The sequence below is a fragment of the Stenella coeruleoalba genome (genome assembly GCF_951394435.1).
Source record: "Stenella coeruleoalba genome assembly, chromosome: 17".
Classification (NCBI taxonomy): domain Eukaryota; kingdom Metazoa; phylum Chordata; class Mammalia; order Artiodactyla; family Delphinidae; genus Stenella; species Stenella coeruleoalba.
In genome coordinates this window covers 62951301-63095479 of record NC_137163.1, presented here as the reverse complement: position 1 = coordinate 63095479, position 144179 = coordinate 62951301, and the positions used below count along the sequence as shown (strand labels likewise).

The window sequence follows — 144179 nt, the reverse complement described above, 5'->3', positions numbered from 1 at the left end:
TAGTTTATTTAGCAGACCACTTTCTTCCAGCCTTTTCCAGTGCCCTAGAAAAGGACTCTTTTTTTAACACACTGATACAACCACTTCGCAAGATGTGTCACTAGAAATGCTTTCAGTCTGCAGAACTGCCACCTACTGAAGCTAGATCACAACTGTAAGCATTCTGAACACATCAACAAGTCCTGGAGATGTGACATCAAAAAGAACAGAAAAACCTTCTGCTCTGCACACTTAAAACTTAACTTTCAGGACTATCGCTATAATCCTTACACAACCTGCCCTGCAGTCTTCCTATGATGAATATATAGCATGTAACTGCTCTATAAAGCAGTGGGCAGGTTATGGTTATAGAAAAGCTGAGTTAAAATGCTCCACGATTTATGGCCCAAGCACCATATAAGTGTGACATGCCTTAACACAAACTCACCTGATTTATTTGAAGCATGTTAAAACAATATTGACCAAACTGCTGTATCCCTCACGGCTCCAAAAACTAGAAAATGAAAATGAAGAAATAAGTTCAACTTAGTTGGTAATCGCAATGATTAGCACTTTAAACACATGCCCGTGACCAAAATCAAATACAAAAAATAGAGTAGATCTAAATCAGCGTAGAACTTTCTATGATGATAAACATGTTCTATATCTTTGCTGTCCAAACCGGTAGCCACTAGACACATGTGGCTGCTGAGCACGTGAAATGTGGCTAGAACAACTGAGAAAGTAAATTTTAAATTTTCTTTAATGTTATTTAAAGTTAAATAGCCACCCTGTGGCTAGTGACCACCATACTGGACAGTGCAGATCTAGGCTGCACAAAGTCCCTTCTGGCTCTAGAGTTCTACGACAATTTCAGGAAAAGTGAAGCTGTTAAAACAATGTAAAAGTTTCAGATTAATATTTAATATATACTTCCCTTGCTCCAGTAACGTTTTAAACAGCTTTCTTCCCCTCCTCTATAAGATAAATTAAGCCTAAAGAAGATGTAACACACACATATTCTCTTAGGTAGTATGGAAAAGAGCACATAGTAAGATTACCTAGTTGCATTTTTTTTCCTCTTTCTGATTTTATTATCATCATTATAAAAATAGCATGCATATCAAAATTTTACATAAAATTTTCGAAAAGAAAACTACCATCCTGACACATCCCATTGTTACATTTGGATTTGTTTCCTTATGGGTCTAACCTCCTCGCCATGGTTGTATTTCTTTTCATATAGCAAATGTCTTCTACACTTAATTTAAAAATAGATATCAAAGAAGGGCAGGGGCCTTCCCTGGTGGCGCACTGGTTGAGAGTCCGCCTGCCGATGCAGGGGACGTGGGTTCATGCCCTGGTCCATCTGGAGCCTGTGCTCCACAATGGGAGAGGCCACAACAGTGAGAGGCCCACGTACCGCAAAAAAAAAAAAAAAAAAAAAAAACACAAAGGGCAGGAAAACCCAAATAAATCAATAAATAATGGGATTTTGTAATGGGAAAAGTTACATTAAAAATTATGTACAGTCCCCCCAAAAAAATTATCTAAAAAGCAACAACACAATTTTGACATATACCAAAAGAGCTAAATCCAATCACTTGTGTAGAAATTTTTATGCTATAAAATTTTTAATACTGAACTTTCCCTCAGAAGCAAAGGTTCTGGAAATACATATATACACACAGATACCATATGAATATACATATGTGTGTGTGTGTGTGTATATATATATATATATATATAGATTTGGCTACAATTTTTTCAAAATGACAAACTAGAGTCAATTCAAAATGACTTTCAAAATTTTCAATTATTTCTTTGTTTTAAAAAAATTTTATTTATTTATTTTTGGCTGCATTGGGTCTTCGTTGCTGCACATGGGCTTTCTCTAGTTGCGGCGAGCGGGGGCTACTCTTCGTTGTGGCATGTGGGCTTCTCATTGCAGTGGCTTCTCTTGTTGCGGAACATGGGCTCTAGGAGCACAGTCTTCAGTAGTTTGGCACGCGGACTCAGTAGTTTGGCTCGTGGGCTGTAGAGAGCGCAGGCTCAGTAGTTGCCGCACATGGGCTTAGTTGCTCCACAGCATGTGGGATCTTCCTGGACAAGGGCTCAAACCCGTGTCTCCTGAATTGGGAGGAGGATTCTTAACCACCGTGCCATCAGGGAAGCTCCTCAATTATTTCTTACAATAGTGACCTCACCATCTGTACCAGTTTTTGTATTTTCCAAGAGAATTGCATTTGTAGAAATAGCACAAGACCTGAGCACCAGTGAATTTAAGTTTTAGTCCAAGCTCTTCAGATTACCTTTTTATATATAAATTTATTCATTTATTTAATTTTTGGCTGCATTGGGTCCTTGCTACTGCACACGGGCTCTCTCTAGTTGCTGAGAGTGGGGGCTGCTCTTTGTTATGGTGCGCGGGCCTCTCACTGCGGTGCCTTCTCTTGTTGTGGAGCACGGGCTCTAGGTGCGCAGGCTTCAGAAGTTGTGGCACACGGGCTTCAGTAGTTGTGGCTCGTGGGCTCTAGAGTGCAGGCTCAGTAGTTGTGACGTGCATGGGCTTCAGAAGTTGTGGCACATGGGCTTCAGCAGTTGTGGCGCGCAGGCTCAGTAGTTGTGACGTGCACGGGCTTAAGTTGCTCCATGGCAGGTGGGATCTTCCCAGACCAGGACTCGAACCTGTGTCCCCTGCATTAGCAGGCAGATTCTTAACCACTGCGCCACCAGGGAAACCCCTTCAGGAGATTACCTTTTGAGCTTTGGTAAATTGCTTTATGTATCTTTGAGTTCTTTCTCTTGCTTCTATTTTCTTCCCTATTTTTTTTTTTTTAATCTTTAAAAAGTAAATGTAAGTCCTTTGGTAGGTAAACAACAAATAGAATACAGCAGAAATAATGAGCTACCACTTCCAAGACTGGGTTATAAAAAGACCATCATTTCCCTCCTGGGTGTCACCTGCTTTCGTTCTCTCACCTGTTTGGTCTGCAGGAAGCTGGCTGTCATATTGTGAGCTGCCCTGTGGTCAGACCTACATGACAAAGAACTGAGGGACACCTTGGACCAACAGCCCAACAGAAACTGGGGCTTTCTGTCCAGTACCCCCCAAGGAACTGAATCCTGCCAAGAGTCACATGAATGACTCAGAAGCAGATCTTCCCCCAGTCAAGCTTTCAGATGAGACTACAGCCCCAAAGACAGCTTACCTGCAACCTCCTAAGAGACCCTGAACCACAGGCACCAGATAAGCTGCACCCAGATTTCTAACCCACAGAAACTGAGATAATAAATATTTGTTTTAAGTTCTTAATTTCTGGGGTAATTTGTAACAATAAATAAGATACTTCCGTTCAACTCAAATTCTATAATTCTATGGTATTAATTAATATATTTAGGTAGACCAAAAAAAGTCAATTCCCTGTTCAACATGAGCAAATGAATAACAGAATTTGAAAGGAGTAAATTATGAAACTTAAACATTTACACTCTATTCAAAAGATGACATCATTAAAAAGTGTAGCATTAATCAAATGGTATTAAAATACACTATCTACAACTAAAACTACAAACCTAACCAGTTTTCTTTTTTTTAATTGAAAACAATTCATTTGGACATCAGAACATGAACAAACAACTAAAAGCATCTCAGTGATCTAATGTCCCTTATTTTCCAGAATTTAACATTATTTAGTAAGAATTTACCAAATTTGAGAAATCTCATTTTGTTTTTATTTTATGTAAGCCTCTAAAAATTACAAATCCTTGTCTATAGACCTGTACGTGTTTCTTCAGTATTAGATTTTGGTAATACTAGTGGCTGATCCTGAGAAGTAGGCACAATAAGATACAGGGGTACATTTTTTAAAGTTCTGATCTTCTGGTATACATAAAGCAGTTTTATGAAATAGCACAAATGAAAGCACGTATTCACTCAAAACTGACCATACAATTTAAAATATTCCGTAAGCCTTTCCTTCACAGTTATAAAAATCTGTATACGTTAAAACATGAAACTAATATGTCTGTAACAGTACTCTGTAAGGTAACTGGATAAAAATTCTGAACACATTGTTGTCCACAAACAAGTTGTATTAGATCTATATCAATATAAAGATTATAACTATACCGTAGGCAATTTGAAATGCCCACAGTGGCACATCTCTTCAACATTTCATGTCTTATTTAAAGACATGCCAGGTCTACTGTCCTATATTTAAAAGAATTTGATAAAATATCAAGTCATATCAATAAAATGCAGAGCATTTTATACTACCCACGGTTTCATAAAATCCACCTCTTCCTCTTCTGTCAAAAGTTTCCAGCTACCATTCATTCCAATTACAACTGTGTACTTTTAGAAAAACCTATTCACATGTCCCCAAAATGCCCTACAGTGATATCCAGTCAGGCACATTAGAACAAGCAGTTCCAGGTTCCAAGCTACTAAATGAAAACAGGCAGAGCAGTTTATGGAGAGAAGGCACTACTCACTGGAGAAGACTTGCCACTCATGAAGAATTAAAGGTCCAACAGGTATCTGAAATGTACTGCTGATATCACTCACTGCTTTTATTATGAATTACAATTTGCTCATCTGATTAACTGAAAGCTGTGCAAAATTAAATCTATAAAATCCTCAACAATTAAATCCTGCTTTATAAAATGGCATTATTAAATTAACATATCTATAAATTTTATATTGGCACCCATCCCACGACTGACAGGCAATCCTCTCTTAAATGTCTTACCTGACAATATGAAAAGCAAAAACATTTACTATCCCCATTCTTACACTCCAAACTACTACAAAACTAAATACCAACTCAAAGCTTCTTACTCTAAAAAATTCATGGGCTTCTTAAAAAGTGTTTTAAAAAAAGCTTTTCATTTTAATTTTTTTTTAAAAGTAGGTACCCCCCAAAATTATTTTTATGTAAGAAAATCAAAACTATTTAGTATAAATTTTACTATCTCCTAAGAGCCTATGAAATATTCTAAGTATATAGAAGTCTCACTCCATGAACCATTCCAGTGAAAAACCCCACATAATACCAGCTAAGAAAAAAAGGAAACTAACATTTACCAGACACCAATTTTATATATACCAGGTGCCATATTTTGCCATTTTTATATTAGCTCATTTAATCCTCATCACCTTGGGATGCAGGTGTTATCCCCATTTTTCTACAAGTTGGGTTACTTCCCCAGTCACACTGCTAGGATTAAAACTCAGTTTTGTCTGGTTCAAAGTCCCCTTCTTTCCATTATATGTTAAACTATAAATAAAAGCTCGACTCCTTAAAAATGTTCCTTAACAAAGGGCTTGACCTCTAAAACAACATAATGGCAAGGATTCTATATAGAACTTCAGGGATTTCTTCAAAATCAATCATACACAAATATAAATTATAATTACTATGGATTCTAGACACTCATCTAATATTTTCTTGAGTATCTAGAAGAAGCACAAGTATATCTATACATGATTTGATTATACTAAGCCTGTCTCCCACTATTCAGTCTAATATTAACAAAACCCAATTTTGCAATATCTAGACTTTTCCTCTTTCTTTATTATGATCTGCATACATAAATGATCAGATATCCAGTGCTCAAAGTATACAAAAGAAAAGAAAACAGAGTAATAGAAGTAAAGAGGAGGTTAACTACAAGGAAAAAACCCCAACACACCGGCCAATTGTATCTTCCAGAACCTGATCCTAACACAGGAAAACCACTCAGCTTCAATTCCTATATTATTTATATACTAATAATGGTGATGAACACCTTTGATATTTTTGATATTCTTATTCTTTGTTGAAAATCAGACCAAGCCACTCCTTCCTAGAATTTCATTCCAGGCAAGTCAAGTAAGCTAAAATGTGAAATTTATATGGTTTTCCATGCTTAAGTAAGTAGGAGTAGAGACCATGATGTATATAACTGACCCTCAAATGATCTAGGAAAAAAATATTATGTGTGTGACAGAGAGAAAGCAAATGATAAATTGGTGACTCTGAGTTAAGGTTACATGAGTATTCTTTGTATTATTCTTATTCTTGGTACTCTACTGTAAACTTGAAGTTACTTCCAAATAAAAAACTGAAACTTAAAAATTACATGGCAGGGACTTCCCTGGTGGCGCAGTGGATAAGAATCTGCCTGACAATCCAGGGGACATGGGTTCCATCCCTAGTCTGGGAAGATCTCACATGCCGCGGAGCAACTAAGCCCGTGTGCCACAACTACTGAGCCTGCACTCTAGAGCCCGCGAGCCACAACTGTTGAGCCCGCGTGTCACAACTACTGAAGCCCGTGTGCCTAGAGCCCGTGCTCCGCAATGAGAAGCCACCGCAATGAGAAGCCCACGCACCCCAACGAAGAGTAGCCCACGCTCGCCGCAACTACAGAAAGCAAACACGCAGCAACAAAGACCCAACGCAGCCAAAAAATAAATAAAATCTTTAAAAAAAAAAAATTACGTGGCAGTATATCTGAAGTTAACAGTACATACTTGGATTATACAGCAACATTTTTACAAATACAAAACACAGGTTTTTAAGGAAAAATTTAGTGATGTGTGAGGAAATCTGCACTATATCCTACCAACTCATGATCACTTAGGAATAAATTTCAACTACACTGCCATGCAATGGAACGTGGCAATGGTGCCTTGAGCTCAAAATATAGCAGGACAAAAAAAAAAAAAGACATCACATAGTTTGGCGTTTAAGTGTTTCACAAATCTAATACAGGCCTGCTGCAAACGGCAGCAAATCTACAATTCAAGTGGTATGTGTTATCTCTGTTTTGCAGTAAAACATAGGCAAACTGAAAAATGAAAAACTTGCCATTTTACAAAACAATCGAGATGCAGAATGTCTGGGTTTTGATGGCTTTATTAAAAAAGATTTTTTTTTTCCTACTACAGCTCAATTCACAACAGTATGTGTGAATCATGTTAAGAAAGCAAGGACGAGGGCTTCCCTGGTGGCACAGTGGTTGAGAGTCCGCCTGCCGATGCAGGGGACGCGGGTTCGTGCCCCGGTCCGGGAAGATCCCAAAAAAAAAAAAAAAAAAAAAAAAAAAAAAAAAAAAAAAAGAAAGCAAGGACGGAGAAGAAATAGCCACCAGGAACAATGCTGCAATCTTTTCTCCTACAAGGTTACTATTAACCCGCCTGCCCATCACAATTTTGATTTCAAATGTTCATCATGCTCCCTTAAATCACAAGGATGCATCAGAAGAGAAGTAATGCTCAGAAGAAGTTCAAATTTCAAAATTGTGAAATCAAACATTAAAAATAAAGGTTTTCGGCTAACAGTGAAACACCTTTAAAAGATCGTCTCTATCCTTTCTGGAGGAACCACCCAATTTAAAATCCTTCAGTACATTTCCCTAAGTGAACGGTCCTTCTCTACCCAAGTAGTTCTAAACCTTCTGGGGAAGGGGCGGCGGGACGTCACGCCAAGGAAAGACCCTTTCCGAAGAAAATTCTCCGCAAGTGCAAAATTCTGCACATATTTCCAGGGACTTCCAGAACCCAAGGCCATTATCCCTGCCCGCCCCCCCCCGAAGAATCCCAGCTCAGCGTCTCCTCAGTTGCCTCCGCGGAACACCCGCCTCGACACAATCCCCACAGTCCCCGGCCCGCCCCGCGAGGGGCTGGAGGCTCTGCCCTCGCACAGCGGATTCTGTAACTGATCTTTGTTTCTTCGCCCAACTGCCTTCACCTCGGCAAGGTCATTAACTGCCAACCACCCCTTTAAGCCGAGCCCTCACCGTGGTAGTTCGTAAGAGCCACGGCCGAACTTGCCTGTCATAGGATATATTTTGCCCCCTCTGCCCCACCTACCTTCCCCATTTCGGCGCGTTACGTATTTATCACTTGCCCATTATACAGAAATAGCCACCACCACCAGCCCCCGGCGCGCCCCTGCTCCGCCGTTCCCCCTGCGCCCCCAGGCCCATGGCCCGCAGACCCTCCAGGGATGGGCCTCCCGCCATCTCCCCTCCTCTGACCCCTCCCCTCCCCCGTCCTGCCCTCCCCCACACAGGGACCCTCCCCCTCCCTCTCCGGCACCGTCGCTCCACCCGCGGTCCCCTCTTCCGGCCGTTCCCACCGCGGCCCCAACGACCCCACCTCCCGGGTCCCTGCCGCCCCCCCCCCCAGCCCTCCACCCCTCCACCCTCCGTCTGCGCCGGCATCCTCGCCTTCCTCCCGGCTCCTCCCCTCTGGACACCTGTGTCGTCCCACCCCCTCCACACACGCCCCCCCCCCCAATTCATTCGTCTCCTCCCCGGCTCCCCAGCCCCCGCCATCCTCCTCCCCTCCCCCTCCCGCCCGGAGAGAGCCCGAGGAGGGAGGGAAGGCGCGGGGGAGGGGAGGCCGCGAAGGGGCCGCTCTTCTCCGGGTTCGCCGCGCGCCGCGGACCCGCAGGGCTCCCCAGCGCCCTCTGTCTCCCCCACCAGCGGGGCGGAAGTCGGGGCCTTCCGGACGCCCCCCACAAGGGTATTTACCTTCTCGCCGGGGATACTTTGCAGACGACTCCAACATTGGCAAACACTACAGAGAACTGACCCCGCTCGGCCGCCGCCGCCGCCGCTGCCGGCTTCCACCCCTCGGGCTCCCCGCCCCCCGCCTCCTCCCCCCGCCTCCGCCCGCCTCCCCTGCGCTCCCGCCGCGCCCTCCCGGGCCCGCGCCGCGCGCCCCCGCCGACGCAGCCGCTCTCGCTCCCCAGCCTGCCCGGCGCGCGCGCCCCCGGCCCCCGCAGACCCGCGCCGCCTGCCGGCGCCGGCCCTCCCTCCCTTCTTCCTTTCGCAGGTCCGCGGCCGAGCGCGGCCATTGTTCGCGGCGCCGCTCCCGCCCCCTGGCGGCCGGCCGGCCGCCGCAGCGGCGGCCGCTACAGGCGCTGCGGTGCTGGCGCCGGCAGGCCGGGCCGCGGGGCGAGGGGCCATCCCCCGGGGCCTTGGGAAGGAGGACGAGGGAACGCCCAAAGACTGCGCCCCGTCCGCAGTCTCCGGGTCTCCGGCCCGGCTCCCCGCCCCCTCGGCTGCAAAGGGTGGGCCTGGGGCAGCCTCTTCCACACCTGCACTCGGCAAATGCCTCCCCCGCCCAATTGAACCTCAGCTCTTTCCAGGTGGTGTCCGCACCCCGATTCCCCGCCCGTACCTTCCCCAGGCTCTCTCGCTGCCCCCCTTTGCTCTGCTGGGGGCGCGCGACCATCCCGCGTCTGCTCCGGCCGCCACTGTGCAAAGCACGGTTTAGCGGATCCTGCACCTTTCCAGCCTGGGAGGAGGAGGGGGAAGGGGGGGAAAGGGGAGGGGGTTAGCGCCACTGTCTCGCCCGGAAAACACTAGTGATCAGTAATCACCTGCACTCCAAGATCCGCAGCGTGGCCAGACAGCCTCCTCAGCCAAAAAAATCATAAAAAAGAAACCTTTCGAACCAAAAAGGAGGATCATCTTAGAACAGTGCCCTAGATTCTAGATTGTTGAGGCAGGAGTGCCAGAAAACTCGAATTACTTCTTGAGTCGTCCTGGTTTTGATGTGGGTTACTGATGTCTGGATAACTTTAACCCAGTTAAGCCCAGTGAAATTCAACACTCCATTTAGTAAATGGCATCATAAATAATGTGGCAATAAAGTAAGTGTAGAAATAGAATTATTACTGTGTTTTCACAAATTTATCCATTTGCATTATTATTCCCAGGGTTGCTTCCCAGTATCGATTCTCCGCCTGAGAAATGTCTACCAGGCCTGTGATTTCAGTCATCACGTAAAACCGATAGTTCTCCTGAACAGCTGGGAAGACAGTATAGCACAGTGGTTAAAAGCAAGGGCGTTCGAATTAGATAACCAGGCCAGGTTATCCACTTACTAAGTAGGAGACCATGGACATGTTACTTACCCAATGAGTCAGTTTATTCTTTTGTTCAACAGGAGATAACATGTGATAACATGTATTTAAATGTGATAGTATGTATAAAGCCCTTTAAGTAGGACCTGGCATGCGCTAAATCTCCCATGGAAAGAGATCAGCTACCTGCTACATTTTCCTCCTGGAACTCTTTCCTATGCTCCTTCCCTCTTTTCACATCTGCCAATTCCCTCAAACTTAACGTGGTGCATCCTCCCTAAATCTGCATCAGTCCTTGATTAATGACTTCTAGCTCAAGCCTAGCATTCAAATACTTGTTGAATGAAAGAGTACATGCCCTTCACACCAGCGGTATCAAAGGACAAGCCTCCCACATCTGTGCCTTTCCTGGGCTACTCGCTCTCCCTGCATTCCATCCTCCTTTCACCCAATGAGCAAGTCGTCCTTCAGATCATTCCGAAATCACCTCCTTGAAAGCATTCTCTACCTCCTCTGAGCAGGTCAGTGCTGTTGTTCTCTCTCTTCTGACATAGTAGGTACATTAGAGTGTTTTTGAGCCTGATTCCACATGCCAAACAGTACATTCTTTAAGGCCAGGCTCTGTAGCTCATTCATCTTTGTAGTCCCAGCATCCAAGAGCTAGGGGGTGGAAGTAAATGCTTTTGGAATAAATAGATGAGTTTATGCTTTTAGAAATGACTCTGAAGTGTTCAGAAATGTCATTCCCTCTTATTCAGGTCATTAAAGTTAATTGAAAACTTTATCTCCACTGTAACTTTTCTTATAACGGATTTTAAGTCTCTGGTTATCCACTTGCTAACTAGGAGACCATGGGCGTGTTACATTTAAACCCCAAATAGAATGAATTTTTATTTTTTGTTATTTTTTTTCCAGCTGACTTGCCTGGGCACCCCCAGCCCTGGAGCCACAGAGGCCCGGCCCACCCACCAACCCTTAGAATGAATTTTTATTTTTTTAATTTTTGAATTTTATTTATTTATTTTGGCTGCATTGGGTCTTCATTGCTGCATGCGGGCTTTTCTCTAGTTGTGGCGAGCAGGGGCTACTCTTCGTTGCGGTGCGCGGGCATGGGCTTCAGTAGTTGCAGCACATGGGCCCTAGAGTGCTCGGGCCTCAGTAGTTGTGGCTCTCGGGCTCTAGAGAGCAGGCTCAGTAGTTGTGGCGCACGGGATTAGTTGCTCCGCGGCATGTAGGGTCTTCCTGGACCAGGGATCGAACCCGTGTCCCCTGCATTGGCAGGTGGATTCTTAACCACCGCGCCACCAGGGAAGTCCCTAGGATGAATTTTTAGAAGCCATAATTATCAGAGAGAAAATTGTTTTGGAGCTTGAATCAGCACTTTCAATTGCTCAAGGTGTGTAGATAGCATCAGGACATGAAATCACCTGAGTGGCATGGAAATCCACATGTCAATCTATGATCTTGGGATTTAACTTTAAAATGAGATGTTTGTGTAGGAGTTGAAAAAAATAGATATTTAAAGAGGTGTGGTCCTATTAGAAGCTGATTAAAACAAAGCAACAGATTTATCCATGTGTCTTTACCAGGAACCATTGAAGTCAAATATTCAACCATCAGAAAAGGATAATGCTTTCAAATTCATCAGGGTCAGGTTTGAGCAATTTGAATAGGACAGATTCTAGAACCACAAAACATGATTTCTCTTCCAGCTATGTCCTCTCTTTTCTTATAACAACCCCTTCCTGACATCTATTTTCCTGTAAAATTCATCTCGTCCCCCAGCACCCACTGTATGTTATTCTCTTTTACATATATCTAAACATTTTTATCACTACACATTATTTGTTTCTTCCAGTATACCTCAGCTCCTTGAAGACAAGAACAAAGATTTCCCCCATCTTTTCCTCTCCAGCATCTAGCACAGTGCCTGTGGTGATCAACAAATGCTGGCTGAATGAATGGATTAGTGAATTTGACAAACATTTACTGAGTACCTACTATATACCAAGTACTAGTCACAGCCCAGGGATATATAGCAATGAAAATAATCGGCAAAGTCTTCGTCCCCATGAAACTTACAGAGAAATGAGTGAATAGACAAATGTGTGATAAAAAACACTTCCCAGTCCTTTACCTATATTAGAATACCATTCTGGAAATTTCCAGTGTATCTGCCTGCTCACTAATAAATCAGTTGCTTGGGACTCAATTTTTTTTTCATAATAATGAGGTCAAAATAGTTACTAGAGTATCAGCTACCTAAACACTGTACTAAAAAGCAGTAGAGGTAAATTACATTGCAAATATAATCATTAAGAGTAAGGAAACAAAATTTTATTTAATAAAGTGTACAGAGGTTCTTTTAAGTCTTATCAAACATATTGCTCAATAAATATTTTGAATAATCCATTAAGTATTGATTTTTTAACCAATTTAGATACAACAGCTGGTTCTCTAATGCCATCTTTACCAAATTTATCATTGCAATGTTAGAAGTTGGAGGCAAAAGAGGAATCAACTCCTCCTATCCCCCAAAAAAGAAACGGTTATGCAATTCCTGATGAGTATAAGTTTCTTGAAAATGGTGAACATTTTTTGCTATGTAATAGAGGATAAGATGATGTGGGCAAAATTTTGATATGTGGCACAGAATCTGGGTTAGATGATTTGGTGAAATATAAGGACTGGGCATGTGATGGAACATTTAAATATAGTGCAGATATGTGCTATCAGTTATATACCTTACATGTATTAATAACAAATGGCAGCGTCCCTCATCTGTTCGTTTTACTTCCAGGGAAAGCTGAAGAGACTTACAGCAGATTTTAATGAATCTATGTCCCACATTAGATCCTGAATCCTCAATGACCGAATTTGAGAAAGCAAGTATCATCGCTTTCTCTACCATATACCTGAATACAACTATAACTGGCCGTTCATTTCGTATGGCAAAAAACATTTACCACAAAATCATTGATATTGGAGAAAAGTTGCACTATGAAACAGGTGCCGAATTTAACACAAAAATTAAATGCACTAAGTGTTCGCATTTCTTCCAGTCAGTGATGTTATCGATGGCTTTATTGAGCTGACAGGGGACAATGATTTGCCCCAAGAGTTGACTTTTTATTTTGAAACACACTACATTGGAGAAGAAAGAGGCCGAGGGCCCCAAAGGTGCAGAGTTGAACCCACATTTCTCTCAGAACTTTGGAACATCTGTCAACGGACATGTGACAACACACCAAGAACACACAACAGTGTAGAAGACTTTCACAACACAAATATGCACTGACAAACATGCATCCTATGACTTCCCTGGTGGCGCAGTGGTTAAGAATCCGCTTGTCAGAGCAGGGGACACGGGTTCAAGCCCTGGTCTGGGAAGATCCCACATGCCGCAGAGCAACTAAGCCCACACGTGCTGCAAACACTGAAGTCCGTGCGCCTAGAGCCCGTGCTCTGCAGCAAGAGAAGCCACCACAGATGAGAAGCCCGCACGCAGCAATGAAGACCCAACGCAGCCTAAATAAATAAATATTAAAAGAAATCTAATGTAATCTTGGCATGCATTAATAAAAGTTGATTTAAAAAAAAAACAAATATGCATCCTAGTATTTGGAAACTGATACCTCTCAATAAAGGAAGAAATATTAGCAAAAAGGAAGATGCAATGCTGAACAAGGAGACAAATCAAGAAGAAAAAAATAGTATAAGATACTCTGAACAAAACACTTGGAAGGCAAGTGCTTAGGTACAACCTAGAAAATAAAATCAGTTATTTGTGAAGTATTGCCATGCATCTACACACGTTTTAAATACAACTATTTTGTATTTTGCAATAAAGTCTTTTTAATTTTGTTATTCATTTCTCATGTTTTATGTTTATGTCCTCTTTGATGTCCCATTTTATTTTTCATGATTTTATGTTTTATGGCAAATTTGCCTTATGGCCAACTAGTTGTGCCGTAAAAATGTTTGCAACAAAGATGCTTACAGTGACAATAACAGACCCAGAGAAATCCATACATCTGGTATTAGAAATGTTGGTATGAATAGTAAAGAAAAACAGTTTTCTCATTAAGTTGGTGTCCAGAGAACCAGAAAATTGGTTGATAGTGTGGGGAAAATTTCAGAGAGAGAATTTATAATTTGGCTTTATTACACCATTGTTACCCTAAATTTCTGATACTTTTCTTTGTGCCCTGTTTATAATTATTTAAATTTCCTTGCAGTGGAATAACTGTGTAACATCTCTGAACACAGGGGGTGGGGGGGTGGCAGGTGTTGCTTCTTAAATAAGTTCAATGCTTTCTTCCAACACTTATTTTGTGTCTGTTTTGAAAGACCTCCTTTAGCAATCACCTTGTCGTCTGTCTTTCCTTATTGTCACCCCCATCCCCTTTTCAAAAGACTTCATTATTCTTTCTCCCTTCCCATTTATAAAGGAAGACAAAACCTGAACATTCCAGCTATTTATACCTTCTCATTCTTTCATCTCTTTGGTAACTGTTGATGACATTCTGAATTAGTAGTATGTGGTAGTTATAATAAACCATCCCCACAGAATTCCCTGGCAGTCTAGTGGTTTGGACTTGGTGCTTTCACTGCCCTGTCCTGGGTTCAATCCCTGGTCGGGGGAACTAAGAATCCCACAAGCAGTGCAGCGTGTAAATAAGTGAATCAATAAACATTCCCCAAATTAGTGGTTTAAAACAACAGTGGTTTATTTAGTTCAGGCACTTTGGGCAAGGCTCAATGACTTGTCCTTACTCCCTGCAGTATCCGCTAGGGCAGCTCACAGGCTGGGAGCCCGAATCACGTAAGGACGCACTCACTCACACCTGTGGTTGATGCTGGCCATCTACTGGGACCTCGTCTGGGGCTGTCAGCCAGAACACCTACCTGTGGCCTGTGGAGCTTCTTGGCTTCCTCAAAGCATGGTGGCTGGGTTCCAAACAACAGGAAGTCAAGGACACTATTAAGGCCTGGGCCCAGAAGCAGGCGCAGATGTGCTGCAAATTCTGCCATATTCTGTTGGTCAGAGAGTCACAGGGCCCACATTCAAGGCAAGACCTGACTCCGAGCCTCCATGGCAGGCATGTCAAAGAACTTTAGGGTCACATTTAAAACTCCGCACATTCACTGAAATACATTACCTTGTCTTTTCACTCTATTGCTCTTGCGTTAAAATAAAGGTGACATTGAAAATTTCCTTCCGTGGACACCTGGGTCTGCGGGAATCAAGGCAGCTTCTTCACGCATCAAACGCCTCCCTCAACTACTGAAGACAGCTGCACACCTGAATGATGGAGATCACAGAAACCAGGTTCCAGAGGACTTCACACACTTTTCTAGTCCACTCTCCTCCCTAGGTCAAGGGGGAGGCTTCGAGCAACTTAGGCAGTCAACAGCTGCAGCAGCAGAAGAGAGGAAGGGGTAGGTTGGACGCTGGAGGAGAGGCCCAGGCAGTAACGTGTGATTGTACATTTAGTCACCCTGTGTTTCTATGCAGTTGGCAGTGTGCCATGCTGCCAGGGAGGGACCAGCAGAAGGCAGCCAGACAAGGTCAGGCCGACTGGCAACGTCAGGAGTGCACACCACCCAGGGCACAGGCTGTTCCTTCCTCTCCCAGCCCCACCCCTGTATCACCGGCAGACGCAAGTCATTTGTTCATTTACTAATTCAATGTACATGTCTGTGACTGGGGCTACCCCAAAATATGGAAGCTTGGCATATTGAATATTTTAAGCTGAAGGAACTTGAGAGAGAAACAGCATGTACAAGACTTTCTGACCTTCCCCCGGAACAGGTCATATGTGAGATGTGTCCTCCCTCTATACCCAGAGGGAAGGAAAGGACGCAGAGAGGAATCCGCATGAACAGGCCTTGCTAAGTTTCAGCCAGTTTATTCCACTGACCTCATAACCTCTGTCCCATCACATCTTTCCCCGACTTTCCACTCTTCATCAAAACGAGCTTAAAAGCACGCAAGTTTAATTGCTTCTTTGGGTCCTCATTTCCTTATGAAGACTTCTGTGTCACATAAAATTTGCATCAAATAAACTTGCTTTTCTCTTGTTAATCTGTCTTTTATTAGAGGGGTCCCAGTTGAGAACTTAGAAGGGTAGAGGGAAAAGATTTATTTCCTCCCCTCCACCTGCCAGTGACAGTGACATCTGTTGGGGTGTTAAGATCGTCTGGTGCCACTCTGGACCCCTGCTGCTGTGTAGGGCCAGAGGATTTGTCTGCCTCATCAGCCCAAGTTCCAGCATGTTTCCCTCTGATGCTGAAAACTTGGCCTCTGTGCACCAGTGCCAAATCGAATCTCAGAGACAGGGTTTTGGGTGAGGTAGAAAAGAATAGCTTTATTGCTTTGCCAGGCAAAGGGGGGCATAGCGGGCTCGTGCCCTCAAAAATTGTGTGTTCCAACCCAGGGGGATATGGTGAGGAGTTTTATAACAATGGTTCAAGGGTGGGGTTGCTGATAAGGATCAGGGTGTGTGCAGGGCCTGTGCTCCTTTAATCTGGCCTCAGGTGGTCTCCTGATGCGTTTCTGTGGTTCTCAAGGTTATCAAACTAGGATCTTCTCTGCAATGCAGAATGCTTCATCAGGTAGTTAACATCTTCCATTTGTTGGGGGTTTTAGGAATGTAGAAGAGCTTAAAGATATTGTCATGTGTATCCCTTGAGGACCAGGACAAGGACCCTGCCCCAAGGCTGCACTATTGTTTCTTTTGAGTGTTCCTCCCTTGTCTCCACATCTCCTCCCTTCCGTGTTTAGCAACTGTTTGAACCTTTGGAACTCAGGAAAGGTCATGGAGGCTAAAGCCTATCCCCTACAAACAAGAAACGGGAGACAGAGAAAGGCTTCCATGCCCAGGATCCCCACAGGGTTCTGCTGGGTTTAACCGCCATCCTGCCACCTGCCTTCCAATACACACACACACACACACATACCCCATTTCTTAAGACCTGATACACGACTTCTATCCAGTACCTTCTAGCCTCTAAGCCCAGGGATGCACCTGCCCTGCATCCTCATCTCTCCAGATGTCTTCCCTTAGGGCAGTCCCAGCTGTTCGTGGATAATAAATCACTGTGACCTCAAAGCCTGGCTGCTCCAACCTCCTCACCCCAACTTTGACCACCAAACTTTACTGAGTTTGAATGGCGTTTTCCATTCCTCCTCAGAGCCATTCCAACCTTTTGGGACCCTATGCTCCTAGCTCCCTAATTTGCCTGCAATTGCACTGAGGAGTGTGCCCTTGACCTTCCAAGAGTCACACTGGCAGGACCACCACTAGACTAAACACTGTGGAAGGTAAAGGAGACACAACTTCTTTACATAAACCCACTTAAACATTCCAATCATCAGGGACTTCCCTGGTTGTCCAGTAGTTAACACTCCATGCTGCTCCCAATGCAATGGGCCCAGGTTCGATCCCTGGTCAGGGAAATAGATCCCTCACACCGCAACTAAAAATCCTGCTTGCCGCAACTGAAAAAACAAAATCCCACATGCCACAACTAACACCCGGCACAGTCAAATAAATAAAGAAATATTAAAAAAAACAAACAAAAACCAGGGACTTTGCTGGTGACGCAGTGGTTAAGAATCCACTTGCCAATGCAGGGGACACGGGTTCGAGCCCTGTTCCGGGAAGATGCCACGGAGCAACTAAGCCCGTGTCCCACAGCTGCTGAGCCTGCACTCTGGAGCCCATGAGCCACAACTACTGAGCTCGTATGCCACAACTACTGAAGCCCACGTGCCTAGAGCCCGTGCTCTGCAACGAGAAGCCACTGCGATGAGAAGCCCGCGCACCGTAACGATGAGTAGTCTCCGCTCGCCACAACTAGAGAAAGTCCGTGCGCAGCAACCAAGACCCAACACAGCCAAAAAAACAGCAATCACGTTTCTTCATTCTTTCCATCTAAGTGGCCCAAGCGGCAGGGTTTCACCAATATGGCTGGGGCTCAGTGCATGGGGCTCCCACATCAAGGACTTGGAACCTTCTCTTCTGCATCCTCTGACCATATTTTACCACTCTTGTGTGTATGGCTTTGGGTTCCCAGCAAAGGGAGTTGAACCAAGGGACCTTGACCCTTTTGTCAATCTTTATCTTAACTAATCTGACTATTGCCCCAAGGGACTGCCAGGTCAGGTTTCTCATTGTAAACTTTGCTTTCCAGTTTTTAAAATGTCTCCAAACTGGGTAAATAAAGCTGACTTGTTTGGGAGTCCCATTGGCCTGCCCAACCTTTGACAGTGCAGTGGTAAGATCTTTGTTTTAACCCCATCAATGTCACTTTTATGCGACCCCTTTTTAAATAACCATCTAAATCTTTCCACCCTACTGGGTGGGATGAGTTCCATGACTCTTTCGTCTCTTTGTTTCACCCCATCAATATTTCCTTCATTCACCTTATTTCTTAATAACAATTTTAAAGTTTTCATCTTCCTGACACCAGTCCCTTGACTCTTCCCTCTGCCTCTCCCCATTCTCTTGTTAATTAACCTAACGTTTTTATAGGCATCTGTAAGACCCGTGAGGAGAAGCTAAGGTAGCAAATTCCAGACTGTTGCTCGATTATGCAACACTAAGGTTACATGAGGTGCCAAGGCAAAAGGGGCCCCCTTAACCACAACATTCACCGTGACTCAGGTGATGGGCGTAGTCAGCAGGTGAGTATACTAGAATGAAGCCAGTCCCACGTGGTTTGCAGAGGAAGCATATCGGCTGCTTCATCTGGAGTGTTCCACTGGTGTTTTCAGAGGGAGTTAGGCCGTCTCCCTTCTCAGGGTAAACAGATATTGTAGTGGCTATTATCCTGTTCACAAGGCTGGCTGTTCCCTCAGAAACAACCTGCTTTGTGTCTAGGTCAAGTATAGTTATCTGTCCTCGTTCTGTTGATTAAAACAATGCACACCCTAAAAGTTGAGAATTACGTTTGATTTGACGGACTTGCTGAGGACTTGAGCCTGGAAGACAGCCTCTCAGATGACTCTGAGGGACTGCCCTGAAGAGGTGAGGCAGGAGCCAGGATATAGAGGAGTTTTTGCAAGAAACCAGGTAGTAGGAACATCAAAAGATTACTGTTCATTAAAGAAAAACAGGGACTTCCCTGGTGGTCCAGTGGTTCAGGAAGATGCAAGAGTCTGAGTTCATTTAAATTATTCCTTGAATACGGACCTTATCATGGAAAAAAATGTTGCCTGCCATTTCGGTAAACAAAGGATGTTGCAGCCGTCAAGCCATCACATGACAGCTGCCTGATGGTGAGCCCTGAGGGAACTCAGGATGGAAATAGGATGCCTGCCATCCAACACTGCAGCCACCACCAACCCCCCCATAGTGCACCCTGAGGTGACTCAGGATGAGAAAACACAGGATACTGGCCCCAGAGAGCTGAGGTGCACATCAAAGGAACGATTTCAGTGAGCCCGGACTCTTGCATCTTCCCATATATAGAAAAGCACTAAATTCCTTAACTTGAGATATCTGGTTTTCTTTCATTAACAGTAATCTGTTGATGTTATGACTACCTGGTCTTTGTTGCAAAAACTCCTGTATATCCTGGCTCCCCCCTTACCTCTTCAGAACAGTCTCCCAGAGCTATCTGAGATACTGTGTCCTGGGCTTAAGTCCTCAGTTTTGTCTGCCAAATAAAACACAATTCTCAGCTTTTAGGCTGTGCTTTTTTTTTTTTTTTTTCAGTCGACAGGCTTAACTATCTAGGGACAGTATCCTGCTTTTGTCATCCTGAATCCCGTGGGAGGGCGGGGCGGATGGCTGCAGCGGCTGAGGACTTGCTTGATGGCCAGCATATCCTTTGTTTACTATGGCAGGTGACCTTCTTCGTCCACCGTTCAATAGTGAGCTCTGGGTCCTGGCTGAACCCAAACAGGCTCTTCCCTCTGCCTCCTTCAAAACCAGACATTCCCCCTAAATTACTCTCACACTCCATTCTAGTAAAGGTTCTTCAAGAAGCTGTGGATACCGATCTACAAAATGAGATTTTGTCACACTGTACTCCCTGCTTGCAGTAGCTTCTTGGCTGTACCCTCCCCAACATGGAGGTGGGAGTATGAGGCTGAAAGTTCTAAACCTTTAGCCAAGACTTGGTTTTTCTGGTGACCGACCTACCTCCTGTAGTTATCTAGGGGCCCCAGCTACTAGTCATCTCATTAACAGACAAAAAAAACAAAAAAAAGACACACACTTCACTCAGGAGATTCCAAGGGACTTAGAAGCTCTTGTGTCAGTAAAGACTAAATAGTATAATAAAAGATGATCCTACACCCCTATCATTCAGGAAATAACAAGGATTTTAGGAGCTCTGTGTCAGAAACTCGGGGCCCAGACCAAATATATATTTCTTATTATGTTACAAGTTCCTTTATGAGAATGTTTTAAATGTACCCCTCTGGGTGGACACAGTTCCATAAGCACAAGTGTTACTAAGGAGACATCACCTTTGTGCCAAGAAAAGAGTGAGCAGAAGAGGCACTGGATCTCCAGCCTTACTGAGCCCTCAGCTAGGGCTTTGTGAATGGGCAGCCTGAAACGCAACCACTCTGTCTCTAGGCTGCGGGCTCAGTCAATTGCCTGAAGCCAGCTGGTTGCTTACTTAACACCCTTAGGTCAGAAATGATCTAAGCCTTCCAATCCCACTCCCAAGTTGGTGCCATTTTTCCACTTTTATCCAGTGAGTAAGCGTCTGTGTCTCCCCCTTATAGAACAAAAGGAATTAAAACACTCATCACTGGATCCTATCAGGTCAGTTTTTCCAGCACTTCTTTTAGCAGCAGGCTCAATGGGTACTGTCAGAATTATCCTTGGATCCCCTAAATTCAGAATACAAAGCCAGAACCAGTCGAAAACAGGATTAACAATAACGAGTATGGAATCTTTTGACCAAATTCCAGACCATAAATAGGACTGATCCAGAAAGCATGTACTATAATTCCATGGAATCATTTCAACAGACATTAATAGATGTTATGTGAGGAATGGATTCTTTGATTAAATGTCTAAGAAGCTGTGAGTTCAACAAAGTTAAAGAAGCTTCTTTAGTGAAGACTTTCTCTGAGGCTTTCTTCTGTCAATATAGATGAAGTCTCCAAGAAGGGATAGGTTATGCTCTGTTTCCCAAACTTATTTGACTCTAAGACCTTTTTGGCAGGGAGCACATCCACGGAGCACATTTTGGGAAACATTTAGGCACGGTTGAAATTCACACAGAGGGACTCTGCCTGTAGGTGGAGCTAAAGGCTCCAGTTCCCAGCTAGGAACTGGAAGATTACAGGTAAAATAAGAAAGGCTAGTGGGAAGCAGCCGCATAGCACAGGGAGATCAGCACGGTGATTTGTGACCACCTAGAGGGGTGGGAGGGAGGGAGACGCAAGAGGGAAGAGATATGGGAACATATGTATATGTATAACTGATTCACTTTGCTATAAAGCAGAAACTAACACACCATTGTAAACCAATTATACTCCAATAAAGATGTTTAAAAAAAACTCAAAAAAAAACAAAAACCAAAAAAAAAAAGAAAGGCCATTACATTGCTAATTCCTGCCCACCCCATCTTTAATCATCAATGGATCATTTTTTAAAATAAACTTTATTTTTTAGAGCAGTTTTAGATTCACAGCAAAACTGAGCAGGAGGTACAGAGGTTTCCCATGTACCCCTGCCCCCCACACGCACAGCCTTGCCACTGTCCACACCCCCCACCTGAACCAACACCCTGTTTACATTTGTGACAGCTGATGGAGCTGCACCAACACAGCATTACCACTCAGAGTCGAGTCCGTAGTTTACATGAGGGTTCACTGTTCGTGTTGTACTTTCTACGGGTTTGGCCAAAGGTATAATGACATACATTCCACCAACTGACCCTATTTTTGTAGGTCTTTCTCTCCAGTCTCTCGTACTCCATTTTCTTAATTCTAAGATCTAAAACGTCATCTTGAAATGACTACTGACAGCCCAGTGTCTAAAAATTATGTTTAATGCTTTAAAGCGGGGTTAGCAAACTACAGCCTATGGGTCAAAAATGGCCTGCTGCCTGTTTTTGTAAATAAAGTTTCTCTAAAATACAGTCACACACTTTCATTTACATATTGTCTACGGCTGCCTTTTTTTTTTTTTTACATCTTTATTGGAGTATAATTGCTTTACAACGGTGTGTTAGTTTCTGCTTTATAACAAAGTGAATCAGTTATACATATACATATGTTCCCATATCTCTTCCCTCTTGCGTCTCCCTCCCTCCCACCCTTCCTATCCCACCCCTCCGGGGGGTCACAAAGCACCGAGCTGATCTCCCTGTGCTATGCGGCTGCTTCCCACTAGCTATTTTATGTTTGGTAGTGTATATATGGCCATGCCACTCTCCAGCTTTGTCACAGCTTACCCTTCCCCCTCCCCATATCCTCAAGTCCGTTCTCTAGTAGGTCTGTGGCTTTATTCCTGTCTTACCCCTAGGTTCTTCATGACATTTTTTTTCTTAAATTCCATATATATGTGTTAGCATACGATATTTGTCTTTCTCTTTCTGACTTACTTCACTCTGTATGACAGGCTCTAGGTCCATCCACCTCATTACAAATAGCTCAATTTCATTTCTTTTTATGGCTGAGTAATATTCCATTGCATATATGTGCCACATCATCTTTATCCATTCATCCGAAGATGGGCACTTAGGTTGTTTCCATCTCCGGGCTATTGTAAATAGAGCTGCAATGAACATTTTGGTACATGACTCTTTTTGAATTATGGTTTTCTCAGGGTATATGCCCAGTAGTGGGATTGCTGGGTCATATGGTAGTTCTATTTGTAGTTTTTAAGGAACCTCCATACTGTTCTCCATAGTGGCTGTACCAATTCACATTCCCACCAACAGTGCAAGAGGGTTCCCTTTTCTCCACACCCTCTCAAGCATTTGTTGTTTATAGATTTTCTGATGATGCCCATTCTAACTGGTGTGAGGTGATAACTCACTGAAGTTTTGATTTGCATTTCTCAAATAATTAGTGATGTTGTGCAGCTTCTCATGTGCTTCTTGGCCATCTGTATGTCTTCTCTGGACAAATATCTATTTAGGTCTTCTGCCCATTTTTGGATTGGGTTTTTTGCTTTTTTAATATTGAGCTGCATGAGCTGTTTATATATTTTGGAGATTAATCCTTTGTCCATTGATTCGTTTGCAAATATTTTCTCCCATTCTGAGGGTTGTCCTTTCATCCTGTTTATGGTTTCCTTTGCTGTGCAAAAGCTTTGAAGTTTCATTAGGTCCCATTTGTTTATTTTTGTTTTTATTTCCATTACTCTAGGAGGTGGATCAAAAAAGATCTTGCTGTGATTATGTCAAAGAGTGTTCTTCCTATGTTTTCCTCTATGAGTTTTATAGTGTCTGGTCTAACATTTAGGTCTCTAATCCATTTTGAGTTGATTTTTGTGTATGGTGTTAGGGAGTGTTCTAATTTCATTCTTTTACATGTAGCTGTCCAGTTTTCCCAGCACCACTTATTGAAGAGACTGTCTTTTGTCCATTGTATATCCTTCCCTCCTTTGTCATAGATTAGTTGACCATAGGTGTGTGGGTTTACCTCTGGACTTTCTATCTTGTTCCACTGATCTATATTCCTGTTTTTGTGCCAGTACCATATTGTCTTGATTACTGTAGCTTTGTAGTACAGTCTGAAGTCAGGGAGTCTGATTCCTCCAGCTCTGCTTTTTTTCCTCAAGACTGTTTTGGCTATTCAGGGTCTTTTGTGTCTCTATACAAATTTTAAGATTTTTTGTTCTAGTTCTGTAAAAAATGCTATAGGTAATTTCATAGGGATTGCATTGAATCTGTAGATTGCTTTGGGTAGTATAGTTATTTTCTCAATATTGATTCTTCCAATCCAAGAACATGGTATATCTCTCCATCTGTTGGTATCATCTTTAATTTCTTTCATCAGTGTCTTATAGTTTTCTGCATACAGGTCTTTTGTCTCCCTGGGTAGATTTATTCCCAGGTATTTTATTCTTTTTGTTGCAATGGTAAATGGGAGTATTTCCTTAATTTCTCTTTCAGATTTTTCATCATTAGTGTATAGGAATGCAAGAGATTTCTGTGCATTAATTTTGTATCCTTCAACTTTACCAAACTCACTGATTAGCTCTAGGAGTTTTCTGGGGGCATCTTTAGGATTCTCTATGTATAGTATCATGTCATCTGCAAACAGTGGCAGTTTTACTTCTTCTTTTCCAATTTGTATTCCTTTTATTTCTTTTTCTTCTCTGATTGCTGTGGCTGGGACTTCCAAAAGTATGTTGAATAATAGTGGTGAGAGTGGACATCCTTGTCTTGTTCCTGATCTTAGAGGAAATGCTTTCAGTTTTTCACCATTGAGAATGATGTTTGCTGTGGGTTTGTCATATATGGTCTGTATTATGTTGAGGTAGGTTCCCTCTATGTCCACTTTCTGGAGAGTTTTTATCATAAATGGATGTTGCATTTTGTCAAAAGCTTTTTCTGCATCTATTGAGATGATCATATGGTTTTTATTCTTCAATTTGTTAATATGGTTTATCACATTGATTGATTTGTGTATATTGAAGAATCCTTACATTCCTGGGATAAATCTCACTTGATCACGGTGTATGATCCTTTTAATGTGTTGTCGGATTCTGTTTGCTAGTATTTTGTTGAAGATTTTTGCATCTATATTCATCAATGATATTGGTCTGTAATTTTCTTTTTTTGTAGTATCTTTGTCTGGTTTTGGTACCAGGGTGATGGTGGCCTCACAGAATGAGTTTGGGAGTGTTCTTTCCTCTGCAATTTTTTGGAAGACTTTGAGAAAGATGGGTGTTAGCTCTTCTCTAAATGTTTGATAGAATTCACCTGTGAAGCCATCTGGTCCTGGACTTTTGTTTGTTGGAAGATTTTTAATCACAGTTTCAATTTCATTACTTGTGTTGGGTCTGTTCATATTTTCTATTTCTTCCTAGTTCAGTCTTGGAAGGTTATACCTTTCTAAGAATTTGGTCCTTTCTTCCACGTTGTCCATTTTATTGGCATAGAGTTGCTATAGTAGTCTCTTAGGATGCTTTGTATTTCTGTGGTGTCTGTTGTAACTTCTCCTTTTTCATTTCTAATTTTATTGATTTGAGTCCTCCCCCTCTTTTTCTTCAGGAGTCTGGCTAATGGTTTATCAATTTTGTTTATCTTCTCAAAGAACCAGCTTTTAGTTTTATTGATCTTTGCTACTGTTTTCTTTGTTTCTATTTCATTTATTTCTGCTCTGATCTTTATGATTTCTTTCCTTCTGGGTTTTCTTTCCTTCTGGGTTTTCTTTTTCCTTCTTTCTCTAGTTCTTTTGGTGTAAGGTTAGATTGTTTATTTGAGATTTTTTTCTTGTTTCTTGAGGTAGGCTTGTATAGCTATAAACTTCCCTCTTAGAACTGCTTTTGTTGCATCCCATAGGTTTTGGATCGTCATGTTTTCATTGTCATTTGTCTCTAGGTATTTTTTGATTTCCTCTTCGATTTCTTCAGTGATACCTTGATTATTTAGTAACGTATTGTTTAGCCTCCATGTGTTTCTGTTTTTTACATTTTTCCCCTATAATTCATTTTTAATCTCATAGTGTTGTGGTTACAAACGATGCTTGATATGGTTTCAATTTTCTTAAATTTACTGAGGCTTGATTTGTGACCCAAGATGTGATCTATCCTGGAGAATGTTCCATGCGCACTTGAGAAGAAAGTGTAATCTGCTGTTTTTGGATGGAATGTCCTATAAATATCAATTAAATCTATCTGCTCTATTGTGTCATTTAAAGCTTCTGTTTCCTTATTTATTTTCATTTTGGATGATCTGTCCATTGGTGTAAGTGAGGTGTTAATGTTCCCCACTATTATTGTGTTACTGTCGATTTCCTCTTTTATAGCTGTTAGCAGTTGCCTCATGTATTGAGGTGCTCCTATGTTGGGTGCATATATATTTATAATTGTTATATCTTCTCCTTGGATTGATCCCTTGATCATTATGTAGTGTCCTTCCTTGTCTCTTGTAACATTCTTTATTTTAAAGTCTATTTTATCTGATATGAGTATTGCTACTCCAGCTTTCTTTTGATTTCCATTTGCATGGAATATCTTTTTCCATCCCCTCACTTTCAGTCTGTATGTGTCCCTAGGTCTGAAGTGGGTCTCTTGTAGACAGCATATATATGGGTCTTGTTTTTGTATCCATTCGGCAAGCCTGTGTCTTGGTTGGAGCATTTAATGCATTCACGTTTAAGGTAATTATCAATATGTACGTTCCTACGACCATTTTCTGAATTGTTTTGGGTTTGTTTTTGTAGGTCTTTTTCTTCTCTGTGTTTCCCACTTAGAGAAGTTCCTTTAGCATTTCTTGTAGAGCTGGTTTGGTGGTGCTGAATTCTCTTAGCTTTTGCTTGTCTGTAAAGCTTTTGATTTCTCCATCGAATCTGAATGAGGTCCTTGCCGGGTAGAGTAATCTTGGTTGTCGGTTCTTCCCTTTCATCACTTTAAGTATATTATGCCACTCCCTTCTGGCATGTAGAGTTTCTGCCGAGAAATCAGCTGTTAACCTTATGGGAGTTCCCTTGTATGTTATTTGTTGTTTTTCCCTTGCTGCTTTCAATGATTTTTCTTTGTCTTTAATTTTTGCCAGTTTGATTACTATGTGTCTCGGTATGTTTCTCCTTGGGTTTTTCCTGTATGGGACTCTCTGAGCTTCCTGGACTTGGGTGGCTATTTCCTTTCCCATGTTAGGGAAGTTTTCGACTATAATCTCTTCCAATATTTTCTTGGGTCCTTTCTCTCTTCTCCTTCTGGGACCCCTATAATGTGAATGTTTTTGCACTTAATGTTGTCCCAGAGGTCTCTTAGGCTGTCTTCATTTCTTTTCATTCTTTTTTCTTTATTCTGTTCCACAGCAGTGAATTCCACCATTCTGTCTTCCAGGTCACTTATCCATTCTTCTGCCTCAGTTCTTCTGCTATTGATTCCTTCTAGTGTAGTTTTCATTTCAGTTATTGTATTGTTCATCTCTGTTTGTTTGTTCTTTAATTCTTCTAGGTCTTTGTTAAACATTTCTTGCATCTTCTCAATCTTTGCCTCCATTCTTTTTCTGAGGTCCTGGTTCACCTTCACTCTCATTATTCTGAATTCTTTTTCTGGAAGGTTGCCTAGCTCCACTTCATTTAGTTGTTTTTCTGGGGTTTTATCTTGTTCCTTCATCTAGTACTTAGCCCTCTGCCTTTTCATCCTGTCTATCTTTCTGTGAATGTGGTTTTTGTTCCACAGGCTGCAGGATTGTAGTTCTTCTTGCTTCTGCTCCATGTTCCATTTTTGAATTAAAGAAAAGAAGCAGCAAATTCCACAGCACTGTATATAGCATGTAGTGCTATACATTAGAGAGTGGACCCAGGCTGTGTGTATATATTTACATAGTAAAAGTGTAGAAAAGTAGCTAAAAACATAGGGACCAGACTGTTTATATTCATTACCCTCAAGAGCTGGGAGAAAAGGGACAGGAAGGGAGAAACTTTTACCTTAGTTCATTCATTCACTCATTCATTTGAAAAGCATGTACTGAGGAACAATTATATTCCAGGTGGGAGGAAAACAATGACAAGTAATACGCAAGTAGACAAAGAACTTGAAAAGAAAGGAAGGAATATATAAAATAAGAAGGAAGAAGGAAGAGAGGGAAGGGGAATGGAGGGGAAATAAAAACAAGTTCTAGCACAGCATAAGGGTAGTATTTTGTCCTGTCTATTAGAGAGTGAGCTCAGGTTATATGTGTATATGGAGAACAGGAGGGAATGGAGGGGTGGGGCGGGGGAGGAAGAAGGTGAACTTCAGAGGACTAGAAACAAAGGCGATGAAAGGAATAAAAAAGTGACTGGGAATGAGACTGGGACCAGGGCAGTGGTGCTGGTTAGACAACAATGTCAGAGAAATGACATTGAAGCTGATGAAATGGACGCTGAGAAGAGATATGCAGAGAGCTTCAAGAAGTGTGGTTTGTGTACCAAAACATAGACACCTCTTCAACATCTTCAGCAAGCACCTACCACTCTTGAAAAAAAATGTTAAAACCAGTAAAACATTTCAAATACTTTTTAAAAAATTAAGAAAATGTTTACTTGTAGAAATTATTTGGCCTGTGGAATGTCAATCTCATTCCCTCAGGGAAACAATATGCTAAGTGGTGTTGGGTTCCTACACAAGATGGCAAAAGGCTATTGCAGCCCACTTTGCCATGCGTAGTGGACTGATGGTGGCCGCTGAAAAGACATGTCCTTGTCCTAATCCCTAAAGAGTGAACATTATCTTTTATAACAAAAGATGTGATGGAGGTAAGGATCTTGAAAGGAGGAACTTATCCTGGATTATCAGGGTGGGACCTAAATGCAATTATAAGCGTTGGGGGAGTCTGGGAACAGACACACTGAAGACAGTATACAGAAGCGAAGGAACACTTGGGACATTGCCCTGCCCTCCACCCCAAGAGGTGGAAGAGGCAAGGAAGCGTTCTCCCCTGGAGCCACCAGAGGGACAATGGTCCTGCCAACACCTTGATTTTGGACTTCTGACTTCAGAACTGTAAGATAATAAATTTCTGTTGTTTTAAGCCAGCAAGTTTGTGATAATTTGTTACAGCAGCCATAGGAAATTCATACACAATGATTACAGTAAAGTTAAAATACCAAAATTTAAAACAGAATACTATAAAATTGAATGAGAACTCTTTAATGCATCTTAATGAGGAAGGAGCAGGTTGAATTAATAATGACTGACATTTATAGATAATTTACTAGAAGCATTTTAATGTATTAGCTGATTTAAGTCTTATAACAATGCTCTAAAGTAAGTAATTATTATCCTTTCTTAGTACAGAGGTACAGAGGTACTAAGCCCACGCACCACAACGAAGAGTAGTCCCCACTCTCTGCAGCTAGAGAAAGCCCACGGGCAGCAACGAAGACCTAACGCAGCCAAAAATAAGTTAATTTAAAAAAATAATGCTAAAAAAATACATAAACAACAAGGACCCACTGTATAGCACAGGGAACTATATTCTATATTTTGTAATAACCTGTAATAGAAAAGAAGCTGAAAAAGAATATATGTGTGTGTGTGTGTATGTGTGTGTGTGTGTGTGTGTGTGTATATATATAAAACCGAATTACTTTGCTGTACACCTGAAACTAACACAATATTGTACACCAACTATACTTCAATAAAAATTTTTTTAAAAATCTGCTCTAAACATTCAAGAACAGGTTTTTGTGTGGACATAAGTTTTCAATTTCTTTGCATAAACACCAAGAAGAGTGATTGCTGGATCATATGGTAAAATGTTATTTAGTTTGTAAGGAACCACCAAACTGCCTTCCAAAGTGGCTGTATCATTTGTATTCCCACTAGCAATAAATGAGAATTCCTATGGTTCCACAGCTTGTCAGCATTTGGTGTTATCAGTGCTTTGGATTTTAGCTAATTCTAATTAAGTGGTGCATAGTGGTATTAATATCACATTGTTGTCTCTTTTTTTTTTTTTGGCTGCACCAGGTCTTAGCTGCAATATGTGGACTTCTTTGTTGCAGCACGTGAACTCTTAGTTGTGGCATGCATGCGGGATCTAGTTCCCTGACGAAGGATTGAACCGAGGCACCCTGCAATGGGAGCGCAGGGTCTTACCCACTGGACCACCAGGGAAGTCCCTCACTGTTGTCTTAATGTGACATTCTCCTATGACCTAAGATGCTGAATCACACTGTTTTTTTATGCTTGATTTCAATCCAAGGCTAAAGTTATCTCTGAGAAGTGGAATTATGGGTGGTTTTATTATCTTTACAATTATTTGCACTTTACTTTCCTGCACCTGTAGCAGTTTACCAACTGTATTAAAAGTTATAAGAGAAAAAATTATTTTTAAGACTTGGAATTTATGACTTTTCTAACTGGTCTGTTACCTTCTTTCTTTTTAAAAGTTAATACTAATCTAGTTGATATGCTAAATTATTTATTTTATGAATCACTGTAAATCATTTGATTTATTAATTAAGGATCCTAAATATTGACACCAAGATAAAAGTTTTATAATTTCAAGTTAAAGATAAAAGTTTTATAATTTCAAGTTATCCATTTTTACAGTTGAGCACGACATCTCAAAATCAGATGATTAGGAACGTCTTCTAATAATCACCTGGTGTTCACTACAGTGAGCTTCTGTTTTTGTGACTTTTCTAATACGTACAGAATCACTTTCTTCTAGTAACATATTTTATTTTATTTTATTATTTATTTTTGTTGGCCACGCTGTGTGGCTTGCAGGATCTCAGTACCCTGACCAGGGATTGAACCTGGGCCATGGCAGTGAAATCCTGGACTCCTAACCTCTAGGCCACCAGGGAACTTCCCCTTCTAGTATTTTATTTTATTATTATTTTTTTTTACCATGCTGCGCAGCATGTGGGATCTTACTTCCCTGACCAGGGATCAAACCCGTGCCCCTTGCATTGGAAGTTCGGAGTCTTAACCACTGGACCACCAGGGAAGTCCCCCATTATATTGCTATGTGAAGATAATGATGCATAATGTATATAATCTCAATTATCATAAGTTGAATTTTGAAAATTACTTCTAGGTTACTAATTCTAGCACAAATCCTGTCATTCTCAATTGTACTCCTCAAGTAATATATTGTCTAGTGTCTATCATAGAGCTATATTTTATGTAAGCTCTAGGATATTTAGCACAGTTTTAATAATTTATAAGATTCAATTAGCATCCTATATTTAACCTATCTTGTCTAAGATTTATTATAAAACAGTAAAAACTTGAAAATGTGCTTGAATTAGCATTTAGTAGTATCTTTGCTGGTTTTACTGAAGTGTTGAATAACAGGTCACCTCCAGCCCTTTGTCTTTGAATTGTTAGATCCTAGAAATAAATCCATTGTAAGTGACACATCATTCTATGCAAGCTCATAATTAGTTTTCTATTTTAACATATTACATACAGGAACTTTATATGTCATACCATTTTTACCTTCAAATCTATTGCTTGAATGGAACTTAAATCATTATGCAACTTAATATATCATTTATATCCCATAATGGTAATCATAAATGTGTTTGTGTATTAGACACCTAACCATTCTCTTTGTTTTTTTTTTTTGGCCTCACCACACAGCATGCGGGATCCTAGTTCCCCGACCAGGGATCAAAATCACGCCCCTCCTGCATTGGAAGCGTGGAGTCCCAACCACTGGACCACCAGGGACGTCCCATATCCATCGTTTTAAATAGTAGAATTCAAGTGAATTGAGGACAAATACATATAATTTACCTCTAAAATATACAATGAATATCTCTATGAAACATCTCTTATCAATACCTTATGATGGCTCTTATCAATAGCTTTCAAACATTCCTCAATAGAAAATACAATTGATGATAAAATATAGGTTAATATTGACTTTGTTAACAAAATGCCAGAAAGCAGGTTTTACTCTGTCAAGTTGAGTAGATTGAGTCCCAACAAACATAATAAAAGAAAAAAAATAGCTTTCCATCACCATTTAAGCAACACTTAGCAAATATTTATTTTCTTTCCAATAGTGAAAAAATGCTCATATAAGGTACAAAAGGCCTAGGGGAAGTGTAGAAATGTGGGAAAAGTGGGCTAAAGAAAATGTGGTATATATACATATACACAATGGAATATTATTGAACCATAAAAAAGAAGGAAGCCTTGCCATTTGTGACAACATGGATGGAACTTGAGGGCATTATGCTAAGTGAAATAAGCGAGAAAGACAAATATCATGTAATTTCACTTATATTTGAAGTCTAAAAAAGGAAACGAAAAAAAATTCCCAAACTCAGACAGAGAACAGATTGGTGGTTGCCCGGGGGCGGGGAGGAGGTGGGGTAGGCAAAATGGGTGAAGGGGGAGTCCAGAGGTACAAACCTCCAGTTATAAAACAAGTCCTGGGGATGTAATGTACGATACAGTGACTGTAGTTAATAATACTGTGTTGTACATTTGAAAGCTGCTAAAAGAGTAAATCTTAAAATTTCTCATCACAAGAAAAATAATTTGTAAATATGTGTGCTGATGGATATTAACCAGACCTTTTGTGTTTATCCTTTTGGAATATATACAATATATACAAATATCGAACCGTATATTGTACACTTGAAACTAATAATATGTCAATTATACCTGGAAAAAAAAAAAAAAGCTTAGACATAAGCCACTGAAACCTGGATGGCAGGGCTTTCCTCAGCTGCTACGTCTCTCCCCACTCGCCAGATATTTTATATTCATACACAACCTCACAGGTTGGAGTATTTTAGATAAGTACGCACACAAATGGCAATCTGCTATCTGCCGTTTGGGCAATACGAACATCCTGCAGTGGACCGTTGTAGGCAGATGTCTTCTGCCCATTCAGTACCCCAACCTCATTCTCATTGTGTTGGGATACTCCTTGCCAATTTCACGTGGTCCTGATGGGGCTGTAAACTCACTGCCACAGGGGCAGCCACGAGACCCAGACTTGTCAAAGTACCCGGTACCCCCAGGCTCAGTGATGACTGAGGGGTGTTGCAGACATAAGATCCAAAAAAGAACAAGCAGAGTCCACTTTAAGATGGCTTTACAAACACTGGGAAAGGGTTTTCTTGGGGCTGCGAAGCTGGGAAGTATAGCTGTCAGTGACCTTCTTGCTCACCATTTGGGGAGAATTTGTAGAATAAAAGCCAAGCAGAGCTGGGAGGGGAAGACAGAGCCCTGACTACCACCACCTTTGAGCCCTGTTTCCAGCTTTTCTGAAGCCAGTGCCACCTCTGATGCTCTGGTTTTATAAACCAACTAATCCCTTTTAGCTTAAGTTAGTTTCACTTGCAAACAGGAATAGCCCTAATACAAAGCCCGGGTCTAGCTTGAAACACGGAGAAATGGGAAGGATGTTTGCAAACATTAAAAATTATCTGAATTGCTTCTCAGACTTTTGGCTAAGATCAAGTGTAAAAATAATCTAAAATTCCTTTTTGATGACTGGGGAGATTTGTCACTGATCTCAAAACAATTCTCTCAACTAAAATCCCATATTCATTCTAAATAGGAATTGTATTTCCTCTTAATTTTTAGTTTGCAGTTTAAATAACTTCCTCTCTTTCTGCAAGAGAATTAAAGTTTGTACATATTGTTGTTGTTCCCTTGTTGTGTTATTCTCCCAGACAAGTATTTACACTCCTGATACTGAGTTACAGCTGAAAATTACTTTGTCTCTGTCCTTCTGGAAAAGAAGGAGAAATAACATTGCTCATAACCTAAGAAACTTGAAAATGCGTTAAACCAGTCACCCTCAGATGATTCTGGCTCTGTGTCAGAATCGTCTGGGAGAGCTTTATTCCCCTAAAATATGAATTCTGGCTCCATTCCAAATCTTACTGGAAGGAGACTGAGTTGAATTGATTTAACACTCAGCAATGCTATAGTGAAAGAAGTTATAATTTTTTCTTAAAGAGACAGAGATATAAAACATTATCTCTTCCGTCGCTGGGCAGCATCCACGAGCTCATGAAAATCTGTTCAGCTTTGTGAATAGAGGAAGACTGAGCTACAGATGTAATTCCGGGAGCATCAAAATGAGAATAATGAGAATACACACATATATATTTCTACAAATACTTTACGGCTTTGTTCTGTAATGCAATGAAGTTGCTTGGAAAGAGTTTCATCCTCTTGACACTTGCCTTCTGGGCTTTTTGTGGTGGGCACAGAGTTTGGGATTCATTTTTCCTCACTACTTAGGCAATGCTCTCTTGAATATTCCACCCTAGGCCCAGGAATTACAGGGTTTTCCACTCTGGCTGGTGAGAACACAAACTCTTCCCAGCTTTTCATGATCTCTGGGAGTTGCTCTTTTTGGGCCGTTCCTTCCCCAGCCCCAGATGGGCTCCTCACACGCTGAGGACTTGCTGGCTGCCACCAGCAAGTGGTACTGGAGCTCTCTCCACGGTGCTTCTGCTCCCCAGAGCTTGGACCTGACATTTCTCGCTACCCTGGGCCTCCCCTGCCTTCCAGCTTTGTCTCCTCACATCAGGAGGCTGCTGGGCTCCACCCGGTTCCCCTCTCTGCACAGCAGCCTGGAAACACTCGCCAGGCAGAGAGCTGTGCTGAGTGTAGGGTTTGCCACATCCGTTTCCCTTCTCTCAGGACCACTTGCTTTCTTGCCTGAGAGCCCATGTTTTGGAAACCATCGTTTCATATATTTCATCTAGCTTTTTAGTTCTTTCCATTCTTTTCTGTTCTTTTACTTCTTTAAATTGATCCTGGCTACTTCATCTTGGCTGAAGAAGTTTGTGACTTTTAAAAAAGACATTCTACTTTGGCCAAGTGGTGGGGGACAGTAGCAGGGGCTTCCTCTTGGCCTTAGCCAATATGGTGGCTTTGACCGCACCACTCCTGATGGACTCGTATAAGGTTTACTTCAACTGCCATCTAAGTCAATCCCAGGTATACATCCAGGTATGGGGGAGTAACCACAGAGCAGGGTCACAGACCCAGTGGACCCACTGTAAACTAGAAGTTGCCAAGGACCCTATTTATTTCTTGACACCCCCATGTATGACCTCTCTGATAGGGCAGCCATGATGGCATTTCAGGCTTCTTCTGTCCAGCAGTCCAAGAAATGTCTGGGTATCCTCCTTTCCTCACTGTATAATCACCTGACTAACTAACTGTAGGTAACTTCGGTGAAGAACTGGGGGTATCGTCATAGGAGCTACTTGACATGGTGCTGCAGGTTTCTTCCTCTGGGGGCTGGAATCAGCCTTACGGTCCATGGGTCCTGGGTCTAAATAGTGTTTCTTGTCTGAAAACATGGCAAGTCATGTAATTTTATCGAGCTGACCACATTCTATCAAGCTCAGCCTCCTGTTCACCCATTCTTGCATTTATTTATGACAAATAAAATGTTATATATTTAAGGTGTACAATGTGATGTTCTGATACATTGATATGTATACACTGTGAAATGATTACCACAACCAAACTAATTAACATATCTATAACCTCCCATAGTTACCATTTGTATGTGTGTGTGTCTGTGTGTGTGTGTGAGAGACACTTGAGATTTACACTTAGCAAATTTCAAGTACATAATACATTATTTTTAACTATAGTCACTACGCTGTACATTAGGTTTACTCTCGCTTTCATTTAATGATATATAATGAGCAATATTCTCATTGGTTGCTTCTGTTTTACTCCTTTGGGGCTCTATGTTCTAACCATCTCCAGAATTCTCTGAAGTTCAAGCCCCTTCAGCTGCAAATCTAGACCGTTATTACAATAATTAAGACTCCTTAGGATGTAGACAGAAGGGAGTCCATGTACACTGGTGGTGGAAATGTCAATTGGGGCAGCTACTGTGGAAAACAGTATGGAGCGTCCTCAAAAAGCTGAAAATAGAACAACCATATGACCCAGAAATTCCACTCCTGGGTATATATCTCTAATTAGAAAAGATACATGCACCCCAATGTTCACAGCAGCATTATTTACAATAGCCAAGATATGGAAGCAGACTAAGTGTCCATACACGGATGGATAAAGAAGATGTCACACACACACACACACACACACACACACACACACACACACAAAAAATGGAATACTACTCAATCATAAAAAAGAATGAAATTTTGCCATTTGCAACAACATGGATGAATTTGGGGGGTATTATGCTTAGTGAGATAAGTCAGAGAAAGGCAAATACTGTATGCTATCACTTATGAGGAATCTAAATAATAAACTAGTGAATATAACAAAATAAGTAGCAGACTTACAGATAAAGAGAACAAACTAAAGGAGAGAGGGAGGGGGAGGGGCAAGATATGGGTAGGGTATTATTAAGAATAATATGCCAACAAATTGAATAAACTAGGAGAAATGGTTAAATTCCTAGAAACATATAACCTGCCAAGACTTGAATCATGAAGGAATAGAAAATCTGAGCAGATCAATAATGAGTAAGGAGATTGGTTCAGTAACCAAAGTCTCCCAACCAAAAAAAAAAAAAAAAACCTGGGACCAAATGGTTTCTTTGGTGAATTCTACTAAATATTTAAAGAAGAATTAATGCTGATCCTCTCAAACTCTTCCAAAAATTGAAGAGGGAATACTCCCAAACTCAATTTTATGGGGCCGGCATTACCCTGATACTAAAGCCAGATAAGGACACTACAAGATATAAAGCTACAGGCCAACATCACTGATAAATACAGATATAAAAATCCTCAAGAAGGGGCTTCCCTGGTGGCACAGTGGTTAAGAATCTGCCTGCCAATGCAGGGGACACAGGTTCGAGCCCTGGTCCAGGAAGATCCCACATGCCGCGGAGCAACTAAGCCTGTGTGCCACAACTACTAAGGCTGTGTGCCACAACTACTGAAGCCTGCACGCCTAGAACCTATGCTCTGCAACGAAAAGCCACTGCAATGAGAAGCCCACGCACTGCAACGGAGAGTAGCCCCCGCTCACCGCAACTAGAGAAAGACCGCGTGCAGCAACAAAGACCCAGCGCAGCAAAAAATAAATAAATAAAAAATAAATAAATTTATTTAAAAAATAAGATAAAAAATAGAACTACCACATGATCCAACAATTCCACTTCTGGGTATATATCCAAAGGAAATTAAATCAGGATCTCAAGGAGATATCTGCACTCCCATGATCACTGTAGCATTATTCACAATCACCAAGACGTGGAAACAACATAAATGTCCCTCTATAGATGAATGGACAAAGAAATTGTGATATATGTGTATATATATATATATATATATATATATATATATATATATATATATATATATATAAAACGGAATCTTTTCCACCCAAAACAAAAAAGGAAATCTTGCCATTTGCTTCAACAGGGATGGACCTTGAGGGCATTATGCTAAATGAAATGTCAGACAGAAAAAAACAAATACTGTATGATATGATATCACTCAAATGTAGAATATAAAAAAGCTGAACTCATAGAAACAGAGAGCAGAATGTTGGTGGTTACTAGGGGCTGGAGGTAGGGGAAATGGGGAGATTTTAGTCAAAGAGTGCAAACTTCCAGTAAGATGAATAAGTTCTGGGGGTCTAATGTACAGCATGATTACTGTTAATAATACCATATTATAGGGAGTTCCCTGGTGGCCTAGTGATTAGGATTCTGGGTTTTCACTGCCATGGCCCAGGTTCAATCCCTGGTCGGGGAACTGAGATTCCGTAGGCTGTGTGGCTCAGCCAAAAAAAAAAAAAAATCTATCTATCTATCTATCTATCTATATAATATTGAATATATTATATATATAATATTGAATATATAATATATATATTATATTGAATATATTATATATATTCAATAATTATATATAATATATATTAAAATATATAGAACATTGCTAAGAGGGTAGAGAGCTCTCTCTCTCTGTCTCTCTGTGAGCTCATGAAGACGAGATCCTGTGAGCAGAGGATGGCAGCTGCCTACCAGAAGAGGCTTCAGAATGAAATCCACTTTGCCAACACCTTGATCTTAGAGTTCCCAGCCTCCAACACTGTGAGAAACTAATTTCTGTTGTTTCATCCACTCATCTATGGGATTTTGTTATGGCAGCCCAAACTGACCAAGACAGAGGTCAACACAATCTAGTAACGACCAGCCAATTCCATCGTCCTTATATTCATCGTTCTCTCATATTTTCCAAAGGCTTGAACCATTGCACTGTCCAAGGCAGTCTCCTCCAATGGAACATTCTTCCAAGTCACCACCTCATTGTCAGGGCGAGTGAGTGACTGGGTCGCAAAACTCCATCTTATCATCTTCTTGACAACACCCAGTGCCAACTCTGTTGATTCGGGTTGTGCGGGAAGCAGACACTGAGTTAGGGGTGTGAGAGGTTTGTTGAGGGGAGGGGGTTGTGTAGTGCTTGAAAGATAAAGACGGATGGGGCTGGGAAAACCAAGCCAAATGCAGATCTGAAACCTGGGAAGGGAAAGGGAGCAGGAAGCCGATTTGGGTAGGGAGAGCACGAGATGCAGAGAGGCAGACCTGACAAAGTCTCACCACCCTAATGGGAAGACCTAGAGCAAGGATTACTTATTAGAGAAGTCCCACTTTGAGCTGAAGGGGCCAGGCCACCACATGCTCAGTTACTGGCTGGGGGATGCTTGGGAAAAGGGTGACTGGCTCTAAAAACAGAGGCAGATTATCCCTGAAAGGCTACAGTTGGTGGACACCAGCTAACTGCACTGCTTGCACCTGACCAGCAAGTTATCGCACAAAGGGAGATGGGAGCAGTGCACCCCCATGGTGACACACTCACCTTTTGGTTACTCAAGATACATTTTTTAGAGTGGAATGTGTACATTTCAATAGATCAGAAATTGCCTGGCAATATGTAGAATTTAGTAATTCAAATAGAAACCAAAGGACTGATCATTTTGAACCAGCATAAACCCACCAAAAACAAGTTGCCCCAGAAAACCGGCATCTCCTTTCTTTGATAAAGCTAGAGAGAAATATGGCCTGAGTGGTGATAGTTTAATGTGTGACAGAAAAGTATTAGATAGTTTAAAGAATACACTGAGCTACAGATACTAAATAGGATTCTGTAAACTGCTGTCCTTTGCTTGTTTTAAACATCAAAAGAGGTAGAACAAATGCTTCAAGGTGATACCGAAAAGGAGGCAGAGAGTATGTTGCAAGATGGAAAAAGAAAACAAAAAACACAAGGCTCAATAGAATGGCAGGACTAAACAAGATGAAGCCTTACACAAAAGTAACATACTTTACTTGGGACCAAACAATAATAATAATTAAAAAAAAAACCTATACAGATATAAGCAAAATGAAAAACATAGCTTTACCAATCAAAATCATGTGTGATGTGGCTGCCCAAAAAAGTGAATTCAATCACAGGTGTTACTAAAAGCAGTGTCTAAACCAGCGTTTTTCAAATTTGTTCTAAACAGCAAACCCTTTCTCCTAACGCAAACATATGCAGAACATCAATATGAAATATATTCAAGTGTGTCCCTGAGGTACCTCCAAGGAATTCCTAGAGCTGTGAGAAACAGCTTAAACTTCTCTGACCTAAACCAGAGAGTAAATTCCATTCTCTCTGTCTATCAGAGTATTTGAAGGAGTAAGATCAATTCTGGTTACCACACTTTAAAGCATCCTTGAAAATCTTGACCCTACAAAAGAATGACAAAAGGATATGAAAATGTGTCATGTAAAATACCAGTGGGGGAGATGTTTTCCTGAAAGAGAAATATGTTCTCAAAACATTTGGAAACATCTGGAGAAGGAACTAGGATTAAGTCTATGTGTCTCCAGATGGCAGAACTAGAAAAAAGAGGTGAGCAGTGTGTATTAGTTTCTTAGGGCTGCTGTAACAAATAACCACAAACTGGATGGTGTTTATTCTGTCACAGTTTTGGAGCTACAAGTCCAACGTCAGCTGTCAGCAGGATCACGCTCTCTTCACAGGCCCTAGGGAAGACTCCTTCCCTGCCTCTTCCACCTTCTGGTGGTTCCCGGCAATCCTTGGTGTTCTCCCCGTGTGTGTCTCTGGGTCTTCTCCAATCGTAGAACACCACCACTCATGTTGGATTAAGGTCCACTCTATGCCAGTAGGATCTCACCGACTAATTGTATCTGCAATCACTCTATTTCCAAATACAGTCACATTCTGAAGTACTGGGAGTAAAGACTTCAACACAAATCAGTCCAACATGGAGACAGATTTCAGTTCGGAAGAAATAACTTGTTAATAATAAGGTTTATTCAAAAGTGCAATAATTGTCTGAGTTAGGTTAATTCCCATCAGTGAAGGTAGTCAGGAGTGATCGCTTCAAAGACGTTGAGAAATAATTCATTTGGTTAGCTTACTGGACTAGAAAATATTAAATTCCTTTCCAGCTTTTTGACAATAGGCAATAGCTCATGAACTAAGAAAATATCACACTAAATATTTCATTATCATTGTCACCTAAAAACTTCAGCTTGCATCTCCTCTCAGTAATTGACTATATAAGCTACCATACTTGGTGCTATGGGGAATATAAACATATCTCCTCTCCCGAATCTGCTTCTCCTCCTTGTGTTTCGGTGAAGGTCACAGCTCTCTACTCAGTTGTCCAAACCAAGAATATGGGGGGGTCATTCGAAGTATAAGCGTATTGACTGAGGGCATGAAATTTTGGAGTCAGTCACTCAGGTTTAAATTCAAGCTCTATCACTTTTCAGCTGTGATTCTGAGCAAGTTGATTACAGTTAAATGTGTCTACGTTCTCATACTCTGTTTTAGGCCATCATCATCCTTTATCTTTTATTTGAAAGCCTCATAATTCTGTTTAATTGAGGTAAGATGTTAACTAAAATTATTTAAAGTGTGCAATGTAGAACAAAAGAAAAAAGTGTGTAATGAGTTTATATACACATACACACACATATATATACACACATATGTGTGAATATATATAATTATATACATGCACATCTGTGCAATCAAGATAATCGAGATAAAGAACATACCCATCACCTCCGAAAGTTTATTCATGCCTGTTCCCACTGCTCCATACCCTCTGGCAAACACTTATCTGATTTATTTTTTTATTGAGGTTTAGCTGATTTACAACAGTATGTAAGTTTCAGGTGTACAACATATTAATTCACAATTTTTAAAGACTATACTCCATTTGTAGGTATTAAAAAATATTGGCTATATTCCCTGTGCCATACAATTTGTAGCTTATTTTATACATAGTAGTATCTTTTAATCCCTTATCCACATCTTGCCCCTTTCCCCTTCCCTCTCCCCACTGGTAACCAATAGTTTGTTCTCTGTATCTGTAAGTCTGTTCTCTTTTGTTATATTCACTAGTCTTATTTTTTAGATTCCACATATAAGTGATAACATACAGTATTTGTGTTACTCTGTCTGACTTATTCCACTTATAAAACCCTCCAAGTCTGTTCATGTTGTTGCAAATGGCAAAATTTCATTCCTTTTTAGGGTGGAGTAGTATCCCATTGTGTATATATATACACCACATCTTCTGCATCCATCCATCCCTCCCCCCACCCTCTCCCCTTTGGTAACCATAAGTTTGTTTTCTATGTCTGTCTATGGGTCTGTTTCTGTTTTGTAAATTTCATTTGTATATTTTAGATTCCATGTAAATGCTATCATATATTTGTCTTCCTCTGTCTTACTTCACTTAGCATGATAACCTCCAGGTCCATCCATGTTGCTGCAAATGGTGTTATTTCATTCTTTTTGGTGGCTGAGTAATATTCCATTGTGGGGTGTGTGTGTGTGTGTGTGTGTGTGTGTGTGTGTGTGTGTGTGTGTGTGTGTGTGTGTGTGTGTGTGTAAACACTACATATTCTTTATCCAGTCCTCGGTCGATGAACATTTAGGTTGTTTTCATTTCTTGGCTATTGTAAACAGTGGGGTTATGAACACTGGGGTGCACGTATCTTTTTGAATTAGAGTTTTCTCTGGATATATGCCCAGGAGTGGGATTGCTGAATCATATGGTAACTCTATTTTTACTTTTTTAAGGAACCTCCATACTGTTTTCCATAGTGACTGTATCAATTTACATTCCCACCAACGGTGTAGGAGGATTCCCTTTTCTCCACACCCTCTCCAGCATTTTTACTGTTTGTGGACTTTTTAATGATGGCATTCTGACTGGTGTGGGGTGATACCTCATTGTAGTTTTGATTTGCATTTCTCTGGTAATTAGCGATGTTGAGCATCTTCTTTTATCAATTGTTTTCAATAATTTGTGTCATAGTTAAGAAATCTTTGCCAAATTCAAGATGTCAGATTTTCTCGTTTTCTTAAAGCAGTTTCACAGTTTTTACTCTTAATTTAGGTCTATGATTCATCTGGAGTTAATGTTTGTATATGGTATGAGGTGGGATTTTTCTTTTTTGCAAGTGGCTCTTCAAATGTTCTAGTACGACGTGTTGAATATTCTTTTCTTCTAAAAGTGCCCTGGAATCTCTGTTGAAAATCAACTGACCCTACCTTTAGACTCTTCCTTCTGTTCCATTGATGTGTATGTCTATATTTATGCCAATACTCTGCAATCAATTCACGTCAGCATCACCTGTTGTCTGGATTAAGCCTCTTGTTTTCTCTGCCAGTTTTGTGACCTTTCCAAACACACTCCAACCTGTGGCCAAGGTAATTTTTCTGAAGTGCAAATCTGTCAGTCACTAATGCCCATAAGATAAAATCAAAACTCTATAACCTGGTCTCTCATGTTCTAGCTCTAGTTTTATCTCTTATTTCTACCATTCCCTCATCCCAATTGAATGCTACAAACACTGTTCTCTCTCACCCTGGGTTTTTGCATTTGCTGTGTGCTTTATCTCATACGCCTGGCAAATACTCTCCACTTCCGCTGGAATTCTCTCCAGACTCCCTTAGTCAGCTTTGATTGCTCCTGGTTTTGTTTTTTTTTTTAGTTAATTTTTATTGGAATATAGTTGATTTACAATGTAAATCATTTGTTTCTGCTGTACATATGTGTATATATATACATATATATTCTTTTAATAGATTCCTGTATAGGTCGTTACAAAGTATTGAGTAGAGTTCCTGTGCTATACAGTAGGTTTTTTTTTTTTTTTTTTTTTTGCGGTACGCAGGCCTCTCACTGCTGTGGCCTCTCCCGTTGCAGAGCACAGGCTCCGGACGCGCAGGCTCAGCGGCCATGGCTCACGGACCCAGCTGCTCTGCGGCATGTGGGATCTTCCCGGACCGGGGCACGAACCCGTGTCCCCTGCATCGGCAGGCGGACTCTCAACCACTGCGCCACCAGGGAAGCCCCCAGTAGGTTCTTATTAGTTATCTACTTTGTGATTGGTCCTGCTGTGATGCTCACTCAGCATTCTCTCATTACCCTATGACACCACTGTCCTTCCCTGCCAGATCATAAGCTCCTTGGGACCCAGGAGGCACTCAATATTTGAATGAGTATAAAGTTGAACAAGACAGGTTCTTGTTCTTGAGAAACTCCCAACACAGTGTGGCATGCAGAGCAGTAAACCACGTCAGACTGTGTCACTCCCTACCGCATACCTCCAATGCTTTCTAAGTCTGCTGTTTCTGTTTTTTTATCACGATGTCCTGTTTCCCAGATAGTCCTTGTGTACTGATCACTGTATTGAAATAAATCCCTTGGAGGAATAATTTGAGGTCTACGAAGAGAATAGCTTTCTCCAGAGAGGAGTTTCAGTTGCTTCTGATCACCTCCTGAGGACACGGCCGGTCACGGACCTCTTTTTAATCTAGGTCCACAGCCTGACATTCCCCAAACCACTCCAGGGTGCAAGTCTGAATCAGGGCTGTTTCCTCAAGTGACCTTTACTCTGGGAGTGGAATTCTACCGGGTTGTGGCTTTTAGGTTTTTTTTTTTGCTGGAGGACTAGCCCGGCCAGCTGGGCTCCCAGGAAACCGGGCCCGCCCTCTTTAAGTTAGTTTTGATGGGTAGGATGTTGGTATAGTGACTCAGACTCATTTGGGGCATACCCTGGGCTTTGTTTTCTGGGCAAACTTCCCTGTGATATCGCCCACACAATGGCTCAGTTTCCTAATTCCCTCCCGACTGACAAATGCCCTGAGAACAGAGGCATCTCTGAGTGCCAGGCTCATCTCTTTGTTTAGTGGAAACTTTGAAAAATCCATTTCAATCTTACCCTGACTCGTAAAGCCCTCTATCCTTTGGCCTTTGACTTCTGCTCCCCCAGTCTCTGAACCAGACACCTCATCCTCTGGGCTGACCTTCATACAAGTCTTGTCCTAGAGCTTTGAAAGTACTTTGTCACCTTTGTGCTTGCCTAGAACCCATCCACAAAGTTTGTATTTTTCAAGTCATGACAACGGTTTTTGCAAACAACATGTTCCTCTGATTATCAGAAACTGCCACTTATCTGTACCCCTTCAGGATCGTCACTGTTGTATTATCTATTTCTTATCGCCCTTATCATAGGCCTTTGGAAGATATATGCTTCCTCTCATCTGCCATCCTTCTTGGTATAGGAGAGGTCATCACTAAGTATTTGCTTAATGTCCATTTTTAACCTTAGTGTCAGGTTTACCTTTATTGATCTCAGAGTCCCTTAGATATATTTAGTTTAAAACAATTATATTCTTAATTTGTGAATACATTCAAGCAATTTCCCTCAGAGATAAAGCATTTTATAAAAGAAAGCAAAACCTATTAAGGATGACAAATGACTTACTTTAAAGCAATTTTTTTCAAATTCTCTGGGACAGGAAGGGTAGGGTGTCTTGCTATAACATTTCACACAGATGGTGGTTTGGTTTAGATGTTATGTTTCAAAATTGCTAGTGCCTAAGTTTCTTGAAAAAGCTAGGATAGAAATACAAGCACAATCAGGTTAATTCAACTAACATTTATTAAAAGCTTATGTGGCAACTAAGACCCAACACACCCAAATAAATAAATAAATATTAAAAAAAAAAAGCTTATGTACTGTGTGCCACATGCTGGATACACAAACACAACTGAGACATTATCCCAGTGTAAAGAGTTCCAGATAGAAGACTGGTAGGGGGTAAAGAGGGAAGGACAAAGACGGTAACTTTATAACTACATCTGAACTGGACCTTGCAGGTAGAAAAGCAGAAAATGAACATTCTAGGAACAGCGGAGAACATCAGCAAAGTACAGGTGGTCTTGTGGCACTGTTGCTTACGGAACAAGGTATGTGGAGGGCTGAAGAGCAGCCTCGGAACATCGGGACCAGGCAGTGATGTCATAATGACAAGGGGACTGGAGAAAAGGGGAAGAAATTCCAGAGATGGTTTGAACGTAGGCTCAACAGGACGGAAAAATGTCTGAGAGGACTAGTAAATAGTGTTAGATTCTTCATTTTGATAACTAAGTTGGATAGGAATGCAATTAACTATAACAGAAAAAGACATATGAATGGCCAAGAAGCACATGAAAAGATGCTCAACATCACTAATTATCAGAGAAAGGCAGATCAGAACTACAACGAGGTATCACCTCACACCAGTCAGAATGGCCATCATCAAAAAATCTATAAATAATAAACGCTGGAGAGGGTGTGGAGAAAAGGGAACCCTCTTGCACTGTTGGTGGGAATGTAAATTGATACAGCCACTATGGAGAACAGTATGGAGGTTCCTTAAAAATCTAAAAACTGAACTACCATATAACCCAGCAATCCCACTACTGGGCATATACCCTGAGAAAACCATAATTCAGAAAGATACATGCACCCCAATGTTCACTGCAGCACTATTTACAATAGCCAGGTCATGGAAGCAACCCAAATGTCCATCAACAGAGGAATGGATAAAGAAGATGTGGCATACACACACACACACACACACACACACACACACACATACATACATACATACACACAATGGAATATTACTCAGCCATAAAAGGGAACGAAATTGGGTCATTTGTACAGACGTGGATGGACCTAGAGACTGTCATACAGAGTGAAGTAAGCCAGAAAGAGAAAAACAAATATCGTACATTAACGCATATATGTGGAATCTAGAAAAATGGTACGGATAAACCTATTTGCAAAGCAGAAATAGACATAGATGTAGAGAACAAACGTGTGGACACCAGCGGGGGAAGAGGGGGTGGGATGAATTGCGAGATTGGGATTGACATATATGCGGCGCTGGGTATGAAACATAACTAGTGGACCTGCTGTAATGGCATGGGGAACTCTACTCGGTGCTCTGTGGTGACCTGGGTGGGACGGGATATGTGTATGCATATGGCTGGTTTACTTCGCTGTACAGCAGGAGCTAGCACAACACTGTAAAGCAACTATACCCCAATAAAAAAAAGTTAAAAAAAACCCACCATATGAAAGATAAAAGAGGGCTTCCCTGGTGGCGCAGTGGTTGAGAGTCTGCCTGCCGATGCAGGGGACACGGGTTTGTGCCCCGGTCCGGGAAGATCCCACATGCCGCGGAGCGGCTGGGCCCGTGAGCCATGGCCGCTGAACCTGTGCGTCTGGAGCCTGTGCTCCGCATCGGGAGAGGCCACAACAGTGAGAGGCCCGCGTACCGCAAAAAAAAAAAAAAAAAAAAAAAAAAAAAAAGATAAAAGAAAGAGGCATTTGGGGGGCTGAGAGTGGAGATAAGAAATTTTTCACGTTAAGTTGCCTTTTCTGCAGGATATAGCCAACCACATTAGGGTCTTGCCTGATGATATATATCTACCCACATTAGGTCCTTGATCAACTACACGTATGAGAAGATATTCTCCACCTTACTTCCTTATTTCAGCTTTCCTTATTTGACCCTTTTATTCAGTTCATGTTTAATTTTGCCATGTGTTACGTTAGTATGTAAAGTACTGTGGAATATAGGGAGGGTTTCAACAAAACCACTTACCCACAGTAGCTTAAACCAGTGAAGAAAAGTTATACCTTCTGTCGGAGGTAGAAATTATTTTAAGGATTATAATGAAAGGAGAGAGTGCCATCAAAGTACAAAGAAAGATGAACCCCGCATCTATCTAACCAGCTACTAATCTAGTTGTTTAGGGCTTGCAGAAACAGCTTGTTGGGCTAAGAGAGCTTTACGGTAGTACAGCTGCCCCAGTGAGGAGTACAGCGCTCCTGGGTAAGTAGATCCCCTGTGAAAAGAAAACTTAAAAATAGCAGCAGGACATACTGAATCTCTTCCTGCCAGGAATAACTGAGATGTGGAGATATGCCCTTCTGCTTACCTCCTTCTCTCTTCTCATAGCTTCAGGAGTCAGTCATTTATGTAAGCTAGTTGATCTGTTTGTATACTTGGGAAAAGCATGTCCTCATGAATCGTACAACTTGAAGCTCAGGAGCATCAGAGTCATGGTAACTCTGAGCAAGTGCTCCAGTCTCAATTCCATCTTTTCTGAAAATGCCCAGTCTTTTATCAGGACTCAGTTAAAGCATGAAGAACCACTAAAATACACTAGGTTACACTACTAAGCTAAGATCATCTTTAAATAAAAAACCAAGTGGCTTCAGTGACTATCTTCATTCTGTTGTATTCATTTTGGAAATGAACATGTTACTATTTCCATAATCCTTTCAAGATCACAGTCTTTTATAAAGAGGAACTATTATATAAATTTTCACATTATCATAAACTACAAAAAGGTTTAATATCTATCCAATTTAGCATTGAAGTCTACAGAAAAAGAAATCAATGACAACTGCTTTATTATTAAAAGTTACTGAATTCCATAAAGCACACAATGTAGTTTGTATTCAACTAACAAAAGTTCGATACATGTATTTAAAAATATATAATATATTTATCTGTCAACATTTATATTCTATTTAAAAAGCAGTAGCTTTACATATTGTACAACTTGATTTTATAAAATACATACATCCGCCCTATGCAAATCTTCAAGCATGAGCTTCCATTCCTATTAATAAAATGCACAATCTATATTTCTGAATATTCAGAGAAAAATGGTACCAACTAAAAATAACATATCCATTATGACTTGAACATGCACCTAATTCTTGGCTACTAGATAACTGACCTAATAATCTATTCAAATAACTATGTTCCTGGAGCCTGACAATCAGTTTGCATTATGTAAACAATCTGTGATTAACTATGAAGAGACCTGCATTTCCAGGGTTATCTGACACAATCTACCAAGTTCTTTATTCCTCCTGTTTCAGGTTTTTAATTAGAGAGGCAAGATTATTCAGTAATTTGATGCGTCAGGAAATCTGACAAGTGAAGTCACATCTAACAAGCCACAGCCCAGTGAGTTTTGAAACCGTGCTTTTGCCTTTAAGAAAACAGCTGAGAATTACTGTGGGAGCAAACTTTTCTCAAAACCCTGATGGTGTACGTGCCAAGAAATAGAACAAGAACTATTTCTCCTTTCCCAATCAACTGCGCTCAACTTGCAAAACTCAAGTTCTTTAGGTTTGTGAAGACGTACTGTACTGGCTTCTATTCAGACATTCCTTCCACATATTCAAAATGGCTTCAGATATCACAGTTTTATTAACAACAAACTTTTCATAAGAAAGATATTCATGTAATAATTTTGGAGATTCATCCCCAACCATAGGTCCCAATGCTAACATTTGAGAATTAAAGTCACAATAAACACCTCAATTATCAGGACCATAGTCAGAACCAGAATTTCAACTTGAAGGACAGAGATCTGAGTTTGAAGTACATGTTTAGATTCCACGGGCCTCTAATGATAATGATGTATATAAATCTGTCTTTAATTTATGCTGAGAAAGTAAAAGTCTCCCACAAATTATTATTTTTAAAACATAGCTCCAAGTCTCAAAATGGTTTAGAAACTTAAATGGAAAAACACTTTCACCAAAATAAGTAATTGAATTCATTTGGGCAATAATTAGGCTTTGAGAGAGTCACATCCAAAAAGTAAATGAAATTCCCTCAATATCACTATTTAAGAACTAAGTTACAGCTAACAACAGCTTATTTATCAAGTAGTCAATTATTCAACAAATTTAGCCATCTACTGATGGACTAAGATTAGGTATCAGAAATTATTTTATTTGTAGGATAGAATCTTTTTATTAAAATTTTTTTCTGATATAATTTTAATAATCCTCCTTCTCTAGATTTCCTAACCTCAAGAAAGGGAAAGGGAGAGGAAAGGGAAGGAAGGAAAGAAGGGAGGGAAGAGGGGAGAAAATCTGAGAGGTCAGAGGGACACTGAAGACTGATCACTGGTATCTGTGAGGAGGCAGGAAGGAAGAAGAATAAAGGCGGAATAAAAATAAAGACTGTAAAGAGGATTAGGGCCAGGAGGTGCAGATGAAAAGATACCTTGTTCACAGATCTGAATCATGCAAAGGCATTAGCATAACAGAATAGTGCAGTAGCTGATTTTGATAACAATGAATCCTCAGAAAAGACTCATATGGTCAAGCCTCAGCTCTTTTTGAAAATAAACTTATGTACACAATCACAAATCTTAAGCATTCAGCTAAAATATGTACAAAAAACGAAATAAAAGTGAGATTGAGAAATGTAGGCAGCAGTAACCATAAAGGCTTAGAACTAGTGACACTGAATTCTTTATTTAAAAAAAATTTTTCTTAAACACACAGTACCTGCTCTTCTCTTCTATTTTTAGGAAGAAGCTTTAACAAGTTTTTAAATACCTCAATTCTCAAAAACAATATAGGCTTTTTAAAAAATAAGAGTTGATTACCAGAAACAAGTAATATGTGGTTACATACCATTTTCATATCATTACTCATTTCAATTCATCTTTGATGCAATCTGGGAACAATTAAGCAGTCGCTAGATACCTGTTTTAGAATCTGAAGAAATGATTATCCACCACAGGAATCTAATGATATATATTTTTGCATATAGTTAAAATTTCTGAAGGGAAAAAGTAGTAAACTATTCTAGTTACTTTATACGAAATATTTATATACCTAGTCAAAACAATAAGTATTAAGATCTTTCTCCAGATGAACTCTATATAAAAGCTATTTTTAGCATTTTCTTCTGGGTTTTTAAAAAAAGCCTTATTTCCCTGCTAGCTAAAAAGGAGGAATTTGTACATTACAAGTAAGTCCTTTAGAGATGAATATTAAATTCCTTAAGAGAACAGCCATAAAATTTATTTTTAAAAATTTATCTTAAAAAACTGAAAACCGTTTCTCTCTTTAAAATCTATGGCATTAATTACCTACTTGACATAATTTTTTTCTTTTTCTTTTTTTTTTTTTTTTGGAAAGGGCACCAAGTTCATGATCTAAACATGCAAAATAAGGAACTGAATGTACTACTGCCGTAACAGAATTTGGCAAACCAGAATGGCCTTAAAATAAATAAATAAATAAATAAAAAAGAAGAGAGTACGTATTGTCCTAAATCTGAAGGTATAATTCTGTAGACCTATGCAGCAGATAGTGCCTCATAGAGGGAATGCAGGGAAGAGGGAAGTACCATGTTCCTATGTACATTTTCTTAGTTATTCTGGCTGACATTCAACAACGCAATACAGAGAAATATTCTTTTTATTATTACAAAGCCGTTAATTGCCCTCTCTTGAGCAATGACTCAGGTAAACATCTTATGCTTTTAATAATGTAACTTATATTTAAAATTAACTTAATTAAATCTAAGTGCACAGGAGTTTTCAATGATTCCTAAATTCAAGGAAGTAACGCATAAGGTGTTACCAGATTGCAAATTTTGAATGGTCTATATTTCAGGATATTTTATCCTATCTTCTTCTCCTTAAACCATAAAATGTACCAAAATTATTTGGTTTTCCTTTGCTTTCCTCTGTGTCATTTTAATTTATTGTACGGTATCTCTATGTAGAGAGAGAGGTATGTTAAAATACTATTATTTGTATTAAAAAAACTCAATTGAGGCTATATATGACCTATTTATCTATACGATAGCATTGTTAACCTTTGACCTGGTATATTAATTCCTTTGGTGAATAAATGTCACAGGTCATTTCTTTATAAAAGGATTTTAGTAAGAGGACCAGCAGTATGGAGAGAGACCCTCACCCCACCCCAGAGAATGATCAAGTGAATCAGTAGTTTAGAGCAGTTACGTAAAATATGAAAAATACATAATTTACAGCTGCAATTTTCATATTAAAAAGCAGTTAAAAACTAAGAGTAGTTCAAAGCATTCCAAAAAACATTTTTTTGTCTTGGTTAAATCGGCCAACTAATAAGACTGATAGAGACTACTGTGAGAATTTGTGTACATCTCTAGTCAAGAACAAAAATGCTTTTTAAGTTTAAACACTGGTAGTTGCTAACCAGCAGTATAAACGGTGTCCACAATTTGGTGGCTGGCCATAGTTTAAACTTTTTTTTCAAGTTATTTCTACAGCAGACATATTTTAGAAGTCTACCCACCCCTGAGTTCAACAATTATACTTTTAGAGTGTAAAATTATATGCCCTTAATTAACAACATGTACAAAGCTACAAAATGTCATCTATACAGAGATTAAAAACAATTTTTAAAATATTCTTTGCCAATTATTGATTGGATGGTTTTGCTGGGGTACATATTTCAAACCTTTTAGCCAACTGGCTTTCACTTTTAAGCCCAAATTGATCCATTATATTCACTGCAGGATATGTCAAAAAGAGTGCAACAATAGGCATTAGTAAAAATAACATTGTAGTAGAAACAGATTTTGCATATGTGAAAAGGTAATTTATAAAATACATTAATTGCTTTTTAAAAAGAGAACCTAGTTGCAGTATCTTTAACTTACATGGTACTGAGAGTTGGACCTTTCAAACAATTTTTTTTTTCTATAGAAAAATGTTATCTAGCTGTAAGCAGTCTTAAATAACAACAAAACAAAGCAAAACAAAACAAATCCCTCCAGAACAAAACTGTATGGTTGTGTGAAACAAATAAGCAAACATACCATTCTATAGTGTACTTCTGCCTAAATTTTAAAATAAAAATGTCCACACTCTTTTGTTAAAACATTAAGCCTCTGTCAAAAATGTATTTCTTATTTTAGGGTACAGGATTGAAGGACAAGATGATACTTACAAGTAAAGAAAATTTACAAGAAAAAACTTGACAAAAGTTTTTCAATTAAAGTACTGTAACATTCAAACTTGACTTAACATAACAAAAGAAACAAAACTGCAAACAAAAATGTTTATGGATTTTCCAAACACAAATAAATGAAATAGTGTCGAGGCAGCAGGGCTCATGCTGACGGCTAGCGGGAAGTAGCAGAGTGTCATCTGCTGGGGAAAACTGTTAACGTACAAACGACAAGCCCAACTCATGGACTGCAGCAGTTTACTCGTCACTGCCATTTTTCTTACTTCCAAAATAAAGCCCTGATTAAACCATTCATACCCTATATTACTCACACCTTTACTTCAGAGACTGAGGAACTATATACAACAAATGAATTCATTTTCACCATAGGGATAACATATTGTACCTCTCTGCCAATGTCACTTGAAAACTATCCATGTCAAAACAATTTGACAGCAGATATAAACAATTCAATAAATACGCAATGATCTTTCATTACAGTCCTTTAAAGACGCATGTTAATTCATGCTGTTAACCTTAGGTTCACAGTGCATAGAATCCAAATATAAGCAGTTGGGGTGACTTTCAAAGTAATGTTGGATCCCTCACTTTATTTATAATCCCACTCTAACTGATAATGATAAGTTCATTTCATAGGCCCTATCATGCATTAATCATTGGGTGGCAGGAGTTAATGAAAATTTTTCCTGTTACAACGTCCATTGCCGGCAATGAACGTCCCAAAACCGCCAAGGAAGTCATTGTTATTGCACAATACATGAGGACCTGGAACTTTTCCAAAAGCTTAAAAAAATAAAAATAAAAAATGGAATTATATTTGACATTTCCTGACACCTGCATTAATACTGTATGACTAATAAAAGCATGTCAGTTGCCTGGACTGAACCAGCGATCAACATGCGCCCAGAATGCACACGAGTAAAAATGCAGTAAAAGGAAGTAGTCTTCATTGCCTATAGGTCACTTCCAGTCAAAGGTTAAAGTTCAAAGACTGAATGATCAAAGTGCTCATTTTCTCAGTAGGACTATCTTCTGCTAGGAGGATGATAACAGTGGCATCAACAAGTATCATCTTTAAGAAAAGGAGAAAAAAGATAATTAAAATAGTCAAGCATGCATAAGTAAAATCTGCAAGTTAGTCTAATACAGAAATAATTTCAAGTAGCAAGAAGAACATGGTTTACATTTCTGACTTGTCTCCCCCAATCCCTGCAAATAAAAAAGTCCATTTTGTGTTCGAGTATAGAGTATATAGTGACAAGCAAATCAAGCTGTATTCTTTCAGGGAAATGGTAGTTTACACAAATCTTAAATGATATTATCATCAGTATGTTAGTTCTATCTCAAATAATAAACTGATATATGTTAGCACATATTCATGATTTACCAATCATAAGAGAATTCTTTTACGGGCAACAATTTAAAACTGTAATGAGACAGGAAGTAAACTCCTGACCAACACTGTTATGCTACTTAACACAGAATAATACAAGTTACGTCACTGAAAGAAGGAACTTCACATATGAGCTACAATCTCTAAATCAATCAGTCGTAAATGTTATTAATTTCTCTTCAGAAAATAAATTTTTCAGCAAGTATACATACACACGCAAAGGAGGTCATTTAAAAAAAAACAATCCCACAGGTACAGTAACACCTTCTGATAGCCTCAACACATTTATGTAACACATATAAATTCTGGGGAGTTGATGACTTATTTTACAAAATTTACTTCACAAAACCTATTTGAAGGATTTTGAGGACTGGTTATTCTTCAGAAAGAATCTCTAGAAAGAAGTAAGACTAGTGGCAACTACCCAAAAGTTGAGAAAACTCTCAAGGAGAAAATTCTAAACAACTGGCCAAAATATTTTACACAAACCATCCCATGTTAGGATTGATATATTGCTAATAAAATTCTCATTCATAAAGACTCAATGAGAGCTAAAAAGCAGTAAATCTGATTTCTATGCTGGGCAAATTAGTGAAACATTCTATGATTCTATACGTTAAGGGTAATCTAAAGGGTGAAACAGACTAAACTGTATCTAAATCATTAGAATCCTTTAAATAAATAAATAAATAAGAACATCTTTAAGAAGAGAACAAGTAGATAGTTTACAGCCTCTAACTGTCACATTAAAGTATCTCTTTCTTAAATGACTGTGGATCTTGGAATAAAGAGGATATATTTGTCATGGATCAGAATAAGCTTAAGAGTATGAGGAGGTTCCTTAAAACATCACTTCTCCAATCGAGTATTTTGTAACACTAGGGTCTCTTGAAATTAATACTAAAACATTTAAATCTCTAAGCTAAAAGATGGCACTAAACTCTACCTAGTATAGTATGTCAAACTACTGGGGATGAAGTTTAGTAACGTACCACATAACAATGTTTACAATAAGAAAAGTGACAGATAAAATCCAACTTAAACATAAAGTTATCTAGCTAACTAGATAGCTTTTATCTCCAAAGACATATCGTCTATGATAGGTGGAACCATAAATGTATCTTTATCAGATTGTTAACTCTGAAAGTTTTTCAGTATAGTAGGCTGTTGTATGAATGTGCTACCAGACACCAAAATGATTAGGAGATCTATGAGAAGCCATTCTCCCAATCCCAACCCCCATCCCCATCTTGGGTCAGATGTTAAAAGAAGTTTAGAACTAACACGATACTACTTGCTTTGCTCTATCTTTGGAGAAATAAGCTTATTAAATAAGTTCTGAAGATGGATTTCAATTATTTCTGACAGCTGGACCCAAAGGGACTACAACATTACATATCCATGATGCCTATATGTAATAAGGAATCTATGAGTAAAAGTTCAGTATGAAGACAGGTTATGAGCCAAACCCATGTCTACCTTTTCCCTAAATAAGATGGGAATCACTAAGAAGCAAAACACTCGTTTGTTAACAGGAGGAACATAGTTTCCCAGCAATATGAAAAGGATTATTGGATACTAGGACTGGCTTCCAAAAAAAAAAGTTGGTAGAGTAAATCTATCTTGGATCAAGACAAATACAGGTCTATAAAAGGTGGTGAAAGAACACAATATGTTTAACCTCTTGGCTAAAGTATTTGTGGCAAAATTATGGCCTGAAAAAAAAAATCTCATAATAAACCACTTAAATTTTTTCTGGAACTACAGAAGAACCTACTAAAATTATACCCTCAAATATAATACATAAAATACCAGTTCCAAAGAGGTGACACCTACCATGGCTAACTTCACTGGGCTTCTGGGAAATGTGAATGAGAGAACTATATTAGAAGGTGGTCGTTCAATTTTCCCCAAAGTATAAAAACCATCACATTCTATTGGAAACCATCTCCCTGGATATTCCCAGGGAAAGAAGACTAGAAGAAACGGAACATAGTAAGAGGTCAGTAGATAGGGATGCTACCTCCAAGAAACACAAAAATAAATCTTTACAGTTAAGTTTGTGTCTCAACAGTTTGGGAATTAGAAGTTTTCTTTCGATAAACTGATTCAAGAAAGATTACACAGTAGACAATAGAGTTGTTATCCCGCAGGAAACAAAGGGCAAAGACTTAGACTAGAGTGAAAGTCTGGACTCAGGAATTTAGAAAGTGGTTTTGTAACCCTAAAAGGTAGTACAAATAAAAAGGTTCAAAACTAACATAGGTAAACCTATGGACAGTTATTAGGCAGGGAGAAAAGGAGTTGGTTAATACTAGTCTGAGACAATTTTGGGTTCCTATCTCCTCATTTTCCTACAAGGAAATGTTCCAGCTGAATGGAACCAGAATGCAGTGTATAGTTTTATAAAAAATATTGCTCTACTCCTCCCCAAATTACCATCTCATCAGTCTACTGGACATAGTATTGAAACATTATGCCAATTTAGTTCTTATAAGCCTAGTTTTTCTGCAGCCCATACTCAGCAGCCGTCTTAAACTATATTGTTCAATTATCTATCACCTTAAGGAAACTGCTTCAGGAACCACAGATCTGTACTCCCAACTGTGAAAAGCAACCATTTATGAAACTAAGTCATATACGTTTAATATTGATCCCAGGAAACTGATGGGTATCATGAATGGACTCTAGCTGGCTATCTCACTGAAGTATTCTTGTGATCTCATAAAAAGATACTTTTCACCTTTTTAAAGAACAATTACGTGTTTTACGATACAGAACTCTGAAGTTCAAGCATTAATTTGTGCACTGAACTGGGTACAGATCTGTTTTCTAAGGAAGATTCTATACCTGGATCATTGGTGAATTCTTCAGCCTTTTGTATGCTGAGATGAGCTGTCTTATTCAAATACCTATTTTGGTTAGGCCTCTTGACTTTAACCCTATTCTCAGCTCAACTGATTTTCAAAGCATAGGGACCCCCACCTTAATCAGCAACACAGAATATCTGCATTCCAGTGCAGGAATGACCTTAATTCCTTAGTGAACAGAAACTATAAGAGAGCTCTGGACAACAGGTTGATAGTCAACTTCAAGTAATTAACAACAAGGACTATGTATTCACATGCCAATGACTTTTTACACTTTAACAAGTTATTGCGTTCTAGAGAAGAATCTCAAAAGAAATGCAATATACGGTGTGATGTGTACAAAGACAGTAACAGTGGGGTAGCATGGCTGGCCTAATTTTCAAGGTATACTAATAATGTGGAAGATCACAAATTTATGCTCAGAGAGGCTTTCTTTCAAGAATCCAGCAGTGGTATCTGGCAGCTCAATTTTGGTGTGTCAGCTGAGTCCTTCTCTTCTAAAACCAGATCAACTCAATTTCAGATTTGTTGTTCTTCATTAATAATGCCTCCATCCTACATCCTGGAAGCCCCCTCTGAGGTACACAGATGTCACTCACTATCTGAACCAAAACCTCTCTTGCCTCTTTGATTACACCTGACAAACACTCTGACCCATGCTGACCCAAGTATGTCCGTCAGCACCACACAGAGGGGCTGTGGAGCTTGACATGAGGCCTACAATTCCGCTTGGTTTCTAGAAACTGAAATGTTAAGTGTTTCAGTGAGTTCTTCCAACTCCAAGCAAGTCTTTGTTCAGTCTCTGATCTTTTTGTTTAGCATTGCAGGTCACATCAGGATGCTACTCTGATCTTGTAATCCTTTCAGAATTAGATGATGGTAAGAAAATAACCAGAGTCTGTATTTCTTGGTAACTGGCATTAGTTATAAGGAGAACATAATCAATGAAGATCTTCTGGAACTAAAGGAGCTAAGCAGAAAAACATAAGCTGAAACTTCAAAAGTTCCAAAACAAAGCTAATGTGCTTCTGCTTAAATGAGTATGATTACCTTTTTTGGTAAGATTTTCCAAATTCAACTATAACACCAAGGTGGGCTATTTTTGATATTGTTTATAACTGTTATTGTGAAATGTATAAAGGAGAAGACAATATACACTACACAGCTGCAATGCTTTAGCTTTGTAAAGGTAAAGGAAGAGTCCCAGTACCCAGCCATCTGTATGACAGAGCGGGTGCTCCATCATCTCAAAGTATAACGAACACTAACTACCCTTCTTTGATTTCGTATGACACTCACTCATGGAGCAAAACCTTCCATTTAAGGGAGAATGCAGGAGAGGAATGATTCGGGCATATAGGATTCAACCAGGAGCCAAAAACACAGTGAGATAAGAACGGTCACTGTAAGGCAATGAACTGAGGAGGTTTTAAACAGGATTATCTGTAAACAAAAAAAATTTATCTGTACCTGGGACAGGAAACTAGAAAAGGATAGTCATGATTCAGTTGAATTACAATCAGGTGCCTTTTTAAAACGGCTAATTTGTATTGAGGGGCATACTTTTAATCTGTTTACTGGGAAAATGAATTCCTATACAAACCCTGTACTATTTTACATTATGTAAGAGGTTAATTTAGTTTGAAAAGCCTCTTTTCTTAGTACTTCTTGGCTAACTTGGGAGATGATCCACCTTTAAACTGTTAAAAGACTTCTACTTTAGTTATAAAAGTATGGCTTTCACAAGCAATAGATAAAAGCCATTAACTATGAAAAATAACTTCTACTATGAAGTATATTTTATTTTAAAGAATTTTTATATTTCCAGTTTTACTATGCAAGTTTTCTTATTCAAAAGCAGGCAATAAGGGACTTCCCTGGTGGTCCAGTGGTTAAAAATCCACCTTCCAATGCAGGGGACGCAGGTTTGATCTCTGGTTGGGGAACTAAGATCCCACATGCCGTGGGGCAACTAAGCCCACACACCACAAATGGAGAGAAGCCCACGTGATGCAATGAAGATCCCGCGCGCCGAAACTAAGACCCGACATAGCCAAAAATAAAAATAAATAAGTAAATAAATATTTTTTAAAAAAAGCAAGCAGTAAGAAATTCTGGAAGTATTCTTAAGTAAAGGCCTTCTGATAAGTCTTTTTGACTACACAAGGCAGCATTAGAGGGCTTAAGAGATGATTATCTTTTCGAAATTTCCCTACGGAAATTTCCCTAAGGAAGGGAAAAATGGGAATATACTAACAATGGGGTGGGATAGAGTGGCAAAGAGAACTGTACTTTCAAAATATACATATTTTAGGGGCTTCCCTGGTGGCGCAGTGGTTGAGGGTCTGCCTGCCAATGCAGGGGACGTGGGTTCGAGCCCTGGTCTGGGAGGATCCCACATGCCGCAGAGCAACTAGGCCCGTGAGCCACAACTACTGAGCCTGTGCGTCTGGAGCCTGTGCTCCACAACAAGAGAGGCTGCGATAGTGAGAGGCCCGCGCACCATGACGAAGGGTGGCCCCCGCTTGCCACAACTAGAGAAAGCCCTCGCACAGAAACGAAGACCCAACACAGCCATAAATAAATAAATTTAAAAAGAATAACAAGCCAAGCCAAGCTGTAGGATGTTATTAAAAAAAAAATACATATTTAAAAAATTCCATCACTCTAAGACAATTTCTTCTCAAGTTTAACAAAAAGACTTAAAAGTGGTTTAAAAACACTGTGGAAAAGACAATTGGGGAATTTTTCTATTATTAGTGAGGTTGGGTCTGAAATAGAATGACTACTATCTTGGCAACTTTGACATTTTAAAAAATGTTTGATTTAGTTGTATCTGTCAACATTCTTGCTTGACTAATCTTAATTTTTGATGAATTTAAGAACTTATTATGCAAAGGTAAAGGGGACTGTGACACTCAAGGAATGTTTTTTCTTTTTGAAAAGGTTCTTTGTAAAGGCACAGAGCGAAGAGACAGCTTAGTATTTAGTCCTAAAAGGCAAGACGATGTGCAAGAATGAGAAGCCAGAAATGTAAACTGAAGGAAATGGCCAATTAATTCAAGTAGGATCTTGTTTAGTTTTAGTGGACCTTCAGTATTCAGAAAGAATTCCCATGGGAAACCTGTCCTTTTATATTTAAGAATCCCTGAAACAGTAGTTATCAAGTGACCAGCTATATCAGAATTATTGGGGATATCTTAAAAAGTGAAACAAAACCAGCATTCTGGTACAGTAATAAAGTTGATCAGATTCCTTAAAGGAGGGAGTAATCAACAAGGCTTTGGTGAAAGAGTTCCCAAGAAGAGTGGAAGGAGTCCTTCCAGGCAAATAGCACACATGGAAACAACAGAGGATAAGGAATAGAGTGCCTATCATAAATAACGCTCCGTGGAACATTTCATGCATCAAACAATTTTGTATTAAAGATGATTTTCCAAGGATGGATTCTCAGAAGTTTAGTAACTGAGACAAAAGGTTCAGTCTTGAACTTCAAGCTTGTTAAATATCGCTGAACTGCTAAATACTGCTGAACTGCTGTTTCCTTAAAGGATTACACTAATTTGCTATACCACCAGCAAATATGAAAACAGTTTTTTGTCTTTTGTTTTGTTTTGTTTTTTGCCATGGGGCATGCAGAGATCTTAGTTCCCTGACCAGAGGTCGAACCCGTGTCCCCTGCAGTAGAAGCACGGAACCTTAACCACTGGACCACGGGGGATGTCCCCTGAAAACACTGTTTTAGTCTACCCTTTATTCTCCTCCTCCAACACTGCATTCATTTTATAAAACTCTGCCAATTCAATAAGTTTCAGAATATTAAATCTGTCATTATTTTACTGTGTTGAACTTTTTTGCCCACGTTTGTAATTAATTTATTCTTAAGCAACTATTATAAATGGTCTTTATTTTTAATCAAGCTACGTCTTTCACAATTTTATTTTTTTAACTTTATATCGACTGTGATTTGAGGTTTTTCCGTGCTTTTTTTCTTTTAATTTATTTATTTTATTTATTTAGTTTTGGCTGCGTTGGGTCTTTGTTGCTGCACGCGGGCTTTCTCTAGTTGCAGCGAGCAGGGACTACTCTTCGTTGCGGTGCACGGGCTTCTCACTGTGGTGGCTTCTCTTGTTCCAGAACACGGGGTCTAGCCGTGCGGGCTTCAGTAGTTTTGGCACACAGGCTCTAGAGCACAGGCTCAGTAGTTGTGGTGCACGGGCTTAGCTGCTCCACGGCATGTGGGATCTTCCAGACCAGGGCTTGAACCCATATCCCCTGCAATGGCAGGCGGATTCTTAACCACTGTGCCACCAGGGAAGCCCTCCATGCTTTTATATGAGATTTAAATTTTCATATATCTAAATGTTTAATTTGTGATTCCTTTTAAGTTCAGAAATTCTTTCTTCCTTCCTCCAGAGTTGATACCTAACTTTTTAAAACATACTTTTTCTATTGTTGTATTTTTTAAATGCTTATTAATTCAATCCAAAGAAATATTTTCTATATGAGGTTAAAAGGATTACTTACTACTAAATAATTTTTCCTTCTCATTTATTTGTGACACACTATTTATCACATATTCAAATCTAACATACAGAAAGGCCTAGAAAAGAGTAATTCTAATTAATTAATTTATTCGTTTATTTTTGGCTGCATTGGGTCTTTGTTGCTGCGCATAGGCTTCCTCTACTTGTGGCGAGCAAGGGCTACTCTTTGAGGCGGTGCGCGGGCTTCTCACTGAGGTGGCTTCTCTTGTTGCGGACCATGGGCTCTAGGCACGCTGGCTTCAGTAGTTGTGGCATGTGGGCTCAGTAGTTGTGGCATATGGGCTTCACTGCTCTGCGGCATGTGGGATCTTCCCGGACCAGGGCCTGAACCCATGTCTCCTGCGTTGGCAAGTGGATTCTTAACCACTGCGCCACCAGGGAAGCCCGAAAAGAGTAATTCTATTTCAATGTCTATTCTTGCATTATTATCTTTTGGTGTTTGGTAGACATATCCTCCTTCATTATCCTTTAATTCAAAATTCAAACTGCTCTTCTCATCTTTCTTCCAAACCTTAAAAGCACCCACTCTATCATTCTACTGAATTACATTGAACCAATAATTTGTAAAGAATATACATTTTTATAATACTTCAAAAATAATTTTTATAAATAATTTTATGGTTTCTCATGAATGTAAACCTTCTGTTCCTAATTTCAAATACCTCTTTGAGGAAGCAGTAGTCAGCTTAGAAAAGATGCTAGCAGCCTTCAATTATTAAGCTACCATTACCCAACAGAAACAATAGAAATTAAATTATTAAACATAATGTATTCATAAAGCTACAATCAGTAGAACCTCAAATGTTTTCAGGAATAACTATTAGAATAGGAAGAGCTTTCTTTAAGTTAACGGGCCATCTCTAACAATGTGATCCTCCACCCTAACAACAGTACCATAACTAAATGAGTACACAAGGCGTCATAACTTCTATATCAAGTAACAGGTTTCCCAATAGGCTAGTTCTGATTTGACTTAATATTATTAAGGACTTCTGTTCTGCAATACAATGGTAGAGCAGAATGTTAAAGCGATTTTAGATTTTACTTGTATGATGGCCATGATTTTATGTGCCCCATTAAAAATCTAGTCTAACTTATCCATAAAATATCTTAAACTATTTTAAAGATTCATCTCCATATTACAAAAGTACGACATCAGTTATATAATCTCTCTTTTTCCCAAGCAAGCATATATATAATCTTTCAAATCAAAATACTGAGAAGTTATCATTCTAAAATAAAACTGCTTACCATGATACCACCATTTTGTTTTCTTTGGATTCTTGTTACATGTTCGAACATAAAAAGAATTATCTGGTGGTCGTCTCTGAAACCAAAAAGAATTTAAATAGATAAGAAGTTGTAAAACAGGAAAACATGAGGGGGAGATAGTTTTAATAAAAGCTCTAGCAAAAATATTACAGAATGCATAAGAAACAAAATAAATGCAGATGTCATAACTGAAAAAATAATATATTCCAGGCAATGTAACCTCTTGACACTGAACTTGTTAAAGAAAAAAAAAAAGGTGTGCATATGTGGTTTGGGTTAGGTTCCAATGGGATTACTAGACAATGACTATCAACCTAAAGTGGCAGCATTAGGTTGTAAAGAATTTTGGTTTCATTTATCTTATCTCCCTAGAAATAATTTAATAATTACTTTTGTGAGCTAATCAAAACTCTACCTAACTAGGTTTGTCTGAGAAACCCTAGCAACTTATAATCCTCTACAAGGGATTATTGTTTTCCTGTAAACAAGTATCATCAAGGAGAGACCAAAGGATTCGGTTTCCAAAATGTATGTAAGAGGCAAAGGGGGGAAAAGACACATTAGCATTTCTGCAATACATACGCCCTGACTAGAACAATATTAGAAGCATACGGCAGCTCTGCAAGGAGTTACATCAGAAATAGCTGTAACTACAACTAACAACACTGAAGACAGGTTATGAAAGAATTTTCTTGAAAACTGTTGGATGTTGATCAGACACAAGAAATATGTGCCTCTCTACAAAGATTTGGAAACATGTCAAATTTGTATTAACGTCACTGAGGGCAGGTTAGTAGATAATATGATAGGTCCAACCAAATAGCAATGGTGAACAGGACTACCTAGGTAGCAGGAAGGAAAACTGACAGTCCACTTGGCACTTCCTAAAATTCATGTACATAACTATGATCTAACTCTTACGAGATAATAATAACAGTCATTTAACAGAAAGGAAGAGAAGAACATAAGACACTAAACAACTATACCAAGATTACCCTGTTTATACAGTTAGAGAAAATTCCTGAAAAATTATCATGAAATTATATGTCTACTTTAAAGAATAGATGATCTGCTATTGTTTGTCCTGTAAAGTCATAACCTGTGTTCATGTGGAATAAACTGCTACTACTGTAACAAACAATAAACTCATCTATTTATCAGAACCCAATCTTCAAAAAACAAGTTTCTTTTTGTGAAAAAAGAAACTGGAACGAAAGAGTTATGACTAAAAAATGCCTACAGTTAAATTAAAATTTGTATTCAGGGAGTTGACTACTCTCTGAATACAACGGAAAGTGAAACTCACGGAACCATGTCCACCACAGAATAAAATTCACCTGTTTTAATAGAACAGCTTTCGGCGAATATTTAAAAGACTTTTTAAAGCCTATTTGGTGCTAGATTCCCCTCAGTGCCAAAACACGTTTCCTCTTCTTCTTAGTAATCTAGTACTTAGCACAGTAACAACAGCACATAGCAGGTACTTAATAATGTCTGAATTTTATCATTTTCCACAAAACTAATGCTGCCAGAATTCTGACTTCTAGGTTATCGTTTTGGTTGAATAAATTATAATTACATTTATATTATATAATATAGTTTATCAATAATTTAAATGGAATGATTAGTCTTATACCAACTACGCAAGAAACACTAACAGCGACAACTAGAATGTGAGGGGAAAGATGAGGGTTAGAAAAGGATGAAGGAGTTAGAGAACGTAATAATTTTCTAGCTTTTAACAGGAAATCATTACCTTTAAATGTAAACAAAGCTAGTAATCAAAAGGCACATGTAAGGGCTATGCGCAGACACCACTCGTGTTAATCTTAACTTCTCTTATTAAACCCTAGAGTTACTGCCTCATCTTTCTATAGACATTAAGAGAAGCCCCTTGATTGGAAACTGCTCTGTGCCACACCTGCAGGTTCAGAGCCTGTATGTGCGGTGGAGGTGGAGATAGAGGAGAAAACATGGAAGCAATAAATGAATGAAACTTGTTTCCAAGCCTTTGGGATTAACAAAAGCACAAGTGTGGCCTAAAATGCAGCTCAGAAAAGCTAACAACAGGGAGGAAACTCAAGTTAACAGGTGATACTAACGTTAGATAACATGTACTCTATTTCATCTATTCTAAGATGTACATTTTTTTCTTAATATTCCTAAATGGGGATACATGTCTTTCAACTAATGGTGTATCACAGTTTAACTGCCAGAAGTTTCATTCTTCCTCTTGTACATAACATTGCATATTAAGGGCTCTTATGCTACAGTTAAAAAATACATATACAATTTAACCCATTATTTCCCATTCTTATTTGAACAAAAAAATTTTCTTTTAAACCTAACACCAAGAAACCTCTTATGGAACTAACACTCCAAGAAACTTACTTTGCAAACAAGTGGCTTAGAGTGTTTCAAAATCTAGATAACCTACCATTTAAAAATGAAATACTATCTAAATGTTTTCTAAATATTAATTTAATAAAAATGACAGTTGAATTTGGAGAAGAAAAAAAATCTGCTAAAATAAATGAATAACCCCACAGCTCCCTAATCTCTAAGGTAAATTCGGTTTTTCCTTTAAAGAGAATACAAAAGGAAACCCCCATGGAGAAGAGATGCTTTAAAACCTCTCAAGCAGGAATGACAAGACACTAACCCTCAAGCAGGAATGACAAGAGGGCCAGAAACACAGAGAGGATTTAGATACTTTAAAAGGGTATTCTAAATTTAACTCACATGGTTTTTCTTTCTGGTCTTTTCCTCCCTTTCTCCATCAGACACAGAATCTGTAGATTAGTAAAGGAGAATAAGAGGAAAAGTCCTGAAAATTCTACTGGTAATCTAGTCCTCCTTCAACCTAGGCTTTATGATAGGAGAGCTCTGGTTCCTGGGAAATCCCCTAAAAGAGACTGATAGGGTGGAAGCCAGCAGAGGGGAGAAGGGAGCCATAATGCTTATTCCTGGGTCTTTCCACTGTGAAATCTAGAAACAATAATTTCTTGTACACTTTTGCCCTGTGCATGCTTACAGAAATAAAATTCAGATTATTTAAGAACATCTGCAGAAATTTCCTGTTTAAGAAATATGAAACAATGTCTGACTTCTATTATCAAATTATTTGCCAATCTATTACTAAAACGTTCCCTATAACTTCATAATAGAAAGCATTAAGTCTCTTCTTCAAATAAATTATATATTAAAATAGCTTCTCTACCCAAACTAAAAGAAGAACTATACCTGGAATAATTCTGAAAAGTCCTACCTTTTCTTTGCAGCTGGAAAGCATGCTAATAATGCTAAGACAAACTGATTGGACTGAGAGCGCTGGGGACCAGTCTTCTGTTAGAATGGATAAACAGATATGACCATTGCTATAAACATGAGGATGAACAGGAATATTTTCACCAGTAAACATGACCTAAGAAAGAACAAAATTCCATTAATACTCAAATATTCTATGTTACCGAAAAATAAAATATTCTCCAGGTAAGTTAATATTTTAAAAACCAAATTAAAAACAAATAAAATCAATGCCAGGAACAAGATAAACAACTGCTTTATTCTTATCAATTCAATAAGTACCGGTTTCACTACTATGAATGATCATGTAGTAGGAAAAGAATCCAGATTACCTATTTTATATTTCAGATATTTTTCACAAATTCCTTTTAAAATTTTCTAAATTACCATGTATTTTTAGACTAGTGAAAGACAACTATATTTACAAGAATGGTTTTTCAAACTACTCATTGTTCTCTGCATACACAAATCAAATACACTAAAATTTCAAACGAAAGTATTCAACTTTAGGACAATATGAATTACATGCCATAGGAACACCACTTCCACCTATAACAATGTTATTACCCAAGGTGTTATATGCAAAAGGAAATGACTGCTACATCTTCCACCTCCTCTAAATTCACACTTGCATTATGATGGGCACAAACTGCCACTTACTAATCAGCAAATATCTATGTGCTTATAGATGAAAAAACAAAGCTTGAATGAATCTCCCAATTACTTGCTGTTTTGTCTCTGCCTTTTCTTTTACTCAGTTCTTCTACGTTTTCCCCTTTCTCCACGTTGCCTCAGCACTGATTTGAAAGGTAGTATTTCCTTCCTTTGCCCTAATAATTCAATGTCTTAATAATACTGTTTCTTAAACATATCTACCTAAGCATCTGAATAGGCAGGAGAGTAAATTCATACATCCTGAGGAATCTGTACGCATAGCCCATAATAGGTCAAAGTAAAAGTCTCATATTTAAGAATGCTTAGATATATGTTAGTTCATAATAAATTATTTATTTTGATATAAAAATTAATCTGTCAATCTTTTAAGTGAATTTTATACTGCAGTATAATATATAATTTTTATTGTTGCTTAGGAGTAATTCCTATTTCCTGATCTGGCCCTTAAAAAAAAAGAAAATCACCTGGAGAGCTGGTTAAAAATACAAATTCAAGAGCCCCACTTTCCCAGATTCTGATTCACTAGGTATGATGGCATTTTTATAAAACTCATCAAATATAAACCAATAGTTCCCAAACTAGGCTTACAGTAAGTATATCTCAGCCCTGCAAATTACCTCATACTCAGATATAGCGGAATCTTAGTAAGGAGAAACCCTACCTTAAGTGATGACAAACTGATGAAATATATTGCTCTAGGACTAAGCCCTCTTTTTTCCTTTATAGAGCAGAAGACAGCCAGTGAAATAAGGGTGGCCAGAATAAGGTATGCCATATTTTAATATGTGATATGCTATGGGAAATTACCATAAGCTAGGTTTTGCTTTTATTTTTAAATTTCTACCTACATATCTGGTTTTATTACAATTTTACAAATATTTACATTAACAAAGCACTCTTTCATAGAAGTAGGAGTTCTCAAATATACTGCTAACATATGGGCCTCATTTCCTTGGCTGAAGCTAATATAAGACAGGAAGAGCAATTTTTTCTCAAAGGAATGACTTCATATACTTGTGTTTCTTTCTTTCTTTTTTTTTTTCTTTAAATTTTGGTGATCCACCCTCCATTCCCATGAAAAGAGAGCTAAAGTAAAGTTGAAAATTAAAAGTAAAGTCTTAAAACAAGAGATATCAAGTGATTTGTCCTGCCCAATTGTAGAAGACTCCCTGAAAGACTTGGGCACAGCTCTGTTTGAAGTACCATTTATCTCAATTATATCTATCAGAATTAGTGCCTTTTTCAAAAAGTGCTGCTCTGCAAAGGGAAATGACTGCTTAAAGCTCTTGCAGCTCCATGAGTCCATCCACAATTATTTTAAAATTAATTTTTTAATAAATGTGAACTACAGTTTATTATATTATATGCATTTGATATTCCCACAATGTGTTGTGGATGTCTAGAGTGGGAGTTTACAAATCTCACAGGATATGCATCTGCTTTGGGGTGTTCTTTTTTTTTTTTTTTTTTTGTGGTACGCGGGCCTCTCACTGTTGTGGCCTCTCCCGTTGCGGAGCACAGGCTCCAGAAGCGCAGGCTCAGCGGCCATGGCTGCCGCTCCACGGCACGTGGGATCCTCCCGGACCGGGGCACGAACCCGTATCCCCTGCATTGGCAGGCGGACTCTCAACCACTGCGCCACCAGGGAAGCCCTGGGGTGTTCATTCTGCCACAAAATGCCATTTGACTAATAGGATATTTTCATGAAGAACACAGCAGTGCCCATTACTCCCTGGCCACAATTATTTTTAAAGGCTATTTCTTTTCCAGTAAGGTCTTTTTGAAAACAAGTCATGTAGAACAGTGCTCTGGTACCAAAAAAGTAAGAACTGCCAAGTTATTTCCTTTGGCACAAATGAAGCAATGTATCAACAACCATCAAGGAAAATACACAGACAGCCAACCAAAAGGTTATCACGAGATGCTTTGACTAGCCAATTCACAAAGCAGAAGGAAAGCAGTATTCTTTTTGGAGAGAAATGATTATAAACTAAATCACTCGGTCTGAGAGCCAAGAAGTATGCATGAATCAAAAGTAAAGGAGGAGAGAAGAGAAAGAAAGGGGATGGGGAGCAGTGGAAGACACCTACGGCACAAGCAGCAGACATTCTATAAGCAGAGAAGAGAGCCAGAAATCAAGGAGAAAGAAACAGTTTTGAAGTTTGAGGGGACTGAAATAAAAATAAATTAGACCTTACTAATACTTAAAATAAATTAGATCTTAATAATGTTTAAAAAAAAAAAAAAAAGCAGGGGCTTTTAAACCTGCTGCATTCAGGGCAAATTCAACAAGCCTAAAACTTCTAGCAACCAAAAACAGGGGAACTAACTTGTTGTACATGGTACAGGTAACCCCTAGAACCCAACCTGGCAGATAGAGAATTTTAGAAGTTTGTCTAAACATGGACAGGCTCCATCCAGGATTTCCTGAATTCCATTCAGGAATTCAGATAAATTCCTGAAATATAAGAAAAAACTTTTTTCAACAGTTTATTCACGTAAAAGACTGGTAAGTAGTCTGCACAGACAGTTTTGATGCAAACTTTGCTATTCTGGTTCTCTGCATGTGACAGAAGAGTAACCAACGCTGAATTTCTTCAAGACTACACTCTTTTTAAAAAAATAATAAATTTATTTATTTCTTTTTGGCTGTGTTGGGTCTTTGTTGCCGCACGCAGGCTTTCTCTAGTTGCAGCAAGCCAGGGCTATTCTTTGTTGTGGTGTGTGGGCTTCTCATTGAGGTGGCTTCTCTTGTTGCGGAGCACGGGGCTTCAGTAGTTGTGGCACGCGGGCTCAGTAGCTGTGTCTCGTGGGTTCTAGAATGCAGGCTCAGTAGTTGTGGCGCACGGGCTTAGTTGCTCCACGGCATGTGGGGTCTTCCTAGACCAGGGCTCGAACCCGTGTCCCCTGCATCGGCAGGCAGATTCTTAACCACTGCGCCACCAGGGGAGTCCCAAGACCACACTCTTAACTATCGTTGTTTATTTAATATGCAGTACAAGCCAGAGGAGGGAATGCACATTTCACGTTTTTTAATACAGCCAAGTAGGCTCTGAAAACTTAAAAGACTTTAAGCTGTTTCCAGAGTTCAAAAACCTTTCTGGGGGGGAATCGCAAATAGCTGATAAACTATCTAAAACAGATATGACAATATAACTGAGTACGATGAATTTGAAACCAAAGGGAATAATTTTGCTAATTAATTTTTTAAACAATTTATTCAGATTCAAAGTAGTCACATAGATTGAACAGCGACCGGAGACTGCACACATTCCCCACTGCATAAACCATACTGAGTAAAATGGAATTACAGGTTTTTAATAACAAGCTATTAAATGGAAAAAAAGTCACAATTTTAGAAAGGATGTTAAATCTAATGCATGTGAACCACATCTGAAGTTCTGAGTCTGCATTAGAAGAAGTCCTCATGTGTCTGTGAATTTCCAAATATCCCCCACCAGTGTGGCTCAAATTCAGGAGCAGGTGAGATGGGAGAAAGAACTCTGCTCAGGATCCCTATGATTTTGGAGGTAAGTTCGCACATCCCACATCCAACCTAAAATTTTAAGCAAGCCAACCTCTGGGCAACCTTTGGGTACTAAAAAATCTAAACTGAAAGCCACCAACAGTAACAATATAAAGGATGGATATTAGCTAACTGTTTCTAACGTGAAATTCATGGTAATCATACCTGAGGGCTTCCAAAGCCTTCAGGCTCAATACTGTATGACCTCACAGTATTGAGATCTTACCACAATGAAGGCATACTAATGTGTTCAGACTAGTGCTCTGGAAGTGATGAGAAAGTCAGACACCTAACATGGTGTATCAAGCTAGGTGAAAATACAATATACACAGAATGAGCAATACAAAACAGGCTATAATTATAAAGCCAATCTACAATATAGATACCAAGGTTTCTACAGGGACAATATGAGGGGATGTTTTCTCTGATTAAAATTGTCAGTAGATGACAATATTTAAAGGGCAACTATAAAAACTGAACATACAAGCAGAGAGTTTAATAAACTAAATCAAATATCTAATTATGAATAATATATATGACATAGGTAGTCTAGCATAAATGAATGATAAATATTTGACAAAAGTGACTGGGGATAAGAATTTTAGCACAGTTTTCAATTCAGTTCTCCCCTTTTAGTCATCTAATATGTATCAGCAGCATGAATATTGATAGCTTTCCCAAATCAGGGAGAATCAGACCACGAGCAAAAGGATGAGGACACTATGAATATAAGTTCTGGATCTCTGCAACGAGGGAATTTGAAGCAACACAACAAAAGGGTGCGTGTTAAAGGGGCATGAATAGGAGGGGGAATAGGAGTGAGGGGAAAGTGATTACTCTTTTGCCCCAGTGTTTCTAAAGCTTTATGATCAAGGCAAGTATATTTTTAGCATCTTTAAAGTAAGTCCAACATATTGCCACCTTCCACAACCTCCACTGCTACCCTTCTGGTACAAATCACCATCACCCCTCACCCGGATCACTGCAATAGGGGTACCCTTGTGCCTCCAGAAGTCAATGTGCCACATAACAGCCAAGTTTCTCCTTTTAACTTTAAGCAGGAGCCTGTCGTTCCTCTGCTCAGCATCTTCAAGGGCTTCCTACCTCATTGAGAGTAAAAGTCAAAATTCTTACGATGGGCTCTAAATGTCCTATCCAATTTCTGATGGACCTTCCAGCCCCAATTCTCTCTCTGACCTAGGCCCTACTCTCCTCTTCTTGATTATACAACACTCCAGGGACCCACCTGGCATGCTCCAGATTCAGGACCATTGCATTTTGTCTTCACCTGCCCTTTCTCTCACCCCTTTGATGTGGCTTATGCACTCACCTCTTTCAGATCTCTGCCCCAATGTCACCTTCTCATGAAATCTTTCCTGATCACTCTACCCAATGCTGCAACACCCTGACTCCTCTTTTCTACGTTTTTTCACCATCTTCCATACTTTATATATTTTGCTTTTTGTTTACTGTCCTTCTCTTTCTACAAGAATGCAAACTCCACATAAGGAGGGTTTTTGGAGGGCCACTTTGTTCACCACAGAATTGCCAGCACCTAGGAAAGTGTTTGTCTTATGATACATGCTCAGTAAATACTTACAGAATGAATGAATAAATGTCTATCTCTCCAAATACTAAACAGATTATCGGCTTTTTGAAGTCAGGCCCAATTCCTTTTTAATTTCTGTGCTCTCTGCCATCTCTAAAGTACACAGTTCATGCTCAATACATGTTAAATTAACCAACCATTTACCTGTATCCTAGCATAAGGAAACAGAATACACTATATAGAAAGAATTTTATTTTCTGTATGGCTGTTGGTAAGTGCACATTACTAGAAAACAGTGATGAAAAGGTACTTCATCTCTGCTCCCATTTTAACTGAGAAAGTTTTTTGTTCCTGTTATTGTTTCTTTTAAAGCAAATGATTGGGCCAAACACCGTGTTTTACATAGGTAGCCTTTTCACTGTAAAGTGAGATACATGTGAAATTAATTATAACTAGTAGAAGAAAATAACACAGCCTATAAATTTTATGTATAGTCTTACAGATCTCATTTACAGGCAAAGATCTCACTGACACAAAAGTAATAATTTCACAATGAGATGTTTATTCTACGGATATGTCCTCAAATTCTACTCTTGTAAGTAGTGGTAAATTTAGTACTGCTTATTGCATAGGAAAATGAAAGACTAATTACCTAACAAGAGCCAATGCTTCCACATCTGAACAAATAAAATCTTTGGGGAATGGGGAATTTTACTGCCCTTATCCAGAGCAATGCAATGGACCTTTGGAAAGTGTCAGTTATCAGAAAAATCTTGAAATCTATATGTACATCAAGCTTTGATTACTGGACATGTTATAATTATTTTATAATCATACAGATGATGTGATTAATAGAATTTTAAAATAATTTAAAAGTATTACTGGACTCAGAGTGGTCTGTTATTTTCTCAATCATGGATATTAGAATATTTTATATATATATAAATATAAATATAAATTAACTGATGTTAAAAGGGAATCCTCATATTCCAAAAGATTGGGAACAACCGCCCTAGGGTTTCCACATCATTCTACGTGTAATCTTTCACTTTCAGAGATAACATTACTTAATGGTTACATTAACAAAGTATGACGCAAGTATTACTACACAGTAGAAGGCATGGAGGTAATGTGTGGCTAAAATGCTTCAGGTCAGACTCAACCATAAACGGACTGGACTGCTAAGCTTGATTTGACTCCACAGGAAATAAGAACCATCACAGGATTTACCAAGAAGGGTGGGGATGGTGGTGATGGATGTATGTGTGAAAACCAATGAGGTAACTGCACCTTCAAATAAACCTAACAGCACTGTGAAAGGACGGCTAGGAGTGGAAACAACTAGAGGCTATTTTGTAATAGTCCAGATAAAAGCTGAACACTTGGACCACACAGCGCTGACGATAAGGTAAGAAAAATGGTGGACTGCCTTAAGTCTGTGAAAGGATCTGAAAAACTGCATTTAAGAGTGAGGGAAAGGAAATAAATTTAACATGAGAAGATAGGTGGACAGAAACCCAAGAAAAAATTCTTTTTTTATTTTATTTTGTTATTAGAAAAAACTGAGTTTAGCTGTGTTAAATTTGGACATCTGGAGGTGTTCAAGTAGAGATATCCAACAAGGGTGTGAAATTAAACCTCAGAAAGAGATTGTACACAGAGTTGGAGATCTGGGAGTCAGTGGCTTAAGATGGTTAAAGACTTTAAAAAGTGAGAAGAAAAAGGGAGCGCTGAATAAAGAACCTGGAGGACGGGACTTCCCTGGTGGTCCGGTGGTTAAGAATCCGCCTTCCAACGCAGGGGACACGGGTTCGATCCCTGGTTGGGAACTAAGATCCCACATGCTGTGGGGCAACTAAGTCCACGTGCCGCAGCTACTGAGTCCACACTCGTCACAACTAGAGAGAAGGCCACATGCTGCAACGAAGAGCCCACATGCCACAACTAAGACCCGACGTAGCCAAAGATAAATAAATAATTAATTTTTAAAATAATAATAATAATGTCAAGAAAAAAAGAACCTGGAGGACACCAAAATCAGATCAGCAAGCAGGAGTAAAACCAGGGAAGGAGGATAAAAGGAATATGAGATAAGATGATAGAATTTATTACAATGGTTCTTACGGAAAAATTAAAGATGGAATTCAACTGATGGTTAAGTTTGATATTTGATTTAGAATTAAAAACTGAGAGTTTAGAGAACACTTTTCACTTGGTTTCATGTTTACAGAAATATTATTTCCCTCTGATGAAAAATTTGTGAGTTCCCAGAGTAAGCCTTCTCCAATAGTCCCCTAGGCAAAGTTTCTGAGCTGGTGAGTGTATTCTTCCCTCACATACCTTCAACGAACTTAGGTTGAAGGTGACAAGTGGATACCTCACTGGTTCAAGCAATAACAGTAAGATGATGCTGATAAGCTGAAAGCCAACAACAGAAAATGAAGATCATTTTCTGGAAAGAAGGAATACATCTGCTTTGGTTTTTGATTACAGTCTACACATGGTTATTATAGAAGCCTAGAGGTCATGACAATACATACGTCTTTGCCTTATTTTTATGATAAAGATAAAAAGGAGCCCCCAACCTCTTAATTTTCTGCTCACATGGAAACTTTAGAACTCAAGGAGTCCGTTTCCATTTAATTCTATGCCTTAAAACAATCATCTCTTTATTTATAGCACAATACAATAACTGACTTCCATCTATACTCTTACATGGCTAAGAGAATTGATTAAGCTGTTTGGTATATTCTATTTAAAGTAGCAATGAAATATGATTTTCCTCAAAAATAGCGTATTTTAGCACCTCACATGTTGAATTTCAAGTTATTTGGGAAATTTCACTATCCACAACACCTCATTACCTAGCAATGCTACACAGAGTTGGGCACCTGTCTTATCATTTTGCTACTAGTAATTCATTACCCATCTTACCAAGCCAGAAATCTGGAATTCATCCTAGAGTCTCCTTTTCTCTAACTTCCAAGGATTAATCATTCACCACAGTTAAGCAGCTCTCAAAATTTTTTCTCTACCCCCATTATCCCTTGTCCAAGTTTTAAGACATTAACTGAATTGACTCTGCCTCAAATTATAATGATCAGATTTGGGGCTGAGGTCTAGATATTTAACATCTTGTAATAATATATTCTGCCCGTGCAATACTAAAAGGCTGCAAAGACAGCATGCCAATGCGAAATCAAAGACGTGCTCCTTCCCAAAAAGCACCTGCCTCTTAACGATGTCATTCTATCATCATCTTATCTAGGAAGACGTGCCTCCAGTTATTCCAAATGCTAAGTTCTCCCACAACCCATGGGCCTGTGTTAGATTTCCATCCCTTTTTTCTGCTTAACATGAATGGATAAGAAACAGTCTTAAGTTTCCAGAAGCACAAAAGCAGCAAAGCCCTAATCTTAATAAGGTAAAATGTTCATATGATCTTGATTATATTATAAATAAGATAAAGGAACAAATCTATTCACATAATTATAATGAATTTCTTTTATAAGTTTTTACTTAGTCAAAAATCGCTAATTTAGCTATAATCCAAAAATACAATAAAAATTTAAAAAGCAAAACATTTTGTTACCTGAGGAGAGTCAAAAGGATATCGACTACTAAACTTAAATAGAAGTTGAAATTTTTCCCCTTCATATAAGGTACCTGGTGCACCTTCCATATCTACAATCCACCTAGAATAGAAAAAAAAAAAATTAAACTTCAGTTATAAAGGATTGGGGTGAGAAGGAGAAAAGAGAACACCGAGTATTCCTCTATGCCAGGCACTGGGACGAGAGTCATTCGTGTATAACAACACACTTCGTCCTCCCAACAATTCCAGGAGTAGGTATTTATACCCCTGGCCCTGTTTCCTTCTCTGACACTCCAGTTAAAGAGCCAGATCACGGTGAGACAGCTAACAAAGGACAGAGCCAAATTTTAACCCAGGTCCGGAAAAAACAACAAAATAAAACCCAGCTTAGGTGTGCTGACACCAAAGCCCGCACTCTTCCTATTCAATTTATGCTACCTTATTTTTTCAGACTATCTTTACAATTATGGAAAAGATTTTATAGATAACATCAAACTAATCAATTGCCTTTCTGATATCAATTATTTTAGAAGCTAAGAGAGAAATCAGTATCAGCAATGACTACAGGAGTGTAGCTATCAGACCAATTTTCTCATCGGCATTCTAGAGAAGGCTAAACAGGAAAAAGGAAGCTAACTTGACGTCGGTACACTTACTCTGATAGCTAGTTAAGGTTCTAGAAGGCCCTTCCTTTGTCTCTCATTATGTTTCAATTGTTTAATAAAACCCCAAATAGATTTCTATGGCATCTATGTAAGCTTACTTTGTTTTCATATATAACAATCATGAATATAAATCTGTTTATAATTATATTCTTATAACAAGAACTATCTTTTGTTCTTTAAAAAAAAAAAGTGTGGGTAGAGGAATAGAGATTATTATGACAAAGATGACGGGGCAGAATTTAGAAGCAAAATGAGTTCCTAATTATATCCATGCCACTTATAATTATTGTATACCTGGTCAATTCCTGTAATCTTATACTTTTCAGGCATAAAAACTTATTATTTTAAATACAGGGAAACAAAAGGAAGATTGAGGATATACTGTTGGGGTTCTGTTGAGCACCTCACATATTATGGACTTAGAAATATGTAAAATAATAAATGTGCCTACTCTCTGAAAGCAATCACGCTGGAACACATATAAACCCTTAAGAACATGGCCATTCATTTTCACAATGCACGCTAAATACCTTATATGGTAATAAAAGATGCAACCACAGACCCAAGAGGCAATATTTTACAGTAAAATTAGACAGATCTGTCCCTTAATTAGCTGTGGGGCCCTAAGTAAGCTGTTTTACCTCTCCTGTTTTAACTACTGCAATTGTAAAATAGGTATTTTTAAAAATTAACTGCTAGAGTTAAAAATAAAGTCACCTCGAAGTGTTGTTGGAAAGATACATCACGTTATATATGCAAAAAACCTAGTACATTCCTGACATCAGAACCAGTACACAGTAAATAAAATATAATGCAAAAGCTGCATTAAAAAAACAAAAACAAAAAACCTATTCTCTTTAAAACTAGGTCCTTCCTCCTAATCAAACGTATAAGCTTTTGCACAGCACAGGAAACCATCAACAAAATGAAAAGACAACCTACAAACTGGGAGAAAATATTTGCAAACAATGCGATGGACGAGGGCTTAATTTCCAAAATATACAAACAGCTTATACAACTAAATATCAAAAAAAAAACAACCCAATCAAAAAATAAGCAGAAGACCTAAACAGACATTTCTCCAAAGAAGATATACAGATGGCCAACAGGCACATGAAAAGATGCTCCAAATCGCCAATTATCAGAGGAATACAAATCAAAATTACAATGAGGTATCACCTCACACAAGTCAGAATGGCCATCATCAAAAAGCCTACAAATAATAAATGCTGGAGAGGGTGTGGAGAAAAGGGAACTCTGCTACACTGTTGGTGGGAATGTAAATTGGTGCAGCCGCTAAGGAAAACAGTATGGAGGTTCCTTAAAAAACTAAAAATAGAATTACCATATGATCCAGAAATCTCACTCCTGGGCATATACCCAGACAAAACTATAATTCAAACTATAGTTCATATTTATGAACTATATATGTTCATAGCACTGTTCACAACAGCCAAACATGGAAACAACTTAAATGTCCATTGACAGATGAATGGATAAAGATGTGGTACATATACACAATGGAATACTACTGAGCCATAAAAAACAACGAAATAAGGCCATTTGCAGCAACATGGATGCAACTAGAGATTATCATACTAAGTAAGTCAGAAAGAGAAAGACAAATACCATATGGTATCACTTACATGTGGAATGTAAACTATGGCACAAATGAACCTATCTACAAAACAGAAACAGACTCATAGAGAACAGACTTGTGGTTGCCAAGGGGGAAGGGGGAGAGAGAGGGATGGACTGGGAGTTTGGGGTTGGTAGATGCAAACTATTACATTTAGAATGGATAAACAACAAGGTCCTAATGTATAGCACAGGGAACTACATTCAATATCTTGTGATAAACCATAACGGAAAAGAATATAAAAAAAAGAATGTATATCTGTGTATAACTGAGTCACTCTGCTGTACAGCAGAGATAGGTACAAAATTGTAAATCTACTATACTTCAAAATATATATATATATAAAACCAAAAACAAAAAGATGTACATATATACAATGGAATATTACTCAGCTACGAAGAAGAATGAAATATTGCCATTTGCAGCAACATGGATGGACCTAAAAATTATCATAGTGAGTGAAGTAAGTCAGACAGAGAAAGACAAATATTATATGATACTTCTCATATGTGGAATCTAAAAAAATAATACAAATCAACTTACTTACAAAACAGAAACAGACTCACAGACATAAGAAACAAACTTATGGTTACCAAAGGGGAAAGGGGAGGGGAAGGGATAAATTAGGAGTATGGGATTAATAGATACACACCACTATATATCAAATAGATAAACAACAAGGATTTACTGTGTATAATAGCACAGGGACCTATATTCAGTATCTTATAACCTATAATGGAAAAGAATCTGAAGCTGTACACCTGAAACTAACACAACATTGTAAATCAACTAAAGTTAAATTTAAAACAAACAAACAGGGACTTCCCTGGTGGTCCAGTGGTTAAGACTCCATGCTTCCACTGCAGGGGGCACAGGTTCGATCCCTGGTCAGGGAAGTAAGATCCCGCATGCCACATGATGCAGCCAAAAAACAAACCAACAACAACAAAAAAAACCCCACCACCAACCAAAAAAACCCCCACCAAACTAGGTCCTTCCTAGCCATGAACATTCCTTTTCAGCCCCACCGCCCACTCCCACCTACTATGCTGGGACAGTCCAAGAAAAAATCACAGGACTTCTCGGTGCCCTTTCGTTCTGTTTATAAGGCAATTCTTAGGACACATAATATACCATAAATTGACATGTGACCTATCCAAGCATAGCTCTTAAGATCTTAAAGACACCTTGCAATATATGGGTGAGATAGGTCAAAGGAGGCATACTTCTCAACATCATGCAGGATAATTTAAAACAACGTTTTCCTAATTTAAAAAGTAACATATGTTCACTACAGAAAATTTACATAAGCATAAATAAAACAAAAATCACCCAAAGATAATCACTGTTAAAGTTTTTAGGGTACATTTCACTCTAGTCATTTTGCAGTTTCTATATCAATGGACTCCAAGTCCAGTAGAGCTGCATTAGGTGTACACTTAAATTACATTACATTCAAATCATCAATGTTCACAATTCCAGTCACAAGCACACATGCCCCAGAGTAAGGATGATGAGAGAAGTCTCACTTCTTAACCTCCTGTGAATATCCATTGTTCTGTGATTCTAATGTTTAAAACAGGTATTTTTCACACATTCATGGCTCCTAATCAAAGAAACAGCCATCTACGCCTCTCTGAAGGAAGAACTAGCTTTGTTGGATATATTAATACAGGATATATACCAATACAGCCTCTCTCAAGGGATGTTCAAAGGCAATTATGACTACACAAAATTTCTGCCTTACACGATATGATGTCTGTGGACTGTAACTCAAGGGGTGCCATTTTACTTTACTACACTGAGAAACCATTTCCCAACTTAATTAGTTCTAAGTCAATCTTTCTGTATCTCTGTTCCTTCCTTAGGACAGCGTATAGGTTATTAGGTGAAAGGATATGATACGCATTATTTTTTAAGGTCTACATGCTACCAAACTGTCTTCCAAAAAGCTTAACGTGCTTTCATCATCTTCGTTTACCCATATACCCCATCCCATATAATCCCACTTAAACAACAATTTTTTTTTTTCTTTATTTTGGCCACACTGCACGGCTTGCAGGAGTTTAGTTCCCAGACCAGGGACTGAACCTGGGATGTGGTGGTGAGAGTGCCGAGTCCTAACCACTGGACTGGCAGGGAATTCCCCGAGTAATAAATAATTTTTTCAAAATAGGTCAGTAGTTACACCAAAACATTGCTTTTTTGCCCTATCTCTGATTGCTCTGATGTCTATCTTTTGCTTCAGCTTCTGCCGTGGCCTGATTAAAGAAACTAAAGAACTGAATAGGAAAAAGTATATATACAATAGTATTTTAAAATCAGTGTTTATTTCCTGTTAACTATATGCATCTCTTTCAACTAGATTAATATTTGGTTTGGATTTTCCTGGTGGCGCAGTGGTTAAGAATCCGCCTGCTAATGCAGGAGACACGGGTTCAAGCCCTGGTCCAGGAAGATCCCACATGCCACGGAGCAACTAAGCCCCGTGCATCACAACTACTCAGCCCACAAGCCACAAGTACTGAAGCCCGCATGTCTGGAGCCCATGCTCTGCAACAAAGATAAGCCACCGCAATGAGAAGCCCGCGCACCGCAACGTAGAGTAGCCCCCACTCACCGCAACTAGAGAAAGCCCGGTGCAGCAACGGAGACCCAATGCAGCCAAAAATAAACTTATTAAAAAAAAATTTTGATTTGTAGTTCATCCACTTTGGAGATAATGCTTCAGTGGAAGGGGAGTCCTAAACACTAGACTGCTAGGGAATTCCCAAGATCTAATTTTTATAAGTCTATTTTCATATCCTGGAAGATAGTCCAAAGATAATAAAACTTTTGTGGTTCATTTACAGTAAATTATTTTAAAAGAAAAATTCTTGCCTGACAAACATCTCTAAGTGACAGGTTTATTCTGTAGCAAAGATGCTGTTTATTTTGGTAGTTACACTTTCGGCTGCATTGGGTCTTCACTGCTGCCGTGAGCAGGGCTACTCTTTTGTTGTGGAGCACAGGCTCTAGGCACTCGGGCTTCAGTAGTTGTGGCACGTGGTTTCAGTAGTTGTGGCGCATGGGCTTACTTGCTCCTCGGTATGTGGGATCTTCCCGGACCAGGGCTCGAACCCGTGTCCCCCGCACTGGCAGGCAGATTCTTAACCACGGCACCACCAGGGAAGTCCCAGTAGTTATAATTTGTGGTAGAAATATCTATACAAATATTTCAATTTTAAAAACGTAAGATGGTCCTTTAACTTTTTATAAATCATTGTGTTGTGTAGTTCCTCCCCACCCCCAAAAAAATAAAGGTTGAAAGTGGAAACGATTGGTACCTACTTCCTTGAAAACTATAGGGCTAGCTCTTATAGGATATTCTGAGGCAGGTTAACAAAGGTAAAGAGGAAAAAGATGAAAATGGAGTATAATCCACCTGTTTAATGATATAGAACAAAAAACAGTCACTTGTTTAATCATATAGAACAAATGCTTTATACTCTAAATGTGTGCTCCATTTTAAATTCTGTTTGAGATAAATGAAAAGTCAATTGAGAGCCATGAAAAGACATGGAAGAACCTTAAATGAATATTACTAAGTGAAAGAAGCCAGTCTGAAAAGGTTACACACTGTGTGATTCTAACTATATGACACTCTGGAAAAGGGAAAACTATGGAGACAGTAAAAAGATCAGTGGTTGCTGGGAGGGGACAGAAGGATGAATAGATGAACCACAGAGGATTTTTAGGGCAGTGAAAGTGCTGTGTGACACCATGATGATGATACATGTCGCTATACATTTGTCCAAATCCATAGAATGTATCAAGAGTGAACTGTAATGTAAACTACAGACTTTGAGTGATTATGACATGTCAGTGTAGGGTCATCAGTTCTAACAAATGTGCCACTCTGGTGGGGGATGCTGATAAATTAGAGAGGCTATGGCATGTGTGGGAGCAGAGGGTCCATGGGAAATCTCTGTACCTTCCACTCATTTGGCAGTGAATCTAAAACTGCTCAGTCAACTGAGAACCCAGCAACGTTTCAAAGAGATCGTTATAGAGCTAGATACTCTATAGTATCTATAATATGTAGTAATACACACTACATTTTCTTTTTTTTCTTTTTTCTTTTTTTGGCTGTGCTGTACAGCATGGGGGATCTTAGTTCCCAGACCAGGGATCGAACCCATGCCCCCTGCAGTGGAAGCATGGAATTCTAACCACTGGACCACCAGGGAAGTCCCCCATACTACATTTTCAAACATCAGTATATCCATTCAAACATCAACATACCCTTTCTTCATATTCCTGTTCTTAAAGCTTGGCTCCTGTCTTAAGTACTGACTCAAATGTCAAAGTCAAAGGTAACCAAAATCGTTTCTTCTGAAAATAAATATGTCCCTGTTGTGAGAGCTTTGGTCACTTTTGCTCTTTGGACCCAGAATATCACTAAATATTTGAATTGTTCAGTTTGTCCTACAAGTTGGTCTATAGTAAACTTTTTCTTGTTGGCTTCTACTCCTTTTACATTTTTGGAGTTTTTTTTTTTAAGGAGAGAGTCAATTGCTTAAAAATTTCCCATTTTAGAACATTTACCCTTGTCTAACAGAACTGTTAGATCAAAGGAGTGGTAAGGATAGACCACACTGAGTTGTGAAATCTTAGGATGATACTCTTGAAAACACTTTAAACTAATTCAAATGCTCATTTTTAACAGAGGGGACCCATATTTCTACTCTTCTTGGCACATACCTGGGAAGAGACTTCTGCTCCACTCCCCCGGAAGGAGCTAAATTAGAGAATACTTCTATGTCCTCCTTCTACCCTTCACTTTTTCATCCTCATGGAAAAGTTTCTTATTATTAAATGAGAATGCTAAGAGTCTGACATTCATTTAGCTACCCTTCTGTAAAGAAAGCAACTATGTAGTATGTTCAGTGGACAGGGATAGAGATACCTCTTGACTGTCATTCTCTTCAGAGCCTTAAATGTTTTTGAAAAGTCTGATATATAACCTCATACCAAACTGCTCTATTACAGGTGAAGAACATTTCATAACAAAGTCAGACCAAAGTTTTTAAACGCTGCCTCATTAGCAGGAAACTTTTATAAAGTGAAATTGTATATATAAATGCACAGAATAAGATCTGTTTACTGTACTTACCTCTTGGTGGAAGAGAATGGGATGAAATAAGAAAATAATTCTGTATTTTTAAAATGAGTATATATTCATATATTACATGGATAACAAAAGAAAAACAAACAAGTACTTTAAAACTTAAACACTTACTGTGTAATTGAATTCTGAACACTCTTTTCATTTAAAGTCATTCCGGGAGGTGGGTCATTTTGCAAAGCCAACAGTTCTTTCTGTAGTCGTTTCTAGAAAAGAGTATCAATAATAACTTGTACATTTTTCCCTTACAACATAATATACTTGTATTCACACAGTCTGAAATCCTTGATTAAACTTCGTCCAAATGCTCACGCCTTTTCCTTTACAAGCCCCTTACATCTTCTATATATTTTACATGCCTAATTCTCAAATTTTTAATTGCCTGTCCTATAACTCACAATCTATTGTCAAATATTTCTAAATATATTTGTAAACTTAGATGTTGTAAAGTGGTTATGAAGAGCAGCCAGCTACCTATAAAACTTCAAAACTACTCCATTAAAGTTATATGGTTATAAATGCTTAAAAGTTTTAGCAGGGTTTCCTTTACTGCTTTTCAATTATAAAAACCACAGTTCTCCATAACCCTTAAAGAATGCATCATTTCAGACAGACAGGCTTTCGAGAAGAACTATATTAAGTTAAAAAGTCTTTTGAAAAAGTTTAAAATAATTTTAATTTACAATTTACAGCCCCTGTTTATTTTCTTAAAATAGGATCATTCACATATAATTTAATCTTTCAACACCAGAATATAACATACCAGGGCCTGAGATACATAAAGTTATTTTTTCACATACTAGATGCCCCAAAATGGCTATGTATTTGCATTCTTTTTTGTACAGCTTTTATTGTTCAGTTCTTCCCTTGTTATCATCAGTGGACATTCTTTTTCAGTATACAATAATGCAAAACAAAAACCACAGCAGCCCATAATTTACAGGTTTAAAAACAAAATAACCAATGTTATTAGAAGTGCACGTAACATTATAAAAATTCTTAATGAACATCTTTTCTTGGATTAAAGCACACAAGCATGGATTTCTGTTCAGAACTCCAAACAACTCTCTACTTAAAAGCTAGTTTCTGATTTTTCTAGACAATGAAATATTACTATCAATACAGCAATGTTTCTAGATCTTTTCAATTCATAATGCCTTTAAATAAGCTTACCACCATCTAACAACACTACAGAATAGAAAACTCCTCCCTTCTTTGCTGAGAATCAATGGCTCTTTAAATTGCCAAAAGTGAAAACTTTTCCTCAGATGGTGCAATATCATAACTGCTAGTAACATGGAAAATAAGATACCAACTAATTGCAACTTCTGACCTCAGCTGCCTTCTAAAATGCAAAATTACAAATTGAAAATTAGTTTAGAAAAATTTTAATTATCCAAAATATAGAAATAAAGCTGCATAAACAATTTGTTTTGAATAAAGGAGGATTATATTTGTGATAAATGTCTATGTTAGAAGAGGGTTTTTGATTTATTCTACTTCTGTCAACAAATATGGGTTCTGTGATCAAGTAAATTTTCAGAAACACTGGGCTCAACAACAAAAAGAAAAAAGGATTTTTTTTAAAGCAGGAATTCTCAGAGACTTCTGATATACGAACTTGCACAATGATTCTCTAAGGGGAGGAAGACAACATACAGGCTTCCAAAAGTACTGGAATCCTCTCAGTGTAGGGCATCTTGGAAAAGTCTCCTTTCAATGACTACATTTTGGGAAACACTGCTGTGGAAATTCTCCAGATCTTGAAAACTTTACTAAGACAAGGAAGACAGCCCTTGTTATTGAATTAAGATATAAAGGAAGGTCGATTTGCATAGCTACCAACTGAAACAGGATATAAAGGCAAGTTAAGAAGAATCGTGTTGGTGTAATTATTCCTTGGTCTCCTGAAGATAACGGTGAAGAGCACTGTGGAAAAAGAAAAGTTTTCCCCACCCTGACACTACTTATTATAGGTCCACAAAGAAAGGGGTCTGTGGTATAGCCAAACTCCAAGACAATCTCCAAGTAACTGCCTCCTGGTATTCACATCCCTGTGTAGTTCCCTCCCACACTGTACCAGAGTTGGTGTGTGTAACCGATAGAATACAGCAGAAATGATGGTATATCACTCCCAAGATGAGGTTATGAAAGATTATGATTTACATCTGGGTCATTCTCTCTAGAATCACTTGCCATATTGTGAACAGTCCAATTCAGAGGCCTACGCGGTAAGGTTAGGGCCGCCTGCCAATAACCATGGATGATTTGGAAGAATCTCCAATCTGGAATCTCCAATTCCAGCCAAGATTTCAGATGACCACAGCTGGGGCCAGTATACTGCCTGCAAACTCAAGCCAGAATCCAGCTCTCTGCTTCAAGACCCTTCGAATTACATGGGATTATAAATGCTTGTTCTTTCAAATCACTAAATTTGGGGGTAATGTGTCACACAGCGCAAGATGATTAATACAGAACCTCTGCTCCAACCTCTCCCCATTAGAAGGGGCTATCATCCACTTCGTCATTTCAATTTCAGTATCACAGGTCAGAATCCAAGACATTCACTGGAGCACGTTTTTTAATTGAGGGGTGGAGTCACTACATTAAAAAGACAATTCATGCCAGTCCCTTACTGTCTCTGCTATCAGGCAATAAACTACCTTGCACATCCACATCCTCTGCAATAAAGAGACAGAGCAGGACGAACATTTGGGGGGTTAACGAGTACTTACTAAGCACACTAATAAAACTAATGATTTACCAGTGTACTAATAAAACTTACCGGGAAAAAAAAAAATAAGAGTAGAAGGTCAAACAGTGTGTCTGGCAGGCTCATAGAAACAGGGAATTCACTCTTAGGGATCCTTCCCGGAACAATAATCATTAAAGAGGGCAGGAAGTGTCTTTAAGTAAGCAAACAGGTCCCTCAAGGGTCCTCTGGCTCTTCTAAGAAACTGGTTCTAAGAACCCTGAATATGAACACAGAAGCTAAAAAAGGAGGACTTAAAGAGTTCAATGTAAAAATAAAGGAAAATTCATACTCACTTGAGAATGTGAAAAACTAGCGTAACTGTTTAGAGATAACACCATGTGTTTAGAGATCATACCTTGTAGCATCTATCAACAGAAAGCTATCATCACATGAGGAAGCATTCACCTCCTAACTTTGAAGACAAAGCGTTAGCAAAAGTAGATGAGAAACACGTGCATTAGAACACTAGCAAAAGCAGTGATACCACCAGATTATTAGACCATCAGGGCAACACTGGCTGCTTTCCTAGACAGTGGTGAAAATGAGAGCCTAGAATTGAGATAACTGGAAAATAACGTGCAGAAGGTAACTAAGTAAAGAAGCAGAACTACTTACAAACTACTGGGAGCTAAGGGGGCTGAAAAATTAACAGTTCCAAAGGTTCATAGCCAAATACTACCCTGTCTGTCCCTAAATCGGAGAGGTATGGGAAAATTAATTACATATATTACAAACGTACCATGGTTCTCTGAATCTTAGACAATCAATCATAAGATGCACTATTATTTTATGTAATACTAGGAAAGGAAAACTGCTACCAATTAAACAATTACACACCACTGATTAGACATATCTTGATTTCAGATATGTTAAAGTAGGGGAAAAATTGTGCATTAAAAAATGTATGATATATGTTATTAATAAAAGTGTGATTTTCCTGGGGACTTCCCTGGTGGCACAGTGGTTAAGACTCCGCGCTCCCAATGCAGGGGGCCCAGGTTCGATCCCTGGTCAGGGAACTAGATCCCACATGCATGCCACAACTAAGAGTTCGCATGCCACAACTAAGGAGCTGGCGAGCTGCAACTAAGGAGCCTGCCTGTTGCAACTAAGACCTGATGCAACCAAATAAACAAATAAAATAAATATTTTTTTTAAAAAGTGGCTAGAGTAGATAACCCACTTAAAAAAAAAAAAGCTTGATTTTCCTAACTCTTTAAGTACTAGAACCACCTAAAAAATAAAAATTAATTTTCTGAGTAAATTTAATATGCCTAAAATGATTGTTCTCTCAATATTTAACACGTACCCAGCGATACATGATCTCAATCAATAAATATGCACTTTATTCCCAGACTGTGTACAGCAGTACATCTGTCTTCCAAGACAAAAAGGCCAGGCCCAGAATCTAAATGTTTTAAAGCATCCCAAATCTAGAGTAAACCTAAAAATTCTATCTAGCCCTCATCTTGCATTGGCTCAAGTCTGGAAAACGCACAGGAATTTGAGCTCTTCTAAGAGATCCAAGTGGGTTTATATACTCAGTAAAAAAGATCCTGATAAACCTAAATACCATGAAAAAAAAAGATTTAACACTTTCAGAACTGGCTTGGCTTTTCAGTGGCTCTATAGTCCAGCCAGACCTCCCTTTCTCCTTCCTCATGAATGCAAATGAATCCAAGTGATATGAATCCACTGAAATTTACTACTTTTGGGGGTAAGAAAACCACTGACAAATTTTGCAGTTAACTATTATCAACAAGATGTTGAATGGCATTCCTGTACGTCATCATACGATGGCTGAGAATCTCTAGACTACAACAACATCCTAGGATGTGTGACCCTGCACTTAAGAGTGACACAAGTTCAGTGCCTAAAACTTTTTCCCACTTCAGTACACATGAGGGATTATTCTTGAGATTTCCTCTTCCCTATGACTGGTGCTTACTATAGGGGTCGAGGAGAGTATTTATGTAACATGAAAAGGCTGCCCAGGAGCTTAACGTTTCCTCTTCTCCACTACCACTTCTCCAAGAATCACTAGAGTAGCTGCTTCACAGCAAAGGTCGAGTGTGGGGACACAAAAAGGCCAACAGAATAAAACAGACACATATATTATTACTCTTAGCCTTCTGAGATTTAAAGTCCTCGGAAAGCTCAAGATACAGTTTGGTTTTTTTTGTGGTACGCGGGCCTCTCACTGTTGTGGCCTCTCCCGTTGCAGTGCACAGGCTCCGGATGCGCAGGCTCAGTGGCCACGGCTCACGGGCCCAGCCGCTCCGCGGCATGTGGGATCTTCCCGGACCAGGACACGAACCCGTGTCCCCTGCATCAGCAGGCGGACTCTTAACCACTGCGCCACCAGGGAAGCCCAAGATACAGTTTTTATACAAAAGAGTAAAAGCAATTTAAAGATCACTTTAAAAACTGTTACCACTATGGGAATTCCCTGGCGGTCCAGTGGTTGCACTCCACACTTCCACTGCAGGGGGCACAGGTCTGATCCCTGTTCAGGGGACCAAGATCCCGCATGCCGTGTGGGACAGCCAAAAAAGAAAAAAAACAAAAACAAAAACACGTAATCACTATGTTCTAATCAGTCCTGTTCCATTTCCCCCAACTGATAATATCAATGCCTGTCCCAACATAGACCCATAATGTTAAACCAAGTTTGAATGTGTTGGCATGATCAGGAAATGAGATAAAATGAAGACTAACACTTTTAAATATCCAAAAAATTTTAAATCAACATGGTAAAACTCTGAACTCTAATACAGATCCCTGACATTATGTGTATTGTACATAATTTAGTCTGTTAATAATGATTACTCGCAATTATACTCCAATAAAGATGTAAAAAAAAGGTTTTTTTTAAAAATAATGATTACTCTATTGTGACATCCTCAGACAACAGTGAGGTCTACAAGCCCACATGATCCTTCAGTATATAGTTCTGATAGCTTGATAGCCCCAGTTTTCACTTTTTTAACTGTCATCTGCTCTTTGACTATCAATAACTTGTCATAATATCTAACCTCTAGTCACTGACATTCTCTTTCTTTCTCCTCTTTTCTTTCTCTTTTATTTGCTGTTTCCCCCTCCTTAGCCCCACCATACATTACCAAGCAAAAGGGTTTACTTATTCTGGTGAATATATCACATTATTTTCGTGTAACAAATCCTAACCAATCTTCAGTGCTGGCATTTAACACTGGCTAACACTTATTGCTTCATTTGCTCTTAAACCATACTATACTCCCCCACTGAAATTAACCGGAGAAATTAGGTACAATTTTTCCAAGTCCTCATAAAATGAAAAGCACAGCCCAGTAACAGGTCCACAGACCACACTATGTGCAGCACAGTGCTAAAACATGGTGTGTCATCCCAGTGATGCCATCTTTACCTCTTCGGCTTCCGATCATTTTCATCAATGCTCATGCTTATATATTAGTTCAAGTTTTGCTTTTTCAGACAGCTGAGGATGATGGGTATGACTGTATAAAAAAATACTACTACAGTTGTATGACAGAGAACATTAGTGTTTAATGAAGAATACCACGCTCAATGAAATGCTCTTAATAAAAAAAAGAAAAATAGACTAAGTATTTTTTAAAAAATTTTTTTAATTTATTTTAATTTTTGGCTGCATTGGGTCTTCGCTGCTGCACGTGGGCTTTCTCTAGTTGCAGTGAGCGGGGCACAGGCTTCTTTGTTGCGGGGTGCAGGCTTCTCATTGTGGTGGCTTCTCTTGTTGCAGAGCACAGGCTCTAGGCGCACGGGCTTCAGTAGTTGTGGCACACGGGCTTCAGTAGTTGTGGCTCGCAGGCTCTAGAGCACAGGCTCAGTAGTTGTGGCACATGGGCTTAGTTGCTCCGGGGCACGTGGGATCTTCCCGGACCAGGGCTCAAACCCATGTCCCCTGCACTGGCAGGCGGATTCTTAACCACTGTGCCACCAGGGAAGCCTCTAGACTAAGTATTTTAAATAGCATCCTAGAAAGCTCATTCATATATAAAACAGTTCAGCTTCTAAATAATGTATCTGTGTAAGTATCATCCCACACTAATATATGTTGAAACCAAGCCACAAAATATTTAAATGATACTCTTATGGTTATGAATCAAAACCAGGAGAGAATATATCCCTCTTAGATACTAATAATGGCAGTACATCAATGGACAACCTGACAAGATTCCTGGCCCTGTAAAGCTTAAACTCTAGTGAGGGAAGGGAGTTAATAATAACAAAAACAAATAAGTGTATGGTATATTAAAATGTGATGAAAAATGGAGCAAGTTAAGGAGTTGGAGAGTTAGGCCTCACATCTTGCAAAATTTTATTTAAAACTGACACTTTGAGAAACTATTCTAAAGGGTAGAAATCCTTATTTAGGGTAGGAAGAAATATAAACAAGAGTGGGGAAAACATTAAAAATGTAGAGCTATACAACAATGATTGCTAATGCAACTGTACATAAAATGTCCAACATGTTTTCTCTAATTTCATCTAACAATCAACTAAAGGTGGAAGGTTAACAATAGGAGGACGTGATAGAAAAAATAATAAGAATACCATATACATTAACATCATTTCACTAATAAATTACTACTTTCCCCCCAACAACATTAAACAATTACAACATTTTTCTTCTTTCAGGGTGAGATGACACGGCACTGAAATGATTTTACCTTATTTTAAAATAAGATAGAATTTGATTCATGCAAATTAAGAAAAAAATACTTTTTTCCTAAGTATACTTCTGTAGCCCTTAATTCTAACATTTATTTATTGAAACTTTTCCCCCTTTTAGGAAATGGAAAGCCTTCAACAAATCAAGGCGTTCATTCTTATTTTAAGCTAACATTTTGGGGAATTCCCCGGTGTCCCAGTGGTTAGGACTCGGCACTTTCACTGCCGGGGGCCTGGCAGTGACCTGGATCAGTGGTTAGGGAACTAAGATCCTACAACCTGCTCAGCATGGCCAAAAGAATAAAAAATTTAAAATTAAACTAACATTTTCAAAAATCAGACTGGGATGCAAAAAAATGACAAGACTAAATGAGTCCTGTCTGTGAAGAGCCCACAGTCTAAAAAGAGAGACAAATATGTAAATAATCTCTACATGCTTTCAGGGTACAGCAGTGTTCAAAAAGAGAGTGATCAAAGGGGAGAAAAACCAGGACCGTGGTATAATGAAAGCTAAAGGAAGAATGCCTTTAAAGACTAAGCAAAATTTTATTTCCAGCACAATGTAGATACTCTGAATAATTCCACAGAAAACAAAAACAAAGCGAACACACGAACTTTGAAATATTCAAAGGATCAGGGTTGGATTTCACTTTGGGGTTTTCTGCGAAACCCAAGGGGGGTACCAAACCCAAGGGGGACAAGACCAAAAAGTGAGGAATCTCTCGGAAGACCTGCATAAAACTATGACCCCTCAGTGTAATAGTGAATAAGATAAACGGCACAGAAAGAGATAACAATGAAATTTACCTGCTTAGAACTTAGCAATTGGGTATAGGAAGGAAAAACGTCTCCCATGAAATGTCAAAATCTCAAGCAGACACCCACATGGGTCTGAGTCTGAATTCCTGCTGAGAACCTTAGGCAAGAATTTAATCAAGTGGTTAAGGAAGAAATGCCCCAGGCAACTCACAGAAGCAAAAAAAAAAAAAAAAAATCCTGGGGAATATAATTTCTATCCACTGAGGCAACAATTTGTCTTTTCAGAATCTAGAAAAATACTTAAAAAAGTAGTAAGAACCAAATGAGAAATTATTCAGAAGACAATAGCATAAAATACCTGATGCAATAAAAATCTATCTTCCTAGCTGGAAAAGCACCAGATCCCCAATTAATTTACTTAATGTTCTTGTAGCATTTATATAACTGTGAGCAACCTAAGGCAGAGATTATGGTCTACTTATTTTGTAATCCTAGCATTCAAAACTGTGCCTGACAAATGTTTTTCCTCGGTAAATGCTTTTTTAAAAAATTAATAAGGGTCTTCCCTGGTGGCGCAGTGGTTGAGAGTCCGCCTGCCGATGCAGGGGACATGGGTTCGTGCCCCGGTCCGGGAAGATCCCACATGCCGCGGAGCGGCTGGGCCCGTGAGCCATGGCCGCTGAGCCTGCGCGTCCGGAGCCTGTGCTCCGCAACGGGAGAGGCCACAACAGTGAGAGGCCCGTGTACCACAAAAAAAAAAAAAAAAAAAAAAATTAATAAGGATGTTGACTGCTTCACTGTATGCAAAATCCAGAAACAATATATGTGTCTAACAATAATTATACAAATTATGGCATATGGAAATGAGGCTACACAGCCATTAAGAATGATGTGGATCTCTGTGTACTAACAACAACAGAAGAATCCCAAAACATACTGAAATGGAAAAAAAAAAAGCCTCAAAAATACATATAATTCCTTTATATTAAAACAAAAGCAAGAGATTTATAGAAACGTCATATAAACGCACACGGGAGAGACGGAAGCACATCCAGCTATTTTATAGTAGTTCCCTCCTAGCAGCATAAATGGAGGAGAAAGAGGACACCCCTGTTTACACTATATACTGTCATATTATGACTCTTTTACAACAAGAATGTAGAAGTATATTCCTTATATAATTAGATTTAAAGGCTCAATGGATGAAGAAAACATATCCACACAAAAACATGAACACAAATGTTCAAAACAGCATTAATCATAACAGAAAAAAATAGAGGCTACCCAAATGTCTATTAACTGATGAACAGGTAAACAAAATCTGTTGTATTCATACAATGGAATGTTATTTGGCCATAAAAAAAAAAAGAATGAAGTACTGATACATGCTGCAACATGGAGTAACCTCAGAAACATTATGGTAAGTAAAAGTGGTGAGTCACAGAAGACCACATATAGGTTGATACCATTTACATGAAATGCCCAGAAGAGGCAAATCTATAGACATAAAAATCAGACTGGTGTCTGCCAGCAGATGGGAAGAAAATGGAGAGTGAATGTTTATGGGTACAAGGTTTTCTTCTGGGGATGATGAAAATTTTCTATTAGATAATGGGGACAGTTGTACAACTGGGTAAATATACTAAAAAAAAAATCACTGATTGTACACTTTAAGTGGATGAATTCTATGGCATGTGAAATGTATCTAAATAAAAAAAAAAAAAACCTTTTTAAACTCAGTGGATAGGTTAAACACAGGTGAAGAGAGAATTAACACCTAGGAAGATGTCTGAAGAATTTTTCCAGGATATAACAGAGAAACAGAGGTGAAAACATGAGACAAAGAGAATACAAGAGAATAGGAGGCAACATTTGAAGAGATAATGCATGAGAATTCCCCAGAATTGTTCAAGACATCAATCCTCAAGTCCAAGTCCAGGATGAATTCCAAACAGCATAAATAAAAAGAATCCCAAACTCACACATATCACTGTGAAAGTACAGAACACCAACTGAAAAAGAGCTAATCTTAAAACTAGAGATAGAAGATTACCTACAAAGATACATAAAATTAGAATGATGGTTATCATTTTAAGAGCAATAATTGAAGTCAGATAATACTATGATTTAGAAAACAAGTGGAATTTTATCTTTCATCTAAGTGAAAATAATTGACAATTTTAACTCCTACACCTAGCAAAACTAGATACAGTTTCAAGAACACAGGTGAAAAGAAGGTATTTTCAGATAGAACAGAGTTTACCACCAACAGTGAGCAGCTAAACAATAAATCTTAATTTCCTTCTGGAAAATAATCCTAAATGACAGGTGAAAGATGCAAGAAGACATAGGAAGCAAAAATACGTAAATATGTAAGTAAATCTAAACAATGACTGTATAAAACAACACAGGCTCACAATTCCTTATGTAAAAATTCCTGGGGCCAGATGTTTCAAAATTAAGAATTTTCTGGATTTTATAAAAATAATAACAACGCACCTCACCAAACTAATTAGTATTTAGCACTGAAATATGTGAATGTTTATAGCATATGAAATTTTAAAAAACACTACGCAATCTCATACCCACTCATTTCAGGTTTCACAAGAAAAATTTGTAATCAACTTCCAAAAAGTTTTGATTTCTAAGCCATTTTAAATTTATTTATTTTTTCCACTTTATTTTTTTTTAAAGTACTTTTTGTTTTTTTAATTCGGGTATAGTTGTTTTACAAAGTTGTGTTAGTTTCTACTGTACAGTGGAATTCCCTGTGCTATAGCAGGTTCTCATTAGTTATCTATTTTATACATATTAGTGTATATATGTCAATCCCAATCTCCAATTTCATCCCACCTCCCTCTTCCCCCCTTGGTGTCCGTATGTTTGTTCTCTACCTCTGTCTCCACTTCTGTCTTGCAAACTGGTTCATCTGTACCATTTTTCTAGATTCCACATATATGTGTTAATATATATTTGTTTTTCTCTTTCTGACTTACTTCACTCTGTATGACAGTTTCTAGGTCCATCCACGTCTCTACAAATGACCTGATTTCATTCCTTTTTATGGCTGAGTAATATCCCATTGTATATATGTACCACATCTTCTTTATCCATTCATCTGTCGATTGGCATTTGCTTGCTTCCATGTCCTGGCTATTGTAAATAGTGCTGCAATGAACACTGGGGTGCATGTGCCTTTTTTTTTTTTTTTTGCGGTACACGGGCCTCTCACTGCTGTGGCCTCTCCTGTTGCGGAGCACAGGCTCCGAATGCGCAGGCTCAGTGGCCATGGCTCACGGGCCCAGCCGCTCCGCGGCATGTGGGATCTTCCCGGAGCGGGGCACGAACCCGTGTCCCCTGCGTCGGCAGGCAGACTCTCAACCACTGCGCCACCAGGGAAGCCCTGCATGTGTCTTTTTGAATTAAGGTTTTCTCTGGGTAAATGCCCAGTAGTGGGATTGCTGGGTCATATGCTAAGTCTATTTTTAGTTTTTTGTTTTTTGCAGTACGCAGGCCTCTCACTATCGTGGCCTCTCCCGTTGTGAAGCTCAGGCTCCAGATGCGCAGGCTCAGCGGCCATGGTTCATGGGCCTAGCCGTTCTGCGGCATGTGGGATCTTCGCAGACCGGGTCATGAACCCGTGTCCCCTGCATTGGCAGGCAGACTCCCAACCACTGCGCCACCAGGGAAGCCCCCTATTTTTAGTTTTTTTTAAGGAACCTCCATACTGTTCTCCATAGTGGCTGTATCAATTTACATTCCCACCAACAGTGCAAGAGGGTTCCCTTTTCTCCACACCCTCTCCAGCATTTATTGTTTGTAGATTTTCTGATGATGTTCATTCTAACTGGTGTGAAGTGATACCTCACTGTAGTTTTGATTTGCATTTCTCTAATAATTAGTGATGTTGAGCATCTTTTCATGTGCTTCTTGGCCATCTGTATGTCTTCTTTGGAGAAACGTCTATTTAAGTCTTCCGCCCATTTTTTAATTGGGTTGTTTGGTTTTTTGATATTGAGCTGCATGAGCTGTGTATATATTTTGGAGATTAATCCTTTGTCCGTTGATTCATTTGTGAATATTTTCTTCCATTTTGAAGGTTGTCTTTTCATCTTATGGTCTCCTTTGCTGTGCAAAAGCTTTATTATTTATTTATTTGGCTGTGTTGGGTCTTCATTTCTGTGCGAGGGCTTTCTCTAGTTGTGGCAAGCGGGGGCCACTCTTCATCGCAGTGTGCAGGCCTCTCACCATTGCGGCCTCTCTTGTTGCGGAGCACAGGCTCCAGACGCGCAGGCTCAGTAGTTGTGGCTCACGGGCCTAGTTGTTCTGCGGCATGTGGGATCTTCCCAGACCAGGGCTCGAACCCGTGTCCCCTGCATTAGCAGGCAGATTCTCAACCACTGCGCCACCAGGGAAGCCCTGCAAAAGCTTTTTAAATTTTATTAGGTCCCATTTGTTTATTTTTGTTTTTATTTTCATTACTCTAGGAGGTGGGTCAAAAAAGATCTTGCTGTGATTTATGTCAGTGTTCTTCCTATGCTGTTTTTAAAAAAAATATTTATGTACTTATTTATTTGGCTGCGCCAGGTCTTAGTTGCCACGTGCAGGATCTTTAGTTGCAGTATGCGGGCTCTTAGTTGTGGTATGCAGGATCTAGTTCTCCGACCAGGGTTTGAATCTGGGCCCCCTGCACTGGGATCACGGAGTCTTAACCACAGAACCACCAGGGAAGTCCTCTTTCTTTTTTTAAATTGAAGTACAGTTGATGTAAAATATTATATAAGTTACAGGTGCACAATATAGTGATTCACAATTTTTAAAGGTTATACTCCATTTATAGTTATTATAAAATATTGGCTATATTCCCTATGTTGTACAATATAACTTTGTAGCTTTTTTTATACGTAATAGTTTGTGCCTCTTATCTCACCCCTGCCCCCTTTCCTCTCCCCACTGGTAACCACTGATTTGTTCTCTATATCTGTGAGTCTAAGCCTTTTTTTAGATTTTGGATTTGCAATGAAGTATATTAGCCAGAAATGCCTAATGTGTAAGATTAGGGCAATCAACATATAAACTGGTAGGCACGTGATGGGAGTTAAACACTTCCAAGGTCATTTTATATTTAGAAAAGAGTGCAAACATACTGATAAAACTTTAGATTTTGATAACTATGTATTTAAATTAGCTATCACAATTCCTGCAAATTAATTTTTAAAAAAAGGCAAACTGAACAGAAAAATTGGTGAGAAACTAGAACACATGATGGACAGAAAGCATCTTAATGACCAATAAATATAGGAAAAAAGGGTCAACCTCAGTGGGGAACAGAAAAATGCAAATTAAAGCCATATTACAATAATGACATATATCTACCAAAATGGCTAACATTAAAAACTGACAAGACCAAGTTGACAAGTATATATGTTCAAGAAATGGAAATCTCATACACAGGTGAAGTGTAAATTGGCAAACGATTTGGTGCTACTTTGTAAACCTGAATATAATAAACATATGCTCTGACCCACCAATTTCATTCTAAGGTATATACCCAACATACATATGTTCGACAAAACACACGTAGAAGAATATTTATAGGAGCATTATTCATGACAGGCCCAAACCAGAAATAACTCAAATGCCTGTCAACAGTAAATTGGGTAGATAATCTGTGATATATTCATACACTGCAATAAAGATGAATTTGTTCTACACAGAACATGGATCCCATAAACTAATGTTGAGCAAAAGAAATCAAACAAAAAACAAAACATTTAAAAAAACCTGTATCATATAATTTCATTTACATAAAGCTCACAAACAGGCAAAAGCAACCTATGGCATTAGCAGTCAAGACAGTGGTTACCTTTGGGAAAAGGAAGCAGTCATCAGGAGTGGTCATAAGACAGGCTCCTGGGGTATTATGAGTATTATTCTATTTCATGTGGTGGTTACAAGGATGCATTCACTTTGTGAATATGTGAACTCTATATTTAGATTTGCGTACTTTTCTGTATATTACACATACTTTAGTAAAAACGTTTATTAAACTGTCCTAAACTTGACTGTGGTGACAGTTGCCCAACTCTGAATAATAAAAGCCATTAGCCTGTATACTTTGAATGATCATGGTATGTGCATTATTTCTTAATAAGACTTAACAAAAACAAAAAATGTTTATTAAACAAAAAAATAAATGAAAGAAAAACTAAATACAGAAAATGTTAATTGTTGAATCTTAATAAAGACTAGAGATGTTGTACTTTTTTCTACTTTTCCTCATGATTAAAATTTTCGTAACTAAAAGTATGAAATAAAAACTAGAATGATAACAGCAAAATAAATGCAAAAATAACTACGGTAACCTGTAAAAGAATAGGAGTGTATAAGTTCCAGATGTGGAGAGGTGGAAAAAGCAAAATGAGAAAAAGGAAGAAGAAATCAATCCATACTAAGACACAGATACAAAAAAAGGATAAATGAAAATCATACAAAATGAAAAAAATTCCATTATATCAGTTAGTCAGCAAAAAAATGAAAGTTCTTTAATTAAAAGATAAATGGATGGTGACAATATACAGTTTATGTGATTTTTAAAAGATAAGGGCACCGAAAGGTTCAAAATCAAAGGACAGAAAAGATACCAGGCCAAATAAAGTTGACAAAGTTACACTAATATCAAGTAAAACCGACTTTAAGAACAAAAATACAGAGATTTTAAAAAAACAAACTATATAATGATAAAAGGTTCAGTTCATCAAAAGCATAGAACTTGTATACACCCCGCTAATATGTATAAAATAGATAGCTAATAAGAACCTGCTATGTAAAAAAATAAATTTAAACAATAAAAAAAAACTTGTATATACCCAACTTACCTTTGAAAATAGACAAGCAAAGGAAAATTAACAAATCTACCTTCATAGTAGGAAATTTTATTAAGATTTCTCAAAGTAATGGATAGATCAAGCAGACAAAAAAGCCCGTAAACTATTTCTGTCAGACTCCCCTGTCTCCCATTCTGCCAACAGAAGGTACTGCGGGGAAAAAAAGTAGAAGAAAAATGCCATTCCCCCTCCCATTTTATTCCTGGTTCTGAAACACCTCCAACAGAAGGTGTCTCCTACTGAAGTCAAGAGCTGGCAGCTGTAGATTCCAGAAAAATCAGCAAAAGTTGAGCTCCTGGGTTCTTGCTGAGTTGCAGGAGTGTGTATGGTTCTACCAAGTAGCAGTAACTTGTACCAGTGCTCCAGCAGCTTAGTAGCAAGTGCAGGCTCTTTGGTTCCAGCCATAGGTAGTAACAACTCCCAGATCCTTAGACAACCTAGACAACCTCCCTCTTCCTCTCAAACCCTCTCTACCCTTTTTGCTGCTCTAGTCCTAACCATACTCTTGTAACCTATTACCTGTATGAAATCTCTCTCTACCTAAAAGTATCTAGAGTATTTACTATTTTCCTACCTGCTCACTGATGAATAGAGCATTTTAAAAATACTGCCACTAACTAGAGAAAAAAATCTTTTCAAGCACTTACAAAGCATTTATAAAAACTGGTGTGAAGCCATAGAGTCTACCTCAACAAATTTCAAAGAACTGTGATACAAATCGCATCCTCTGACCACAATGCAGTAAATTAGAAATCAACAGCAAAAAGAACTGGAAAAAACCCACATACATTTGGAAATTTTAAAACACACCTTCGAACAACTCAATGATCAAAGAAGAAGGAAACTAGAACATATTCAGAAATGAATTATCATGGGAATTCTCTGGCGGTCCAGTGGTTTGAACTCCGTGCTCTCACTGGCAAGGGCCCAGGTTCAATCCCTGGTGGAGGAACTAAGATCCCACAGCCCCACAGCACAGCCAAAACAAAAAACAAAAAACAAAAAAAAAAAAAGGAATTATCACAAAAATATTACCTATCAAAAGGTGTGGAATATAGCTAAAAGTGTACTTAACAAAGTATATATTAAGAATTTTAAATGTTTACTTTAGAGCAATAGCTCTTAAACTTTTTGGTCTCAGGAGCCTTTTACACTTACAAATTTTTGAGTAACCCAAAAAGCTTTTGCTTATAGGGGGAAAATATAGATATACTGCTATTTACTGCGATAGAAATTACAACTGTGAAAATTTAAATGTTGTTAATTTATTTAAAAATAAATTCATCATTTATTAACAGACACTGTTTTATGAAAATAACTGTTTCCAATACAAAATGTATTATATATGAAGACTGGCATTATCACAGCAATCAGATAAGAAAAAGAAAAGAAATCCAAATTGGAAAGGAAGAAGTAAAACCATTACTGTTTAGAGATGACATGATACTAAACATAGAAAACCCTATAGAGAAGCCACCAAAAAAACTATTCAAATTAGTAAGTTAATTTAGTAAAGTTGAAGGATACAAAAGTAATATTCAGAAATCTGCTGTTTCTATACATGAACAAGAAACTATCAGAAAGTAAAATTAAGAAAACATTCCCATTTACAATTGTATCAAAAATTAAACACCTAGAAAGAAATCTAACTGAGGAGGTTAAAGACCTTTACTTGGAAAACTATACTGATGAAAGTAAGTGAAGATGACACAAACAAATGTAAAAATACACCATTCTCATGGATTGGAAGCATTAATATTTCTAAAATGACCATACTCCCTAAAGAAATCTACAGATTCAATGCAACCCCTATCAAAATACCAATGTATTTTTCACAGAACTAGAACAAATCTAAAATCTGTATGGAAACACTAAACTCCAAATAGCCAAAACAAACTTGAGAAAGAAAAATAAAGCTGGAGGCAACACACTTGCTGATTTCAACTTATACTACTAGGATACAGGAATCAAAACAATATGGTACTGACACAAAAAAAGACACATAAGTCAATAGAACAGAAAAGAGAGCCCAGAAAGAAACTCACAGTTACATGGTCAATTAATCTGCAACGAAGGATGTAAGAATACACAATGGGGAAAAGACAACCTCTTCAATAAACGGTGTTGGGAAAATTGGACAGCTACATGCAAAAGAATCAAAATGGACTACTATCTCATGCCAGGCACAAAAATAAACTATAAATGGATTAAAGACTTAAATGTAAGACCTGAAACCAAAAGACTTGTAGAATAAAACTTAACGAGTACACTCTTTGACATCAGTCTTAGTAATATTTTGGGGGATGTTGCTGCAGTCAAGGGAAACAAAAGCAAAAAAAAAAAAAAAATAAGAAATGGGTCTACATCAAACTAAATATGAAGCTTTTGCACAGCAAAGGAAACTGACAACAAAGCAAAAAGGCTGCCTACTGAATGGGAGAAGATATTTGCAAACAATGTTATCTGATAAGGGATTAATATCCAAAATATACAAAGAACTCATACAACTCAACATCAAAAAAACAAACAGCCTGATTTAAAAATGGGCAGAGGGGGACTTCCCTGGTGGCACAGTGGTTAAGAATCCACCTGTCAATGCAGGGGACACAGGTTCGAGCCCTGGTCTAGGAAGATCCCACATGCCGTGGAGCAACTAAGCCCATGCTCCACAACTAACAAGCCTGTGCTCTACAGCCCGTGCTCCACAACGAGAGAAGCCACCGCAATGAGAAGCCCGCACACCACAACAAGAGTAGCTCGCGCTCGCCACAACTAGAGAAAGCCTGCACGCAGCAACAAAGACCCAACACAACCAAAAACTAAATTAATTAATTCTTAAAAAATGGGTAGAGGACCTAAACAGACATTTTTCCAAAAAAGACATACAGATGTCCAACAGACACATTAAAAGATGATCAACATCACTAATCATCAGGGAAATGCAAATCAAAATCACAATGAGATATCACCTCACACCTGTCAGAATGGCTATTATCAAAAAGACAAGAAATAACAAATGTTCGGGAGGGTTTGAAGAAAAGGGAACCCTCATGCAGTGTTGGTGGGAATGTAAATTGGTGCAGCCACTATGGAAAACGGCATGGTGACTCCTCAAAAAACTAAAAATAGAACTATCATATGATCCAGCAACTCCACTTATGGGTATTTTCCCGAAGAAAACAAAAAGAGTAATTTGAAAAGATATATGTATCCTTATGTTCACTGCAGCATTATTTACAATAGCCAAGACATGGAAGCAACCTATGTGTCCATCGAAAAGTGAAAAGATAAAGATGTGGTATATATACACAACAGAATACTACTCAGCCATAAAAAAGAATGAAATCTTGCCATCTGTGACAACATGGATGGACTTTGAGGGTATTATGTAAAGTGAAACAAGTCAGACAGAGGAAGACAAATACTATATGACTTCACTTATATGTGGAATTTAAAAAGCAAAACAAATGAACAGGCAAAAAGAAACAGAAACAGATTCATAGATATAGAGAACAAATAGGTGGCTGCCAGACAGGAGGTGGGTGGGGGAACGAGAAATAGGTGAAGGAGATTAAGAGGTACAAACTTCCAGTTACAAAATAAATGAGTCAGAGCAATGAAATGTACAACATTGGGAATATAGTCAATAATACTGTAATAACTGTATGGTGACAAATGGTAATTAGACTCACCATTATCATTCTGTAGTGTATAGAAATATTAAATGTTGTGCTAACATAGTATTGTAGGTCAATTATACTTCAATAAAAAATAAAATGAGAAGCATAAGCTCTTAAAAATAAAGGTAAACATATGATATACAAACATATGTAAACATACTCTGATCAGGAAAGGCAAAGTTAAGTGAAATATAAAACTCCTTTCAATTATTCATTTTTTTTAAAGTAGCTTTATCTTACATTTTTGCTAATTTCTTTTAACATCTGGATTTTTTCAAAAATGACATCTAGATTTGAAAGGCAGAAGGATTAGCCCTGGTAGGCATCAAGATTTCATCATACACACACCATTGTAAAGCAATTATACCCCAATAAAGATGTTAAAAAAAAAAAAAAGATTTCATCATAAACTCAAATATGGACACATACAGGCCAAATGGGACAGACGAGATAACCCAGATGATGCAGACCCACACATACTTGGAAACTTGACTGTTGACCAAATAGGAAAGCTTCTTAGTAAATGGGGCTAAGACAAATTGTGTATTCATTAAAAGAAAAAAAAAAGAAGAAATTGGATGCCTAACTCAACCCATAAGGGATTAAAGATTTAAATGTGAAAGACTAAACTGCAAGACTTTTAGAAGACAACAGTTTAGGACAAAATTTTAGAAAAATTTCATGAGCTCACAGTAGAAAAGGATTTCTTAAAACAGAGAAAGTACAAACCAAAAAGGAAAAAGACTGATAAATTCTCTTTGCAGTTCATCAAGACACTGAAAGTGAAAAATCAACTCTTAAACTGAGAAAAGAATTTAGTCATACAAAAGAACTCCTGGGCTTCCCCGGTGGCCCAGTGGTTGAGAGTCCGCCTGCCAATGCAGGGGGCACGAGTTCGTGCCCCGGTCCGGGAAGATCCCACATGCCGCGGAGCGGCTAGGCCCGTGAGCCATGGCCGCTGAGCCTGTGCGTCCAGAGCCTGTGCTCCGCAACGGGAGAGGCCATGACAGTGAGAGGCCCGCGTACTGCCAAAACCAAAACAAAACAAGACAAAAAAACACAAAAAAAGAACTCCTATAAAAATCAATAAAGGATAACCAAACTGAGAAACAGTCAATAGGCATTCCATAGAAGAAACACAAATGGCCCATAAACAAATAAAAACGATATCTGACCTCTTTATCAATCAAGGAAATGTGAAATAGAAATGCAATGAGATGTCTTTCACAAAAATTAAGTCAGACAATACTAAGTAATGGGGAGTATGTGGTATCCCTGGAACTCCGGTACTACCAGCATGAACATAAACTTATTTAACCGCTTTTGACATTAGCTGGTAAAACTGAACAAAGACATAGTACAACCCCGCAAGTCCACTCCTAGATACATATACATACCCCAGAGAAAATCATGCACATGTGCATCAGGAAAGATGTGTTACAATATTTAAAGCAGCTATGTTCACAATAAATTAGGAGTAAAATAAACCATTATAAAAGACTTTGTAGGGCTTCCCTGTTGGCGCAGTGGTTGAGAGTCTGCCTGCCAACGCAGGGGACACGGGTTCGTGCCCCGCTCCGGGAAGATCCCACATGCTGCAGAGCGGCTGGGCCCGTGAGCCATGGCCGCTGAGCCTGTGCGTCCGGAGCCTGTGCTCCGCAACAGGAGAGGCCACAACAGTGAGAGGCCTGCGTACCGCAAAAAAAAAAAAAAAAGACTTTGTAACATGGAATAGTTCTTAGTCTAAAAAATGTACTGTTACATCCATCAAGATGGATTAATCTTAAAAGGTTAAACAAGTCAGAAAAAAGTAAAGAAAAATAGGGGATGATAAACAAAATCCAGGAGAGCAATTTACTCTGAGAAGGAATGAGGTACAATTAAAAGAGGTACATAGAGGTGGCTTCAAAAGGAATGGTAACTTTTATCTCTTAAGCTAGATGAATATTAATATTCTTTATTATTTTATTAATATTCCTTAAAATAGTCACTTATGATTTTTAAATTCTTTTTTATGCATCATACCCTTTTTTTTTAAGGCCACTTCAAAAAGCTTGGTTGTGAAAGGACGGAGAAGAAACTTTAGCATAAGTAAATATTTATGAGACGAATCAAAAAAAAAGAGGAAAGGGGAGTGATAACTGATATGTGAAATATCTGTGAGGAGATGTTTAGGATTAGGGACTGACTTTACAAGGGAATTGTTTTTTCAATGTTAAATGCCATGTTTATAAGGAAAAGATAGAAACCAAACTATTTAAAAATTAACCCCTTAATCTCATCATCCATTGATCTTCTCAGGGTAGTGATTTTTCTTTTTACTAATCTGTAGTTTTCCAACATTTCAACAATGAACATACATAAAAATTTAATAAAATGAATGATAACTGACAACAGTGTGGCAGATGTACTGGAGGAGTTAAGACAGAATGAAGGCCAGGAAGCCATACTGAAAACTACTTAGAAAAATAAAGAGGTGAGACATTACTAGTGAACAATCAAGATACAAAAGACTGGATTCAATAGTAAATGATGGGGGGAGTAAGAAAGAAAAAAATGAGAATGACTCCAGGATGTTAGCTTGAGTAATGGTGGTACTATTAATCTGAAACAAATACAGGAGGAGGACTAGGTAGAGTCAGCCAGTCTCTGTCTATGTGGCGTTGGAGGCAGCTGAGATTTGGACCTGTGGATTCAAGCTTCTCGTGAATATTCAGATAGACAAAAATAACTGAATCAACCAGAGGTGAAGCCTGGCCTTCTATTTTATTTTTATTTGTTTATTTATTTATTTGGTTGCGCCAGGTCTTAGCTGCAGCAGGCAGGCTCCTTAGTTGCAGTGTGCATGTAGATCTAGTTCCCTGACCAGGATCGAACCCGGGGGCCCCTGTACTGGGAGCACGGAGTCTTATCTGCTGCGCCACCAGGGAAGTCCCCTGGCCTTTTAAAACTCTAGGCTGGGTATGCTCTCTACCATGAACCTAATGGATCCATCATGTGTACTTTTTAAACTACCTCAGCTCCAGGAGGCAATGAGTTCACAACCTGAATTTCTCAAGCTAGTTCAGAAGTTATCTGTCCAGTGTTTTGGAAATTAACATTCCAAATACAATATCAAACCCGAACTTCTCAAGCTAGTTCAGAAGTTATCTGTCCAGTGTTTTGGAAATTAATGCTCCAAATAAAATATCAAACCCGAATTTCTCAAGCTAGTTCAGAAGTTATCTGTCCGGTGTTTTGGAAATTAATGCTCCAAATAAATTATTTAAGTTACCCAGAAACCTTGACTCTGAATGAAATAAAATACAGTTCTGAGTCTACTGTTCTGCCCTTGTGATCACTACATTTCATGCTATAGGTAAAAAGCAGTAATTAGCACTAAGCCTGATAAGAGTTGAGGTCTCATTTTAGCTAACCTTTTCTGACACTGGAAGAATATTTAAATGCGGTGGGTTTTTTCCTTGTAAAGGTACAATTACAAATTTTTTATTATACCTTCCAGATTTGGTTACGCTGGGCTACATTGAGAGGCTTTAATAAGTATTAATAAAGTTGCTGAAACAACAATGTCATAAAGCATAAAACATGCTATGTAGTGGAAAATGTAGACTACAGCCAGGGTTTGGCACACATCAAGCCTTAAATAAATATGCTGAGTGCAAAGTTTGGTTTGACCTACAAATCAAACTGCAGATCTATCACAAAAGACAAGAATTAGGATTTAGGATAATAGGATCTGTCACTTATTTGTTAAAAATGTAAGTAAAATTCAAGCCTTAGGAATATAAGCGCATGGGAATTCCCAAGCAATCCAACGGTTAGGACTCCACGCTTCCACTGTCAGGGGCCCAGGTTCAATCCCTGGTGGGGGAACTAAGACCCTGCAAGCCACGTGGTGCAGCGCCCCAAAAAAGAAAGAATACAAGTGCTATAAAGGATATATTCAATTGGCAAACTCAACACCTGCTTTCCAGGAGTGTATAATATGTGTGACTTTGGATAAATAATAATCTGTAGCTTAATTTCTATGTAATTAAATATCTATCTCAGATTGTTAGAATGAGATGGGTCAGCAAATTTAACAATATTTTGAAATTTTTAAAAATATTTTGAAGCTCATGAAAATATGTATCAACTTCATTTGTTTAGAGGAATTTTTTTTTTTTTTAAACCTGGGACCTTGGCAGTGAAAGCAAAGGGTCCTAACCATTGGACTACCAAGGAATTCCCTGGGGTAATATTTTAAATAATAAACTTTGGCTTTCTTTCAGCTCAAATCTATAAACTGTGTCACAAATATTCTCCAAAATTCATTAATGAAAAGCTTCCTTCTAAGTAAAAATGCTAAATATGCAAACTGCCAACTTGTTTCCCTATTTTTAGCCAATAACTAAAAGAAAAATAAATAAAAATCACACCACCCCTAAAGTCAATCTCTGGTCCTTCACTTAACTCCCAGAGAAAGAAAATTCTCTCCCCTTCTTGAAACCCTCCCACCTCTCTCTCTGGATCTCATGCCTTATCAACTCATCCAGGATATTGTTCTCAGGGTTAATAATCTGGTTTCTAATAACTTCATTCTTTCCCAGTCCATAACCCCTTCCCCTCAGTCATCATTTGGGTCTCTCCTAGCTTTAAAACAGTCATCATTTATCTTCTCTGTCCATTCCTTCCTTTCCTTTCACTGTCCAACTCCATGAATTCGGTCAACACCCATTGCCTCTACTTCCCCTCTAATACATTCACTTAAACTTCAATCCCTGCAAGCTTCTCAGAGTTCAAGCCACTTGCTCATTAAACCTACTGGAGGTCTAATTTCACAGACTTATCACTTACAATCTTCCATGTGAAGACCTTTCCCCCTTTGATTCTATTGTACCAAACTTGGCTCTCTTCCTATTTCTGCGATACTAATCACATTTTACTCTCAAGGCCCTCTTTTTTGTAGGCACCCCCAGAGCAAAGTTTTCTGGCATTTTTGGTGTGCTCCTTCACAACTTTCAATTCACTATCAAGTATTTCGAGAGCCAGAAAATACCAATTCTATGACTTAGTAACAGCATTCTTGAAAACTTACCCTAAAGAATAACACAAAACTGGGTGTGGGGGGAGAGGGAGCAGCACACATGCAGCTTACAATGGTAAAAAAGTGGAAACAGGAATACTGCTAATTAGATCATGACATACTGTTAGAACAAGTACTGATGCTCAACACTCTATACCAAAAGGCAGCTTCCACAACTTTTATCTTTAAAGTTTTGTGACTTAAAAAGATTTTATAAGGTTCTTCTTAAGCTGTAAAAATAGATGGATCTTAGTTACATAGATTTATCCTTCCTCTAGATTTAGTCTCAAAGGAACACACATCTGGTTACTGTTAGAATACTCTTCTAACAAATATGTGTTCTTAAAGATGTACTGCATTTGTACTGCAAATTTTACTATTCCACGTTCAACATTTTTCAGTGAACATAAAACCTGGTTTTGCAATGGCACTCATCTTGGATAAATAAAATTGATACTATAAATAATTTGAGAACATTTTTATTCTGTCAGGCAGATTTATCTGAAAAGTACAAATTACAAATACTTTAAATTAGGGAGGCCACTTCTTGAATTGCAGGTACACCTTAAGTATCATAAACCTACGCAAGTTACCTAACTTCTGGGCCCATTTTTTCATTAAAAAAAAAAAAAAGATTAACTTAAATTATCTAAAGTTCTTTTTTTAAAATAAATTTATTTATTTATTTTTGGCTGCGTTGGGTCTTTGTCGCTGAGCACGGGCTTTTCTCTAGATGCGGCGAGCGGGGGCTACTGTCTTCCTTGCAGTGCACGGGCTTCTCATTGCAGTGACTTCTCTTGTTGCAGAGCACAGGCTCTAGGCACGCAGGCCTCAGTAGTTGTGGCACGCAGGCTCAGTAGTTGTGGCTCGCAGGCTTAGTTTCTCCATGGCATGCGGGACCTTCCCGGACCAGGGCTTGAACCCGTGTCCCCTGCATTGGCAGGCGGATTCTTAACCACTGCACCACCAGGGAAGTCCCTCTCTAGAGTTCTTTTAGTTCAACAATTCCACAACCCAGGTTCTACTTAATTTTCACAAGTTAAAGCTTCCTCCACATACTGTCAGCCTAATTCAGTCATATATACCTATAATTACTTTTCTGTAATTTTACAAGTGATATACATATTCTCATTATGGTTCTAAGCACTTCTCAATATTATCTCATAAATCTTGTATGATATTATAATAACCTCATCTAATGTGAGTAGTGTTTTTTATATATATTCATATCCCTACATAACTATAATGGTTTAAAAATGTTCCAAAAAACTATAAAGCTGTTTTTAGCACAAACTTTTTGTTAACCAAATGAACAAATTACCACTATAAAACCAAATATGTTCATAACTCATGTTATCATTACCTTGTATCTTATCTAAGGCAAATAAATTTCCAGTTTTAATTAAAAATAGTATTGGGGAAAAGCTAGTCAGTATAAAATATTTTCCAGGGCTTCCCTGGTGGCGCAGTGGTTGAGAGTCCGCCTGCCGATGCAGGGGACACAGGTTCGTGCCCCGGTCCGGGAAGATCCCACATGCCGTGGAGCAGCTAAGCCCGTGCGTGCGCTACAACTACTGAGCCTGCACTCTAGAGCCCAGGAGCCACAACTACTGAGCCCACATGCCACAATTACAGAAGCCCATGCGCCTAGAGCCCGTGCTCCACAATAAGAGAAACCACCGCAATGAGAAGCCTACGCATCACAACGAAGAGTAGCCCCCACTCACCACAACTAGAGAAAGCCCGTGTGCAGTAACGAAGACCCAACGTAGCCAAAAATAAATAAATAAAGTAATTTATAAAATGAACTACTAACCTTAACATTCCAGGTTAGTTACCTCACAAAACCCAAATATCCATCTAATGAAAAGACAGCTTCGGCAACTTTTTTTGTTACATTCAACGTATATAGCCATTTGTTTTTCCTCAGTATGTGTATGCTCGGTTATGCTATGCTGTGATTTTAGGGATTTCCTCCACCAACATTTTCTCTTGATAATGTAGATGGAAACTTTTATAATACTAGTTAGACTCATTAACTTTAGAAAGTAAGAAAAAAGAATCACATTTAATGCTGACGGGAAGATTTTTTAACATAAGGAATACAGCAATACGCTTAAGAACTGGTGTTTAAGGTAGACAGCAGAATATCTCATGTGTATGTAAGTGACCAAAATAAAACTGATTTTCTTCAGAAGTTTCAATTTGTGTTTTATAAAAGACAATAACAATGTGTTATTAAAAAGCTACACAGGGGCTTCCCTGGTGGCGCAATGGTTAAGAATCTGCCTGCCAATGCAGGGGACATGGGTTCGAGCCCTGGTCCGGGAAGATCCCACATGCCGCAGAGCAACTAAGGCCGTGCGCCACAACTACTGAGCCTGCGCTCTAGAGCCCTCGAGCCACAACTACTGAAGCCCACATGCTTAGAGCCTGTGCTCCGCAACAAGAGTAGCCACCGCAGTGAGAAGCCCACGCACCGCAACGAAGAGTAGCCCCCACTCACCGCAACTAGAGAAAGCTCGCACACAGCAACGAAGACCCAATGCAGCCAAAAATAAATAAATAAATTTATTTAAAATAAATAAGTTTATTTTTAAAAAAAAGCTACACAGTATAAACACCACTATTTTAAATAAAGATCAATTCAAATCTCTAAGTCTTCTTTAAAACAATTTTTGCTTACAAATTACACATTGTCAAAAATAGCAACAGTATGATTCTGAGATTCTCAGAAAGAATACCTTTAGTATGTTTCTTTCACTCTATGCAAACTCAGAAGTCAACAACTTCTTTAACATTAATATGTAAAATCTCTAGAAATACAAGGCCATTAGGATTTAATTTTTGTTTTAAAAACCAACAACTCGTTTTTTTCAGACAGCAACGTAAAACTCAGTTTATTAAAACAATAAAGAGAACATAAAATGTATTTATACCAAGTTTCATTCTAATAAAGAATGAAGAAATATGAAAGTATAAATGATTGACTTATAAAATCACGAGCTTCCCTGGTGGCGCAGTGGTTGGGAGTCCGCCTGCCAATGCAGGGGACACGGGTTCGTGCCCAGGTCTGGGAGGATCCCACACGCCATGGAGCGGCTGGGCCCATGAGCCATGGCCGCTGAGCCTGCGTGTCCGGAGCCTGTGCTCCGCAATGGAAGAGGCCACAACAGTGAGAGGCCTGCGTACCGCAAAAAAAAAAAAAAAAAAATCAATTTTGGCATCCTACATTGTCAGTTTAAGAAATTATCAATTTACCTTTCAATTGTTTTTTTCAATTACAAAAACAAGGGCTGCTGAATTTTTAAAAATTTAGTCTTAATTTTTGCCAGTTTATGAGGATCTAAAATAAGATAATAAAAAACATTAATGGGGGAGCTCCCTGGTGGCCTAGTGGTTAGGATTCCGGGCTTTCACTGTGGTGGTCCGGGTTCAATCCCACAAGCCAGAAAAAAAAAAAAATTCAATGTATCTTAAATAGAAAAATCTGGTTTCAGTCACAATCAGATACAACAGTCAATTTTAGAATAGGTGCTGAGAAAAAAAGAAAGAAGTAACACCTATTCACACCACTTTTGCTATTCAGGATCACAGATAATCCTTTCCAAGCCATCACCATTAACTTGTCTTAGTTTCCTCTGGTACTTCAATCACTGTCATCAAATTTATGAAAACTAGAGGCTTGCAAGGATTAAGCCAGACATCTATATCCTTGTAAGGGTTGTTTTTTATGCTTTTTGGTAGAAGTATTCCAAATTGACCAATTTCTTCCATTATAATTTAAATTGAAAAAATCTGAAGTAAAGCTCTGTCACTTTGAAAAAACTGTCACTACCACAGATAAAGAACAAAGAGTGCTTGTTGCTCACCACCCAGTTCTACAAGAGTTAAGTAGTAACCCACTGCAGTTGCCCACCAACAGTACAACCTGAGAGGAACTCAGAGTGAAAAACAGGATAAGGAACTCTGAGCTTTGGATAAACAGGCCCTTAAATATAGATGCATATCTCAGGAAGAATTTCAATGATCCCAGATGCTTGTATCTTCCCCATACACAGAAAAGCACTAAAATCATTCACTTGAGATATCTGTTCTCGGTGATTAACAGTAATCTTTTACCAAGATGTATGCTTGACTGCATGTATTTCCTAGCCAAAAATCATATATAAATTGGCTTCTCCCCTGCCTCTTTCGAGCAGTTTCCTCAGAGCTAACTGAGTGGCTATGTCCTGGGCTATAGTCCTCAGTGAGACCCTGAATAAAATTTAAACTCATAACTCTTATGTTTTATGGCTTTCTTTAAGTCAATACTATGTTTATGGGTAATAACGCTTATCAGTCAGCCCAGTCTACACTTCACAGACCATCAACAGATGTTCTGTCCTCTGCTACATCTGAAAGAATCAATCACAAACTCGCTATACCAAAACCCCTCCACCCAATAAAACCTCATACCTCCTCCTCCCACATGCACAAACAGATCCACACCCAGACACACCCTAGGAATAAAACATTTAGAAAAGGAATACAATTTCAGGAATGAGAAGTATCCTGAGACACAACATATTTGGACTTAGGGAGAGAGCAATCACATAATTTTAGTCTCAATGAAGCAAGACCTAAAATTATTTGCTGTCAAAATAAGCGTTGTAGACTCGAAGCTTAAGGAAAAAACCTACCATAAGGAAAAAAAAAAAAGACTTCCATTGAAGCATTATGTCCAAAGTGAAAGAATTACAAACCAAATATTAATCTAGTTGAAAGAGATGTATATAATTAACAGGAAATGAACATTAATTTTAAAATACTATATACTTTTTCCTATTCGATTCAATTCTTTAGTTTCTTTAATTGGGCCAGGGCAGAAGCTGAAGCAAAAGACAGACATCAAAGGAATCAGAGATAGGGCAAAAAAAGCAATGTTTTGATATCACTTCTGACCTATTTTGAAAAAAGTATTTACTTGAGTTGCTGTTCTATTTATTTACTCAGAAAACACCTGAGTGCTTACTACTAGTAGCACACTGCCCTTAGTGACTTAAAAATCTAATAAAGTACCTTTATAGTAAGTACAGGCAGAAGTGAAAAATCCTATGAAAGAGGTAAAAGGTGCTGTGAGGGCACACAAGGTAAGAAAAAGTGTATACAGCTGTGAGACTGAGGCTAAGTTTGGTGGATTCATGATGCCAGATATAAAGACTTAAAGAACTAATGGGGATTTCGAGTAAAATCTGAATTCAAAAAGTACAGGGACTTCCCTGGTGGCACAGTGGTTGGGAGTCCGCCTGCCAATGCAGGGGACACGGGTTCGACCCCTGGACCGGGAAGATCCCACATGCCGTGGAGCAACTAAGCCCGTGCACCACAACTACTGGGCCTGCGCTCTAGAGCCTGCGTGCCACACCTACTGAGACTTCATGCCACAACCACTAAAGCCCGAGCACCTGGAGCCCATGCTCCGCAACAAGAGAAGCCACCACCATGAGAAGCCCGCACACCCCAACGAAGAGTAGACCCCGCTTGCGGCAACTAGAGAAAGCCTGCGCGCAGCAACGAAGACCCAACACAGCCAAAAGTTTTAAAAAATAAATAAACAAGAAGACAGACAAAGAGTAGAAGGACTAACTAGGTAAGTTAGCTAGATAAGTTTAAAAAAAAATCTCAGAAACAATGAAAAGACAAGACTGAGAACTGTGAAAATACCCAGAATTCAAAGTGGAAGCTCACTATTAAAAAGTGAGTAAAAAGATTAAGTATTCATAACAGGAAAAGGCTACTGACAGAATCTACAAATTTGCAGCAATGTCCAGTTCAGCCTAAAGACAGGAAAGATAGACCCAGGACCCAGAATCATAAACAGCCTGATTCTCAGTGATTTTAACAGACTGACAAAAAGCTCTCAGCATAGGCCTAAAATGGGAGCTGCATGGGGTAACAACAATAACGGCCAAAAGACTAAAAGCAAGACTAACATTCCAAGGGCTATTCACATTTTAATACAGGCCTCCTAAGATTATTTAAAACAATCAAAAACAACCAAACCAAACTAAAACAAAAAAACTCTTAAGCCTGAAATTATTCATATTCAACTCCAAAGATTTCTGATATAAAATTTGTAAGTTTGTCTAGGTAGACAACTGGCACAGAAGAATCACTAAGCTCATAACTAAGCCTAGAAGACCACCCAGCAGCAGCATATTAATGTACTTTGTTTACTAATCCTCCTCCACAAAGAACTCTCAGGGCAGATACCTTCTTTGTATAAAATGGCCACCAAACAAGAGATTTCACAAAAATTGAAAAGGCAGTCAACATTTGCTCTGATATGTACAGAAAATGGATGTTCTTTGATAGAACTGTGATCATGTAAACAGCCAGAAACATAAACATTTTAATAGTCTCAAATTTGGTTTTTAAAAAGATCTCTCCAGAAGTATCAACTTTGAAATGTCTACCATCTCCTGAAACCTAAATCTGGAGATTTATTATATCTTATCCAATTTACATAATTTGCACAGCTAAATTCTCCCATTGTAGCTGAGTTCTCAACTTTGGTTGCAGATCAGACTTAGCAAGGAGCTGAGAAAAATTCCAATACCCAAGATGCTGCCAGACCAATTAATCAATCTCGGGGGATAGCTGTTGTTTTTAAAGCTCACCAGGTGTCTTCAATATAATGCCAACATTGAAAACCACTAACTTGGATTGTGTGGGTAACTCAAGAAAAAAACTGGGGGAGGGTACTTATCTACAGTAGAAAATGGAAAAAGGCAAACAAGGAACCTGAATGTAGTAACATTACATTTTGCCAGTTTTAACCTGGCTTCAGTACATTTCAAATCAAAGGTGGACTGAAATTTAAATCAAAATACAGTCAATTCTCATTATTCACAGTAGTTACATTCTGTAAAGTCACAGCAAATACTTAATTAGCAAACAGTGAAACACTGTTCCTAGGGGAAATACAGGGTTAGGTTTCTGTGATCCTCCACTCACATTCATACATTCAACCTTAATTTGTGTGCGTTCCTGTTTGGAGTTCTTAATATATATTGTTTATTCAGTAACACTGAACCCAAGGGCAACAGTACATGCCTGAATGAAGGTTATCTAACACACATATTTTCTACACAAGACACATCAGTCTTCTTGCAACTAGGAACACCGAATAGTACTCCAGTACTATGCTTGGGGGCCACTTTAAACAGTGAAATCACTAAAAGCAACATGTGAAAGGAAGTGGCACTAAACAGATCCAAGAAAGGACACTTGTTTATTGTATGACAGCTGCAAAGTTGCCCTGTTTTACCTGAGCTGCAACATGCACGTCAGCAACTCAAATCTTCCCACTCTGCACATGTGTACAAATCACCACAAAACCACCATGAAATCGATTTTAGGGTTACAAATAAATTTTACAAGTAGGTGGATTCACAAATACAGAATTCATGAATAATGTGGACAGACTGTAGAAATATCAAATCAAGTAGCTCAAACTAACTGTTATAAAGATAGGAATTTGAGGTTTCCAGCAACATAAAGAGCAAAGATGGCACCAATATGCCCAGCTACATAATTTTCTCCACTAAAATCCTTAAATTGGTTTTCCTATTTAAGGAAATATAACAATTTTTCTCATATCAAATCTATATACTAAAAAAACTATATTTGCTCAATATAGCTTCCTTTCATGCAGTACAAAAGTAATCATTTTATCAACTAGCTCTAATCACAAAACGCAGCAATGATTTAAAGGTACGATGGTTGGACTGGATGACCTCTAAAATGCCCAATGGCTCAATGCTTTTTGCAAGTCTATAAACCAAAGTTCGTGTGTCTATTTCAATTATAATAAAAGCCGATATATGAATACATAAATATTCTCAGTAATAGTTTATCAGGATTATAATCACATTTTTTAGTAGTAGGGCTGCAATATAAATTCTTATCTGAAAAAGAGCTAAAAGCTCCACTCACCAAGAGAAATAAGTTGAATCCAGCAGGATATTATCAAACCTGATGGACTCTCACCTATACAACTTCAAAAAGAAAACAACCTGCCATATTAATGCTATAAAAGCTAAATATGCCTCAGACCATATACAAAAGTTAACTCAAAATGAATCAGACATAAATGTAAGAGCTAAAACTATAACACTCTCAGAAGAAGAGAGGTATAATAAAGTATGTCTTCATGACTTTGAATTAAGTAATGATTTCTTAGATATGAAAACAAAAGTACAAATGACCAAAGAATAAACTGGACTCCATCATAATTAAAAATACTTGTGCTGTAAAGGATACCATGAAGAATGTGCAAACACAGCTCACATAGGAGAATATCTGCAAATCTCATGTCTGATAAATTCAGAATATATAAAGAACTCTTACAACTCAACAATAAAAGGATAACTTATCTTTTTAAATGGCAAAGGATTTAAATAGACATTTCTCCAAGAAATGTACCAATAAGCACAAGAAAAGATGTCCAACATTAGTCATTAGGGAAATGCAAATCAAAACCACAATGAGATACCACTTCACGCCCACTAAGATGGCTATAATTTTTAAAATGGACAACAAATATTAGCCAGAATATGTAGAAACTGGGACCTCTGCATACTGCTCGTGGGAATGTAAAATAGTGTAGCTGCCACGGAAACATCTGGCAGTTTCTTAAAAAATTAAACATAAGAGTTACCAAATGACTCAGCAATTCCACTCCTAGGTATATACCTAAGACAAGTAAAACATGTCCATACAAAAACATGTTCATAAATACCCATAGCAGCATTATTCAAAAAAAAGAAAAGCAGAAATAATACAAACAGTCAATTAACAGATGGGAACAGGAAACAAACCAAATGTCAATTAACTGACGGATAAACAAACTGTGGTATGTATAACCATAAAATGGACTATTACTCAGCCTAAAAATGAATGAAGTACTGATACAAGCTACAATATAGACGAACCTCAAAAACATTATGCTGAGTGAAAGAAGCCAGTCCCAAAGACCACATATTGTATGATTCCATTTATATGAAATGCCCCAAATAGACACATCTATAAAGATAGAAAACAAATTAGGGATTTCCAAGGGTGGAGGTGGGGACGTGGGGGACAGGATAACATGATACACTGGGAACAGACTGACTGCTAATGGGTATGGGGTTTCTTTTGGGGGTGACTTTGTGAGTATATTCTTTTAGTGACAATGGCTGTGAATGTATTTTGAAAACCACTGAATTTTATACTTTTAAAAAAAGGTTGTTTTATGATATGTGAGTTATATTTCAATTAAAAAAAGAAAAAAATTGGGACTTCCCTGGCGGTCCAGTGGTTGGGACTCTGCTCTTCCACTGCAGGGGGCATGGGTTCCACCCCTGGTCAGGGAACTAAGATCCAGCATGCCATGTGGCGCGGCCAAAAAAAAATAAAAAAACTGAACATGCCATGTAAAACTGATGTAAGAGGCTCAAAATTTTACTTGGCTAACTCTCAAATTCTGAAGAAGATTGGCAAAGAATACATGCTAATTAGAAATCATACTTCCTCTCTCCTTCCTGTGGTGTGTAAATACAAGGAGAGGCTTCATATAAAGGAAATTTGTTTTTTTCCATTGGTAGCCAACACAGGACCAGGAATCAAAATTTTTTTAAAGTGAGTACTTGATAGAGGTAGTTTAAAATAAGAGGCCTATAGAATTACAAGATATAACTCACAAACAATTCCAAAGGTCTATAACATGAAGTAATTTGTAATTTTACCCCATAGGATGGGTTAAAAAAAAGGTTACACAGATATTAAACGGCAAAGCTAGAATTCAAACCAAGTTTATCTGAATCCAAAAGCTGTGCTTATTCCATTGACATTTACTGAGGCCCTACTACATGCCAGGCACTGGGGTATGTCCAGGAGAAATAGTATATTAATTAACAATATGTTAGGGATATGAAGATGAAATTTAGCAGGGAAAGGGGCACTGCAAGTGCCACAGTGGAAGGACTGTTTTGTACTGGGTGATCAAGGAAGGCTTCCCTGAGAAAACTACATTTGAACAAAGATCTGAGATTAAAAAAAAGGAAGTGAGCCATCAGATATGTGGAGAAGAGCACTCCAAGCAGAGGAAATAACAGGGGCAAAGATAGCAAGGAGGCCCATAAGGCTGTAGAGAAGTGAGGAGGGTGGGGCAATGGTCATTACCAGGGATTTTGGATTATATTCTGAGTACAATAGGGAAGCCACAGTAAGGATGTGAGTGAAGTGACATTTGACTTTTGTTTTGAAAGAATCTGATGAGTTGAGAAAAGACTGTAAGGGAACAAGGGCAGAAGCAGAGAAACCAGTTAGGAAGCTGTTGATATAATACAGATGACAGATGATGATGATGATGTACATCAGGTAATGATGCAGAAGAGCGGAGAGTTGGATTCTGGATTTATTCTGAAGGTAGAGCTGGATAGAATTTGCTGATGGTTTGACTACGGAGTGGGATGAAACCAAGGTTTCTGACTGAACAACTGGAAGAACGAAGTTGCCATGTACCACATGGGGAATACTATAGAAAGAACAAGTTTGGGAAGGGAAACCAAGAAAGGAGTTTTACAAATGTTTACCTCTCTGTTAATCTACTTTTGTCTTAACCACTTCACTACACTGATTTTTGTGTAACACAACTGTTATGTAGTGAAACAGAACCTGAATCCAGGTCTTTTGATTCCAGATCCTGAGCACGTTTTTCTAATGAAGTTTTACAAAAGCAACTGAATGAAACTACAGTTTTCCTCAGAATAAAGTAACTCAAAGGTATGCACCATTTGTTGGTACTCCAAAAACTGCATTCCCAAATAAAGGCTATCAAACAAAAACATTCTTAAAACACCTGACAAACATGATAATGTATTATGTAGGTAAAATAATGAAGCAGACAATAATATAAAGATGCAATAAAATTCATCTAACAAATGCTCAATTTAGATAAATACTATGCAGAAGTATATTTTCAGAAAAATGCCAGATCACCCCTTTAAAAATTCTCCTTAATAAAGATTATCTTTGAACAGTAAAGATTTGCCATTATAATTTTACTCAGTGCACAAGTATATGCATAAAGAATCTTTGTAAAAATTTTGATAAAGTGACTTTATATTTTAAAGTATAAGGAATATTTTCCTCTCATTTTCTTAACTATAGAAGCTATAAAATATTTTTTAGTAAATGCTAAATTCTTGACTGAAGATTTAAATAATTATCCAAATGATTTCTCAACAATACCAAACTTGTTAATGTTCATTACCTCCAACTTAACAGCATCAGTAGATTTTAGAGCTTGGTTTCCAATTCAGCTTCACTACTCAGTTGCTATGAAATTTTGGGTAAGTCACTTCCCAAGTAAGTGATTACTTATCAAAAGTCACTCTTTCTCTCTAATAGAATGAAATGGGATTATCTGACTTCCCATTTTACAAGGTTGGAATAAGAATCCAGAGAGGAAGAAAATGAAAATACTTTCAAAAACAAAGTTATGGCAAACACATGTATCAAGAAAATAATCAAACTTTGGGGGGAATACACATGTAATTATAAATATGAATTTTGTTATTCCTTTATAGGTATTCAACCTTACTATAAGAAAATTGCTTACTAGATTTCTCTAAGAGGTGGGACAGAAAGGATCCTGCTGTGATTTATGTCTTAGAGTGTTCTGCCTATGTTTTCCTCTAAGAGTTTTATAGTGTCTGGCCTTACATTTAGGTCTTTAATCCATTTTGAGTTTATTTTTGTATACAGTGTTAGGGAGTGTTCTAATTTCATTCTTTTACATGTAGCTGTCCAGTCTTCCCAGCACCACTTACTGAAGAGGCTGTCTTTTCTCCATTGTATATTCTTGCCTCCTTTATCAAAGATAAGGTGACCGTATGTGCATGGGTTATCTCTGGGCTTTCTATCCTGTTCCACTGATCTATATTTCTATTTCTGTGCCAGTACCATACTGTCTAGATTACTGTAGCTTTGTAGTATAGTCTGAAGTCAGGGAGCCTGATTCCTCCAGCTCCGTTTTCTTTCTCAAGATTGCTTTGGCTATTCGGGATCGTTTGTGTTTCCAAACAAATTGTGAAATTTTTTGGATTTCTCTAAAATAGAACTAAATTAATGCAGAATTTGCTATGTCAAGTAACTGACAAGCATTTACTGTAGTCACTATGTGCACATTTAAGGAACAGTGAGAAAGGATTTTTTTTCCTATTCTAATAGAATCTATGGCCCAGAGGAGTGGAAGAGACCTAAAAAGTTAAATGAAAGACCCAAACCAACACTTTAGGACAAAAATAGAAGGCATCTTGTAAAGTAGTAATTGATTAATAGCAAAAAGAAAAATACCACAATGACTGCTTTGAGAATTAAGATGATGACCCCAACTTTATGCTTTTGTTCACAATGTAGTCTACTATCTACTTATGTTTCTCATTCACACAGAACACCGTCAATTCTACTCTATGCTGTTCCCCTTTTCCTTCAGCACTTGCTCCAACAGCTCTCTGTCAGCCCCATTCCTAGCCAGAGTACCTAGCCAACCTTCTCAGATACTGTAATTCTAGCTATACACCCCAAGTCTCCAGTGCTCAGTAAGCCTCAGGATCCATGATGACAGTCAGTTTTCTAACTTTTAATTATGCTGTAACCCTTCATAATGATGTCAACAGTCATATGAAATCTAATTGTCAAGGTAACATGACAACAATAATGTCAGCAAGAGGCCACACTCTACCTCTCTCAATCACTACACCAATTATTTGAGTAAACAGCAATGCAGAGTTGTGAATAATCCAAAATAATTTATTATTTCTAACTCATCTAAGAAAAAACACACATTCATAATCCATCTCCTGTTACTAAATCTCAATCTCCTTCCATCTAGTCAAGTCAACAGTCAATAGTCTGAGACCCAATTAAGTGAGAGGAAGATAATGCAGAAAATCTGCAAGAGTAATTCAACTGACCATTTCTTTCAATTATATCACTATTTCTGGAATTGACAAATATCAACTACTATACACTGACTTTCTAAGATCTTAAGACATAAGGTAAAAGTAGTTCATTACATCAGTAAATCTAGATGGTTAAATTAGAAAAGTATACCAGGTATACTTAAAAACTTCTAACATAAAGGCTGAATCAAACAGCTAAATTCTAAAATCAGAAATATCCAGGAGGCAATATTAATTATTTTATGAAATGAGCCAATAGGGAAAAAAAAGATTATGTACAAAATGAAAAAAGAAACATAACACAAAAAACACTGTTTTATGGTTTAGCTGAAAACAGAATACCCTAATATTGCTACACTTTTAAGAAATGTTTTGAATCACATAAAAATTCACTTTAATAATGCTTTTGTAGTTTGGGGATAGAAAGTTTGTACCAAATTATCTAAGTCCCGAAAATGCTAAATCTAAAAATTTGTTATCGACAACTTTCCACATAATATTTTAAGAATTCTAGAATCATCAAAATTAAACGTAAATCTATTTCTTTACTCTAACTCCTGCCAATTTTAAGTATCACCATGAACCCACCATTCTCAAAGAATGGTTTCTTAAAACATAATCTAATCATATCTTACTTGGTGATTTGTGACTTTGTTCTAGGAAGAAAAAAGAAAAAGAAAAAAATGGGAAAGAACATCTCAAAGGGCTCATATAAATCTGAAAACCACAATCTTGAACTATATATTGAAGAACAACTCTAGCAAAACTACAGAGCAGAGCTTCCCCAGCATTACAGGTGTACCAGAATACTGATCCTCATCCCCAGTGTTTCACTCTGAACTGCTTGGCCAGGTGCTTCTAGCCTCCAACAATCTCACCCACCCTGGTGTGCAATTCAAAACGTATTTTCTGTGTGTGCCACAGCCTAAAAAAAGGCTGAGAGGCACTGATAGAGTATACTGCAGTAGTTACAACATCAACTTTAAAATACATACTCTCCGAAAAGAACCTAAAAAAGGATATATATAAATGTATAACTGAATCATTGTGCTGTACACCTGAAATTAACACACTGTAAATAAACTATACTTCAATAAAATTTTTTTAAAAAAGATAAAACAACAACATACTCTCCAAAGAAGAAATTCAAAGTCTACCTTTACTTGATATCCTGATGATCCTAAAGGCTAATTTGTTTTATTCATTTATTTATTTTTATCAATGTAAGTAATCAAGTCTTATGTTACATTTGTATAATATGCATGTTTTTAAAATACAGTTCCTCTTACAGCTTAAGTAACCTCCTCATCAGCAATAATATCCTGGTGCGCGTTAAGATAAAGAAATCTACTGAAAACTTTTTTAGGTAAGGACATGGTTAGAGCAGCATTCATGTATAGCTTATTTTTTCCTAAGCACTCAAACTAAAATCCGAAAAATATTTCCTAACCTCCTTCCACAATTTTTCTCCATAGCACTATCACCTTCTAATATAATAGCGATTAACTTAAATATTTTGTTCTTATCCATTACCCCTAATCAGACTATTACATTCACAAGGGCAGAAATCTTGCCTGCTTTTGTTCACTGCTGTATCCCCAGCACCTAGATGAATACCAGACACATAGTGGGCCCTCAAAAAAATAACTGATGAGTGAATGAACAAATTTCATAATTTAGCTGTAGTTTTATGTATAATTTATTTGTTTTGAGGAGTTAAATTTTGCCATTAAGATGGTCAGGAAAAAATTTTGTTCTAAGACACAGAATAACCACACAGAAAGTGTTGTGTTTCAGAAAGCTCAGTTTATCTATATTAAAATATTTTTCAAGATACTACCAGAAAAGGATGTGAAGAAAAGGGAACCCTTGTACAATGTTGGTGGGAATGTACACTGGTACAGCCACTATGAAAAATAGCATTGAGGGTCCTCAGAAAACAGAAATTAGAACTACTATTTGATCCAGCAATTCCACTCCTGGGTATATATCAGAAGAAAACGAAAACACTAATGTAAAAGATACATGCACTCCAATGTTCAAAGCAGCACTATTTACAATTGTTAAGATATGAAAGCAATCTAAGTATCCATCAACAGATGAACATATAAATAAGATGTTGGCGTGCGCACATGCACACACACACAAACAATGAAATATTACTCAGCTGTAAAAAAGAATGAAACTTTGCCATTTGCAACAACATAGATGGACTTGGAGAGTATTATGCTCAGTGAAATAAAATCAGTCAGAGAAAGAAATACTGTACAGTATCACTTACATGTGGAATCTAAAAAGTAAATCTAGTGAATATAACAAAAAAGAAACAGACTCACAGATATAAAGAACTAGTGGTTAACACTGGAGAGGGAAAGGGAGAGGAGCAAGATAGGGAGACAGGGTTAACACGTACAAACTACTACGTATAAAATAAGCTACAAGGATATATTGTACAGCACAGGGAGTATAGCCAATATTTCCTAATAACTATAAATGGAGTATAATCTTTAAAAATTGTGAATCATTATATTGTATGTCTGAAACATAAACTATTGTATATCAACTATGCTTCGATTAAAAAAATTTTTAATAAAAAAGATACTACCAGAAAATCTGTATCAGGTATTTTAAAAATACAAATAAAAGGAAGAATTTAGTTTTAATTAAAATAGGAAACATCAGTTTTCCATTCCTCTAATCAGAAGACATAAAGGAATAAAGGATGAAAAGACAGTCAGAGGTAGTACTTGGGATGCAGAAAAACGCAGTATTGCACTGCCTAGTATTGTTTCCATTGCTTAAGTCGCCATGTAAAATTCAAGACTGTCAACACTGTTTTGTACCGACTCAAGTTTTTTTCTCTTAAAAACTGAAATCTGTCTTCTCCAGACACTAAAAGTCTAAATCTAATCAGCAAATTAGTTATCCCTATAATCCTCCTGCCAAATATAATCACAAGTATAGTGGATTTTAATCTTTCAATACAAATAATCTTAAATTGGTCATATAGCCGATCTACTGTTCAACTAGTGTTCTACAGTTCCTTTTTTGGCCCAAATGATGAAACTTCTCTAACGTCTCTGGGGAGATTAGGGTAAAGTATAATGTTTCCTGAAATTGTTCTTGTTTTTTCTCTGGATTACTTCATGACATCTCTTCAACTAGGAACGTTATATACAGTTTTCTTTTTCTATTCTGCAGGGAAGTCCAGAGGGAGAAGCAAAAGTAAAAAGAGTCTTGAATGGAGAGGCTGAAAGGGGACAGACAACACAAAAGCACAGAAGTAAATGTGAAGCAAATACGTGCACAGAAGAGGAAGAAGATTCAGAAAAGAGAAGAGATGAAAGAAAAGCACTTTTCTCTCCTAAAAAGAGGAAAAAAGGGACAGGGAAACGTGCTTATTCTTCTAGAAACAAAAGCATAAAATCCTTCCAAGAAAAACGTGGTCTCTTTCTTTAAGATGTTGTTAAAACTCTAAAAAGCGCTCAGATGACACTCCAAACGGGAGTTCTGCCTTCTCTTCCTATGTTTTGACAGAGCTAGTCTTCATCTGTAAATTAAATGCAAGCTATAGATAATGCAGAGTTAATCTCTACAAAACTGCAACTGTGGATGCCATCTTTGCCTGAAAAAAAATCAAACTCCTTGGATTTGGTAAAAAGGAGCCTATTAAGTTGGAAAACCAGAAAACCACGCATTGCCAAGTCAGGTAAATACAACACGGGTTAATAAAACACCTCCTACCAAACTAAGGTTCCACTAAAGATCTGGCGAAGAGGGGTAAAAGGCTGTAGCCTAACCGCGACCGCAAGGGTGGGGCACCGTAGGAAATAAAAAGATTTGAGGGCGAGCTATCTATCCCGGGAGCTATGGGGAGCTGGTGACTTGTCTCTCGGGGAGACTGCATATTAGGCGGCAAATGACTTTGATGGGCTAACTGCAGCTTCGGGGAGAGTAAGAAAATGGGCTGCTGGACGTATGTTCGTTGAGAGTGCGGAGGCTGAAAGAGGAAGGTACCCCTGGGGCAAAGAACTAAGAGTCAAAAGGGGAGTCGAGGGGCCGAGCAGGCCAGGGAGGCCGGGCGTGGGAGGCCTGAACAGAGGCCGCGAAACGCCTCTGCAGCCAGCCGCCTTCTCCGGGAACGCCTTTTCAGCTCCCCACACTCAGCCCCTCTCAGGGCCGCCCCTGCCCCGGCGACAACGGCGACAGCAGCTGTTTCCGCCCAGCCGGGGACCGCGGAGGAAAAGACATCCCTGGGGCGGGGGTCAGGCCAGCGGGAGCCGTCCGGGTTTGCTGGAGATGATTCCGAGACCACTGCCCCTGAGCGAACATCAAACTTCGCCCTTTCCTCCCCTTAGCCTTCTTTATCCCCCAACTTCCCGGCCGGCTGGTGTCCGCTTCGACCGACCGAGAAACCCCCTTCTTCTCGCCGCCTCTCACCCCTCCCAACGCCCGGACGCTGGGGAAGGACCGGCTACTGGGGCCGCTCCGGAGCCGGCCCAGGTACCCAGAGTCCCAGACACCCCCCCGGACGAAACGCTCGGATCCTCCCTGTGGCTCCGGAGCCCGCCCAGATGCTGCAAACTCCTCTTACCTGCATTGACGCCATGATAGAACCATCCCCCCCAAGACCGGCGAGGCCAGAGACGCAGGGGGCGGAGCTGCCGTGCTTGCGTCACGCCGCGGGGGCCCAGCATCCTGGGCGCGGGGGGCGGGGCCTCCAATGGGAAGGGGAGTGCGCGAGGGGATTGGCTGGCGCAGTAGGCGTCCGGAGGGGGAGGCGCGGACCCGGCCGCGGTGAATGGCGGTGTCGGTACGTTCGGTCACATCCAGCTCCCCAGCCTCCACTAAGATCCCCACTCGCTACCCCGATCGCTTAGGAAACGCTACTCGGGTTTTGACCCGAGCCACGATTGTTCTCTTTTTTCTGTCTATACCTCGAGATCCTGATGTCCAGATCCGTGGGTTTTGGGGTTTTTTTTCTGTTTTGTTTTGTTTTTCCAACCACAGGTGTATGGTTTACAGATTTTTTCCATTCGGATGCTTTTTCCACATTACCATGCCCACTTTCACAGCTTTGGGGCAAGATAAAACTTGCCGCAGGGCTGCTTTCTAGTCTTTACGGACCTGGAAGTCTTCTCATATTCCTAATTTGGGGAAGAGAGACACAGATTTCCTTGCACAACGGGATGAGAATTGAGGGCAGAACAGCACTTTGATATTTTAAAGGCAAGGGTAGATTTGTGGAACTGAAACTTGCCTGAAGGGGAAGAGAACATTTGGAAGTTTTTCTTTTGTTTGTGTGCAATTTCTGCCCCGTTACCCTAGCCCCTCAGTTTGAAACTTCACGTGTATCAATAATAGTTATAGTGTTACGGCACTGACACTTGGTTAGAGATTTGACCCTAGACATGAAATTGTTTTTAATGTATCAGTGTCACGCTATAATATACACATACCTTCTGTCACATCCAGATTTCTCTTCAGCCTGTTTTGTAGTGGGCAGTTTTGTGGTCGTTCCACCTAGGGATGTATATGAGTAGGGAGAGCTGAGTACACAGAATTTATTCTGGGAGTGCACCAGTTCTGCCAACATTTATCAGAAGCCACATAGAACTGAAGATGTTATTGGTTTATAAAAGGAAAATGGAAGCCAAATGCTTGCACTTCCTGTTCTGTTTTTTGTTTTTTTTTTAAATGTAGGTGGCTGATACATGAGTAGAAGACTTTTAGTTTACCAGAATGAAAGCTTAAAAATCTGTCATTTTATTAACTTGGAGTTCTTTTAAGAAATTTATGTAAGATTTAAATATAAGAGCAATGTAAGATATCATCCTTCCCACTCTTTAGATCATTATGTTCTCTGTGAAATTCTCTAAGGTAAAATGTGTTCAAAAAAGGAAAAAAGATCCTTAAAATACCCTACTTATTCTATGGTATAATACTAAACACCCTATTCTTCATCGCTAGAGAGGAATTTATATTGGTATACTTTTCTTCCTCTTAGACTTCCACCCGATTGCCAGAAATGGGCTGGTTTTCCCTTTGTTGTGCAAAATGACTGTGTCCTTGAGGAATGTTTGCAGGCTTCCGGCAACCAAGGATGATCCAGAAACATATCAGGTGTCAGCCCAGTTGTGTTGCCTACATTTCAACTGAGTAAAACTCATATCATGAAAGAGGAAAGCTTTTCCAGATGTATTTTCTTCTGGAGATCTTTATCCCTATGATCTCAGAAAATTGATCGTTTTACCATCTAAGGTTTACTTTGTTTAAAAGCCAATTCTTCCTAAGGTATGTGTCTTTAGATGACCCCACAAACAAAGCATTATGACATCATCAGAATCAACAACCTGCCATGACAAATACTAATAAGGAAGAAAGGGTTACAGGAATCCTAATACTCCTCACAGTAAAATCAACATCTGGTCCCTTGGATTTTATATGTGTTAAAGAGGATCTTCATAGGAGGGAAAAGTCAGTACCAGTCATATCTTTCCAGGAAATAGTAAATAGTACATAATTACCTCACTACCTTCTTCATTCTTTCATTGATATATAAAAGATCCTCATGTACTCAGGAGCTAAAACAGTCACTTTCAGGTGGGGTGGGAGCATATAATTATCTCCAGGAAGCATGAAATGTTTATATCTAAAACAATTGATTATACAGTGTTTGAGGACTAGGATCACATCTCATTTCTTCAGTTTTTGTTTTGTTTTGTTTGTTTTTTACACATCTCATTTCTTTACAGAGTGGAGCTTCCTATCAGATAGGCAAAAGACAAAATGCCTGACAATTCCAAAAGTAGGAGAGGAAGTGGAGCTCTCATAAACTCTATACGAGGACTTCCCTGGTGGCGCAGTGGTTAAGAATCCGCCTGCCAGTGCAGGGGACACAGGTTCGAGCCCTGGTCCAGGAAGATCCCACATGCGGTGGAGCAACTAAGCCTGTGCGCCACAACTACGGAGCCTGCACCCTAGAGCCTGCAAGCCACAACTACTGAGCCCGCACGCCACAACTACTGAAGCCCGCAAGCCTAGAGCCTATGCTCTGCAACAAGAGAAGCCACCGCAATGAGAACCCCACGCAATGCAACAAAGAGTAGCCCCCGTTCGCCGCAACTAGAGAAAGCCCGTGAGCAGCAACAAAGACCCAACATAGCCAAAAAATAAAAACAATAAAAGTTGTCTCTTAAAAAATAAAGATATCTTGGAGACAACTGGAGAAATTTAAGCAGAAAATAGGTATCAGATAATATTAAGGAATAATAGCTGTCTTTGTTAGATTTGATAATGATGTTCATTTTTTAATTTCCATAGCAATTAGAAATGACCATCAGGTTCAAGGAAGTGATTCTCCTTCACCTCACAAACTACCCCCACCTCCATCTCCCTGGAAGAGAAAAACCAGGACGTACACAAGCTGTGTATGTGCCTGAGGTCTTCCCTGCCAAGGGAAAGGCAGAGCCTGTGACACAGGGGACTAAAAGCAGCTGGACTTTCTGGCAGAAAAGAAGAAATATGGGAAACCAAATAGTCTAATTTCTTAAAGGACCCACAAAGGGATCAATGGGCAAATCCTGCAATATTGATAATGTCATGTGATTTATGAATGCTTGAGTTCTAGTGATTCAGTAGACCGGTGAGTTAGGCGCAGTCCTATGAGAATATGCTTGTTGGAGGATGAAGAGGCAGAGCTGACGAGTCCTTACTTGAGTCTGTGTCTCCCCAGAGTGGTTTATTCTTAGTCTCCCACTGGCTGATCTCATCAGAGAAACAGAGGCAGTTTAGCAACCAGCAGCTTGGTTATTGGATTGGAAGAGGCAACAGGCCAGGAATCCAAGGCTTGTATTCTTATCGCAGCTCTGTCATTAGCAAGCTTGGTCAAGGCTCTTAATATCTCTGGGTTTATTTCCTTATCAATAAAATGAGTAAATCAGACTGTAAAATCTCCAAGTTTTCTTTCCAGATGTCAAATTCCACGCACCTATCAGAGGGAATCAAAATTTGAAATGATGTGTTTAAAATACTATGTTTAGGGCTTCCCTGGTGGCGCAGTAGTTGAGAGTCTGCCTGCCGATGCAGGGGACACGGGTTCATGCCCCGGTCTGGGAAGATCCCACATGCCGCAGAGCGGCTGGGCCCATGAGCCATGGCCGCTGAGCCTGCGCGTCCGGAGAGGCCACAACAGTGAGAGGCCCGTGGACCGCAAAAAAAAAAAAAAAAATACTATGTTTAAAAGTCTAAGATAAAATGCAATGGACATGATGTACTATTTTGAGTTTTAAAAAATCACTTTTATAAGTATAATAAGGAACTTGGTTTCATTGTAATTTTTGTAGAGATACTGGGGTGCTTTAGTTAACAATTTAAAAATGCTAATGTAATCCAACTGAGCTGTAAATGGGATTTCAAAAAGTATCAGGGGAATTCCCTGGCGTTTCAGTGGTTAGGACTCCGTGCTTTCACTGCTTTGGGCCCAGGTTCAATCCCTGGTCAAGGAACTAAGATCCCACACGCCGCAGGGGCGCAGACAAAAAAAAAAAAGTATCGAAAACTCCAAATTCATGATTTAGAGTGATACTTTAAAAAAAAGCATATCTACAAAACAAAAGTATTATTTTTATAATTTTGAATCTAAACTAGTCATTTCATGTGGATCTCCTAAGAAGAGACAATGAAAATTAACAAAATAACAGATGGTTTGTATATGTGACCTATTCTGCGTGACTTACTTTACACGTCAAAAACGATTGATTTATATACATATCTGGTTTGTAGATAAGATTGTGACTCCGGAGAACCTTGTCTTCACTTTCTCAGCTTTCCTTTTCCTCCCTATCAGAATTCTTTCACCCAGGTCTGCAGACCTTGAGCACATTCCTAGCTTGCTTCTCCCCTAGACCTCTTAGAAAGTTATCCTTTTGCGGGGAAAGAGGAACCCTTTAAAAACCGAATGAAAACCATGGACCCACTCCACAGAAAAATGCTCATACTCATAAAATTTTGTATTTTAGGGGGTTACCTGACCCTCAGAAGTCCATCCATTGGCGGAAGTTTGTAAACCTCAAGGTAAGAACACCTCTACTGAAGAGGTGATGATGGATACCCTTTGCCCTTTTCAAAACCTGTCTGTCTTTTATGGAGACACAATTTCATAGCACTTGTTTTCTTTTTTTCACTTGTTTATTTTCCGGTCCTTCTGAAAAGCAGTGTGCTATGTGAAAAGCTCTGGATTGGGAACCAGAAGAGTTGATAATTTACCTTGATTCTTCCCAGGGGTGACACTAAACTTACTTAACAACAGATGTGGCACAGGTACCAACTGTGCAGAACAGAAGTTGCTCAGTGCTGGAGCAAGGGCCTGGTTGCTCCCTGCCCCAAGGGCCAGGTACCTGTAGTTAGATCATGGGTAGCTGTGGGGGGGATTCCGAGGCCACAGAAGGAGATTCTTTTGGGGGTCTGCGGGCAGTGGCTATTTACTCACCACTATAAAAGTATTTCAGTGTTTTCTTTTGGGAGTGATAGAAATGTTCTAAAAATTATGGTGATGATTGACCAACTGTATAAATTTACCGAAAATTATTGAGTAATTATTATGGGTGACGTTTATGGTATGTGAATTATACCCTAATAAAGCTGTTTAAAAACAGAGAAGAGCATTTCAATATTTTAACAAAACAGCCATAACAGTAAGTCCCAGCTGGCCTTCAGACTGGCTTTCCCATTAATGATATAAGATCAGAGGCTGGTCAGGTGTCTACCTGGGTCTAGATTTTTAATCTGTAAAATGGAGAGTCAATGGTTTCTTCAAAGCTTTCCAGATAAATTCTTTTCTTGTCAAAAAATCCCATAATTGTGTTATCATAATTTATACTGTCCTTCTTTATCTACTTATAAAGCCATCATTGCCCAAACACATATTTACCCTTCCTCTACTGTTTAAGGAGGGATAGCAGCCCTAGTGATTTTGTCCCTGCCAGACAGTTCTTTCTTATCCTATGACTTTACCTCCTGCCTACCTTTCCCATCCTTTGTGTGTGTGTGTGTGTGTGTGTGTGTGTGTGTGTACGCGTGTGTGTGCCTCTTTTTCGCCTATCTCCACTTAACACGTATTGGAAAAGGCACTAGACTTGGAATCAGAGGGCTAGACTTTGAATCCCAACTCTGCTACTTCTTAGTTCTGTGACCTGGAGTTGGTCATTTAAATTTCTCTGAACCGGGCTTCTGTGGTGGTGCAGTGGTTGGGAATCCGCCTGCCAATGCAGGGGACGCGGGTTCGAGCCCTGGTCTGGGAAGATCCCACATGCCGCGGAGCCGCTGAGCCCGTGCGCCACAACTGCTGAGCCCATGAGCCTAGAGCCCGTGCTCCACAACGGGAGAAGCCACTGCAATGAGAGGCCCACTCACCACAGGGAGGAGCGGCCCCCGCTCTCCGCAACTGGAGAAAGCCCGTGCGCAGCAGCGAGGACCCAGCACAGCCAAAAATAAAATAAATTAAAAACAAAATAAATTTCTCTGAACCTTAGTTTCATCATCTGTAAAATGGGGATGAAAATGCCAACATGTGGTTGGTGGTGGAGTCCAGATGCAATCATAGATGTGAAGGAGCTTGGTGAACGGCACATCACCACATGGATGAGAGGTGATGCCTAGTTATTCTTCTGAAATACTCTGTTCTCTCTGCAGTGGACGGATGAGATGCTGGCTAAGGAGTGGAGTGTATGGCAGTGATTGAGAAATACCCATGTCAAGATCCCCAAATTTCACACCAGTTTGTGAATATAGAAGAGACTGGACACTCTGCTCTGAACTGAAAATTGCCATACACAAATATTCAAGGTTGAAATCTTGTATCTCCCGGGCCCACCACTGCCCTTCTCCACATGGCATCCTCCCAGATCTGCCCTTATTAATGACGATAAGAGAACAGCTACCTTGGATTGAATATTTATATGTGCCACACAGGCACTGTGAGAGGCACTTGTATTTCCTCTATTATTTAATCTTTAAAACAATTCCCATTTTATAGGCTAGGAAACAGGCTTAGAGAGACTAAGTAGTTTGCCAGAGTCACCCAGCTTCTGAATAGAAGAGTCAGAATCTTACCTTGGAAACTCTAACTCCATTAGTCTACAGATCGAGTTCATTAACTAGTATGCCATATTGTCCTTCCAAATCCATTCTCTTAATGACCCGTGTAAGTGAGGTTTTAAAATAAAAGTAACCCTTGGGCTTCCCTGGTGGTGCACTGGTTGAGAGTCCGCCTGCCGATGCAGGGGACGCGGGTTCGTGCCCCGGTCCGGGAAGATCCCACATGCCGCGGAGCAGCTGGGTCCGTGAGCCATGGCCGCTGAGCCTGCGCGTCCGGAGCCTGTGCTCCTCAACGGGAGAGGCCACAACAGTGAGAGGCCCGCGTACCGCAAAAAAAAAAAAGTAACTTTGCAGTGGAGAAACCTGACGAACACTACTTCAGTCATGTGATCAAGGTCAACCTCGGCAACGATAAGTCATGTTGAGTGTATGTACCCTTGATAAGATGTGATGCAAATGACACTTTACCTCTGTGGTCTCCCCCCCACCCCCGAAATCACATAACCCCTGTCTAATCATGAGAAAAAACATCAGGCAAATCTTAAATAAGGATATTCTACAAAAGACCTGATCAGTACTCCTCAAATCTGTCAATGTCCCAGTACTCCTAAAATTTGTCGATGTCATTGAAATTAAGGACAGTTTGAGAGAAACTGTCACAGCCTAAGTAGGAACCTAAGAAGACAGGATGCTAAATATAATGGGATTTAGGAATAGAAAAAGGAGATTAGGTTAAAATGCAGAAAATCAGACTTAAGTATAGGTTTTAATTATTAATAGTGTATCAATATTTGTTCATTGATTGTAACAAATGAACCATACTAATATAAGATGTTAATATGAGAAATTAAATGAGGAACATAGGGAATTTTTGTACTGTCATCACAATTTTTTTTATTGAGATATAGTTGATGTACAGTATTATATAAGTTACAGGTGTACATTTAAAAAAATGGAAACCTGTTCTTAAATCAAATTTTTAAGAAATACCTTAAATCATTGATGGAAGGAGGTGAGAGACAAGAGGCAGCCAAGATCTGGCCATGGAAGGCTTTGTTGGCTGGCAAGGTTGGACTTTATCTTAGAAACCATTTGGTGGGACTTCCCTGGTGGCGCAGTGGATAGGACTCCACGCTCCCGATGCAGGGGGCCCGCGTTCAATCCCTGGTCAGGGAACTAGATCCCACATGCATGCAGCAACTAAGAGTTCGCATGCCACAACTAAGGAGCCCACATGCCTCAACTAAGGAGCCTGCCTGCCACAACTAAGACCCCACGCAACCAAATAAGTAAATATTTAAAAAAAAAAGAAGAAGAGGAAAGAAATCATTTGGCAAATTAGAGTTATTTTCAGAGGGGAGGTGGTGAGGCCAGATTTATATTTTGAAATGACTGTTCTGAACAGATTTGATCAGGTCAGATCAGAAAAGAAAAATCAGAAAAGGAGGCTATTGCAAGGGCCTGACAGATGGAGGATGAGGGCTTGGACTAGGGAACGTAGAAAAAGGACTCTTGGGATATTTAGGAAGGGGAACAGACAGGACTGAGATTTGTTGCATATAGGGGACAAGGAAGGAGTTGAATGCAAGGTTTCTGATTTGAAAGTAAAGGAGTTGGTACAGACAGAAGAAATGAAAATAGAAGGGAAAGAAAAAATTATTCCATTTTGGACATATTTGAGGATTTAAAGTTTCCCATAGGTCATCTTTCATGCCTTTTAAAAATGAAACTTGTAAAATCTATCTCAAATGAATTCACTAGGAAATCCTGGGAACAGAGGCTCAGCTTATGTGGAGGGCCCTTTTTCTGTCAGTCTCTGTGGTGTTCAAGATGGCCTCTAGTCTCCAGACTCATAGCCAACCTACCAGCTCAGTAACCCCAGTGGATTATTCTAACAGCAAAGATCTGGGAGGGGGGTCCAATTGGCTTAGCTCTAATCAGCTTCATCTCTCAACCAAACGGTGATCTGACTGATCAGGCCTGGGCTGTAGCATGGGTGGGAGTGGAGCCAGCCCCACTCAAATCACATGAAATGAGACCTCCCATAAGAAAGAAGCTTCTTACACTAGAGTGAGGGGAGATAAGAGATGCAAGAGAGACAAAAAGTACAGATGTCCACTACTACATCTCAACTGGAATATATTCAGCAGACATTCTACACCACAGGCTTAAGCTGGGAGAGGATAGGGGGGAGCTTTCATTTAAGTGAAGTTTTGGATTATGATGTAATACTAGATGGCCTGAAATTTTTTTTTTTTTTTTCGGTACGCGGGCCTCTCACTGTCGTGGCCTCTCCCGTTGCGGAGCACAGGCTCCGGACGCGCAGGCTCAGCGGCCATGGCTCACGGGCCCGGCCACTCCGCGGCACGTGGGATCTTCCCGGACCGGGGCACGAACCCGCGTCCCCTGCATCGGCAGGCGGACTCTCAACCACTGCGCCACCAGGGGAGCCCGTGGCCTGAAATTTTTAATGACTGATAAGAAACTGTTCTTTTTTTTAAAGAAACTGTTCTTCTGACAGAGGGACTGCAGATATTCTGGAACCTTCCTGAGATTTCATCCAAGGCAAGGAAAACCCACGGAGCGGGTTTTAAAGGAAAATGGGCGACAGCACCACATGGAGTCCAGCTCATTCAGTAAAATGATTACATTTGAAACCATGAAAATAAAGAGATCACTCCAAGAGAGAGTTTAGGGGAGAAAAAAACCCATAATGCTGAGGTCAGTGGCTAAAGGAACACCAACATTTAAGAGAAATGTGGGCTAGAAGTCAAAAGGGTCTTGAGGAGGGAGTAAGTAATCAATAATGTAAATTCATTCAAGATTTGTAAAACAAACACACACAAACAAAAACTGAATTGGCAATGTGGAGTACGTCAATGCTCTTCATCAGATTACTTTTTGTTGTAGTGAACTGTGGAGCGAACTGGTAAGTGAAGATAAAGAGGCATCAAAGGCTTGGACTTCCCTGGTGGTGCAGTAGTTAAGAATCTGCCTGCCAACGCAGGGGACACGGGTTCGATCCCTGGTCCAGGAAGATCCCACATGCCGTGGAGCAACTAAGCCTGCGAGTTGCAACTACTGAGCGCTCGTGCCACAACTACTGAAGCCCACGCGCCTAGAGCCCGCACTCCGCAACAAAGAGAAGCCACTGCAATGAGAGGCCCGTGCACCGCAACAAAGAGTAGCCCCTGCTCACCGCAGCTAGGGAAAGCCAGTGTGCAGCAACGAAGACCCAACGCAGACAATAAATAAATAAATTTATATTTTTTTAAAAAAGAGACATCAAAGGCTTGGAGGAGATGAGAAAAAGGGAGATAAGACTGCACTAGTGACAAATGCAAGGTCAAGAGTAGGGAGAAGTTTTGTTTCTTGTTTGTTTTCAGAAAGTGATTTGAGCATTATCATAAGCTAAAAGGAGTCAGTAGAGGAGGATATTTGAAAATGTTAGGCATTTAAAGAGGGAAGGCTGTGTGGGTCACATACCTTTGGTTTGATGTGGAGAAAGATTCCTATTAGCTTCTTAAATCATAATACGCACAATGAAGACCCAATGCAGCCAAAAACACAGAGAGAGAATCAATGATAGAATTAGAAGATCACTGTTTTACAACCACCAATGTAGTAACTGATTCAGGCAAAGAGCATCAACGGACACAAATTCTATTAGGTGAAACATTGTTGCAAAGTATCAAAGTATCAACCCTCAGATTCCTTGTCAATTTTCACAAAGTATAATCACAAAGTATCAACCCTCAGATTCCTTGTCAATTTTAAAGGGGAAAGCTTATCTTTATTAATAGAGGAATCTGGCAGACAGTGTCTGAACCAAGTGATGAAACCAATGATGAGACAAACTAAAATTATGTGCCTCCTGGTGGGATTCGGTGGTAATATAGCATTATGCATTTAGTATTCTTTGACTAAAATTTTAACCTGAATCTAATCATGAAGGAACAATCAGTCAAATCCAGACTGTGAGACATTCTAGAACACAATTGGCCTGGGCTCTTCAAAAATGTCAGTGTGACCAAAAAAATAAAAAAGTAGAGGACGGCTCTGGAATTAAAGAAAAATAAAAAGACAAAACAATTAAAGGCAATAAATAATCTTCAATAAATGCTAGATTTAAAATTTATTAGAACAGTTTGGGAAATTTTACTGTTATCGAATCAGTGGAATTAACTTGTCCTCACTGTATTGTGTTATGTTGGGGAATAACCTAGTCCTTGGGAGAAATATGTTCAAGTATTTATGGGTGAAGTGTCAGGATTTCTGCAACTTTCAGAAAATTGCAAATTTCACACACACACGTATATGTATTCTATATAATGAGAGAGCTATAGACATATAGAGAAATATATAGATAATTTTTTTTTTGGGGCTGCGCCTCATGACATGCAGGATCTTAGTTCCACCACTAGGGATCAAAACCGTGCCCCCTACAGTGGAAGCGTGGAGTCTTAACCACTGGACTGCCAGGGAAGTCCCATATAGATAATTTTGATAGTTAACTTGATGTGTCAATTCAGCTAGGCTATAGTACCGAGTTATTTAATCAAACACTAATCAAGGTATTGCTGTGACAGTACAGTTGGCTCTCCATATCCGCAGATGTGAAACCTGCAGGTAGAGAGGGCCGACAGTATCCATATTGTGCTATTTTATTTTATTATTTTATTATTTTTGGCTGCGTTGGGTCTTTGCTGCTGTGAGTGGGCTTTCTCTAGTTGCGGTGATCGGGAGCTACTCTTCGTTGCGGTGCGTGGGCTTCTCATTGCGGTGGCTTCTCTTGTTGTGGAGCACGGGCTCTAGGCGCACAGGCTTCAGTAATTGCGGCATGTGAGCTCAGTAGTTGTAGCTCTCGGGCTCTAGAGCACAGGCTCTGTAGTTGTGGTGCACGGGCTTAGTTGCTCTGCAGCATGTGGGAACTTCCCAGACCAGGGATCGAACCCGTGTCCCCTGCAGGGACAGGTGGATTCTTAACCACTGTGCCACCAGGGAAGTCCCTGTACTATGCTATTTTATATAAGCAATTTGAGCATTGGAGGATTTTTGTATCCGCAGGGGCTTCTGGGTCATCTGGAGCCAATTTCCTGGGAAAAGGAGGGACAACTGTACTTTGTAGATGAGTACATCTAGAATTCAGTTGACTTTATTTTTTAAAAATATTTGTTTATTTATTTATGTAGGTTGCACCGGGTCTTAGTTGCGGCGCTCGGGATCTTCATTTCAGAATGCAGGATCTTTTAGTTGCAGCATTCAGGATCTAGTTCCCCGACCAGGGATCGAACCCAGGACCCCTGCATTGGGAGCAGCGTGGAGTCTTACCCACTGGACCACCAGGGAAGTCCCGCATGAGACAATTTCTTAAACTAAATCTTGTTTTATATATTTCTATCTATCTACCTATCTATAGAGAGAGGGAAGGAAGGAGAGAAAAAGAACTTTATATCTATATAGAGCTACAGATTGATAGAAAGATAGATATGGATATATCCTATTGGCTTTATTTCTCTGGAGAATCCTGACTGATAAAATAATAGATATAGATATAGATAAAGCAAATGTGGCAAATGTTAACAACTGCTAAATCTAGGTAAAGGGCATATGGATGTTTATTGTACTATTAACTTTTCTCAACATTTGAAAGTTTTTATCATAAAAATTGATGGAAAGATTAAAAGTGTGTTTTAATGAAAATTTTGAAAAGGTAATACAGCGCAATCAGCACAGAGACATAGCCTAATAAAAATACTGGAATTTAAACATAAAGAGTGGTGATCGTACAGCACAGGGAATACAGTCAATATTTTATAATAACTATAAATGCAGTATAATCTATAAAAATTTTGAATCACAGTGTTTCATGCCTGAAACTAAGATAATATTGTAAGTCAATTATACTTCAAAAAAAAGAAAAAAGAAAAACTGTAAATATTGCCTTAAAAAAATCAAGAAGAACAAATCAGTTTATCATCAGAATCCTCCACTTTGGTATTCGCAAACAGTGAATTAGTGTCTTAAAAATCCTTGGGGGGCTTCCCTGGTGGCGCAGTGGTTGAGAGTCAGCCTGCCGATGCAGGGGACGCGGGTTCGTGCCCCGGTCCGGGGGGATCCCACATGCCGCGGAGCGGCTGGGCCCGTGAGCCATGGCCGCTGAGCCTGCGCGTCCGGAGCCTGTGCTCCGCAACGGGAGAGGCCACGACAGTGAGAGGCCTGCGTACCGCAAAAAAAAAAAAAAAAACCTTGGGTAAGGGAAAATGTGGTCCTAAATTTTAGAATCATTTAAGCAAAAGCTCATGGAAGTGGGAGCTCAGTAGTTGTGGCTCACGGGCTTAGCTGCTCCACGGCATGTGGGATCTTCCCAGACCAGGGATTGGACCCGTGTCCCCTGCATTGGCAGGCAGATTCTCAACCACTGCGCCATCAGAGAAGCCCTGGTTATCTGTTTTAAATATAGCAGTGTGTACATGTCAATCCCAATCTCCCAATCTATCCCTCCCGCTCCCCGACCCTTTCCCCCTGGTAACTATAAGTTCATTCTCTAAGTCTGTGAGTCCGTTTTTTATTTTTTTTTAATTTGCCCTGCCTCGCAGTTTGTGGGATCTTTGTTCCCTGACCAGGGGTTGAACCCGGGCCCTCAGCAGTGAAAGTGCGGAGTCCTAACCCCTGACTGCTGGGAATTCCCGTTTCCGGTTTGTAAATAAGTTCATTTGTATCTTTTTTTTTTTTTTTAGATTCCGCACATAAGCAATATCATATGATATTTGTCTTTGTCTGACTTACTTCACTTAGTATGATAATCTCCAGGTCCATCCATGTTGCTACAAATGGCATTAATTTTATTCTCTTTAATGGCTGAATAATATTCCATTGTATATATGTACTACATCTTCTTTACCCATTCATCTATTGATGAATATTTAGGTTGCTTCCATGTTTTGGCTATCATAAACAGCGCTGCAATGAACATTGGGGTGCATGTATCCTTTCAATGTTTTTCTCTGGATATTTGCCCAGGAGTGGGATTACTGGATCATATGGTAGCGCTATTTTTACTTTCTTAAGGAACCTCCATATTGTTCTCCATAGTGGTTGTACCAATTTACATTCCCACAAAGAGTGTAGGAGGGTTCCCTTTTTCCATACCCTCTCCAGCATTTATTGTCTGTAGACTTTTTGATGATGGCCATTCTGACCGGTGTGAGGTGATATCTCATGGTAGTTTGATTTGCATTTATCTAACAATTAGCGATGTTGAGCATCTTTTCACGTACCTCTTTGCCATCTGTATGTCCTCTTTGGAGAAATGCCTACTTAGGTCTTCCGTGCATTTTTTAAAATTAATATTTATTAGAGTATAGTTGCTTCTACCTATTTTTTGATTGGGTTGTTTTTTTGATATTGAGCCACATGAGCTATTTGTAAATTTTGTAGATTAATCCCTTGTTGGTTGCATCATTTGCAAATATTTTCTCCCATTCTGTGGGTTGTCTTTCCGTCTTGTTTATTGGTTTCCTTTGCTGTGCAAAAGCTTTTCAGTTAATTAGGTCTCATTCATTTATTTGTTTTTATTGCTTTTCAGTTTAATTAGGTCTCATTCATTTATTTTTGTTTTTATTGCCATTACTCTAGGAGATGCATTGAAAAAGATATTGCTGTGATTTATGTCAAAGAGTGTTTGCTGCCTATGTTTTCCTCTAAGAATTTTACAGTACCCGGTCTTACATTTAGGTCTCTAATCCATTTTGAGTTTATTTTTGTGTATAGTGTTAAAGAATGTTCTAATTTCATTTTTTTATGTGTAGCTGTCCAGTTTTCCCAGAACTATATATATATATATATATATATATATATATATATATATATATATTGCCCGCTCCGCTCAGCATGCAGGATCTTAGTACCCCAACCAGGAATCGAACCCTCACCCCCTGCAGTGGAAGTGCGGAGTCTTAACCAGTGGACCACCAGGGGAGTCCCCTCCCAGCACCATTTATTGAAGAGGCTGTCTTTTCTCCATTATATAGTCTTGCCTCCTTTGTCGTAGATTAATTGAGCATCAGGTGCGTGGGTGAGAATATCTAAATAAATGCAATACAACACACCTCCACTAGAATGGCTAAAATAAAAATATCAATACTGAGTGTTGGTTGGTAAGAATGTGGAGTAACCGGAATTCTCATACACTGCTGGTGAAAGCATAAATTGGTACGACCACCTTAGGAAACCGTTAGCTGAAAACGTATAACACCAAGCATATGCATTCCCTATGAATCTGCAAATTGACTTCTGGCTTTTACACAAAATGTGTATATATGAGCCCTAAAAACCATGTACAAAAAAGTTCATAGCAGTATTTTTTGTAACAGCTCAAAACTGGAGACAACCGAAATGTCCATCAACAGTGGAATGGATAAATAAGCCTATACTGTGTTGCATGTCAATTATATCTCAGTAAAACTGGGAAAAATAAGCACTAGCCCCTCTTTTCTTGAAGAGGAGCAACTGTCTTGCCAATTACTGAATTAAAAAAAAATCTGGGCTTCCCTGGTGGCGCAGTGGTTGAGAGTCCGCCTGCCGATGCAGGGGACACGGGTTCGTGCCCTGGTCCGGGAAGATCCCACATGCCGCGGAGCGGCCGGGCCCGTGAGCCATGGCCGCTGAGCCTGCGCGTCCGGAGCCTGTGCTCGGCAACGGGAGAGGCCACAGCAGCGAGAGGCCCGCGTTCCGGAAAAAAAAAAAAAAAAATCTGAGTTCTCTAAATAATATCAGTTTCTTGTCTAGTTCTCTTGTGATCCCCTCAAGCGCTAATTATAAAGTTAAACCTCCAAAGGACCTAAATAAAATAGTGGTGGAAAAAGGAGATGGTGGGAAAAACAGAAAAGGAAAGTAGTTAACACATATAAATATACGCAGGGCATAGCAGGGAAGAATATAAAGGAAAGGTTGTAATTGTCATTTCTACAACGGGTAGTAAGGTCAAAGAAGGTTTTTATGATTTTCCTCTTCCATTACTGTTTCCTTTGCCTTCAGCCAGTAAACTTCCTGGCTGGAGTTTTTTACCCAGTAGCGTGACTTAAACTTTTATTCCTGAGGGATCTAAACTCGTGGTGATCTTGTCTTTATGGAGTTGGCAGTAATCTTCCATTAACTTTGATGCTGAATCCTGGGAGTCCCCAGGGATCCATTTGTATTCTTACTCTGAAACAACGGCAGGTGAGGTGAGAACTACCTCTCCCCAGAAGGTATCTCCAGGTATAAGGGAGTCCCTGCTTCTTACCAAAAGATGGTGGCAGATTGATTTAACTGTTGAGGAGGGTCATGAGGGGTTCAATATGATCCCTGTTCAGTTTTTTAGGTTACCACCCTTTTCTCAATCAGTATCTTCAATTTTACATGGTAGACATATAACCACCAGACACTAACTGAACTGACATTTTAATTCGGCTTATTGGATCAATCTTCAAGTTTGGTTTTACAATGATCAGAAAGCTATCTGTGGTTAAATAACAGAATACTAGAAATTTCCTAGAATTCTACCGTGCCTTGAAATCTGTGGGATTTGAGGTTGTCCTCTTTCTTTAAGCCATCCAGTACCATTAAAAGCAACCACTCCAGGGAATTCCCTGGTGGTCCAGTGTTTAGGATTCCATGCTACCACTGCAGGGGGCACGGGTTTGATCCCTGGTCAGAGAACTAAGATCCTGCAAGCCACACGCATGGCCAAAAAAATAAAAAAGAAAAGCAACCATTCCACTTCTCAGGCTATAAATTCACACCGTTAATTCTTTTTTGTTTTCTTTAATTGAAAACAGGGTTTAGTCATTTTAACTGATAATTGGAGTACAGGCTAGTGGTAAGATAAAATCAGAAACTGAGTTTAGTACATTTTGCTTTTGTTCAGAACAAAATATCAACTGATGAGTTTTTAATTTTTCCTGAAATTATTTCCATTAGATTTTTAAAAATTATTTATTAAATTTTTATTGGAGTGTAGTTGATTTACAATGTTGTGTTAGTTTCAGGTGTACAGCAAAGTGAATCAGTTATATACATATATCCACTCTTTTTCTTTTAGATTCTTTTCCCATATAGGGCCTTATAGAGTATTGAGTAGAGTTCCCTGTGCTATACAACAGCTTCTTATTAGTTATCTATTTTATATATAGTAGTGTGTATATGTCAGTCCCAATCTCTCAATTTATCCCTCTCCCCCTTATCCCCGGTAACCGTAAATTTGTTTTCTACATCCGTGACTCTACTTCTGTTTTGCAAATAAGTTCATTTTTACCCCTTTCTTTAAGATTCCACATATAAGCGATATCACATGATATTTGTCTTTCTGTGTCTGATTTACTTCACTCAGTATGACAATCCCTAGGTCTATCCATGTTGCTGCAAATGGCTTTATTTTGTTCTTTCTGTGGCTGAGTAATATTCCATTGTATTTATATACCACATCTTCTTTATCCATTCCTCTGCTGATGGACTTTTAGGTTGCTTCCATGTCCTTGCTATTGTTAATAGTGCTGCAATGAACATTGGGTGCATGCATCTTTTTTTTTTTTAATTTTTTTGGAGTACAGTTGCTTTACAATGTTGTGTTAGTTTCTACTGTACAGCAAAGTGAATCAGCTATACATGTATATATATATCCCCTCTTTTTTGGATTTCCTTCCCATTTAGGTCACCACAGAGCACTGAGTAGAGCTCCCTGTGCTATATGGTAGGTCCTCATTAGTTATCTATTTTATACATACTATCAATAGTGTATATATCTCAATCCCAAGCTCCCAATTCATCCCACCCCCACTTTTCCCCTTGGTATCCATACGTTTGTTCTCTATGTCTGTGTCTCTATTTCTCCTTTGTAAATAAGATCGTCTATACCAATTTTTTCAGATTCCACATATATGCATTAATATACGATATTTGTTTTTCTCTTTCTGACTTACTTCACTCTGTATGACAGTCTCTAGGTCCATCTGCATCTCTACAAATGACCCAATTTTGTTTCTTTTTATGGCTGAGTAATATTCCATTGTATATATGTACCACATCTTCTTTATCTATTCCTCTGCTGATGGATATTTAGGTGGCTTCCATATACTGGCTATTGTGAATAGTGCTGCAATGAACATTGGGGTACATGTACCTTTTTGAATTCTGGTTTTCTCTGGATATGTGCCCAGTAATGGGATTGCTGAGTCACATGGTAGATCTATTTTTAGTTTTTTATCCTTTTGTCATAGATTAGGTGACCATATGTGTGTGGGTTTATCTCTAGGCTTCCTATCCTATTCTATTGATCTATATTTCAGTTTTTGTGCCAGTACCATACTGTTTTGATTACTGTAGCTCTGTAGTATAGTCTGAAGTCAGGGAGTCTGATTCCTCCAGCTCCGTTTTTCTTTCTCAATATTGCTTTGGCTATTCTGGGGTCTTTTGTGTTTCACACCATTCATTCTTGATGTCTTCCATCTTATTCTTTCATAGGTGCATTGAAATCATCCAAAGCCCTGTCCTCAACAGGCAAGAAATAACTTGAATAGCTATTTAACTTTCCTGAGCTGTTTGATTTCAGATCCCCATTTATGAATATTGTGGAATTGCCACCACTTTGGGCCCTACCTGGGCAAAGCAATCACAGTTAGATTCCTCCATTTTCTGGAGGGTTTGCTGCCTGCAACCTACCCTTAATATCAATTTCTGTAGGAGTTATAATTCTCAACAGAAAGCCTAGGTAGAAAAGAGAAGGCAATTATTGGAAGGATGTGGAGGGTTCCTTGGTCATGTTCCTGTGCCCTGGCAGTCAGGAGGCAGGGAAGAAGTCTCTGTCTTTTTTTAAAATTTATTATTTATTTGGTTGTGCTGGGTCTTAGTTGCGACAGGTGGGCTTCTTAGTTGTGGCACATGGGCTCCTTAGTTGTGGCATGCAAACTCTTAGTTGTGGCATGCATGTGGTATCTAGTTCCCTGACCAGGGATCGAACCTGGGCTCCCTGCATTGCGAGCACAGAGTCTTAGCCACTGCGCCTCCAGGGAAGTCCCCAAGAAGTCTCTTGATTTCTGTAGCAGGGTGTGGGGATGCCCCCTTCACCTGAATTTAGATAATGGTATTTCCCAAACCCAGGATGGGGATTTCTATGCTGTGCAGCCAAAAGAAAAGAAAAGAAAAGATTCTACAAATGTCCACTACATTTTCTACTTCTCTCTTTTAGATTTAAGAATCTTTCAGTTGAGACTTTTGGGATTTTCCTGTGAGATTCTATATTGCCTGCAGATATTTTTGTCTCCTCTTTTCCAGTATTTATACCTATATAAAAAAAATTTACAGCAATGTCTGGATATTTCCAAGAAATGCTAAATAGTGTATTGATAGCAAGTATTCTCATGGTTTTTTTTTTTTATTTTGAGGTATAGTTGACATGTAACATTATATTATTTTCAGGTGTAAAACAGAATGATTTGATATTTGTGTATATTGCAACATGATCACCACAATAAGTCTAGTTAACATCTGTCACTATATACAGAAAAATCTTTTTTCTTCCGATGAGACGTTTTAAGATTAACTCTCTTAGCAACTTTCAAATGTGTAATATAATATTACTAACTACAGTCACCATGCTGTACATACATCCCCATGACTTATTTTATAATTGGAAGTTTGTATCTTTGTCTAGTCTTTTGAGGTACGCAGGCCTCTCACTGTTGTGGCCTCTCCCGTTGCGCAGGCTCAGCGGCCATGGCTCATAGGCCCAGCCGCTCCGCGGCTTGTGGGATCTTCCCGTACCCGGGCACGAACCCGTGTCCCCTGCATTGGCAGGCGGAACTCCCAACCACTGCGCCACCAGGGAAACCCCGTAAGTTTGTATCTTTTGACCTTCTTCACCCATTTTGCTCACCCATCACCCCCCACCTCTAGCAACCACCAATCTGCTTTCTGTATCTGTGAGCTTGGGTTTTTGTTTTCACATACAGGTGAGATTGTATGGTATTTGTCTTTCTCTGACTTACGTAAGTTAGCGTAATGCTCTCAAGGTCAATCCATATTGTTGCAAATGGCAAGATTTTCTTCTTTTTAAAGGCTGAATAATATTCCATTGTATTTATATACCACAATTTCTTTATCCATTCATTCTTTGGTGGACATAGGTTGTTTTCATATCTTGGCTATTGTAAATAATGCTGCAATGAACAGGGGGGTGGTGCATATATCTTTTTGAGTTAGTGTTTTTGGTTTTGTTTTTGGATAAATACCCAGAAGTGGAATTGCTGGATCATACAGTAGTGGTATTTTTCATTTTTGAAGAACCTCCATACTGTTTTCCATAGTGGCTGCATCATTTTACATTCCCAACAGTGCATGAGGGTTCTCTTTTCTCCACATCCTCACCCACACTTGTTAAGTGGTCCTCATTTTCAATGAGAGCCCCTTTGATAAATGTTTTTTGTTAAGTATGATAACTTTAGCTTAATGTTGCTTTAAAATAATAAATGAAACATTCTACTCGTAGTGTATTAGTTTAAAATTAGGAGTGGAAATGATATTTTGCCAAATTATTTTTAAACCTCTATTGAAACGATCCTACATTTTTTTCAGTAAATTTGTATCAATAAAATTTCTTACCTTAAACAATCCTTGTTTACTTAGAATAAAGCTCATTTAGTTATGGTGTAGTATACATTGACTACAGTCTGGATTTGATTTGCTAGTATTTTATTTAGGATTGTTGTCTCTATATACCTGTGGTATAGGCCTATAGGATTTTCTTTTTTTAAGTCTGTTATCTCAGAATTTGATATCAGTATTATACTAACTTTGTAACAGGAATTTAGAAATTTGCTATCTTTGTGAATCATGCTCCGTGAAGATTAAAAAAAATAGTCTTACGTTTCTTTGGGAGAAATATCTTGACAACTACTTCACTTTCCTTTCATGGTTATTGATGTATTCAGATTTTGTCTTGGTTTAATTTTCATAATTTCTATTTTCCTAGAAAATCACTCAATCACAATTTAAAAATTTGGTATAAATAATAATCTCTTATAATTTAAGAGCTTTTCTCTGTTTTGGGGTATTAACTTTCTCATAACAAATGTTGAGTATTATTTTCTATCTCATCCATATATTTTTGCTTCCTCATTTTTCTCTTGATATGTCCCATGTTTTTCTACTGCTCTGAACCAGCTCTTCTATTTATAAATGTCCTAATTTACTAATTCCTATTTTCTAATTGTTTTTGCTATTTTTGTTAATTCTTTCATCCTGATTTTGTTGGCATTAGTTTCAAACATTTTGAATTTAATGCTTAGTTTGTTTTCTCATTCTCTCATATATAATAAAGGCTATGAATCTGCTTAGGATGGATAGCTGCACCTCATAAAATGTTACTCTATCCTTTCTTTAAAGAGTAGTCTTCAATCATAACTTTCTTCTCTGT

The 144179-nt window shown here is 38.8% G+C and overlaps 2 protein-coding genes across 17 annotated transcripts in view; both read right to left on the bottom strand.

Annotated features, from left to right (window-relative positions):
- The window catches only part of STAU2 (staufen double-stranded RNA binding protein 2), a 305285-nt gene extending 295902 nt beyond the window's left edge, over positions 1-9383 (bottom strand). For 5 of the 16 annotated variants that reach the window (XM_079901625.1, XM_079901611.1, XM_079901624.1 and 2 more), the window contains exons 1-2: positions 8506-8535; positions 428-493 (exon numbers count right to left, since the gene is read on the bottom strand). Coding sequence is in view for 2 of the 16 variants with exons in the window: in XM_079901619.1 (XP_079757745.1) it covers positions 428-445 (18 nt within the window). In the remaining 14 variants the exon portion in view is untranslated. Of the gene's footprint in view, positions 1-427; positions 494-2961; positions 3644-8505; positions 8612-9157 lie in introns of those variants that run through there. The other 11 variants (XM_079901622.1, XM_079901628.1, XM_079901613.1 and 8 more) reach the window with 8 other exon arrangements.
- A 39691-nt stretch (positions 9384-49074) lies between these two features.
- Positions 49075-123416, bottom strand: UBE2W (ubiquitin conjugating enzyme E2 W). Its single transcript, XM_079902203.1, is given in 7 exon segments — positions 49075-52665; positions 61655-61730; positions 64944-65099; positions 74324-74426; positions 81912-82003; positions 123225-123257; positions 123259-123416. Coding segments are annotated over 7 exon segments (543 nt in total). The 5' UTR covers positions 123328-123416; the 3' UTR covers positions 49075-52651.
- Positions 123417-144179: the final 20763 nt, after the last annotated feature.